Source organism: Salmo salar, chromosome ssa22, assembly GCF_905237065.1.
Source record: "Salmo salar chromosome ssa22, Ssal_v3.1, whole genome shotgun sequence".
In the NCBI taxonomy this organism is placed as follows: Eukaryota; Metazoa; Chordata; class Actinopteri; order Salmoniformes; family Salmonidae; genus Salmo; species Salmo salar.
In genome coordinates this window covers 3,106,196-3,250,374 of record NC_059463.1, presented here as the reverse complement: position 1 = coordinate 3,250,374, position 144,179 = coordinate 3,106,196, and the positions used below count along the sequence as shown (strand labels likewise).

General features: G+C 42.7%; 1 protein-coding gene across 2 annotated transcripts; it reads right to left on the bottom strand.

Moving 5' to 3' along the window:
- Window positions 1-26,357: 26,357 nt before the first annotated feature.
- Window positions 26,358-139,253, bottom strand: unm_sa1614 (un-named sa1614). Of its 2 annotated transcripts, XM_045705329.1 has the most exons (28): window positions 138,881-139,253; window positions 128,490-128,562; window positions 128,080-128,225; window positions 127,654-127,728; window positions 127,515-127,564; window positions 125,866-125,995; window positions 125,456-125,541; window positions 124,545-124,620; window positions 123,191-123,277; window positions 120,733-120,833; window positions 117,091-117,160; window positions 114,175-114,262; window positions 107,977-108,025; window positions 106,555-106,718; window positions 103,179-103,312; window positions 102,676-102,767; window positions 101,228-101,414; window positions 100,751-100,836; window positions 88,083-88,198; window positions 75,201-75,268; window positions 73,208-73,309; window positions 72,658-72,898; window positions 41,819-42,019; window positions 40,956-41,019; window positions 32,827-32,888; window positions 32,415-32,590; window positions 30,111-30,233; window positions 26,358-27,055 (listed from the first exon to the last, which is right to left on the bottom strand). In XM_045705329.1, exons 1-28 carry the CDS (start codon window positions 139,004-139,006, stop codon window positions 26,981-26,983), a joined length of 3,048 nt encoding a protein of 1,015 aa, XP_045561285.1. In that variant the 5' UTR covers window positions 139,007-139,253; the 3' UTR covers window positions 26,358-26,980. The 2 variants fall into 2 exon arrangements, with proteins under 2 accessions (XP_045561285.1, XP_045561286.1); XM_045705330.1 differs by lacking the exons at window positions 128,080-128,225; window positions 128,490-128,562; window positions 138,881-139,253 and having other exon boundaries at window positions 127,479-127,564.
- Between the last annotated feature and the right edge of the window lie 4,926 nt (window positions 139,254-144,179).

Sequence of the window (144,179 nt, the reverse complement as noted above, 5' to 3'; positions counted from 1 at the left end):
ACCATTATTTGTTTGTACCTTTCCTCTTCAGCATGATTTCCCAGCAGCAACAAAGAGTGACAACCAATAGGAAAGGGCTAGATTCAATCCGTACTGCTAAAGATCCGTGTTATAGCGCTTTTGAAATTTAAGGTAATTTCCAATTGAGCCGACATATGCAGCGTTTACCGTGAATGTGGTCTACGCGAACACAGGAACATTGCCTTTAAATTTCAATGGCGCAATAGAGTGGATCTCAAGTGCACATTACCGGGCAACCCGTCAGAGAGCATCGTTATGTTCCTTCAGATTCACACACATTGTTCAAAGGTAAACGACTCCAACAGATGAAAATGCACATAATTTACTTACTTAGTCCTATTCAATTATCAACGAAATTATCAAATTATCAATAAATAGCCTAATGCATGTCTGGATACTACTGAATGGATTTATTCCAGACACAGATTTATATTGTAATGACCTGGCTAGATCATAAATGAACAAATGTCCGGACAGAGGATTGCGTTTACAAATTCCCGGTTTATTAACTAATCTCAACACAGGTTAGTGGTTGGCCGTAGCCCACGCCAAATAAACCAAGGAAAACAGTATCAAACATCTCTTGTTAAGACCAGACGTGAAGAGAGAGAACAATGGCTAAGCATGGTCTTAAACTTGCGGTGCTCCACCCCCTTCCAAACCCCCCGCCGCTCCACCAACCACAAGGATGCCCCGAATCGGAACACTCCAGACATTCACGTGTTTGGCAGATAGCAGGTTGACTGGCATGTCGGACCCTGCGAACACTGAGTACTGGTAAGTACAATAACAAATGAACAGCATAACTCATAACACAAATCTGTCTGTGCGGGTCGCTACACGGCCCCCCCACAACAAAGTCAAAGTGATTTGGGGATGCATTGCCGGGGGGGGGGAATGTGGGGTCCCTGGGGTTTGGGGAAAAGAGGACCCTCTGTATGGGGCTAACCTGTCCCAGTGCAGTGCCACCATTCTCCCCCTGGGAGGAACCTGCACCGGTACACAACCTCCCCTAACCTCTCCAGGACGCTGCAGTGCCCCACCAAGTGGCTGTCCAACTTGAGGCATCTGCCTTTCTCTGACCAGCTCCCCAGCCACAAAGTGCCTACCCCAGATGTACATGTCATAGTTCCTCTTCTGCCTCACACCTGCATTCACCAGCTGCTCTCTGTCGAAGATGTGGGCTGTCTCCAGGCGGTCCTGGAGTCTCCGGGCATATCCATCTATACCCAGGGGCCGATCAAACGCCATCTCTGCAGGGGTGCGGATTTCTCTCCCAAGCATGAGGAGGGCAGGCGTGCAGGAGGTGGAATCTTGGACAGCGGAGCGGCATGCCATGAGGACCATGGGCAGGTACTTGTCCCAGTCACGCTGGTGTTTGGCAGAGACGATGGCCAGCTGTTGTCCAAGCGTTTTGTTGAATCGCTCCACAAGGCCATCACTTTGAGGATAGAGAGAAGTAGTGCGGGTCTTGTGCACACCCAGCCTCTCACACATGGTGGCAAACACACAGGACTCAAAGTAGTGTGGTGGGGAACGGTCCAACCACATTCACTCCCACCCTCTCCATGGGAGCCCTAACTGGGAACTGTTGGAGCTGAGCATGAGAACGGCCTGGACACATTCCTCTTGTGCTGCCCCAGTAAAAGCCCTGACGGAGGCGGCGGAGGGTTTTGTGACCCCAAAGTGTCTAGTCCCCACCCCCCCATGAGTGCCCTGGAGCACAGCCTCCCGCAGAGCTTTAGGTACCACCACCAGCCACCTCTCCTCTCCCATAGCTGGCTCCTTCCATGCCCAATGTAGCAGGCCATCAGCCAGCCGCAGTCTCTCAAACTTGACCACAACTCTTTGGTCGCGAGTGAGAGCGCTGCCACGGTGCCGCCACCTCTTCCCACGGTGGTCTAAGTAGCACCTCTACCCACTGTAGCACTGACTGTAAGTCTGTGTCCTGTCCCTGCTGCTGCCCCGATTCAGCCACGTCGACAGACTGCAGCTGATAGCAGACAGGCCAGCTTGACTGACACACTGTGGCCCAGACCCCCTCCTCTGCACACAGCTTTTTCTCATGGGCCTCTCTCCGCTCACAGTGGTGGCACCCGTCTGCAGTACAGGGCCGACGGGACATGGCGTTGGAGTGGCGTGTCCCTGCCCTGTGCACCACTGTGAAGTCGTACGGCTGTGCACCACTGTGCAGACTGTGGAGGACTGTGAAGTCCTCCAACCAGCGTGCAACCTGCCCGTCTGGCTCTTTCAAAGACATGAGCCACTGGAGAGCAGAGTGGTCAGTCCTTACAGTAAAGGGCAGGCCACCCAAGTAGTACTTGAAGTGTTTGATGGAAGCCACAACAGCGAGGAGCTCCCGCCAGGTGACACAGTAGTGGCACTCATGTTCGTTGAATGTTTTGCTGTTGTACGCCACCACCCTCTCCCCCTCAGGCCCCACTTGGGCCAGCACCCCACCCATGCCCACATTGCTTGCGTCTGTGACCAGGATAAAGGTGAGGTCAGGGGGGGCGAGCACGGGGGCCTCGATCAGTGCACGTTTGAGAGTGTTGATGGCCTCCTTGCACTCCACTGTCTAAGTTAAGGCCTTGTCCTTCAGGGGAGCAGAGTCTGTGCCAACAATAAGTACAGACAGTAGTATAAATCCCCTCGCACAGTCCCCGCAGCCGGACACATTTATCATGGCTTCTGGAAGGAAATGCTGTAGGAATGCTCAACTGGTGTTGCTTATTCAGCCGACAGAAACTTTCAACTGGTTCTCCCCATTAAGCAACGAGTCGGAGTCAGAGGCCAAGCCTTCTCTGGTCTGAGACACCGAAGCCTCCCACCATTAGCTCTGACAAGGGGAGTTGGATAGCTGCCACGAACCGTCAATATTACTCGCCAACGTGCAATCATTGGTGCTTCAACACCTGCATTGCTTGCTGTTTGGGATTTTAGGCTGGGTTTCTGTACAACACTTTGTGATGTAAGAAGGGCTTTACAAATAAATTTGATTGATTGGACAATAAACTAGACAAGGTACGATCACAAATATCCTACCAACGGGACATAAAAAACTGTGATATCTAATGTTTCACGGAATCGTGGCTGAATGATGACATGGGGGGGGGGGGGTCTGTGCATATTTGTAAACAACAGCTGGTGCACAAATTCTAAGGAAGTCTCTAGATTGTGCTCGCCTGAAGTAGAGTATCTTGTGATAACATGCAGACCACACTATTTGCATAGAGAGTTTTCAGCTATACTTTTCGTGGCTGTTTATTTACCACCACCGACGGATGCTGGCACTAAGACCGCACTCAGTCAGCTGTATAAGGAAGTAAGCAAACAGGAAACCGCTCACCCAGAGGCGGAGCTCCAAGTGGTCAGAGACTTTAATGCAGGGAAAGTTAAATCAGTTCTACTTCATTTCTATCAACATGTTAAATGTGCAACCAGAGGGAACATTTTTTTAGATGACATGTACTACACACACAGAGACGCGTACAAAGCTCTCCCTCGGACTCCATTTGGTAAATCTGACCACAATTCTATCCTGATAGTGACGGTCTATAAAAAAGTGGTCAGATGAAGCTGATTCTAAACTACAGGACTGTTTTGCTATCACAGACTGGAACATGTTCCGGGGTTCTTCCGATGGCATTGAGGAGTACACCACATCAGTCACTGGCTTTATCAATAAGTGCATCAAGGACGTCGTCCCCACAGTGACTGTACGTACATACCCCAACCAGAAGCCATGGATTACAGACAACATTTGCACTGAGCTAAAGGGTAGAGCTGCTGCTTTCAAGGTGCGGGACTCTAACCCGGAAGCTTACAAGAAATCCTCTACGCCCTCCGACGAACCATCAAACAGGCACAGCGTCAATACAGGGCTAAGATTGAATCGTACTACACCGGCTCCGATGCTTGTCTTATGTGGAAGGGCTTGTAAACTATTACAGACTACAAAGGGAAGCACAGCCGAGAACTGCCCAGTGACACGAGCCTACCAGACGGGCTAAATCACTTCTATGCTCGCTTCGAGGCAAGCAACACTGAGGCATGCATGAGAGCATCAGCTGTTCTGGACGACTGTGTGATCACGCTCTCCGTAGCCGACGTGAGTAAGACCTTTGAACAGGTCAACATTCACAAGGCTGCGGGGCCAGACGGATTACCAGAACGTGTGCTCCGGGCATGTGCTGACCAACTGGCAGGTGTCTTCACTGACATCTTCAACATGTCCCTGATTGAGTCTGTAATAGCAGACCACCATAGTCCCTGTGCCCAAGAACAAGACGGCAACCTGCCTAAAAGACTACAGACCCGTAGCACTCACGTCCGTAGCCATGAAGTGCTTTGAAAGGCTGGTAATGGCTCCCATCAACACCATTATCCCAAAAACTGCCCTTTCCCACCTGGACAAAAGGAACACCTATGTGAGAAAGCTATTCATTTACTACAGCTCAGCGTTCAACACCATAGCACCCTCAAAGATCATCACTAAGCTAAGGATCCTGGGACTAAACACCTCCCTCTGCACCCCCAGGTGGTTAGGGTAGGTAGCAACACAGCTGCCACGCTGATCCTCAACGTTGGAGCCCCTCAGGGGTGCGTGCTCAGGCCCCTCCTGTACTCCCTGTTCACCCACGGCCAGGCACGACTCCAACACCACCATCAATACACAACAGTTGTAGGCCTGATCACCAACAACGATGAGACAGCCTATAGGGAGGAGGTCAGAGACCTGGCCGGGTGGTGCCAGAATAACAACCTATCCCTCAACGTAACCAAGACTAAGGAGATGATTGTGGACTACAGGAAAAGGAGGACCGAGCACGCCCCCATTCTCATCAAAGGGGCTGTAGTGGAGCAGGTTGAGAGCTTCAAGTTCCTTGGTGTCCACATCATCAACAAACTAGAATGGTTCCAACACACCAAAACGGTCGTGAAGAGGGCACGACAAAGCCTATTCCCCCTCAGGAACTAAGTTCCAGGTCTCCGGCAGCCTCTGGAACTGCCGGTCTGCGGCCAACAAGGCAGAGTTCATCTCAGCCTATGCTACCCTCCAGTCCCTCAACTTCTTGGCGCTGACGGAAACATGGATTACCACAGATAACACTGCTACTCCTACTGCTCTCTCCTCATCTGCCCACATGTTCTCGCATACCCCGAGAGCATCTGGCCAGCGGGGTGGTGGCACTGGAATCCTCATCTCTCCCAAGTGGACTTTCTCTCTTTCTCCCCTGACCCATCTGTCTATCGCCTCCTTTGAATTCCATGCTGTCACAGTTACCAGCCCTTTCAAGCTTAACATCCTTATCATTTATCGCCCTCCAGGTTCCCTTGGAGAGTTCATCAATGAGCTTGACACCTTGATAAGTTCCTTTCCTGAGGATGGCTCACCTCTCACAGTTCTGGGTGACTTTAACCTCCCCACGACTACCTTTGACTCATTCCTCTCTGCCTCCTTCTTTCCACTCCTCTTCTCTGTTGACCTCACCCTCTCACCTTCCCCCCCTACTCACAAGGCAGGCAATACGCTTGACCTCATCTTTACTAGATGCTGTTCTTCCACTAATCTCATTGCAACTCCCCTCCAAGTCTCCGACCACTACCTTGTATCCTTTTCCCTCTCGCTCTCCTCCAACACTTCTCACTCTGCCCCTACTCGGATGGTATTGCGCCGTCGCAACCTTCGCTCTCTCTCTCCCGCTACTCTCTCCTCTTCCATCCTATCATCTCTTCCCTCTGCTCAAACCTTCTCTAACCTATCTCCTGATTCTGCCTCCTCAACCCTCCTCTCCTCCCTTTCTGCATCCTTTGATTCTCTATGTCCCCTATCCTCCAGGCCGGCTCGGTCCTCCCCTCCTGCTCCGTGGCTCGATGACTCATTGCGAGCTCACAGAACAGGGCTCCGGGCAGCCGAGTGGAAATGGAGGAAAACTCGCCTCCCTGCGGACCTGGCATCCTTTCACTCCCTCCTCTCTACATTTTCCTCTTCTGTTTCTGCCGCTAAAGCCACTTTCTACCACTCTAAATTCCAAGCATCTGCCTCTAACCCTAGGAAGCTCTATGCCACCTTCTCCTCCCTCCTGAATCCTCCTCCCCCTCCCCCCTCCTCCCTCTCTGCGGATGACTTCGTCAACCATTTTGAAAAGAAGGTCGACGACATCCGATCCTCGTTTGTTAAGTCAAACGACACCGCTGGTCCTGCTCACACTGCCCTACCCTGTGCTTTGACCTCTTTCTCCCCTCTCTCTCCAGATGAAATCTCGCGTCTTGTGATGGCCGGCCGCCCAACAACCCTATCCCCTCCTCTCTTCTCCAGGCCATTTCCGGAGACCTTCTCCCTTACCTCACCTCGCTCATCAACTCATCCTTGACCGCTGGCTACGTCCCTTCCGTCTTCAAGAGAGTGAGAGTTGCACCCCTTCTGAAAAAACCTACACTCGATCCCTCCGATGTCAACAACTACAGACCAGTATCCCTTCTTTCTTTTCTCTCCAAAACTCTTGAACGTGCCGTCCTTGGCCAGCTCTCTTGCTATCTCTCTCAGAATGACCTTCTTGATCCAAATCAGTCAGGTTTCAAGACTGGTCACTCAACTGAGACTGCTCTTCTCTGTGTCACGGAGGCTCTCCGCACTGCTAAAGCTAACTCTCTCTCCTCTGCTCTCATCCTTCTAGACCTATCTGCTGCCTTTGATACTGTGAACCACCAGATCCTCCTCTCCACCCTCTCCGAGTTGGGCATCTCCGGCGCGGCCCACGCTTGGATTGCGTCCTACCTGACAGGTCGCTCCTACCAGGTGGCATGGCGAGAATCTGTCTCCGCACCACGTGCTCTCACCACTGGTATCCCCCAGGGCTCTGTTCTAGGCCCTCTCCTATTCTCGCTATACACCAAGTCACTTGGCTCTGTCATATCCTCACATGGTCTCTCCTATCATTGCTATGCAGACGACACACAATTAATCTTCTCCTTTCCCCCTTCTGATAACCAGGTGGCAAATCGCATCTCTGCATGTCTGGCAGACATATCAGTGTGGATGACGGATCACCACCTCAAGCTGAACCTCGGCAAGACGGAGTTACTTTTCCTCCCGGGGAAGGACTGCCCGTTCCATGATCTCGCCATCACGGTTGACAACGCCATTGTGTCCTCCTCCCAGAGTGCTAAGAACCTTGGCGTGACCCTGGACAACACCCTGTCGTTCTCCACTAACATCAAGGCAGTGACCCGATCCTGTAGGTTCATGCTCTACAACATTTGCAGAGTATGACCCTGCCTCACACAGGAAGCGGCGCAGGTCCTAATCCAGGCACTTGTCATCTCCCGTCTGGATTACTGCAACTCGCTGTTGGCTGGGCTCCCTGCCTGTGCCATTAATCCCCTACAACTCATCCAGAACGCTGCAGCCCGTCTGGTGTTCAACCTTCCCAAGTTCTCTCACGTCACCCCGCTCCTCCGCTCTCTCCACTGGCTTCCAGTTGAAGCTCGCATCCGCTACATGACCATGGTGCTTGCCTACGGAGCCGTGAGGGGAACGGCACCTCCGTACCTTCAGGCTCTGATCAGTCCCTACACCCAAACGAGGGCACTGTGCTCATCCACCGCTGGCCTTCTGGCCCCCCTACCTCCGAGGAAGCACAGTTCCCGCTCAGCCCAGTCAAAACTGTTCACTGCTCTGGCACCCCTATGGTGGAACAAGCTCCCTCACGACGCCAGGACAGCGGAGTCAATCACCACCTTCCAGAGACACCTGAAACCCCACCTCTTTAAGGAATACCTAGGATAGGATAAAGTAATCCTTCTAATCCCCCCCCCCTAAAAGATTTAGATGCACTATTGTAAAGTGGTTGTTCCACTGGATATCATAAGGTGAATGCACCAATTTGTAAGTCGCTCTGGATAAGAGCGTCTGCTAAATTACTTAAATGTAAATGTAAATGTAAAAAGATTTGGCATGGGTCCTCAGATCCTCAAAAGGTTCTACAGCTGCAACATCGAGAGCATGCTGACTGGTTGTATCACTGCCTGGTACGGCAATTGCTCGGCCTCTGACCGCAAGGCACTACAGAGGGTAGTGCGTACGGCCCAGTATATCACTGGGGCTAAGCTGCCTGCCATCCAGGACCTCTACACCAGGCGGTGTCAGAGGAAGGCCCTAAAAATTGTCAAAGACCCCAGCCACCCCAGTCATAGACTGTTCTCTCTACTACTGCATGGGAAGCGGTACCGGAGTGCCAAGTCTAGGACAAAAAGGCTTCTCAATAGTTTTTACCCCCAAGCCATAAGACTCCTGAACAGGTAATCAAATGGCTACCCGGATTATTTGCATTGTGTTTCCCCCCCAACCCCTCTTTTACACTGCTGCTACTCTCTGTTTATCATATATGCATAGTCACTTTAAATATACATTCATGTACATACTACCTCAATTAGCCTGACCAACCAGTGCCCCTGCACATTGGCTAACCGGGCAATCTGCATTGTGTCCCGCTATCTGCATCTGTGTCCCGCTACCCACCACCCGCCAACCTCTCTTTACGCCACTGCTACTCTCTGTTTATCATATATGGATAGTCACTTTAACCATATCTACATGTACATACTACCTCAATCAGCCCGACTAACCGGTGCCTGAATATACCCTCTCTACTGTATATAGCCTCGCTACTGTTATTTTTCACTGTCTTTTTACTGTTGATTTTATTTCTTTACTTACCTATTGTTCACCTAACACCTTTTTATTTAAATTGCACTGTTGGTTAGAGCCTGTAAGTAAGCATTTCAATGTAATTCACTGTTGTATTCTGTGCACGTGACAAATAAACTTTGATTTGATTTGAAATATAGTACCATTTAAAAAGAAAAATCCATAAAGAATGTTTTTTTTATTAATCAGTATACTTGAATTTAACCATAACATTTGTTGTAATATTTGTTCAATCTTTTCTGGAGGATAAAATTGAAATTGTAACCAGCTTTATGGCTTGTTTAAGAAAGGGCGATTCTTTAAACAAAATTTCATTTTCAATAAGGGGGAAATGAGAAGTTGTAATCTGTATGAAGGCAAAAAGGCCATTTTTGAACAAAGGATGAGCGTTTCTTAACTACTGGAGAACCATCTTGAAGCGCTGATCCCGTATTCGGGATCAACATCCAGAAAAAAATCAGAGCGCCATATTCATAACCAAATCTAATAATTTCTGTTTCTCAAACATAGGACTATTTTACACCGTTTTATAGATACACTTCTCCTGAATCGAACCACGTTGTCCGATTTCAAAAACGCTTTACAGCGAAAGCAAAACATTACATTATGTTAGGAGAGTACATCATCAAAATAGCCACACCGCCATTTTCCGACCAACCACATGCATCACAAATAACCAAAACACAGCCAAATTAAGCACTAACCTTTGACAATCTTCATCAGATGACACTCCTAGGACATCATGTTACACAATACATGCATTATTTTGTTCGATAAAGTTGATATTTATATATAAAAACACGTGATGTTCAGAAAATATTTTCCCTCAAATGCTTCTGGTGAATCATCGCTACAATTTAGTAAATTACTATTCGAAAACATTGTTAAAATGTAATATTGTCATTCAAAGAATTATAGATTAACATCTCGTGAATGCAACCGCATTGCCAGATTTAAAAATAACTTTACTGGGAAATCACACTTTGCAATAAACGAGGTGCTATGCTCAGAAAAATAGGCTAGGCGATACAGGTTAGCGCCATCTTGGAACCATCTAAAATCAAATATACTATTGTAAATATTCCCTTACCTTTGATTATCTTCATCAGAAGGCACTTCCAGGAATCCCAGGTCCACAACAAATGTAGTTTTGTTCGAAAAAGTTAATAATTTATGTCCCAATAGCTCCTTCTTGTTAGCGTGTTCCGAAGGCTACTCAAAATGTACTGAAGCGCGCGGGACTTGTCGTCACGAATGTGCAAACATTTTTTATTTATGTTCGTTCAAACATGTCAAACGTTGTATAACATAAATCTTTAGGGCCTTTTTCAATCAGAGCTTCAATAATATTCAAGGCGGACGATTGCATTATCTTACTAAACGTTTCGGAACGAGAGGGTACCCACGGGCGCCCGCGTCATAGTAGTAATGGCCCTCCCCCTATGACCAACTTTCCAGGCCTCTCGTTCGGTCAGTTTCTACCGGAGAAGACTCAAACCACTTTGTAAAGACTGTTGACATCTAGTGGAAGCCTTAGGAAGTGCAAAATGAATCCTAACTCACGGTGTGTTTAATAGCCAAAGACTTGAAAGTGATTCCACAAATCAGATTTCCACTTCCTGTTAGGATCTGTCTCGGGGTTTTGACTGCCATATGAGTTCTGTTATACTCACAGACACCATTCAAACAGTTTTATAAACTTTAGAGTGTTTTCTATCCAAATCTACCAATTATATGCATATCCTAGCTTCTGAGTTTGAGGAGGAGGCCATTTAAAATGGGCACGTATTTTTTACAAAATTCGCTATAGCGCCCCCTGTCCTTAACGTGCGTCAAGAGGATAAGTATAATTTATGAATGAGTGAAACTTTTAGTGAGAGGTTTAAAGCTTTAATATTTAATAATTTTAGATCCCCAAACTCACATTCATTATATGAATACACACATTTAATTTTGTCTGGCTTAGCATTCGAAATAAAGTACAATTATTTTTGCTCGTATGATTTAAAAAATTTGTCATCTGGAGTAGGCAGTGAGTAAGTAAACTGTGATAGGACCATAGAGTTAATCAATGTGATTTTCCATAAATAGACAAGTATTTACCTTTCCGTGGGTGCAGAATCGTATCTATTTTTGCAAACTTTCTATTGAAATCATTTGTGGTATGTTCATTTATATTTGAGATGTGAAGATCAAGTACGTCTACTTCACCATCCGCCCATTTTATTGGTAAACTATAAGGTAGTGTAAACACTGTATTTTTTAACAATCCAATACGTAACATGGTACACTTGTCATAATTGGGTTTTAACCTGTTAGGGCTAGGGGGCAGTATTGACACGGCTGGATAAAAAACGTACCCGATTTAATCTGGTTACTACTCCTGCCCAGTAACTAGAATATGCATATAATTATTGGCTTTGGATAGAAAACACTCCAAAGTTTCTAAAACTGTTTGAATGGTGTCTGTGAGTATAACAGAACTCAAATGGCAGGTCAAAACCTGAGCGATTCCTTTACAGGAAGTGGCCTGTCTGACCATTTATTGTCTTTCTTTGACATCTCATTCAATTACAAAGGATCTCTGCGGTAACGTGACACTTCCCACGGCTCCAATAGGCTCTCAGAGCCCGGGAAAAACCTGAATGTCGTCATTCCAGCCCCAGGCTGAAACACATTATCGCCTTTCTCAAGTGGCCGATCAAGGGACTGTGGGCTCAGGCGCGTGCACTGGCCGCCCCCGTCTTTGTGTTTTTTCCTCTGTTTTCCGAAAAGGAGATTCCCGGTCGGAATATTATCGCTTTTTTACGAGATAAATTGCATAAAAATTGATTTTAAACAGCGGTTGACATGCTTCGAAGTACGGTAATGGAATATTTAGAATTTTTTGGTCACGAATTGCGCCATGCGCACGACCCTGATTTACCATTTCGGATAGTTTCTGGGACGCACGAACAAAACGCCGCTATTCGGATATAACGATGGATTATTTTGGACCAAACCAACATTTGTTATTGAAGTAGCAGTCCTGGGAGTGCATTCTGACGAAGACAACAAAAGTTAATCAAACTTTTATAATAGTAAATCTGATTTTGGTGAAGGCTAAACTTGCCGGGTGTCTAAATAGCTAGCCCGTGATGGCTGGGCTATGTACTTAAAATATTGCAAAATGTGCTTTCACCAAAAAGCTATTTTAAAATCGGACATATCGAGTGCATAGAGGAGTTCTGTATCTATAATTCTTAAAATAATTGTTATGCTTTTTGTGAACGTTTATCGTGAGTAATTTAGTAAATTGTTAGTAAATTGCCCGGAAGTTTGCGGGGGTATGCTAGTTCTGAACGTCACATGCTAATGTAAAAAGCTGGTTTTTGATATAAATATGAACTTGATTGAACAAAACATGCATGTATTGTATAACATAATGTCCTAGGTGTGTCATCTGATGAAGATCATCAAAGGTTAGTGCTGCATTTAGCTGTCTTCTGGGTTTTTGTGACATTATATGCTAGCTTGAAAAATGGGTGTCTGATTATTTCTGGCTGGGTACTCTGCTGACATAATCTAATGTTTTGCTTTCGTTGTAAAGCCTTTTTGAAATCGGACAGTGTGGTTAGATTAACGAGAGTCTTGTCTTTAAATAGCTGTAAAATAGTCATATGTTTGAGAAATTGAAGTAATAGGATTTTTAAGGTATTTGAAAATCGCGCCACAGGATTCAACTGGCTGTTACTTAGGTGGGACGAATTCGTCCCGCCTGCCCTAGAGAGGTTAATCCACTGAGGCTAGAAAAGTGATCAAGATCTTCAATGAGACTGTGCTGGGATCCAGATTGCAGACTTAAGAAAACACTAGCTATTAAAAACATTAACATTTTTGTTTTCATCACCTGGATTTCTAACCCCTTAATGTTATTGTTGGATCTAATTTTAATAGCTAGCATTTCAATGGCCATAATAAATAGATATGGAGACAACAGACAACCTCCTCTTAAAAGCTCAATACTTTCTGAGAAGTAACCATTATTTACTATTTTACATTTTGGGTTGCTGTACAGGGTAGTAAGTTGGTGGTTGAAGATATCCCTCTAGTGGTGTGGGGGCTGTGCATGGCAAAGTGGGTGGGGTTATATCCTGCCTGTTTGGCCCTGTCCGGGGGTATCATCGGATGGGGCCACAGTGTCTCCTGAGCCCTCCTGTCTCAGCCTCCAGTATTTATGCTGCAGTAGTTTATGTGTCGGGGGGCTAGGGTCAGTCTGTTATATCTGGAGTATTTCTCTTGTCTTATCCGGTGTCCTGTGTGAATTTAAGTATGCTCTCTCTAATTCTCTCTTTCTTTCTTTCTCTCTCTCGGAGGACCTGAGCCCTAAGACCATGCCTCAAGACTATCTGGCATGATGACTCCTTGCTGTCCCCAGTCCACCTGGCCGTGCTGCTGCTCCAGTTTCAACTGTTCTGCCTGCGGCTATGGAACCCTGACCTGTTCACCGGACATGCTACCTGTCCCAGACCTGCTGTTTTCAACTCTCTAGAGACAGCAGGAGCAGTAGAGATACTCTCAATGATCGGCTATGAAAAGCCAACTGACACTTACTCCTGAGGTGCTGACCTGCTGCACCCTCGACAACTGTGATTATTATTATTTGACCATGCTGGTCATTTATGAACATTTGAACATCTTGGCCATGTTCTGTTATAATCTCCACCCGGCACAGCCAGAAGAGGACTGGCCACCCCTCAGCCTGGTTCCTCTCTAGGTTTCTTCCTAGGTTTTGGCCTTTCTAGGGAGTTTTTCCTAGCCACCGTGCTTCTACACCCACATTGCTTGCTTTTGGGGGTTTTAGGCTGGGTTTCTGTACAGCACTTTGAGATATCAGTTTATGTAAGAAGGGCTATATAAATACATTTGATTGATTGATTGATTGATTGATTGATAATTAGCTTCCTTACAGAAAAGACACTAACATTCACACATTTGATGGCCGGGCGAGGTGGGTGTGGGGCCAGAGAGAACAGGGGTTCAAACTGTAGAACCCAGTTCCTTTATTTGAATATAATTGATTTTATCAAACAAAACTATGCTACATTTTATCTCTGGGACCGTCAGGATGACAAATCAGAGCAAGATTACTGAATGTAAGTACATTATTTACCTTCAGAAGGGAATGTATCAAACCAGTTGCCATGCTAAAAGTGTTTCGTTGTTGTGCACACTCCTCAAACAATAGCATGGTATTTTTCACTGTAATAGCTACTGTAAATTGGACACCGCAGTTAGAATAACAAGAATTTAAGCTTTCTGCCCATATAAGACATGTCTATATCCCGGAAAGTTGGCTGTTGTTTGCAATGTCATTCTAGTCACATTAGCACACGTTAGCAACAACTGTCTTGGTTTAGGGACACCAATCCCATAGAGGTTAAAAAGCAAAGACCAAGAAGGCAGAATCATTTTCCTTAAATGTACCCATAATAGAAAGAAAATGGCCTTTATTAATGTGTATGCTCCAAATTCAAATGATCCTAAATTGTTTTATTCTCTGAACTGGATATTGTTAGAATTAACTTAATTCCAACTGATTATTGGGACAGATATGAACGCCATTCTGGACATGCGGGACAAATCTAATAAGACCAACTACAATAAACAGGCAACCAAGGTTCTCCAACATATACTCTCCAATTACCACCTCAATGATACCTGGTGAGCTCATAACCCTATAGCAAAATAATACAATTTTTATTCAAACAGGCACAAAACATTCTTCCCGAATGGATTTCGTACTATTATCGACTCCTCTATTTCCTTCAAGAAAATAGAATTGATTAACAAAAATTCAGTCGATGATCCTTGGATTTTATGAGACGCCATCAAAGGTTTTATTAAAAACAATGCCACTGCATTTACATCTGGAATAGAATAAATAATAATAATAATAAATAAATCACAATTAAAGAGATCAGTATTGGAAAAGTTGCTAATGACGTAAGAGCCTTCTCAACAAACACACATTTCAGACCAGGTAGAGTATACTCTCTACAAAGTCAAGACACAACTAAATCTATTGATAAGACAGAGCAGAATTTGCCATCCACTGAGTTAGACTTAGCGGATATTGCAACTATTGAATTGGAATCAAGTGAAGTTGCATTTGTATTTATTAAGGATCCCCTGACAGCAGCTACTGTTCCTGGGGTCCAGCAACATTAAAACAGTTATATAGAATATCAAATATTACGTGACATTACATTTCATAACACTTTTCACAACACATTGTGTTCCCTCAGGCCACTACTCTACTATCACTTATCTACAATACAAAATCCATGTGTACGTGTGTGTAGTGCGTGTCTTATCATGTGTATGTGTGTCTGTGCCTGTATGTCTCTTCACAGTCCCTGCTGCTCCATGAGGTGTATTTGTATCAGGGTTTTTTTCATCTGATTCTACCACTTGCATTAGTTACCTGATGTGGAATAGAGTTCCCTGTAGCCATGGCTCTATGTAGTACCGTGCAACTCCCAGTGTGTTCTGTAGCTGTAGCTCAGTTGGTAGAGCATGGTGTTTGCAACACCAGGGTTGTGGGTTCGATTCACACGGGGGGCCAGCAAAAAAAATGCATTCACTACTATAAGTCGCTCTGGATAAGAGCATCTGCTAAATGACTAAAATGTAAAAAAAAAAATGTAAATGTGTTCTTGACTTGGGGATTGTGAAGACTTTTTTGTGGTATGCATTGGTGTCCGAGCTGTGTGCTAGTAGTTTAGACAGACAGCTCAAAGCGTTCAGCATGTCAACACTTCTTACTAAAACAAGTAGTGATGAAGTCAATCCCTCACCACTTTGAACCAGGAGAGATTTACATGCATATTATTATTAACGTTAGCTCTCTGTGTACATTTAAGTGCCAGCCATGCTGCCCTGTTCTGAGCTAATTGTAATTTGAGGTCCCTCTTTGTGGCACCTGACCACATGACTGAACAGTAGTCCAGGTGCCTTAAAACTAGAGCTTGTAGGACCTGCCTTGTTGATAGTGTTAAAAAGGCAGAGCAGCGCTTTATTATGGACAGCCTTCTCCCCATCTTAGCTACTGTATCAACATGTTTTTACCATGACAGGGTTACTCCAAGCAGTCACCTCAACTTGCTCAATTTCCATACAACTTATTACAAGATTTAGTTGAAGTTTAGGGTTTAGTGAATGATTTGTCCCAAATACAATGGTTTACGTTTTTGAAATATTAAGGACTAACTTATTCCTTGCCCCCATTCTGAAACTAACTGCAGCTCTTTGTTAAGTGTTGCAGTGATTTCGCTGTAGTAGCTGACGTGTATAGTGTTGAGTCATCCGCATACATAGACACTCCGGCTTTACTCAAGGCCAGTGGCATGTCATTAGTAAAGATTGAAAAAAGTAAAGGGCCTAGACAGCTGCCCTGATGAATTCCTGATTCCTCCTGGATTATGTTGAAGAGGCTTCCATTAAAGAACACCCTCTGTGTTCTGTTAGACAGGTAACTCTTCATCCACAATATAGCAGGGGGTGTAAAGCCATAACACATGTTTTTCCAGCAGCAGACTAGGATCGATAATGTCAAAAGTAGCACTGAAGTCTAACAAAACAGCTCCCACAATCGTCTTATCTATTTCTCTCAGCCAATCATCAGTCATTTGTGTAAGTGCCGTGCTTGTTTAATGTCCTTCCCTATAAGCATGCTGAAAGTATGTTGTCAATTTGTTTACAGTAAAATAGCATTGTACATGGTCAAACACAATTTCCCCAAAAGTTTACTAAGGGTTGGTAACAGGCTGATTGGTTGGCTATTTGAGCCAGTAAAAGGGGGCTTTACTATTCTTGGGTAGCGGAATTACTTTGCCTTCCCAACAGGCCTGAGGGCACACACTTTCTAGTAGGCTTAGATTGAAGATATGGCAAATAGGAGTGGCAATATCATCTGGTATTATCCTCAGTAAATTTCCATCCAAGTTGTCAGACCCCGGTGGCTTGTCATTGTTGATAGACAAATCATTTTCACTTCTTCCACCCTCACTTTACAGAATTCAAAATTACAACGCTTGTCTTTCATAATTTGATCCGTTATACTTGGATGTGTAGTGTCAGCATTTGTTGCTGGCATGTCATGCCTTAGTTTGCTTGCTAATCTTGCTAATGAAAAAATCATTAAAGTAATTGGCAATATCAGTGGGTTTTGTGATGAATGAGCCATCTGATTCAATAAATTACTATCAGCACCCAAATTAATCAACCAAAGATTCTCCCGTTTTTATAAAGAATTGTACACCTCTGATTGTAAATCCACACCAAGCCAGACGAGTCCTTTTTAAAAGAAATAAGAACTCCTCCTCTCAACTGAGGAAGCTGGCTTGCTGGGAGCTCAAATCTCTCTCCATAAACTCAAAAAGGGCATTGGATAACATGAATAAAGGCATATCATCTGGTTGGAAGGGTATTCCTCCTGAGGTTTATTTAACATTTCAAACCAATTAGGTCCACTGTTACTTGAAATTATTAACACAGCCGTTCACAACGGTTCATTTGGAAGGAATGTAAATACAACACTAATTTCGCTTTTATTAAAGAAAAAAGGTAAGGATGCAACCCAGTGTTCTCACTATCGCCCCCCTAGCTTTGATAAACAAACTTGTTTTATTTATTATGTCGTCCCGTACCGAAACTTTTAATTTTTATTTTTTTGAAATGTAATCTTTATTTAACTAGTCAAGTCAGTTAAGAACAAATTCTTATTTAAAATGATGGCCTACCCCGGCCAAACCCGGACAACGCTGGGCCAATTGTGCGCTGCCCTATGGGAGTCCCAATCACAGCCGGATGTGATACAGCCTGGCAACTTACTTTGCCAAGTTGATACATCCGTGCCAAAGCCGGTTTGTTAAACTATTACACCAATATCTCTCAACTCTATGGATCACATCATCTCATTATACACCGACAATATCTTACTTTATCTAGACAATGTATCTCAATCCCTCCCAAATGCTTTTAAAATCTTAGACAAATTTAGCTCCATCTCAAGTTATAAAATAAATCCAACCAAATCTGTCCTACTGCTTCTCAAGACACCGATGGAGGACTCCATATCTACCTATGGAATCTCAATCGTTTCCCATTTGAAATATTTGGGAGTAAATATATTTCCTTCCTTAGATGCAACCAGAAACTTTAACAGAACGCTGTATTCAATCCGACCTCAGTAGACAGACTAACATCCCAGTTGTTTTAATACTAGAACCGATTGGCCTTTCAGCCTATAAGTACCTGTCAGAGAACGTTGAGAACGTTGTCGGGCGTCCCATTTACCATACGCATCGAATGCAAACATAAGCACCAAGGCTTGATAAATAGTGCTTAAACAATTGTAAAGCATGACTTGTATGAAGAAATATTTGTGGAAATATATTATTGTAAAAATAAAATAGTTATTTGTTTAGATAGTCAATGATATGTTTTGCATTTTTCTATAAAGTCCTATTAAACATGTAGGCCTAAAGCCAATTTTCGACACATCCTGGCCAATGACGTATCAACATTCTAACAGTCTAATAAATACATTTCATACATGCTATGGGAAGAATAATACTTTTGTTGTGTTTATAAATGTCTTAGGTAACATTAGAAAACTAAAAAACTATTCTTTCAAATAACATAGAATTCATTAGTTTATGTTACTCCAGGGCTATAAGTAAAAAAAAAAACACTAGTTCAAGAAGTCCATTATAATTTCATTTTGCCAGGTCTAAAGAAACATGTGGAAATAAGAAAATGTGTTTAAAAGAAAACAGAATAGTGAATTTTACGTTTATTATGTTGGTCTGCTTAGTAGCCAGAGCAATGCTGCCACACAAGCGGTCATGTTCTAAACGCATGGACAGTGCAGATACTCTTGGAAAAAGTGAAGTTTGGAAATAGAGCTGAGAACTATTTGACAAAGGTAAGTGTCATAGAAACTGCAGAATATGCTGTTTCCCATACTATATGGAAATCAAAAAGTTACCTGCATGTGACTGAAGGAGGATTTGATAAAGTGCATTACAAGATGCACCCCTCTCCAGGGGCGGAAATTCCGGGGGGGACAGGGGGACACGACCCCCCCATCCTGGGAAAAATATGATTTGTCCCCCCCAATACATCACTGAAACATAACTATGTAATTTAAATAATATTAATAATACGCAATGAAAGCAATTGTGCTGATTATAGACACTTAATAGCGTGTTTTTAAGTTTCAAAAGATTGCGACCCCCCCACCCTTTTCCTCACAATGGTTTGATCCACTGGCAAGGTAACAGAGGGGTCGTGTCTACTGTCTGAAAGGCACTCAATGAACGTAACTGACGTAAAGTTAATCCAGTCAATCGCGCACACACACTAGCTGAATATGCAGAGCTAGCATGCAAATATTAACTATTAAGCTAGCTAGTACCTATTCCATTTACGTGGCCTCGTCAAAGATGGAATCTTTGCTATCGTCAATTTATTCCGAGATCAGCATGCAGATGATGTAAGTTAGTGCTTCAAAGTCCCTGTGATAAGGTTAGCGATAAACTGAAGTCCAAACTGAACAGAACTACACTCTTCTTCTACCATTGTCTTAAATATATTTAATGGTCTCGTTGCAAAAGCTAAATTGTCGCAAGGGAACTTTTATTTATTTATTTGATTTAACCCGGGTAGCAAAGATTATAGCAAACACCACTGAAACGGAATTGGTGCTCGCTTGCTTTGCAAATTCAGCTATTGTTGGAAGCCAGCCAATATGAAACAAACTATTAAAATTACAAAAGGTTGCAGCATATGTTGTGTAAATGGTGAACTCATACAGCTGTCAACTTGTCATTTTAATCCGTTTCACATTTGCTAGCTACCTTTTAGATCGAAGCCCAAATAGAATGATAAAAGATAAGATGATAGAAGCCCATCTCCTACTGTAAATAACCTACACACTGTGTGTGTGTGTAGCCAGCCAGGTAGAAAAATGGCAGAAAAATAAAAGACGGACATCAGAGTATTTTTCAGTACACCAAAACGCAAAGTAAGATCCCTAGTAGCCTAATATCTCAAAGACTAGTTGATAAAATGTTCATAAGAAAGAAATGAAATTCTAATGGAAATGTTTCACAATGATGTCATTAGGCAGAGCAGGCAACAGATGGCACACAGACAGCAGAGTTGGGGACAGATATGCAGGGACAGACTGGCAGAGACGGAGTCTCAGGTAAGTTTGTTGAGTCTTTGTTTGGCAACATTATGAAAGGTTCTCAATTTCTTTGACTTGTAAAATAGGAACATAATTGGAAAATGCCATGGATACCCCCACTCTCAACTTAAACTGGTGACTGAACTAAGATTTGTTAAAGGCAATGGTATTGCTGTTGTGAGTAGTTGTGTAGTTTTGGGTACCGGTAGTTAGGAGTACGGCAAACACCTTATTTCTTTGGTTCCTCAATATACATTTACCATATTACAATGTAGGCTATGTGTTACAGCACTACTTTTGGTGTCCCCCTCAGGAATTGCTCTTGAGAAAATGTCATGTAATTGTCCCCCCCAAAGTTGATATCAGATTTTCGCCCCTGCCCCTCTCTTCATGTGCAATTTGACAACTGATAATTCTGTCAGTCATCTGACTATTGCCAATTTAATTTTGTTTATAGGCAAACTCTTATGTGTGGAATTAGTTTTGGTATAGCGTAGGTATAGTTTCGATGGGCCGGCTGTGCAGGCTGACTGGCATCATTTGCTTCCCCTTGCTCATCAACTTCGATAACAAGAGTGAAGGATATGTTTTGCATTATTCTAAAAGACTACTGCAACACGTACCATGTTTTCATTTTTACCTTACAATAAATTTGATTAGTAATAGTTACAGTAAATAAAACAGTCCCATAATAGCTTATTTTTTACAAAGTAAAACGTAAAAGAAAATATAATTATTTGCTATAAACATAAGTGCTAACGCTGATAAATAGGCATAACAAACTCATTACACTATTGTATTTCTAAATTAAAACAACCTCTTCACGCTCCTCATCATCTAGTTAGGCTTAATTTAAATTCAATTGTGAAGTAACATGCACAATTATCATCCATTCGTCATTCATTCAATGAGGAGAGAGAGACGCTATAGTTCCTGACTGGGTACCAACGTCCTAGAGCATTGTCTTGGCATGTTATGTAGATAATAGGTGTGAAGAAAACAGGTGAAAAGGCTCCACATCAATTATTTTTTTCTCAACTGTCAGAATTTTTATACAAACATTTAGGAAAAGTCAGGGAAAGAGCAGGACAAAGGTTATTTGGGGTGTGATTTTTTATTTACGAAATCAAACGTCAGTGGCCTATGATGGTTCTAGTGTTAGTCGGCAGAATATCTATTGTCAAAATAAATATATATTGCCACGGCTGAATTTCTGTAGGTCAATGCTTCTCTTGTCTCCCCCTTCTGGCTATTGTGCAGTTTCGGAATATATATGTCAAGGTAAGCGATCCCGGATAAAATAAACAAACTTACAAAGAGGAAGAGGTGGTCTTCAATGATATATACCTTAACTACTCTTTGGTCCCATTATTGCTCACACAATCTCTATTTGGCTCAACATTTTGAAACAATGTATACTGAACAAAAATAAACATAACAATTTACAGTTCATATAAGGAAAATCTGTCAATTGAAATGAATGAATTAGGCCCTAATCTATGGATTTCACATGACTGGGCAGGGGCGCAGCCATGGATGGGCCTCGGAGGGCATAGGCCCACTTGGAAGCCAGGTTCAACCACTGGGTAGCCAAGCCCAGCCAACTAGAATGTGTTTTTTTCCCACAAAATACATTTATTACAGACAGAAATACTGCTCAGCACCCCACACTCCCCCCTCTGATTATGCCGCAGGTGAAGAAGCCGGATGTGGAGGTCCTGGGCTGGTGTGGTTACATGTGGTCTGCGGTTGTGAGGCCGGTTGGACGTACTGCCAAATGATCTAAAACGACGTTGGAGGCGGTTTATGATAGAGAAATTAACATTAAATTATCTGGAAACAGGTATGGTGGACGTTTCTGCAGTCAGCATGCCAATTGCACGTGGCATTGTGTTGCGTGACAAAACTGCACATTTTAGAGTGGTCTTTTATTGTCCCCTGCACAAGGTGCGCCTGTGTAGTGATGTTTAATCAGCTTCTTTATGGATTATCTTGACAAAGGATAAAATAGGTCACTAACAGGGATATAAACAAATTAGTGCACAAACATTTGAGAGAAATAATATTGTTGTGCATATGGACAATTTCTGTGATATTTTATTTCAGCTCATGAAACATGGGAACAGCACTTTACATCTTGCATTCATAATTCTGTTCAGTGTAACTGGGAATCAAAACGTCATGCCCATACTCCAATATTTCACAATAATACCTTGTGACCTTTTTGCATTCCCCCCCATGGTCCAAATGTGGAATCTGTACCCTTGCCGATATCATGGACAGTAATGCTTTGAGAATATTCCAAGATTTGAAAAACACACATTACCAGGCAACTCATTTTTTTCCTAATTATAATTTAGTTCAACTATGCTAGCCTATGGAGTCCCTTGGGAAACCCAACCATCCAATAATGGGATTTATGAATAAATGATCTGGGCTGCCGAAAGGACTGATCTCTCTATATCATATAGTGCATATCAGGAAAGTATTCAGACCCCTCCACATTTTGCTTCATGCAGCCTTATTCTAAAATGGATTTAAAAAAAATCTCATCAATTCACCCATAATGACAAAGCGAAAACAGGTTAAGAAATGTTCGCAAATGTATTACAAACAAAAAACAAATATACCTTATTTACATAAGTATTCAGACCCTTTTATATGAGACTCGAAGTTGAGCTCAGATGCATCCTGTTTCCATTGATCATCCTTTGATTGGAGTCCACCAGTGGTAAATTAAATTGATTGGACATGATTTGGAAAGGTACACACACACCTGTCTATATAAGGTCCCAAAGTTGACAGTGCATGTCAGAGCAAAAACCAAGCCATGAGGTCGACGGAATTGTCCGTAGAGCTCAGAAACAGGATGTGTCAAGGCAGAGATCTGGGGAAGGGTACCAAAGAAATGTCTGCATCATTGAAGGTTCCCAAGAACAAAGTGGCCTCCATCATACTTAAATGGAAGAAGTAAAGAACCACTAAGACTATTCCTAGAGCTGGCCACCTGGCCAAACTGAGCAATCGGGGGAGAAGGCCCTTGGTCAGGGAGGGGACCAAGAACCTGACAGAGCTCAAGAGTTCCTCTGTGGAGATGGGAGAACATTGCGGAAGGACAACCATCTCTGCAACAGTCCACCAATCAGGCCTTTATGGTATAGTGGCCAGATGGAAACCACTCCTCAGTAAAAGGCACATGACAGCTTGCTTGGAGTTTGCCAAAAGGCACCTAAAGGACTCTCCGACCATGAGAAACAAGATTATCTGGTCTGATGAAACCAAGATTGAACTCTTTGGTCTGAATGTCAAGCGTCATGTCTGGAGGAAAGCTGGCACCATCCCTATGGTGAATCATGGTGATGTTTTTCAGTGGCAGGGACTGGGAGACTAGTCAGGATCGAGGGAAAGATGAACGGAGCAAAGTAGAGAGATCCTCGATGAAAACCTGCTCCAGAACGCTCAGGACCTCCGACTATGGCGAAGGTTCAACTTCCAACAGGACAACGAACCTAACCACACAGCCAAGACAATGTAGTAGTGGCTTGTTTCTGAATGTCCTTGAGTGGCCCAGCCAGAGCCCAGACTTGAATCTCTCTGTAGAGTCCTGAAAATAGCTGTGCAGCGACGCTCACCATCCAACCTGTCAGAGCTTGAGAGGATCTGCAGAGAAGAATGGGAGAAACTCCCCAAATACAGGTGTGCCAAGCTTGTAGCGTCATACCCAAGAAGACTCAAGGCTGTAAACGCTGCCAAAGGTGCTTAACAAAAGTACTGAGTAAAGAGTCTGAATATACTTATGTAAATGTCATATTTCATTTTTTATTTTAAATACATTTGCAAAAATGTCTAAAAACCTGTTTTTGCTTTGTCATTATGGGGTATTGTGTGTAGATTGATGAGGGGAAACAAAATACTTAATCCATATTACAATAAGGCTGGAATGTAACAAAATATGGAAAAAGTCAAGGGGTCTAAATAATTTCCGAATGCACTGTATAAACAACTTTTGGAAAGCTCATATTCTGAGCGAGCCATTAAAAAAAGTATTGTCCACAGATCTAAGTGAATTTGAACAAAAAATATGACCTCAGCATCCTGCAATCCGAAACCATCAATTTATACATTTTAAGTTTGTTCACAGACTGTATTTAACACCAAGGAAACGTTTTATGATGAAACAGGCCCCAACTCCCAACTGTGCACTGTGTCCCCTAAATCAGGTAGGCACATTCTTTCATATGATGTGGGAGTGCCCTGCAGTTAAATGCTACTGGGACGAAGTTAGAAAATGTATGTGCATGAATTTAAATATTCATTGCTTTGCATATACTATGTTACTTAATGATGATAGGTCCTTGAATCTCTCAATAAATCAGAGATGATCACTGCTGGCATGCAGCACTGCCGCAAAAAAAAGATCTTGGCTCCTAAATGGCAATCACCTCACTCTCTCCAAATTCCTCAGAAGATACAGTTACTATTAGACGTTATACCATTAGAATGATCTACAGTGAGAATGAATGGTGCTAATTAAGAAACAATTGAGGCCTGGACAAATACACTTGACTCTAAAGAATAACCCCAGCTAAAGCCCAACACATCCAAATAAACAAATCTATAAAAGTCCAAACATACAAACAGGCTCACTTATTTATTTTATTTTTTACATACTAAATGTATTGTTACTTGTTGGCTCTGTGTTAAAATCATGGTGATTAATAGTTTGCATTTGTGTTGCTTTTAAAATGTTTTTCTTATTTTTGATTGGCAGCCCACGGCTGGATGCGACTTAACTATTCAATAATATGAATATATGTATGGTGCATGTACAGTGGGGGAAAAAAGTATTTGATCCCCTGCTGATTTTGTTCATTTGCCCACTTACAAAGAAATGATCAGTCTATAATTTTAATAGTAGGTTTATTTGAACAGTGAGAGACAGAATAACAACAAAAAAATCCAGAAAAACGCATGTCAAAAATTTGAATGAGGGAAATAAGTATTTGACTCCTCTGCAAAACATGACTTAGTACTTGGTGGCAAAACCCTTGTTGGCAATCACAGAGGTCAGACGTTTCTTGTAGTTGGCCACCAGGTTTGCACACATCTCAGGAGGGATTTTGTCCTACTCCTCTTTGCAGATCTTCTCCAAGTCATTAAGGTTTCGAGGCTGACGTTTGGCAACTGGAACCTTCAGCTCCCTCCACAGATTTTCAATGGGATTAAGGTCTGGAGACTGGCTAGGCCACTCCAGGACCTTAATGTGCTTCTTCTTGAGCTACTCCTTTGTTGCCTTGGCCATGTGTTTTGGGTCATTGTCATGCTGGAATACCCATCCACGACCCATTTTCAATGCTCTGGCTGAGGGAAGGAGGTTTTCACCAAAGATTTGATGGTACATGGCCCCGTCCATCGTCCCTTTGATGTGGTGAAGTTGTCCTGTCCCCTTAGCAGAAACACCCCCAAAGCATAATGTTTCCACCTCCATGTTTGACGGTGGAGATGGTGTTCTTGGGGTCATAGGCAGCATTCCTCCTCCTCCAAACATGGCGAGTTGAGTTGATGTCAAAGAGCTCCATTTTGGTCTCATCTGACCACAACACTTTCACCCAGATGTCCTCTGAGTCACTCAGATGTTCATTGGCAAACTTCAGACGGGCCTGTATATGTATTCTTGAGCAGGGGGACCTTGCGGGCGCTGCAGGATTTCAGTCATTCACGGCGTAGTGTGTTACCAATTGTTTTCTTGGTGACTATGGACCCAGCTGCCTTGAGATCATTGACAAGATCCTCCCGTGTAGTTCTGGGCTGATTCCTCACCGTTCTCATGATCATTGCAACTCCACGAGGTGAGATCTTGCATGGAGCCCCAGGCCGAGGGAGATTGACAGTTCTTTTGTGTTTCTTCCATTTGCGAATAATCACACCAAATGTTGTCAGCTTCTCACCAAGCTGCTTGACGATGGTCTTGTAGCCCATTCCAGCCTTGTGTAGGTCTACAATCTTGTCCCTGACATCCTTGGAGAGCTCTTTGGTCTTGGCCATGGTGGAGAGTTTGGAATCTGATTGATTGCTTCTGTGGACAGGTGTCTTTTTTTACAGGTAACAAGCTACGGTTTGGAGCACTCCCTTTAAGAGTGTGCTCCTAATCTCAGCTCGTTACCTGTATAAGACACCTGGGATCCAGAAATCTTTCTGATTGAGAGGGGGTCAAATACTTATTTCCCTCATTAAAATGCAAATCAATTTATAACATTTCTGACATGCATTTTTCTGGATTTTTGTTGTTGTTATTCTGCCTCTCACTGTTCAAATAAACCTACCATTAAAATTATAGACTGATCCTTTCTTTGTCAGTGGGCAAACGTATAAAATCAGCAGGGGATCAAATACTTTTTCCCCCCACTGTAGCCCCCCCACCCCCTCAAGAAAATAAAAAAACGAATAAAGATTTGGTCACACAAAAAACAAAGCAAAAAATGTAAACATATGGCTTCCCCAAGATGAGGAAAACTTGAGCGGTGATGTTCAAACAATGTTCTCTCCATCGGCGTACATTCATGATTAGAACCAAAGTTCCCGGAGTGCCCCATGATCCTTCGGTATTTTTTCAGGTTCACCTTTAACCTTTATTTTGATAGGGAGTCATGGCTGAAATCAAGGTCTCTTTTCCAGATGAGCCCTGTATAGCACAATACACATCAAAATACACTAAACACATTAAACTACACATTCATATATACATTTAAAATACACAACACATGAAAAGCAAAACACAACCAGAAAAAACAGACATTGTTCAGGAAAAAAGGTCCCCTAAGAACTCAGTGGAGATTAAAGGAATGTCCAGAGTTAACCATCTCTGAGCCCAGGTCCGCTATCCCCTACATCTATAGGTTAACAATTAGGTAAGGTATGGAATAAGTTTGAGCCTGGTCCTGAAGTCATTGGGAAGGGTGGCAGGTTGCCAGGTTACTTTACAGAACATGTCCTCCAGCTTTTGGCTTGTGTCAGTCAAACAACAAATGGACGAAAGATGAAGGGAACAGGCCTTTCTTGTTTGGCTGGCCCTCAACGTATCCATGCTGTGAGGACAAAAGAACAAAATATTGATGGGTTGCACAAAATATTTCTACCGTTGACCCATCTACACCCCATTTGTATGTTTGTTAGTTCAGGTTGTCTGCTTTTGTGACTACGGGGGGAGATTCCATTGGAAGACCAGATGGCCTATTGAGTATCCAGAGGAGGAGGAAGCTGTTTATCCTATAGCCCTCCTATATAGGGTTTCTGGCATTGTAACATTACATTTACATTACATTTAAGTCATTTAGCAGGCGCTCTTATCCAGAGCGACTTACAAATTGGTGCATTCACCTTATGATATCCAGTGGAACAACCACTTTACAATAGTGCATCTAAATCTTTTAAGGGGGGGGGGTTAGAAGGATTACTTTATCCTTTAAGGTATTCCTTAAAGAGGTGGGGTTTCAGGTTCACATCACAGCTCTAGAAGATAAAGAATACAATGGACATTATATCCTGTCAGACCTAGGTTCTAATACTATTTCAAATATTTCAATTACTTTCACATTTGAAAAGACAAGTAGTTGAATATTGGAATCTATTTGGAAATACACATGGAAAGCATTTGAAAATACTGACTCAAATACAGTCCCATGCTTTTAACCCATTTATTTGCTTTTACAAATAACCATTCAAAAACTCGAATAAAAGTATTTGATTGTTTTCGGGCTGTGTATTTGAAAATACTAAAATACACAGAAAAAAGTATTTTGAATACCAGATACTCAAATACACATGTATTTGAACCCAGGTCTGTATCCTGTATGAAAGGGGATCTTTGGGTTGGACTAGACATTCTATACTTGTCTTTCCATCTTACTTTTGTTTTCTTTCTTAACTATTCAATCCACATTGCAGAAGTTCAGCTTTACAAGGTAAACTCTGCATATGTCGGCTCAATCGGAAATTACTTTAACATTTTTATTGCAGAATCTGTAACTCTTCTGTTAAAAAAAAGAAAGTATGTGGACACCCCTTGAAATTAGTGGACACCGCTTCGGCTATTTCAGCCACACCCGTTGCTGACAGGTGTATAAAATCAAGCACACAACCATGCGACCTCCATAGATAAACATTGTCAGTAGAATGGCCCGTACTGAAGAGTTCATTGACTTTCAACGTGGTTCCGTCATAGGATGCCAACTTTCCAACAAGTCAGGTCCTCACATTTATGCCCTGCTAAAGCTGCCCCGGACAACTGTAAGTGCTGTTATTGTGAAGTGGAAACATCTAGGAGCAACAATGGCTCAGCCGCAAAGTGATAGGCCAACAAGCTCACAGAACGGGACCGCTCAGTGCTGAAACGCGTTGCGCTTAAAAATCGTCTGTCCTCGGTTGCAACACTCATTACCGAGTTCCAAACTGCCTCTGGAAGCAATGTCAGCACAATAACTGTTCCTCAGGAGCTTCATGAATGGGTTTTCATGGCCTAGCAGCCACGCACAAGCCTAAGATCACCATCCACAATGCCAAGCGTCAGCTGGAGTGGTGTAAAGCTTGCCGCCATTGGACTCTAGAGTAGTGGAAGCGCGTTTTCTGGAGTGATGAATCACGCTTCTTCAACTGGCAGTCCGACGGACTAATTTGGGTTTATTGGATGCCAGGAGAACGCTACCTGCCCAATTGCATAGTGCCAACTGTAAAGTTTGGTGGAGTTGGGCTAGGCCCCTTAGTTCCAGTGAAGGGAAATCTTAACGCTACAGCATACAATGACATTCTAGGCGATTCTGTGCTTCCAACTTTGTGGCAACAGTTTGGGGAAGGCCCTTTCCTGTTTCAGCATAATGCCCCCATACAAAAAAGCAAGGTCTATACAGAAATGTTTTTTCAAGATCAATGTGGAATAAATTGACTGGCCTGCACAGAGCCCTGACCTCAACCCTATCAAACACCTTTGGGATGAATTGGAATGCCGACTGCGAACCAGGCCTAATTGCCCAACATCAGTGCCCAACTAATGCACTTTTGGCTGAATGAAAGCAAGTCCCCGCAGCAATGATCCAACATCTAGTGGAAAGCCTTCCCAAAAGAGTGGGGGCTGTTACAGCAGCAAAGGGGGAACAAACTCCATATTACTGCCCATGATTTTGGAATGAGATGTTCAGGTGTCCACATACTCTTGGCCATGTAGTGTATTTCTTCGCCAGGGCAGCTGGGTTTATGAGGGCCTGGTTGGAAGTTTTGTCGACGACTCACTGATGCAGATATGGAGACTGAATGAAACAAGGTCAACGGAGAGGAATCTGGTCAGAACCAATTCCAGCTGTCCCGCTACGAACTATTCACCTTGTTTCGCAAACTGACAAGCATCTCTTTTGGATGTCCATCTCCTTAAATCAGTAAATTATTCTGTCAATTATCACACAGATACCCTAGCTGACAGGAAAGGGAAACTTGTGATTTGAACAGGGATCTCTGTCACAATTCACAAGGAGGAGGATTTACTGTAAATCACTTGGCTTTTTACAGACAGAGGAAATATGATACTGGAGGTAACAACAGTAAAAGTCTGAGGGCCCAGTGTTTTTATACAGATGTGACGGAGTGTTACGGTTTGGAAACAAGATTGACCCCCCTGGCTCTCTAATGGTGCATGTTGACTTGTAAACCTTGGGATTATTTACACTACAGAAACAGAGCAGACCCAAGCCTGTGGCTACGCACGATTGACCAGACTGGATAACACAGAATGTACGAGTCCCTTCCTAAACACCGATCACTAAATGGTTTACCCCTTCAATGAATGGTTAAGGTCAGCGCTAATTGCAAGCAGCTGAGTTAACTGTGTCTGTATTTCTTAATATATTTCGTATATTGTTTATGTTTGATGTATTTATGCAGGGCTCATCTGTAAAAGAGACCCTAGTCTTAGTATGACTTCCCTGTCAAAATAAAGGTACAGTTTGCACATTTTGTTTACTATATCAATTAAGCTGTTGCCCCAAAACTTTGAACCTACACACTGACCTACTGCCAAAACAGATTTGTGGAGGGCAATCTGATACTAAATCTGTGTCTGAGGGCAACTTCTACCTGTAACTGAGAGGTACCTACCCACCAATCAGCATCGTCCTCTCCAAGCACAACCAATACCTCGCCCTCGTTGAAAGTGAGCTCATCATGGTGGTCACCCACACAGCCATAGATGGCTTGGACCCGCATCACTTTTGGCTTGGGCTGGAAAACAAGCAGATAGAGACACAACAGCACTACTGAGTGAAAAACACCATACCAGTAAGGAAATAAAAACATTACACCATCCCTAAGGGTGACTAAGCCAAACCTGTGCTTAACCAAAATAACATATTTGTTCTGAGGGGGAAAACACCCAGTAGAGAAAAACAGGTGTATGCCCCACAGTAATGATTCAGGGAAAATGTCAAAATGGGTATTTTTCTGTTATTAGAGTAAGTAACGATCTCAAACTGAGCATCTAATGCTAGGGGGGTGACTAAGACATGGAGTTGCCAACTACACTGTTTAAAAAAATAAAGGGAACACTTAAACAACACAATGTAACTCCAAGTCAATCACACTTCTGTGAAATCAAACTGTTCACTTAGGAAGCAACACTGATTGACAATAAATGTCACATGCTGTTGTGCAAATGGAATAGACAACAGGTGGAAATTATAGGCAATTAGCAAGACACCCCCAATAAAGGAGTGGTTCTGCAGGTGGGGACCACAGACCACTTCTCAGTTCCTATGCTTCCTGGCTGATGTTTTGGTCACTTTTGAATGCTGGCGGTGCTTTCACTCTAGTGGTAGCATGAGACGGAGTCTACAACCCACACAAGTGGCTCAGGTAGTGCAGCTCATCCAGGATGGCACATCAATGCGAGCTGTGGCAAGAAGGTTTGCTGTGTCTGTCAGCGTAGTGTCCAGAGCATGGAGGCGCTACCAGGAGACAGGCCAGTACATCAGGAAACGTGGAGGAGGCCGTAGGAGGGCAACAACCCAGCAGCAGGACCGCTACCTCCGCCTTTGTGCAAGGAGGAGCAGGAGAAGCACTGCCAGAGCCCTGCAAAATGACCTCCAGCAGGCCACAAATGTGCATGTGTCTGCTCAAACGGTCAGAAACAGACTCCATGAGGGCGGTATGAGGGCCCGACGTCCACAGGTGGGGGTTGAGCTTACAGCCCAACACCGTGCAGGACGTTTGGCATTTGCCAGAGAACACCAAGATTGGCAAATTCGCCACTGGCGCCCTGTGCTCTTCACAGATGAAAGTAGGTTCACACTGAGCACGTGACAGACGTGACAGAGTCTGGAGACGCCGTGGAGAACGTTCTGCTGCCTGCAACATCCTCCAGCATGACCGGTTTGGCGGTGGGTCAGTCATGGTGTGGGGTGGCATTTCTTTGGGGGGCCGCACAGCCCTCCATGTGCTCGCCAGAGGTAGCCTGACTGCCATTAGGTACCGAGATGAGATCCTCAGACCCCTTGTGAGACCATATGCTGGTGCGGTTGGGCCTGGGTTCCTCCTAATGCAAGACAATGCTAGACCTCATGTGGCTGGAGTGTGTCAGCAGTTCCTGCAAGAGGAAGGCATTGATGCTATGGACTGGCCCGCCCGTTCCCCAGACCTGAATCCAAATGAGCACATCTGGGACATCATGTCTCGCTCCATCCACCAACGTCACGTTGCACCACAGACTGTCCAGGAGTTGGCGGATGCTTTACTACAGGTCTGGGAGGAGATCCCTCAGGAGACCATCCGCCACCTCATCAGGAGCATGCCCAGGCGTTGTAGGGAGGTCATACAGGCACGTGGAGGCCACACACATTACTGAGCCTCATTTTGACTTGTTTTAAGGACATTACATCAAAGTTGGATCAGCCTGTAGTGTGGTTTTCCACTTTAATTTTGAGTGTGACTCCAAATCCAGACCTCCATGGGTTGATAAATTGGATTTCCATTGATTATTTTTGTGTGATTTTGTTGTCAGCACATTCAACTATGTAAAGAAAAAAGTATTTAATAAGATTATTTCTTTCATTCATATCTAGGATGTGTTGTTTAAGTGTTCCCTTTATTTTTTTGAGCAGTATATTTGCCGGAGCCTTTGCATCCCAGCAGATAGAGCTATTGCCAACTTCAAGTATCCAAAGCCTGCTTGCCTAAAAAACACATTATCGAAACAGAATAAAAATGGCTGGCCTTTGGACGTATACAGTAAAATTCAAACTTAAATATAGTCTGCTATGCCTTGACCTCTACTAAATGGAAATACCAACCAAATTAAACAATTGATGATGAAAATTAAACTTTGGCGCAAGGGGATTAATGAAAATGAATTGTTGTCCTCCCTCACAAAAATAATGTAAGGAAAAGAGTCAGTCTGCCCCCTCTCACCAGTGCTCTCCTGGGCATGGGGTGTGGGGGATCGCCTTGGTGGGAGGAGGCCCCATTGGACTGCAGGCTGATGGAGCAGGGGGCCATGGGGGAGTTTAGAGGAGGGTGTCTGCTGCTGGGCTGAGGCCTCTGATAGACAAAGTGGGACTTTTTGCTTTCTCCATCTGCGCGGAATCCTGGGGGGCACAAAGGGGAGAGCGATCAATAAAGACACTCGCCCGTTATGTCGGTTGAATTCTATGTAGAGAGCATACTATGGAGAATGATCATGTGTGGTTTTACAACTACCAACCACTTCAAGAAATAGGTGTTACCCAATGTTGCTCCTGAAAAGGATGTGCTTTCATATGTGTGATATAGATTTAATCTGTAAAATAGATTTAATCTGTAAAATATAGATAGAATAGTTTACCTCTCTCTGGCAGTTCAGATAGGGAGTTGAGGGCAGTCACAGAGTATTTTGGAGACCCTGAGCTGAAATGAATGGGGAAAGACAATGTATACAGTAGTTGGCACAGTGTTATGACAGAATAAATTGATGTATCTGGTGACAGTTACTGAATGTAGTTTACGATGGCTCAATCAGTAAGGCTTGTCTGAATGGCTTGCTCCATTTAAATTCATACAGCATTACGACCAGGACTTTCCCGAATTGGATCCTTTGTTCCTACCCCTAGGGGAATTGAACTTATTCAGAGTGGACTTTTAGTCCGACTCAGGTGTGCACACCATCCACCTCTTCCGAGTATATTACTCGCAAATGTTTTCAGTCTCTGGATAATAAAGTAGACGAGATCAGGGCGAGGATCTCCTTCCAGAGACACAAGGGATTGTTACATACTCTGTTCCACGGAAACATGGCTCTCTCAGGATATACTGTCACAGTCAATATAGCCAGCTGGGTTCTCGGTACATGGCACTTACAGGAATAAAGAACTCTCCTCCGGGAAGAAGAAAGGCGTATGTATGTTTCATGATTAACTACTCATGGAGTGATTGTGATAACATACAGAAACTGAAGTCCTTTTGATCCCCAGACCTAGAATACCTCAATCAAATGCCGACCGTATTACCTCCGAAGAGAATTCTCTATACACAGTCACAGCTGTGTATATTCCCCCTCAATCCGATACCACGACGGCCCTCAAAGATCTACACTGGACTTCATGCAAACTGGAAACCACATATCCTGAGGCCACATTTATTGTAGCTTGGGATTTTAACAAAGCAAATTTGTGGAAAATGCTACCGAAGATCTACCAACACATTAACTGTAGTACTCGCTCTGTAAAAACATTGGACCACTGCTACACACCTTTTTGAAATGCCTACAAGGCCCTCCCCCACCCTACCTTTGGCAAATCTGATCACGACTCCATTTTTCTCCTCCCTTCCTATAGGCAGAAACTCAAACAGGAAGTACATGTGCTAAGGTCTATTCAACGCTGGTCTGACCAATCGGAATCCATGCTTCAAGAGTGTTTTGGTCAATCGGACTGGGATATGTTCCGGGTAGCCTGAGAATAACATAGACAAATACACGGATAAGGTGACATAGTTCATCAGGAAGTCTATAGGAGATGTTGTACCCACTGTGACTTAAAACCTACCCAAACCAGAAACCGTGGATAAATGTCAGCATTCGTGCAAAACTGAAAGTGCAAAACACTGCATTTAATCATGGCAAGGTGACAAAGAATATGGCTGAATACAAACAGTGTAGTTATTCCCACCGTAATGCAATAAAACAGGCAAAACGTCAGTACAGAGACACAGTTGAGTCGCAATTCAACGGCTCAGACACGAGACGTATGTGGAGGGTCTACAGACAATTATGGACTACAAAGGGAAAACCAGCCACGTCGCAGACACCGACATCTTGCTTCCAGACAAGCTAAACACCTTCTTCACCGGCTTTGAGAATAACATAGTGCCACCAACGCGACCTGCTACCAAGGACTGTGGGCTCTCCCTCTTCGTGGTCGACATGAGTAAGACATTTAAGCGTATTACCCCTCGCAAGGCTGCCGGCCCAGACAGCATCCCCATCCGCATCCTCAGAGCATGAGCAGACCAGCTGGCTGGAGTGTTTACGGACATATTAAATCTCTCCCTATCCCAGTCTGCTGCCCCCACTTGCTTCAAGATGTCCACCATTGTTCCTGTACCCAAGAGAGCAAAGGTAACTGAACTAAATGACTATTGCCCCGTAGCACTCACTTTAATCATATCACCTCAACGTTATCTGACACCCAAGACCCACTTTTGCATACCACCCCAATAGAGCCACAGACGATGCAATCGCCATCGCACTGCCCTATTCCATCTGGACAAGGGGAATACCTATGTAAGAATTCTGTTCACTGACTATAGCTCAGCATTCAACACAATAGTACCCTCCAAGCTCAACATTAAACTCGGGGGCCTGGGTCTGAACCCCACCCTGTGCAACTGGGTCATGGACTTCTTGACGGGCCGCCCCCAGGCTGTGAAGGTAGGAAACAACACCTCCACTTCACTGATCCTCAACACATGGGCCCCACAAGGGTGTGTGCTCAGCCCCCTCCTGTACTCCCTGTTCACCCATGACTGCGTGGCCACTCACGCCTCCAACTCAATCATCAAGTTTGCAGACAACAGTAGTAGGCCTGATTACCATCAATGACGAGACAGCCTACAGGGAGGAGGTGAGGGCTCTGGGAGAGTGGTGCCAGGAAAAATAACCTCTCACTCAAAGTCAACAAAACAAAGAAGCTGATCGTGGAGTTCAGGAAACAGCAGAGGGAGCACGCCCCTATCCACATCAACGGGACCGCAGTGGAGAAGATGGAAAGCTTCAAGTTCCTTGGCATACACATCACTGACTATTTGAAATGGTCCACCCACACACAGTGTGCTAAAGAAGGTACAGCAGCACCTCTTCAACCTCAGGAGGCTGAAGAAATTTGGCTTGGCCCCTAAAACCCACAGAAACTTTTACAGATTCACAATTGAGAGCATCCTGTCAGGTTGTATCAACGCCTGGTACGGCAACTGCATCGCCCGGAACTGCAGGGCTCTCCAGAGGGTGGTGCGGTCTGCCCAACGCATCACCAGGGGGCAAACTACCTGCAATCCCATGACACCTACAGCACCCAATGTCACAGGAAGGCCAAAAAGATCATCAAGGACATCAATCACCCGGGCCACCGCCTGTTCACCCCGCTATCATCCAGAAGGCGAGGTCAGTACAAGTGCATCAAAGCTGGTACAAAGACTGAAAACAGCTTCTATCTCAAGGCAATCAAACTGTTAAATAGCCATCACTAGCTGGCTTCCACCCAGTTACGCAACCCTGCACCTTAGAGGCTGCTGCCCTATATAGAATTAGAATCACTGGCCACTTTAATAACGGAACAATAGACACTTTAATAATGTTTACATACTGCTTCACTCATATCATATGTACAGTCGTGGCCAAAAGTTTTGAGAATGAAACAAATATTCATTTTCACAAAGTCTGCTGCCTCAGTTTGTATGATGGCAATTTGCATATACTCCAGAATGACATGAAGAGTGATCAGATGAATTGCAATTAATTGCAAAGTCGCTCTTTGCCATGGAAATGAACTGAATCCCCCAAAACATTTCCACTGCATTTCAGCCCTGCCACGAAAGGACCAGCTGACATCCTGTCAGTGATTATCTCGTCTGGAGATCACTCTGTCAGGCTGATTGAGTTCGAATAATAGACTGGAAGCTTCAAAAGAAGATTGGTGCTTGGAATCACTGTTCTTCCTCTGTCAGCCATGGTTACCTGCAAGGAGACACGTGCCGTCATCATTGCTTTGCACAAAAAGGGCTTCACAGGCAAGGATATTGCTGCCAGTAAGATTGCACCTAAATCAACCATTTATCGGATCATCAAGAACTTCAAGGAGAGAGGTTCAATTGTTGTGAAGAAGGCTTCAGGGCGCCCAAGAAAGTCCAGCAAGCGCCAGGACCGTCTCCTAAAGTTGATTCAGCTGCGGAATCGGGGCACCACCAGTACAGAGCTTGCTCAGGAATGGCAGCAGGCAGGTGTGAGTGCATCTGCACCCACAGTGAGGCGAAGACTTTTGGAGGATGGCCTGGTGTCAAGAAGGGCAGCAAAGAAGCCACTTCTCTCCAGGAAAAACATCAGGGACAGACTGATATTCTGCAAAGGGTACAGGGATGGGACTGCTGAGGACTGGGGTAAAGTCATTTTCTCTGATGAATCCCCTTTCCGATTGTTTGGGGCATCTGGAAAAAAGCTTGTCTGAGAAGACAAGGTGAGCGCTACCATCAGTCATGTGTCATGCCAACAGTAAAGCATCCTGAGACCATTCATGTGTGGGGTTGCATCTCAGCCAAGGGAGTGGACTCACTCACAATTTTGCCTAAGAACACAGCCATGAATAAAGAATGGTACCAACACATCCTCCGAGAGCAACTTCTCCCAACCATCCAGGAACAGTTTGGTGACGAACAATGCCTTTTCCAGCATGATGGAGCAGCTTGCCATAAGGCAAAAGTGATAACTCAGTGGCTCGGGAACAAAACATTGATATTTTGGGTCCATGGCCAGGAAACTCCGCAGACCTTAATCCCATTGAGAACTTGTGGTCAATCCTCAAGAGGCGGGTGGACAAACAAAAACCCACAAATTCTGACAAACTCCAAGCATTGATTATGCAAGAATGGGCTGCCATCAGTCAGGATGTGGCCCAGAAGTTAATTGACAGCATGCCAGGGCAGATTGCAGAGGTCTTGAAAAAGAAGGGTCAACACTGCAAATATTGACTCTTTGCATCAACTTCATGTAATTGTCAATAAAAGCCTTTGACACTTATGAAATGTTTGTAATTATACTAAAGACTAAAGACACTGAAGCAGCAAACTTTGTGGAAATTAATATTTGTGTCATTCACAAAACTTTTGGTCATGACTGTACAGTACCAGTCAAAAGTTTGGACACTTTATTTTTACTGTTTTCTACATTGTAGAATAATAGTAAAGACATCAAAACTATGAAATAACGAACGGAATCATGTAGTAACCAAAAAAGTGTTAAACAAATCAAAATATATTTTATATTTGAGATTCTTCAAAGTAGCCACCCTTTGCCTTGATGACAGCTTTGCACATTATTTATTTAACCTTTATTTAACTAGGCAAGTCAGTTAAGAACAAATTGTTATTTACAATGACGGCCTACCCCAGCCAAACCCTAACCCGGACGTTGCTGGGCCAATTGTGCGCCACCCTATGGGACTCCCAATCACGGCAGGTTGTGATACAGCCTGGAATCGAACCAGGGTCTGTAGCCTCTAGGATTGAGATGCAGTGCCTTAGACCGCTGCGCCACTCGGGAGTGCTAAAACTCTTGGCTTTCTCTCAACCAGCTTCATGAGCTAGTCTTTACCACAGGTAAATTCAATCATGTTGTAGAAACATCTCAAGGATGATCAATGGAAACAGGATGCACCTGAGCTCAATTTCGAGTCTCATAGCAAAGGGTCTGAATACTTATGTAAATAAGGTATTTCTGTTATTAATTTTCATTACAATTGCAAAAATGTAAAAAAAAAAATTGTAGATTGATGAGGGAAAAAACAATTTCATAAATTTTAAGGCTGTAACATAACAAAATGTGGAAAAAGTCAAGGGGTCTGAATATTTTCCAAAAGCACTGTATATGTCAAACTTACCCATGTTCTCTTACTTGCAGTTTTAAAAAATAAGCTACCAAAAACCCTCCAACTTTCCACCACCACCAGCTAAGACCCGTAATTGGAACTCCTTTCTCCCTTCGTTTTTTTTATACCAGATGCCCCACATAGGAATAGCTGCCATCAAAGCATCTGTCTCTGAGGACATTCCCTCAGAGATGAGGCCAATCCCCAAACTATTTTAATAAACTTTCATATTGCATTTTGTCTCTGCTGTTCATTCAGTTAAGCCTTAAACTTGATTGAACTACATACCAAATCTGGTGATTGACAACATCACTGCCGTGTCATGTACTGCAACACCCATAATTCATATACTTTCAATTGGAAACTCCATTCAAACCAATTTCAGGCAGTTCAAGGTCAGTCTTACCCAGGGGTAAAAGTAAGCTGGTACTTATTACCGACAAAATAAATTGTGAGGGTATGGCCTACTGGTTAACAATGAGCCTATCACAATAATTAAAACAAAGATGCCAAGAAAACGGTTGGCTATTATACTATTATTTATCATCACTGCATGACAGTCGCATGAAACATTTACAAATGGACTTGAAAACATATGGTATATGCTCCAAAATGCAGTGTGGTTTGAAGATAACAGTGAAATTTGGCAAAAACATGAGATGAGTGGCTGAGACCGAGATGCGTGCGGACAGCAGTGGAGGCATCAATTTAGGTTGCAAGTGTAGGCCTAATGAATAACAAATCACCGAAATGTAATTCATTACACTTTAATGTTTTGTAACAGATTTCCATTCATCAAATGGCGGGTGAATAGTACACTGTGTAGGTGCGAGAATTATTTTAGAGTGGACGAATGGGCGCAGGTAGCCAGGCGTACAGGAGTCTTTTGAAGTGATTGTTTGACAAATCAGATAAACTTCATGCTGGTTGTGTTCACGCCATATTTAAAAGGTAATACATTTTAAAAGTTAAATGTTTTTATTTTACCTTGATTCATTGTTTTTATCATACTATAAGGCCCACAGAGATCCTATTAAATGAATAGGGATTCCATATGCAATTCTATCAGTGGAGGCTGCTCAGGAGGAGAAAGGGGAAGACCATTCTCCTCAGTGAATTTTATAAAAATGTTACATTTAAAAAGTTATCCTTTTTAGATCAAACTATACTAAATACATTCACAGGTCACCAAATAATTGATTAAAACAATGTTGCAAAGTTCTAGAGTAGCCTCAACAGCACTCTGTAGGGTATCACCATGGTGTAGCCGGAGGACAGCTAGCTTCAGTCCTCCTCTGGGTACATTGACTTCAATACAAAACCGATGAGCCTCATGGTTCTCACCTCCTTCCATAGTACTTATGACAACTTCCGGAGGACGTCCTCCAACCTATCTGAGCTCTTGCAGCATGAACTGACATGTTGTCCACCCAATCAAAGGATCAGAGAATGAATCTAGTACTGAAAGCATACGCTACAGCTAGCTAGCACTGCAGTGCATAAAATGGGGTGAGTAGTTGACTCAAAGAGAGAAAGACAATAGTTGGACAGTTTTGAACAATTGAATTTCTTCCAAAATGAAGGAGAAGCAAAAGAGAAAGAGATTGTCCTTCAGTTTCACTTACTTAGCTAGCAAATGCAGATAGCTAGTTTAGCCTACTGAAACACCCTGCTCAAAACACTGGAACTTTTCCAAGTCAAGGTAAGCTTTTGGTTTTACTAATTTATTGCCACCGGGGCCAGCCAGCGTAACTGCTTACCGACTGTACACTGTAACGTTACTGCATGATTGTAGCGGGATTTACTAGCGCGTTAGTTCTATTAGCTATGCTGACTATGACGTTACTTTAGCTAATATGGTGACAACAATGTAGGCTGTGTGTAGCGGTTTGGCTTGGAAAGTTTATTTTGCCTGGTCACATACAGCTGATGTGTTGTCTATTGAAGTCCACATGAGAAGGTGAGCGGAGACTGCATAGATGCGAGAAGGAATACAACGTGGCTGCTATGAAAGTGAACTGTGTTTACACGTGATCAACGGTGTATTCATTCTGCCGATTATGTTGAAAAAAAAATCTTAAACGGAAGCAAACCGAACTAAATGGGGAATAACACTGTCTGTCCATGTGTCACCTCAAATTTCTCTCGACCTGTATGCACCTACGTTATAAACTTTCATTCATAGGCTAGGTTGTAGCAACCTCATGAGTATAGGGTGTGACGCTTGGCATTCAGGCCAAAGAGTTAAATCTTGGTTTCGTCAGACCAGAGAATCTTGTTTCTCACGGTCTGAGTCCTTTAGGTGCCTTTTGGCAAATTCCAAGCGGGCTGTCATGCGCCTTTTACTATGGAGTGGCTTCTGTCTGGTCACTCTACCATAAAGGCCTGATTGGTGGAGTGCTGCAGAGATGGTTATCCTTCTGGAAGGTTCTCCCATCTCCACAGAGGAACTCAGTGTGACCATCGAGTTCTTGGTTACCTCCCTGGCCAAGGCTCTTCTCCCCCGATTGCACCAAGTCTCTAGGAAGAGTCTTAGCGTTTACAAAAATCTTACATTTAAGAGTAAAATTCAAGTATCATGTAGTAGCCTACACTTATCACTGTTACATTGAAATAGGTGAATGGAATATGAATGACAGTCATCCAATATGATGTAATAGAAACAAGGCCATGCTCAATCATCCTCCCTCTTCTTAAACGGCACGGACCGCCACTGAATTCTATAATTACGCCCCCAAAAGTTCTTCAAACATAGGAGGTCCTGTACCGGGAAGAAATTAAATCTACTTTCACCCCTGGACTATATCTGAACAAAATATCTAAATGAAGTTGGCATACTCACACACACTTCTGAAAGGATGACTCTGGACCACTGTAGCCTGTTGAATTTGATGGTACCCCATAATCTATACAGAGGATTAACAGATCACATTTAACAGTAAGCCAGAGCCCACCATCCTGTCTCCACAGTTCCCTGCCCCAGAGATGAAAAAAAAAAAAAAGAGGTCAACGGACATACTGCCTAAAATAAATTAAATCTTACAAGACTATTACCAGTGAGTGCAGGTTTCTTCCCTATTATTATGTGCTTTTTAGCACCGTACACCCAAAGAGACTTCCTATCATTCAGAAGTGAGCATACTGTTTACACAAGACGGAAGGTATTTTTTTGGTATTTTATTAGGATCCCCATTAACTGTTGCAAAAGCAGCAGCTACTCTTCCTGGGGTCCACACAAAACATAATACAGAACATCATTAGACAAGAACAGAACTACATACATTTTTAAAAAGGCACACGCTACAATATAAATGCATACACAAACTATCTAGGTCAAATAGGAGAGAGGCGTTGTGCACGAGGTGTTGCTTTATAATTTTTTTGAAACCAGGTTTGCTGTTTATTTGAGCAATATGAGAAGGAAGTTCCATGCAATAAGGGCTCGATATAATACTGTACATTTTCTTGAATTTGTTCTGGATTTGGGGACTATGAAAAGACTCCTGGTGGCATGTCTGGTGGGATAAGTGTGTGTGTCAGAGCTGTATGTAAATTGACTATGCAAATAATTTGGGATTTTCAACAAGAAGAAGTGATGCAGTCCGTCTCTCCTAAACTCTTAGCCAAGAGACTGGCATGCATAGTATTAATATTAGCCCTCTGATTACAATGAAGAGCAAAAGGTGCTGCTGTGATGTGACGTACCTGCGTGGCTCTGTCTGGAGGAATGGGGGCTGTGGGGCACTTGGGGGGTGGGCTCTGAGTAGGTGCGCTTGTGGCGGATAACCAAAGGCGGAGGGGGGGTCCTCTTCTTGCTGCTACTGCTGCTACTGGTGGTGGGGATGATGACATCACCCCAGCCCACTGGTGGGCTAACCGGGGGAGGAGGGGGTGGGACATTTGGAGCTGGAAAACACAAGTTACATCTATAATAACATGGTTTTTGCATTGGCAATCCATAAAAGACAGAGGATCTGATGAAGAGCAGATTGATGCAGAAACCATCTGGAATAGAAGTGAAGAATACTGCACAAGACAGTTTGATTGTTGAAGCACTTTTTTTGCACTAGGAGCTAAAAGGACTAAAGTACATCACATAAAATAGTGTCCCATTTTTTATGCCCCAGTGACTGTGTCAATAATATTGTCTGATCTCCTATGAGGAGTTTTTAAATGATGCCTTTCAACAAAGCACATTTGCGAACTGTCTATATCAGGGGTGGCCAAAGTAAGGCCCATAAAGCCAATTACATTTATTTTTAAAGGCTACACTTGAGCGTCTAAAACCAGATAGAAAGTATGAAGAAATTATAATATACCTATAATACGTACAATATTTTTCCAGCACACAAATTGAATTTTGATGAACAAATCAGCCCCAAAAAAAGTATTTGTTCGACCCTCCGTTGAATTTTGAAACCCGGATTTATTTAATTATTGCCCACTCCAGGTCGAGATAAATCTTTAGCGTTTTATTTTCACAGGGAGTCCCATGAGACCAATGCCTCTATTCCCAAGCAAGCCCTTCATATACACAATTTATACCAGCGTTTCTTAAAGTATGGGTCGTCGCGGACCTGTCAATAGTGGGTCGCGACGTAAATGTATAATTATTTCATTAGTTACTGGAACTGATTTGGCCAAGTGCAACTGTGAACTCGGTTCAGTGTGCTCTTTGCTTAGCAGCGGTCCCTGCTCAGTTTGGCAGCTGCGTGAGTGGGAGAGATAGAGGGAGATGCCGGTGTGCTTCGCACCGCTGTCATGAAATGGACTCATGCTAGCCACAAGTTCTGACTGAGCTCAATGGTCATGAAATGCAAATACAGTGATTACTTTTTGTCTCTTTCTTACACACTTTGAGAAATAATGAGGAGGGCCCACAATGTGTTTTGTGTGGGGAAGTGCTTAGTAATGAGTCTCAAAACTATCAAATTAATAAAATGACACATCCTGATCAAACATCCAGGCACAACATGACGGTAAACCCAGGGAGTTCTTTCAGAACAGGGCAGAATGCTTCAGGAAACAAATCGAAAGTGGAAGAGCAAGTCAACTAGCAAGTCAACGTTGTCATTTTATAACAGGTGATGATATACAGAAATAAGGGAGTACTATCTCTCATGGTAGTAGATGTGAGTTTGTCTTTCAAACAATCCCCTGGCCTTGTAACGTTACACAGCTTATAGCTAACGCTAGCCAAAGCAAGCTAACTAGCTACTGATAGTGCAACCCTAAGAAAAAGTACAGATGAAGATCAAAAGTGATCAGGCCTACTGTACATTTTACTGTAGAAATGATTGTTTAAAACAAGTCTAGGTTGGAACTGTTGCTGTTACAAGTAATCATTTTGATTCTGAACTGGAATAACCTGATTGAAGCAAGCTACTTTTTGATGCAAACACTCACACAGTTCTGGGTTGCTCATCTGCAGCAGGAAACGAGTCTCCTGCCTGACTGAGAAAGCAGTAGATGTTCTGATCCAGTTTGGCACCACATACACCTATGCAAGTCAGGGTTCTCAAGCACAGAAACAGTCTCAATGCTGAGCATGACCTCAGTGTTGCACTGTGTAAAACTGAGCCCAGAATAGACATGCTTGTAGAAAACTTCAACCAGCCACGCACCTCTCATTAGGACTATATGTATGTGTGTGTTCTCTGGTCTACATCTGTGTGATGTGATCAATCAGTTTTTTCCAATTCAGAATAAAAATAATATTTTAACAGCAACAGTTCCAACCTAGACTTTCTATCAACAATAATTTATATAGTAAGATGTACAGTAGGCCTGCTCATTTTTTATCTGTACTGTTACTTAGGGTTGTACGATCAAAAAGCCTGTGTGTGTGTTCTGTTGTACATCTGTGTGATGTGATCAAAGCATTCCAGTTCAGAATTAAATTATTTATTGTATTTTAACAGCAACAGTTCCAACCTAGACAGGTATGTATTTAATTGTTATTTGTTTTTGTCTATATTTTTTTAGGCATAAGGGCAATGAAATGTTAAATATTTACGAATAGTTGCATATTGTCCTAAGCTTGGGTCCCAGGAAAACACAGAATATCTCATTTGGGTCCCAGGCTGAAACAGTTTAAGAACCCCAGATTTATACAATTTACAATTACATCATACTAAAAAAGGATCTACAAATCATTCTTCAGCAAAGAAGTCTTTAAATCAACAATTTGAACTGACCCAGCGGTACCAGAACATCAAGTTGCAGGGAACTCTGTAGATCATTCCATACATGGGGTGCAAAGAAACAAAGCAGATTTACCTAACTCAGTGGAGACGAAGGGAACTCACAGAAATATAATTATTTACAAGTTAATGGCACACTAATTACAGAAAATAGCTTATGGTTGTGAGTGTGACGAAATAAAAGCAGGGCATTCTACCTGAGAATTGTAGAACTTGGAAACTGTTTCGTCTACACCTACGAGAGGAACCACTTAACCTGTCTGGGAACCTGGGACGTTTGCGTCCCACCCTAGTCAACAGCCAGTAGAATCGCGTTGCGCGAAATACAAATACCTCATAAATGCTATAACTTCAATTTCTCAAACATATGATTATTTTACCCCATTTTATAGATACACCTCTCCTGAATCGAACCACGTTGTCCGATTTCAAAAAGGCTTTACAGCAAAAGCAAAATATTAGATTATGTTTGGAGAGTACCCTGCCAAAAATAACCACACTGCCATTTTCAAAGCAACTAGCATGCATCACAAATACCCAAAACACAGCTAAATGCAGCACTAACCTTTGACAATCTTCATCAGATGACACTCCTAGGACATCATGTTACACAATACATGCATTTTTTGTTCGATAAAGTTCATATTTATATATAAAAACAGCATTTTACATCGGCGCGTGACGTTCAAATGCTTCCGGTGAATCAGCGCTACAATTTACAAAATTACTATTCGAAAACATTGTTAAAATTTAATATTGTCATTCAAAGAATTACAGATTAACATCTCGTGAATGCAACCACATTGCCAGATTTAAAAATAACTTTACTGGGAAATCACACTTTGCAATAAACGAGGTGCTTTCCTCAGAAAAATAGGCTAGGCGATACAGGTTAGCGCCATCTTGGAACCATCTAAAATCAAATATACTATTGTAAATATTCCCTTACCTTTGATTATCTTCATCAGAAGGCACTTCCAGGAATCCCAGGTCCACAACAAATGTAGTTTTGTTCAAAAAAGTTAATAATTTATGTCCCAATAGCTCCTTCTTGTTAGCGCGTTCCGAAGGCTACTCAAAATGTACTGAAGCGCGCGGGACTTGTCGTCACGAATGTGCAAACATTTTTCATTTATGTTCGTTCAAACATGTCAAACGTTGTATAACATAAATCTTTAGGGCCTTTTTCAATCAGAGCTTCAATAATATTCAAGGCGGACGATTGCATTGTCTTACTAAACGTTTCGGAACAAAAGGGTACCCACGGGTGCCCGCGTCATAGTAGTAATGGCCCTCCCCCTATGACCAACTTTCCAGGCCTCTCGTTCGGTCAGTTTTTACCGGAGAAGACTCCAACCACTTTGTAAAGACTGTTAACATCTAGTGGAAGCCTTAGGAAGTGCTAAATGAATCCTAACTCACGGTGTGTTTCATAGGCAAAGTGTTGAAGGTGATTCCACAAATCAGATTTCCACTTCCTGCATGGAATCTTCTCAGGTTTTTGCCTGCCATATGAGTTCTGTTATACTCACATACACTAGTAACTCGAATGAACTTATCCTCTGCAGCAGAGGTATCTCTGTGTCTTCCTTTCCTGTGGTGGTCCTCATGAGACCCAGTTTCATCATAGCTCTTGATGGGTTTTGCGACTGCACCTGAATAAACTTTAAAAGTTATTGAAATTTTCCGGATTGACTGACCTTCATGTCTTAAAGTCATGATGGGCTGTCATTTCTCTTTGCTTATTTGAGATGTTCTTGACATAATATGGGCTTGGTATTTTACCAAATAGGGCAATCTTCTTTATACCACCCCTACTTGTCACAACACAACTGATTGCCTCAAACGCATTAATAAGGAAAGAAATTCCACAAATTAACTTTAAACAAGGCACACCTGTTAATTGAAATGCATTCCAGGTGACAAGCTCATGAAGCTGGTTGAGAGAATGCCAAGAGTGTGCAAAGCTGTCATCAAGGGTGGCTACTTTGATAATCCTCAAATATAAAATATATTTTGATTTGTTTAACACTTTTATGGTTACTACATGATTCCACGTGTTACTTCATAGTTTTGATGTCTTCAATATTATTCTACAAAGTAGAAAATAGTAAAAATAAGAAAACCCCTTGAATGAGTAGGTGTGTCCAAACTTTTGAATGGTACTGTACGTACTCATGTAAACATGTCTGTCTTTTTGACCCAGTGGGTGAATAAACTTGGTTTGAGCTTTATTAGTCGTCTGTGAGTTTTACTCTGTTTATTTAGAACCTAACAGTTGGCGCTGCGAGCAGGGTTCACCACGATTTACAGTCGAATTGGAGAGTTCGAATCAGTGGAGCAGGAGCCAGCACAATTTTTTTTTAACAAGGTAGGCACAGTTCCTACACCTGTTACCACTCATTCTGACATCCTGGGGGGGGATGTGAATCATAGGCTGAACAATTATAGGATATGGACCTAGAAAAGACTGAGTTTATTTAGTAAGCCCACTGTAAATACTATCGGTAGACCAAGGGGTTGAGGCCCCTAGGGGGGTTTAGCCACCAGACGGTTAGATTAGGCACTGCGGGCCTAGGAGGGATTAGCCACCAGAAGGTTAGAGTAGGCACTGGGTGTTCAGGAGGGTTTAGCCCCCTAGTAGGTTAGACTTAAGCACTGTGGGCTCAGCGTATTCAGGAGGGAAATAGCCCAACGTAATAGGTTAGATCTTCTCCAAGTCATTAACCTCTATGGGCTAGGTGGGGCGCTTGCGTCCCACCTACTCAACAGCCAGTGTAATCCCGTGGCGCGATATTCAAATACCTCAAAAATGCAAAAACTTCAATTTTTCAAACATATGACTATTTTACACCATTTTAAAGACAAGACTCTCGTTAATCTAACCACACTGTCCGATTTCAAAAAGGCTTTACAACGAAAGCAAAACATTAGATTATGTCAGCAGAGTACCCAGCCAGAAATAATCAGACACCCATTTTTCAAGCTAGCATATAATGTCACATAAACCCAAACCACAGCTAAATGCAGCACTAACCTTTGATGATCTTCATCAGATGACAACCCTAGGACATTATGTTATACAATACAATACATGCATGTTTTGTTCAATCAAGTTCATATTTGTATCAAAAACCAGCTTTTTACATTAGCATGTGACTAGCATTCCGACCGAACACTGCCGGTGAATTTACTAAATTACTCACAATAAACGTTCACAAAAAACATAACAATTATTTTAAGAATTATAGATACAGAACTCCTCTATGCACTCGATATGTCCGATTTTAAAATAGCTTTTCGGTGAAAGCACATTTTGCAATATTCTAAGTAGATAGCCCGGCATCACAGGGCTAGCTATTTAGACACCCAGCAAGTTTAGCACTCACCAAAGTCAGATTTACTATAAGAAAAATGTTATTACCTTTGCTGTTCTTCGTCAGAATGCACTCCCAGGACTTCTACTTCAATAACAAATGTTGGTTTGGTCCCAAATAATCCATTGTTATATCCATATAGCGGCGTTTTGTTCGTGCGTTCAAGACACTATCCGAAAGGGTAAATAAGGGTGACGAGCATGGCGCATTTCGTGACAAAACATTTCTAAATATTCCACTACCGTACTTTGAAGCATGTCAACCGCTGTTTAAAATCAATTTTTATGCCATTTTTCTCGTAAAAAAGCGATAATATTCCGACCGGGAAATCGTTTTTTATTACAAAGAGAGTGAAAGTAAAAGCATGCTATCCCCTCATGCACGAGCCTCAGTCTAATGGCCCTCTGATAGAGCACTTGCCAAACGCGCTAATGTGTTTCAGCCTGGGGATGGAATTACATCGTTCAGCTTTTTCCCGCCTTCTGAGAGCCCATGGGAGCCGTAAGAAGTGTCACGTCATGCCATAGATCCCCTGTATTTGTTAGAGATGATCAAGGAGGGCAAGAAATGGTCAGACAGGCCACTTCCTGTAAGGAATCTTCTCAGGTTTTGGCCTGCCAAATGAGTTCTGTTATACTCACAGACACCATTCAAACAGTTTTAGAAACTTTAGGGTGTTTTCTATCCAAAGCCAATAATTATATGCATATTCTAGTTACTGGGCAGGAGTAGTAACCAGATTAAATCGGGTACGTTTTTTATCCGGCCGTGCAAATACTGCCCCCTAGCCCCAACAGGTTAAGGTTTCGAGGCTGATGTTTGGCAACTCGAACCTTCAGCTCCCTCCACAGATTTTCTATGGGATTAAGGTCTGGAGACTGGCTAGGCCACTCCAGGACCTAAATGTGGTTCTTCTTGAGCCACTCCTTTGTTGCCTTGGCCATGTGTTTTGGGTCATTGTCATGCTGGAATGCTCATCCACGACCCATTTTCAAAGCCCTGGTTGAGACAAGGAGGTTCTCACACAAGATTTGACGGTACATGGCCCCGTCCATCGTCCCTTTGATGTGGTGAAGTTGTCCTGTCCCCTTAGCAGAAAGACACCCCCAAAGCATAATGTTTCCACCTCCATGATTGACGGTGGGGATGGTGTTCTTGGGGTCATAGGCAGCATTCCTCCTCCTCCAAACATGGCGAGTTGAGTTGATGCCAAAGAGCTCCATTTTGGTCTCATCTGACCACAACACTTTCACCCAGTTGTCCTCTGAGTCACTCAGATGTTCATTGGCAAACTTCAGACGGGCCTGTATTTCAGTCCTTCACGGCGTAGTGTGTTACCAATTGTTTTCTTGGTGACTATGGTCCCAGCTGCCTTGAGATCATTGACAAGATCCTCCCGTGTAGTTCTGGGCTGATTCCTCACCGTTCTCATGATCATTGCAACTCCACGAGGTGAGATCTTGCATGGAGCCCCAGGCCGAGGGAGATTGACAGTTCTTTTGTGTTTCTTCCATTTGCGAATAATCTGTTGAAACTGTTGTCACCTTCTCACCAAGCTGTTTGGCGATGGTCCAGGTGACAAGCTCATGGCAATTTGTAAGTCGCTCTGGATAAGAGCGTCTGCTAAATGACTTAAATGTAAATGTCTTGTAGCCCATTCCAGCCTTGTGTAGGTCTACAATCTTGTCCCTGACATCCTTGGAGAGCTCTTTGGTCTTGGCCATGGTGGAGAGTTTGGAATCTGATTGATTGATTGCTTCTGTGGACAGGTGTCTTTTATACAGGTAACAAGCTGAGATTAGGAGCACTCCCTTTAACCTTTTATGGACAGACATTCCGCTAGCGGAACGCCTCACCAATATCCAATGGTAGAGCGTGGCGTGAAATACAAATACCTTTAAAATGCTATAACTTCAATTTCTCAAACATATTACTATTTTACACCATTTTAAAGACAAGACTCTCATTATCTAACCACATTGTCCGATTTCAAAAAGGCTTTACAGCGAAAGCAAAACATTAGATTATGTCAGGAGAGTACCCTGCCAAAAATAATCACAGAGCCATTTTCAAAGCAAGCATATGTCACAAAAACCAAAACCACAGCTAAATGCAGCACTAACCTTTGATGATCTTCATCAGATGACACTCCTAGGACATTATGTTATACAATACATGCATGTTTTGTTCAATCAAGTTCATATTTATGTCAAAAACCAGCTTTTTACATTAGCATGTGATGTTCAGAACTAGCATACCCACCGCAAACTTCCGGTGAATTTACTACATTACTCACGATAAACGTTCACAAAATACATAAATTATTTTAAGAATTATAGATACAGAACTCATTTTTACATTTTAGTCATTTAGCAGACACTCTTATTTTTTTTGTACTGGCCCCCCGTGGGAATCGAACCCACAACCCTGGCATTGCAAACACCATGCTCTACCAACTCTACCAACTGAGCCAAAGGGAAGACCTCCTTTATGCAATCGCGGTGTCAGATTTTAAAATAGCTTTTCGGCGAAAGCACATTTTGCAATAATCTGAGTAGATAGTTCGGCCATCACAGGCTAGCTAATTTGACACCCACCAAGTTTGGGACAACCTAAACTCAGAATTACTATTAGAAAAATTGGACTACCTTTGCTGTTCTTCATCAGAATGCACTCCCAGGACTTCTACTTCAACAACAAATGTTGTTTTGGTTCCAAACAATATATAGCTATATTGAAATAGCTTCGTTTTGTTCATGCGTTCAGGTCACAATCCGAAGGGTGACGCGCCAGCGCATTTCGTGACAAAAAAATTCTAAATATTCCATTACCGTACTTCGAAGCATGTCAAACGCTGTTTAAAATCAATTTTTATGCTATTTTTCTCGTAAAATAGTGATAATATTCCAACCGGACAACGGTGTATTCATTCAAAGAGGAAAATAAAAAAATGCCGAGGTCTCGTGAACGCGCATCTCCAGTCCCACTGTCCCCAGGCAGACCACTTACAAACTCTGCTCCTGTTATCTGCCCAGAGACAGGAGACGCGTCATTCCGCTTTCTGGCGGCTTTAGAGAGCCAATGGAAGCCTTAGAAAGTGTCACGTAACAGCACAGATGCTGTAATTTCGATAGAGATGCAACAGAAGGACTACAAATTGTCAGACAGGCCACTTCCTGCATGGAATCTTCTCAGGTTTTTGCCTGCCATATGAGTTCTGTTATACTCACAGACACCATTCAAACAGTTTGAGGAACTTTAGTGTTTTCTATACAAATCTACTAATTATATGCATATTCTAGTTTCTGGGCAAGAGTAGTAACCAGATTAAATCGGGTACGTTTTTTATCCGGCCATGAAAATACTGCCCCCTATCCCAGACAGGTTAATGACAAAAGTTTATCCTGGTAATATAAGTAGTACATACCGACCATATATAGTCCCCTCTTTGTAAATGTACATTCTAACCCTGTCGGTGTGTGCTCAGTTGAGGGTCTCGAATTCGAGTGATAGTCTCAACGTGACGCACTCAACGTGACTGTCATTCTAAATTTGGGTTGGATAATTTACCAATTGTTTTAATTATGATTCGGAAAGGAGAGAATGAGAGAGAGAGCACTTCCCCTAAGCTGTGAGGAGAGCACAAAGTGAGGGGACGGTGCACTGCTCAAATCTATTCAGTCTAGGGAAACCTTATCTTGTCGTGTCCTCCGAGAGGGAGGTTATTAGAGAACCCACTAGATGATAGCTCGGGCTAACCATGATGGGACATTGATAGTAGGGGTTTCGTTTTACCATGTCATCAAAATCCTAACATTAAAGCGCATCAATATATATGGCATGCTGGATGATACAGTACAATTAATTAAGTATGAAGCTCAGTCTGTGTCTTGCTTTGACACCTGAGGAGGATGAAGGACACTGGCATGGAGACTAACATCCCATTGGCATAGAACAGAACGGATGCATGGTTCTTGTCCCCAACCTCATTTGAATCAAGGTTGGTGTGAAATTACTAAACATGCATTTTCACTCTTCCCTGTTCAAGTCAATATGTTTTCTAGGTGTTGTGGAACATGTGCGTGATCACTGTTCCAGATGAGGGATTGTTGGATATTGACTAATTGACTTGAGCATGTTCTAGTATGTTTATAACTATATAAGTGGACTAGCAGTAGTGACTAACGTGATATGGGTTAGATGGAATGATTTATGTGCAAATGTATTTAGAGTCGGGGATAAGTACATACAGGGCATGTGTTTGAGACTGTTTGCATAAGGGTGTTAGTTGCAGAGTCTGGCAGGACCGACATCAGTGTATTCTATGGAGTCCCAAAAACCAAGGCGTTAACGTTATTGGGAAAGCAGAATGGAATGTGACTGGGGTGGAGATCTGCATGGCTCATAAATTAAGGAAAGTGGTATTAGAGAGTTTCTGGGGAACAATACCACTCCTCTGTGTATAGTGATACAGGGGATAGCTTGTAGGAGAGGAAGGACTGCTAACTGCACAATATAGAGACTACTATGAAGTAAACTGAACGTCACACATACCCAGATCCAGAAACCGTCACACATACCCAGATCCAGAAACCGTCACACATACCCAGATCCAGAAACCGTCACACATACCCAGATCCAGAAACCGTCACACATACCCAGATCCAGAAACCGTCACACATACCCAGATCCAGAAACCGTCACACATACCCAGATCCAGAAACCGTCACATACCCAGATCCAGAAACCGTCACACATACCCAGATCCAGAAACCGTCACACATACCCAGATCCAGAAACCGTCACACATACCCAGATCCAGAAACCGTCACACATACCCAGATCCAGAAACCGTCACACATACCCAGATCAAGAAACCGTCACACATACCCAGATCAAGAAACCGTCACACATACCCAGATCAGAAAGTCACACATACCCAGATCAGAAAGTCACACATACCCAGATCAGAAACCGTGGATAGATGTCAGCATTAGCACAAAACTGAAAGCGCAAACCACTGCATGTAACTGTGGCAAGGTGACTGGGAATATGGCCGAATACAAACACTTGTTATTCCCGCCGTAAGGCAACTAAACATGCAAAATGTCAGTATAGAGACAAAGTGGAGTCGCAATTCAACGGCTCAGACACGAGACGTATGTGGCAAGGTCAACAGACAATCATGGACTACAAAGGGAAAACCAGCCACGTCGCAGACAAAAACGTCTTGCTTCAGGACAAGCTAAACACCTTCTTCGCCCGCTTTGAGGATAACACAGTGCCCCCAACGTGGCCTGCTACCAAGGACTGTGGGCTCTCCTTCTCAGTGGCCGACATGAGTACGACATTTAAGCATGTTAACCTCTATGGGCTAGGTGGGGGCTCTGAGAGCCTATGGGAGCCGTAGGAAGTGTCACGTTACAGCAAAGATCCTCAGTCTTCAATAAAAAGAGCCAAGATGAACAACAACTTGTCAGACAGGCCACTTCCTGTACAGAATCTTCTCAGGTTTTTGCCTGCCATATGAGTTCTGTTATACTCACAGACACCATTCAAACAGTTTTAGAAACTTTAGGGTGTTTTCTATCCAAAGCCAATAATTATATGCATATTCTAGTTACTGGGCAGGAGTAGTAACCAGATTAAATCGGGTACATTTTTTATCCGGCCGTGTCAATACTGCCCCCTAGCCCTAACAGGTTAACCCTCGCAAGGCTGCCGGCCCAGACAGCATCCCCAGCCGCATCCACAGAGCATGGCAGACCAGCTGGCTGGGGTGTTTACGGACATATTCAATCTCTCCCCACTTGCTTCAAGATGTCCACCATTGTTCCTGCACCCAAGAAAGCAAAGATAACTGAACTAAATGACTATCACTCACTTCAGTCATCATTAATTGCATTGAGAGGCTAGTTAAGGATCATATCACCTCTACCTTACCTGACACCCTAGACCCACTTCAATTTGCTTACCGCCCCAATAGATCCACAGACGATGCAATTGCCATCGCACTGCACACTGCCCTATCCCATCTGGACAAGAGAAATACCTATGTAAGAATGCTGTTCATTGACTATAGCTCAGCATTCAACACCATAATACCCTCCAAGCTCAACATTAAGCTCGGAGCCCTCAGTCTGAACCCCGTGCTGTGCAACTGGGTCCTGGACTTCCTGACGAGCACCCCGAGGTGGTGAAGGTAGGAAACAACACCTTCACTTCACTGATCCTTAACACAGGGGCCCCATAAGGGTGGGTGCTCAGCCCCCTCCTGTACTCCCTGTTCACCCATGACTGCGTGGCCACTCACGCCTCCAACTCAATCATCAAGTTTGTAGACGACAACAGTAGCAGGCCTGATTTCCAACAATGATGAGACAGCCTACAGGGAGAAAGTGAGGGCCCTGGGAGAGTGGTGCCAGGAAAATAACCTCTCACTCAACTCAGCATCAACAAAACAAAGGAGCCGATGGTGGACATCAGGAAACAGCAGAGTGAGCACACACCCCTGTCCACATAGACAGGACCGCAGTGGAGCATATGGAAAGCTAAAGTTCCTCAGCATACACATCACTGACTATCTGAAATGGTCCACCCACAAAGACAGTGTGGTGAAGAAGGCGCAACAGCGCCTCTTCAACCTCCGAAGGCTGAAGAAATTCAGCTTGGCCCCTAAGACCCTCAAATATTTACAGATGCACAACTGTGAGCATCCTGTCGGGCTGTATCACCGCCTGGTACGGCAACTGCACCGCCCGCAACCGCAAGGCTGTCCAGAGGGTGGTACGGTCTGTCCAACGCATTATCGGGGGCAAACTACCTGCCCTCCAGGACACCTACAGCTCCCAATGTCACAGGAAGGCCAAAAAGATCATCAAGGACAACCACCACCTGAGCCACTGCCTGTTCACCCCGCTATAATCCAGAGGTCAGTACAGGTGCATCAAAGCTGGGACAGAGAGACTGAAAAACAGCTTCTATCTCAAGGCCATCAGACTGCTAAATAGCCATCACTAGGCTGCTTCCACCCAGTTACGTAACCCTGCACCTTAGAGGCTGCTGCCCCATATACATAGGCTTGAAATCACTGCCCACTTTAATAATGTTTACATATTTGTGCTTTACTCATCGCATATGTATATACTCTATTCTACTGTATTTAGTATATGCCACTCCGACATTGCTCATCCTAATATATATATATATATATATATTCCTTAATTCCCTTATTTTACATTTAGGTTGTGTGTATTGTTAGATATTACTGCACTGTTGGAGCTAGAAACAAGCATTTTGCTACACCCAAAATAACATCTGCTAAACGTGTATGTGACAAATACAAATTGATCATGGTGGGAGTAGTAAAGATAGTGTTGTCATTTCTATTTTATTTAACCTTTAAACTGGGAGTCAGATTGAGATTAAAATCAAATTTCTAAGAGAGCCCTGTATACATTACAATAAAATGGAAATAATATAACATACATGTATATAAAACAATAACATTCAGCACACAAGAAACCAAAATAAACATATTTAATAAAAGCAATCCCATTCAACTACAGAGGTCCTCAATCAATAATTGAAACTGCCTTAGTGGCACCAGCACATCTAACTGCAGTGATTAGGGGCAAAAGAACTGTGGAGACTGGAGGGATCTCTAGTGTTATCCATTCCTGAGAACAGGTTTGGTAACTTATGATCTTAACTTAATTAATGAAGTTACATAGAGGGAGTTTCTGGAAGATTGCTTTGTAAATAAATAAAAGAGAATGCAGCTCTCTTCTTACATAGAGGTCCATCCCACATTTGTATACAGATTACAATGAGTCCTAAAATTGTCGCCTGTGATAAAACGTATTGCGGAATGGAGGACTGCGTCCATGGGTTTCAAAACAGAGGTTTGCCGCATGCATGTAAACAATATCAACAAAGTCCAATACAGGGAGAAGCGTTGTTTGAACAATCTTTCTCCTATTTTCAATACTGAGGCATGATTTATTTTGAAATAAAAAAACAATCTTGGATCTTAGCTTCTTAGTCAGATTTTCTATATGCATTACGAAGGACAATTTGTCATCAATCCAGACACCCAGGTACTTATATTGAGAAACAAGCTCAATCTGGGCTCCATTTGTAGGGCAAATATGCAGGTCCTCAGGGTCAACATTTTGTGACCTAGAGAACAGCATGAGCTTGGTTTTACTTGTATTGAACACTTGTACTTAAGTCATGCTGAAGTTCACGAATGGCCTGCTGCACTGAGGTGGCACAGGAATATAACACTGTGTCATCTGCATAGAGATGAATGTTACAAGTATTAACACTGCTTCCTATGTCATTAATATACAAGGTGAACAATAATGGACCCAAAATCAAATCCTGAGGAAGACCTTTGTGAATCTCAAGAAATTAAGATTTAACCCCCATCTGTCAAGATGGCCTGAGTACTGTCACTAAAATAATTCTGAAACCATTCCAGGTCTATTCTTGATAACTTAGTAAAACAGAAAAATCAACTGTGTCGAACACCTTTGACAGGTCAATATACAAGGCAGCACAGCTCTTTTTAGCATCCAAGACATTGACAAGATAATTTTAAACTATCGTGGTTGCTGTGGTAGTACTATGCCCAGGCCTAAACCCTGGTTTATATTAAGAATACAATTATCAGATAAAAAGGACCAAAGTTGTACATAAACCAAATTTTCAAGAATCTTAGCTAAACGAGGTAGTCTTGAAATGGGGCGTTGTCAAGATGATTTATGGAGTGGCAGCACATACGCGGATTTCCATGCTTTTGGAATACTTCCTGATAACAATGTTAAATAAAAAAGGTGGGCTACTAAACCAGCAATAACATCCAAACTACTCTTTTCAAGGGCTGGCTTTGAAATACATTCAAATATATAGCCTGCAGAGATAAAATTGTGATTAAATGCATTCATGATATCAATTTTTTCAGTAATAGGGCCAGAACCTAAATGAATTTCTTTTGGGAGATAAGAGGAGACACCCAACCCTTCAGTGACGTAACAGCTTTCCAAAATGTAGCTGCTTGTACATTCAAATAGTGTATTAACATAATAATCTGATTGATATTTTTTAACTAGTTTTACACACGGATTTCTCAATCACCTGAAAGACTGCCAGCCTGGGCCCGAGTCTGTGAATCTAACTTTGGCCCAGGCAGCATCTTTGTTGTGTATGACTTCAGGTAGCTCTGGACTGAACCAAGGGAAATACTTATTTTTAATTCTCAGTTTTTAAAGGGAGCATGTTTATCTACAATACAATTGAAAACATTTGAGAAGTGGTTCAGAGCCAACTCTGGGTCAGGTATATATGCAATACAATCAAAGTCAACAAAATAAAAGGTTATAAAAAAAGGCCTGTACAACGCTTGAAAGAATAGACACAAATTCCTGTATACAAGAGGCAACCTCACCGGAAGGGAAGTTCGATGTATTAATAGCATCACATCTCCTGCAGTGTGTTTAAGAAACATGTGACTCAGAGTTTTGTAAGGTTGGATACTCTTCCAACGCCATTAATCTCTCCCACATTCATAACAGCCAGCAAACACTCTCCCAGAATATTGGGACTGAGTGACTGTAAACAGAAAGTGTCAGAAGTTAGCTGCTTATCAACCGTTGGGATCTAAAATGTACACTGTAACCAGGTGTTCACAAAGGGGTGCGGTGTCGGCCTTTGGATGAGATGTGTACTTAACCTAAGCACAGGGGAGCATTATCCACACATACCGACAGTAGCAGAACGTAGGATGACATTGGAGATGTTGGTGGCTAGAAAACCGGTTATGAGTTGGGAGAATGTGAAAGATTCAGTCCTAGATCTATCAGTGAACCACAAAGGCAATAGGAGATCAGGAACAGGAGACAGAGTCAATGCAATAGCTATTCTCACGGCGGTTGCTGTAGGGACAGTAACTGAAGGAGCGGTAGTAGTGGCGAAGGATGCTATAGTAACGGCATGGAACTTGACTACGGCGCAAATGAGGGGTATTGTGAAGTATGCATCATGGGCAGTGTTAGTATTAGCAGGGGTTACCTTGCTAGCATTGTTGGGATATCATCTTCTGAGGGCATTGATGATGAAACGTATATACAGTGCTGAGTTACCTCAAAATGAGGTAATGTTGATTAAGGCCACCACGTGTATATCGGGTGGCCATGGAGGAAGGAGGAGATGGGGAGCGAAGTGAACATAACCTGGCTTGGGAACACCTCTTGTAACCTGTGGCCTGACAGGGGGGAAGACCTTGGTGAAAGCATGAGGATTTTTAGGGCCTTCATTTTTGTGGCACCCAGCAGAAAATTATCCCGAAGGCATAGTCAGGCGAAGAGAGAGTGGGAATCGTCATGACATCAAACTTCAATTTTTCTTTGCATATGTAGCGTGGTTCGTTCTGCGTTGTGTATTTTTATTTAGGACACTGCCACAACTGGAATTCTGTTGGTAGAATCATTTTTATTCGACCTGCACACGAAGAGACAACACAATATGTTAGCCCTCGGTGCAGTCACAGCTCTCGGGCACCTTGCTAGCTGAAGGTCCGGCAAAAGAGCGGGAACTGCATACATACATTCAGTGCCCAACAGCACACTATACAATTAAAATGATATACAACATATTCGGAACAAAATAAAAGACATACCTGCACACGAAGAGACAACACACAATATGTTAGCCCTCGGTGCAGTCACAGGTCTCGGGCACCTGCGTGAGCACATAGCAACTCACTCAAACACGGTCCCAAATACTCCCAAGTTACAATAGGTACCCTAATTAGCGAGCTTGGTGAAAGTTGTTAACATAAATCTTTATAATTGTTCACATTGTAACAAAACCTATAGTTGCGTAACAGCACTTTATGTAACTTTACCACAGTTTTATATTGCCAAATTACGGCGCCAAGGACAACATACCTTGCTAGCTGAAGGTCCGGCAAAAGAGAACGATAAAAGGGTACGTAAGTACGGATAACCCGCGATGGACCAAACCAAAATATACAAACTTTTACAATTAGGTGTATTTACAATATAGATATCAAAAAATGTTTGTACACTGAAAAATAACATTAACTATGCTGCTGTAATTAAATAAAGAAAACACATTGAATTATTATTATTGTTATTAACTTATTAACATCCCCTCTTGACCTGGCCTACTTGAACTGTCCTTGTGCGCAACTTGGTGCATAATCTAGGGGAACAACATCACTCTACTACACATATATAATTCTGCACAGCTTAACGCATTATTAATACTTATGTTTTGTGTTTTGTTTTGCTTTTCAAGTCTCGTGCTATAACTATCTTAGGAACCAATGGAGAAAGTCAAAAGCTAGAGCTGAAATGTTATCAGTTGTTCGACAAGAGAAGGAAATAAGAGTGTGTATAGTGTAATTATAGATCAGAGGCCTTAAGTCTCAGAAGTGTAAATAAACTCAGCAAAAAAAAGAAACGTCCTCTCACTGTCAACTGCGTTTATTTTCAGCAAACTTAACATGTGAAAATATTTGTATGAACATAACAAGATTCAACAGACAAACTGAACAAGTTCCACAGACATGTGACTAACAGAAATTGAATAATGTGTCCCTGAACAAAGGGGGGGGGGTCAAAATATCAAAGGTAACAGTCAGTATATGGTGTGACCACCAGCTGCATTAAGTACTGCAGTGCATCTCCCCTCCTCATGGACTGCACCAGATTTACCAGTTCTTACTGTGAGATGTTACCCCACTCTTCCACCAAGGCACCTGCAAGTTACCGGACATTTCTGGGGGGGGGGGGGAATGGCCCTAGCCCTCACCCTCCGATCCAACAGGTCCCAGACGTGCTCCAATGGGATTGAGATCCGGGCTCTTCGCTGGCCATGGCAGAACACTGACATGCCTGTCTTGCAGGAAATCACGCACAGAATGAGCAGAATGGCTGGTGGCATTGTCATGCTGGAGGGTCATGTCAGGATGAGCCTGCAGGAAGGGTACCACATGAGGGAGGAGGATGTCTTCCCTGTAACGCACAGCATTGAGGTTGCCTGCAATGACAAGCTCAGTCCGATGATGCTGTGAAACACCACCCCAGACCATGACGGACCCTCCTCCTCCAAATCAATCCCGCGCCAGAGTACAGGCTTCGGTGTAACGCTCATTCCTTCGATGATAAACGCAAATCCGACCACCCCTGGTGAGACAAAACCGCGACTCGTCAGTGAAGAGCACTTTTTGCCAGTCCTGTCTGGTCCAGCGACAGTGGGTTTGTTGTTGCCGGTGATGTCTGGTGAGGACCTGCCTTACAACAGGCCTACAAGCCCTCAGTCCAGCTTCTCTCAGCCTATTACGGACAGTCTGAGCACTGATGGAGGGATTGTGCGTTTCTGGTGTAACACAGGCAGTTGTTGTTGCCATCCTATACCTGTCCCGCAGGTGTGATGTTCGGATGTACTGATCCTGTGCAGGTGTTGTTAGACGTGGTCTGCCACTGCGAAAATGATCAGCAGTCCTTCGTGTCTCCCTGTAGCGCTGTCTTAGGCGTCTCACAGTGCGGACATTGCAATTTATTGTCCTGGCCACATCTGCAGTCCTCATGCCTCCTTGCAGCATGCCTAAGGCACGTTCACGCAGATGAGCAGGGACTCTGGGCATCTTTCTTTTGGTGTTTTTCAGAGTCAGTAGAAAGGCCTCTTTAGTGTCCTGAGTTTTCATAACTGTGACCTTAATTGCCTATCGTCTGTAAGCTGTTCGTGTCTTAACAACCGTTCATTAATGTTCATTAATTGTTTATGGTTCATTGAACACGCATGGGAAACAGTGTTTAAACCCTTTACAATGAAGATCTGTGAAGTTATTTGGATTTTTACGAATTATCTTTGAAAGATAGCAAGAAAAGAAACATCCTTTTTCAGGACTGAGTTTATACAAATCAGTTGTGAATGTTAATCATGTTTTATTATTTTGTTCATGTTTTATTTTTTGTTAATATATAAGTGATTTCCAAGTTTATATAACAGTATGGAGTTACTGTTAAAAAAGGGGGGACTGTTGGTTCTTAACTTCTAAACTTGAAATATGAAATATCGTTATTTATGTTACCATATTAGAACTGAGGGCATGGAAATCTACTGCGTGAGAAAAGGGAGTGCAGGAAGAACATGTTATTGTTAAATCTCAGGTATCCTACGGAAATGAGAAGGGCCACAGTCTGGTTTCAGGTAACTGATAAGGTAGGAAAGCTGTGAGTTAGGGGGGAATGAGGAATGTGGGCAGAGGTCAGGTCAGATGAAGTGAAGAGGAACAGTGCTATGACATACACACATAGGAGGCAGGGCCATGACTACACCAATGAGAGGAACCACTAAAGTTACTGCCTAGTAACAGAGATGTATTGGCTGTCTAGATGTGCAAGGAGTTGATTCCGCCCAGTAGAGGGTATAAATATATGTACTTGCGTAAACATCTGTCTTTTTCAGCTGTTTGACCCAGTGTGTGAATAAACTTGGTTTTAGCTTTACAAGTCGTCCGTAAGTTTTACTCTTGTTTATTTAGAACCTAACACACACACAATCAAATAAAATCTAAGTTAATTTGTCACATGCAAAGGATACAGAAGGTGTAAACGATACAGTGAAATGGTTACTTGCATAGTGGAGTATTTTGTTTAGACATGTAGATAACTAGCTAAACAATTAACCATAATCCCAACTCATAATGTCACTCCCCTGCATGAATCTGCTGGTAGATAAAGCTAACCAACTAGCTAGGTTCAATCTTAGCTAGCTAGCTAACATTAAGCTATAACTAGCAATGAAAATGGCTCTGAGATACAAATAACATTACTACCCAGATCATACACGTAATGTTAGCTAGCGAGCCAGCCAGCTAAAATTAGCTAGCTAGCTAACTAACAGCACGGTTCAACTTACAATGAAAAGGACTGACAAAATGAGAAATGTATATCTGAAAATGTAACTAGCTAGACTCTTCCACTGATTTCAAAACTCAGTCCTCCAGAAAGTGGAGAGCATTAGCAACACTTATGCAGTTATGCGTCATCTTTCAAAATAAATGTGTTAGAAAGGATTACCCACACAAACTAAAGAGCTCATGTTATTGACAGAATTGTGCTTAATGGCCAATTCAAACTAATCTCTCGGTATGTCTATCCCAACCATTATCTTGTCCAATCATGGCTAGCAGGAAGGTTCCTGCCTTTTCCGTGGCTAAACCAACTAGGCTTTTTATTTGTATTTACAGATGGCATAAAAGTTTGTTATTGAGGCACATGAAAGTTAACATGTTCCAGAAGGCCTTTCTGCAAAAAAAAAAAAAAAATGTTGATATTTTTTTTAAATCTATGTAGACATTCAAATGCCTCTCCTAGTTTCCTGAAATGAGTCATATATATGCATAAATCATCAGATAATGCAGGTTATTTTCCAAATCACTTAAACATTAAGTACCAACTTCAGTTCAAAAAAGGCTTTCTGCAAAGCAATAAAGACAGATTGACGCAAAGGGAGCGTTGTTGGACAAAAGGGGGCATTGTTGGGGCTGTGTTTCTGGACCGAAGGAAGGCTTTTGATACTGTTAACCATGAGGTTCTCATCACAAAATTGTCAAACGTTCAACTTTTCCCCGATGCCTTGAGATGGATGAAATCAGACCTTGAAGGCAGAACTCAGTGTGTCAGAGTGAGAAATGAGCTGCCGCCCACTCTTAGCTATGATGTGGGCATGCCCCAATGGTTAATACTGGGGCCCCTCCTGTTCAGCCTGTACATTAATGATCTGCCTTCTGTCTGCACTGGGTCTGAAGTTCAAATGTATGCAGATGATACAGTGATATATGTGCAAGCAAAGAGCAGACAACAAGCTGCACAAGAACTCACTACTGTATTGGTACAGGTTGCAAAGTGGCTCAGTGACTCGTGTTTGCATCTCAATGTGAAACAAAATGTCTGCATGTTCTTCACAAAGAGGGCAACAGATGCTACTGAGCCAGATGTCTATGTGTCAGGGGAGAAGCTCCAAGTGCTATCTGATTTTAAGTACCTTGGCATCATACTTGATTCCAACCTCTCTTTTAAACAGCAGGTGAAAAAGGTCATTCAAATAACAAAATTCAACCTAGCTAATTTCCGATTTATACGAAATTGTTTGACTACAGAGGTAGCAAAACTGTACTTCAAATCTATGATACTCCCCCACTTAACATACTGCTTGACTAGTTGGGCCCAAGCTTGCTGTACAACATCAAAACCCATTCAGTCTGTCTACAAACAGGCTCTCAAAGTGCTTGATAGGAAGCCCAATAGCCATCACCACTGTTACATCCTCAGAAAGCATGAACTCCTGAGTTGGGAAAATCTTGTGCAATACACCAACGCATGTCTTGTATTCAAGATCCTAAATGGTCTGGCTCCCCCTCCACTCAGTACTTTTGTTAAACAGAAAACCCAAACATATGACAGCAGATCCACAAGGTCTGCCACTGTATAGTTCCCTTAACCTGTCTGGGCTAGGGGGCAGTATTTTCACGGCCGGATAAAAAAACGTACCCAATTCAAACTGGTTACTGCTCTTGCCCAGAAACAAGAATATGCAGAGACGAGAATATGCATATATACAGTGGGGAAAAAACTATTTAGTCAGCCACCAATTGTGCAAGTTCTCCCACTTAAAAAGATGAGAGAGGCCTGTAATTTTCATCATAGGTACACGTCAACTATGACAGACAAAATGAGAAACAAAAATCCAGAAAATCACATTGTAGGATTTTTTATGAATTTATTTGCAAATTATGGTGGAAAATAAGTATTTGGTCAATAACAAAAGTTTATCTCAATACTTTGTTATATACCCTTTGTTGGCAATGACACAGGTCAAACGTTTTCTGTAAGTCTTCACAAGGTTTTCACACACTGTTGCTGGTATTTTGGCCCATTCCTCCATGCAGATCTCCTCTAGAGCAGTGATGTTTTGGGGCTGTCGCTGGGCAACACGGACTTTCAACTCCCTCCAAAGATTTTCTATGGGGTTGAGATCTGGAGACTGGCTAGGCCACGCCAGGACCTTAAAATGCTTCTTACGAAGCCACTCCTTCGTTGCCCGGGCAGTGTGTTTGGGATCATTGTCATGCTGAAAGACCCAGCCACGTTTCATCTTCAATGCCCTTGCTGATGGTAGGCTTTGTTACTTTGGTCCCAGCTCTTTGCAGGTCATTCACTAGGTCCCCCCGTGTGGTTCTGGGATTTTTGCTCACCGTTCTTGTGATCATTTTGACCCCACAGGGTGAGATCTTGCGTGGAACCCCAGATCGAGGGAGATTATCAGTGGTCTTGTATGTCTTCCATTTCCTAATAATTGCTCCCACAGTTGATTTCTTCAAACCAAGCTGCTTACCTATTGCAGATTCAGTCTTCCCAGCCTGGTGCAGGTCTACAATTTTGTTTCTGGTGTCCTTTGACAGCTCTTTGGTCTTGGCCATAGTGGAGTTTGGAGTGTGACTGTTTGAGGTTGTGGACAGGTGTCTTTTATACTGATAACAATTTCAAACAGGTGCCATTAATACAGGTAACGAGTGGAGGACAGAGGAGCACCTTAAAGAAGAAGTTACAGGTCTGTGAGAGCCAGAAATCTTGCTTGTTTGTAGGTGACCAAATACTTATTTTCCACCATAATTTGCAAATAAATTCATAAAAAAGCCTACAATGTGATTTTCTGGATTTTTGTTTCTCATTTTGTCTGTCATGGTTGACGTGTACCTATGATGAAAATTACAGGCCTCTCTCATCTTTTTAAGTGGGAGAACTTGCACAATTTGTGGCTGACTAAATACTTTTCCCCCCCACTGTAATTAGTAGATTTGGATAGAAAACACTCTAAAGGTTCTAAAACTGTTTGAATGGTGTCTGTGAGTATAACAGAACTCATATGGCAGGCAAAAACCTGAGAAGATTCCATGCAGGAAGTGGCCTGTCTGACAATTTGTAGTCCTTCTGATGCATCTCTATCGAAATTACACTATCTGTGCTGTTACGTGACACTTTCTAAGGCTTCCATTGGCTCTCTAAAGCCTCCAGAAACCAGATTGACGCGTCTCCTGTCTCTGGGCAGATAACAGCAGCAGAGTTTGTCAGTGGACTGCCTGGTGACAGAGAGACTGGAGATGCGTGTTCACGAGACCTCGCCATTTTTTTCTTTCCCTCTTTGAATGAATACAACGTTGTCCAGTTGTAATATTATCGCTATTTTACGAGAAAAATAGCATAAAAATTGATTTTAAACAGCGTTTGACATGCTTCTAAGTACGGTAAAGGATCATTTTGAATTTTTGTCACGAAATGCGCTCGCGCGTTACCCTTTGGATAGTGACCTGACCACACGAACAAAAAAACGGAGGTATTTGGATATAACTATGGATTATTTGGAACCAAAACAACATTTGTTGTTGAAGTAGAAGTCCTGGGAGTGCATTCTGACGAAGAACAGCAAAGGTAGTCCAATTTTACTAATAGTAATTCTGAGTTTAGTGAGCCCCGAAGTTGGCGGGTGTCTGAATAGCTAGCCTGTGATGGCCGAGCTATGCACTCAGAATATTGCAAAATGTGCTTTCGGCGAAAAGCTATTTTAAAATCTGACATAGCGATTGCATAAAGGAGTTCTGTATCTATAATTCATAACTGCACCACCTATCACACTTTCACAAAAAACATGAAGACATGGCTAAAGGTCAATCAGATTTGTGAACATAATCCCTAGTTGTGTATTGCCGCTTTCCATGTTGTCTGTATCTTGTGAGGTGTGGAAACACTTTGTTGCCTTTATGGATTTTGTCTTGTTGCTTTTTGTGCTATGTTGCTCTGTCTGCATGCTATGTCTTGCTTGTCCTATGTTGCTCTGCGTGTGCTCACTGCTCATTGATTGTCTGTATTGTAATTGTTTTTAATAACCTGCCCAGGGACTGCAGTTGAAAATTAGCCGGCTGGCTAAAACCAGCACTTTTACTGAAATGTTGATTACTGTGCACTGTCCCTGTAAAAAATAAAAAAATAAACTCAACTCAAGCTCCGAGAAAGCCTGGTCAACCGTGGGGGCAATAGCATACACAACAGTGCCATCTGCATACAGGTGTACACTACATGACCAAATGTATGTGGATACCTGCTCGTAGAACATCTCATTCCAAAATCATGGGCATTAAATGGAGTTGGCCCCCCTTTTGCTTCTATAACAGCCTCCACTCTCCCGGGAAGGCTTTCCACTAGATGTTGGAAAATTGCTGCGGAGACTTGCTTTCATTCAGCCACAAGAGCATTAGTGAGGTTGGGCACTGATATTGGGCAATTTGGCCTGGCTCGCAGTCGGTGTTCCAATTCATTCCAAAGGTGTTCGATGGGGTTGATGTCAGGGATCTGTGCAGGCCAGTCAAGTTCTTCCACACCGATCTTTACAAACCATTTCTGTATGGACCTCGCTTTGTGCACAGAGAAATTGTCATGTTGAAACAGAAAAGGGCCTTTCCCAGACTGATGCAACAAAGTTAAAAGCACAGAATCGTCTAGATTGTCATTGTACGGTGTAGCGTAAAAACATCCCTTTACTGGAACTAAGGGAAACCATGAAAAACAGTCCCAGAAAATGATTCCTCCTCCACCAAACTTTACAGTTGGCACTATACATTCGGGTAGGTAGTGTTCTCCTGGCATCCGCCAAACCCAGATTAGTCCGTCGGACTGCCAGATGGTGAAGCGTCATTCATCACTCCAGATAACTTTTTGCACTGCTCCAGAGTCCAATGGCGGTGACCTTTACACCACTCCATACATTGTGCATGGTAATCCCAGGCTTGTGTGCGGCTGCTTTGCCAATGAAACCCATTTCATGAAGCTCCCGACGAACATTGCTTCCAAAGGCAGTTTGGAACTCGGTAGTGATTGTTGCAACGGAGGACATACGATTTCTACGTGCCAACAAGATGGCGCCGACAGAGATGACTGCCTCGCTTCGAGTTCTTAGGAAACTATGCAGTATTTTGCTTATGTATTATTTCTTACATTCTTACCCCAGGAAATCTTAAGTCTTATTACATACAGCTGGGAAGAACTATTGGATATAAGAGCGACATCAACTTACCAACATTATAACCAGGAATACGACTTTCCTGAAGCGGATCCTGTGTTTGGACCACCACCCAGGACAATGGATCTAATCCAGGAAGCCGACCCAGGGGCAGACGGAGCGGCCTCCTGGACAGGCTCCTTAGACGTGCACATCGCCCACCGCTCCTGAGAATACTACTCGCCAATGTCTCGTCTTTTAACAACAAGGTAGACAAAATTCGAGCAAGGGTTGCCTTCCAGAGAGACATCAGAGATTGTAAAATCCTCTGTTTCACGGAAACATGGCTCTCTCAGGATAGGTTGTCGTAATCGGTTCAGCCACCAGGTTTCTCCATGCATCGCGCCGACAGAGATAAACCCTCTACACATGGCCTCAACACTAAGAACGACCTCGAGAGATAAAACCCAGAACAAAGAAGAAATTAAACATGGATTTTTTGATCGCTGACACACACATGATGACCTTAACAACGGAAGCAGGACCCCGGTTAAAACATAGAGAAAGGGAAGAGTATAAAGCGTCAATATACGATGCGCCAAAAAAGCATTTTCTAAATATTTATAGAACCCAAATACCGCCCGCAACTGTGTTGAAAGATCAAGTGTTGATGTCTAATGGACAACTATGGGGTTATCTGTTTGATTACCTGGCCTGTAGAGTGAAACTCTATACCGTAGCCGAAGGAGAAGAATATACAGACCAGACTTTAGGAGTGGACTACAGGCTTGAAGACTGGCATGTGTTTCGCAAGGTGGTGTGTCCCGAACAGAGTTATCACAAAGGGGAATAGCTTGTTCACGGGCTACGAGACCCGTTGGGAAGGTGCCCCTGACTCTTCAGGAAGAATATTTCATAGGGTGAAAATACAAAGAAAGAATCGACTTCCATGTGGGTGCGTGGAGTTCTATATCAGCAACGAGAAAATCCGCAACGATAACATCCGTGATGGTGGACTGACTGGGGATTTTAGGTTGCGTATGCTTATTCCTTTTAAAAGTTGGGCTATAACGGAATTGAAAATGTTAGAGTTAGTGGATGCTCTTTTTGTACAGAGCCAACAATGGCAGAGTATTGTTAAACTAAGGAAGTGCATGATATATATGAATCCTAAGGATTATGATTCAAAGGTACCCCCAGAAGGGTCATCCTCAGAAGGGTCATCCCCTGAAAAAAACGTTAACCATGCCCCGATACCAAAGGAATGGTTCAACAATAAAAGGGGTGACCATAAAGCCTCCGGTTCTTCATTTCAGCATATACCATGGATATTCATATACCATATCAGGACTCCGATACGTCATGGGTACCAGACCCTAAGGACTCTATGCCTCACAGCCCTCCTTTGTACTCCCCTCAGGCAAGCCCCCCAACACCCCCTACATGTACACCGCCTGAGGATGTGTTTGATGGGGTGGTCAGTACTATTTTTGTGGACACCATCAAGGCCTCTGTAGCCGCACGTTTAGATGTGGTGATTGGAGAGTATATAAGAGAAAAATGCCACGGTTGTGTGATCAATCACCCCAGCCAACGACGACATCCGTGTTTATATGACCCACCCAAGTACTACTTCTTCAACCACTTTGAGGAGCTGGTGAAAAGACTGTGGTCCTGCCGCTTTATACCAATCGATGTCAGAGCCCTGGAGTCTATGGGTCTTGTGCCATCTATTCCCAGGGTTTACGGTGTAACCGAGGCTTTCCTATATGAACTGAAGGAGGTGGTCTACATCCATGAGAAACTCAAAGAAATCAGGCACGCACTGGTGGACGACAACAAATACAAGGAAGCTTTGGTGGCTGATGTGGTGACTTTCTGGCTCAATAAACCCCAAGAGAACAAGTAACAATATATATTTTTTTATTTAGATATAAAGCAATGGGTAACTATATGCATATGATGTTAGAGAGAATAAATACATTTTTTCTTTTGAGAGAATTTACAAATGCTATGCAGCAAATTATTGAAAATAAAGTGAAGAATGTATCGCTCTACACAACCCACAATACAGGGTTTAATGCAGAGCGTGTGCTAAATGGAACAAATCATGAGTCATGTAAAACATACGGGGGAGACTCTACAATGGGCACAACTGGTATCCCGTCTTGTGGATGATTCTGAAGAACTAGAAATATCCTTGTCTAAGAATTTAGTTTATTTGTTTGAAACATCATTTAATTGTAACATGTATCATATTTGTTGTTTATATACTTATATAACGGATGTATGTGTCTTAAAAATTCAGCGATATAAGCCTGTAAATGTAAACCAAGTATGCAAGGTGTTGCATGCATGGGTCATTGAGAAAACGGGTAGTAATATCCTGCTACGTACCCTGAATTGTATGGATACATAATACTTAAAAAATGTTAGCAAAAATAAAATGCAAAATGAAAATGAAATGTTCTTGTTATTTGAAAGGGGCTCATTAATGTTACTGTACATCAGAGAGGCAAGAAGGATGGTGGAGCAGATGATGAAAAACATGTATTATAACCGCTATGTCTCATACTATGTTGATCAAGTGGGTAATGGATTACCCGGTTATCATGGAACCCCTACCATGTATGGTTCGGGGATAGGAGGTATATTTCGTAAGCTCTTTAGGATGGTTTTACCATTTATGAAGAGAGGCCTAACGTTTTATGTAAAAAAATACCCTAAGGATTGATTGTAAACAACGTTTGACATGTTTCTACGACCGGTAATGGAACATTTTGACTTTTCGTGTCCTGATTTACACTCGCGCGTTATGCCTTTGGATAGTGATCTGAACGCATGAACAAAACGGAGGTATTTGGACATAAATATGGAGTATTTCGAACAAAACGAACATTTCTTGTGGAAGTAGGAGTCCTCGGAGTGCATTCTGACGAAGATCAGCAAAGGTAAGAGAATATTTATAATACTAATTCAGAGTTTTGTTGATGCCAGAACTTGGCGGGTAGCTGTATAGCTTGCTTCGATGGCTGAGCTATGTACTCAGAATATTGAACAATGTGCTGACAAAGCGGTTGCGTCAAGGAGTAGTGTATCTATAATTCTTTCAATAACTGTTGTAAATGTTATCAACGTTTATGATGAGTATTTTTGTAAATTGATTTGGTGGGAATACATTTTCTGAACATCACGCGCCAATGTAAAATGCTGTTTTTCGATATAAATATGAACTTTATCGAGCAAAACATACATGTATTGTATAACATGAAGTCCTATGAGTGCCATCTGATGAAGATCATCAAAGGTTAGTGAATATTTTAGCTGTACTTTTGGTTTTTGTGATGCATGTCCTTGCTTGGAAAATGGCTGTGTGGTTTTTCTTGTGAAGTTTATGTCCTAACATAATCTAATTTTATGCTTTCGCCGTAAAGCCTTTTTGAAATCGGACAATGTGGTTAGATTAACAAGAACCTTATCTTTAAAATGGTGTAAAATAGTTGATTGTTTGAGAAAATGAAATTGAGATTTTTGCTGTTTTGTATTTCGTGCCATGCTATTTCACTGGCTGTTGAATAGTGTATACCGCAGGTGGGACCGTCACGTCCCACCTAGCCCATAGAGGTTAACCTCTCTAGGGTAGGTGGCACCAAATCGTCCCACCTACGCAACAGCCAGTCTAATCCCGTGGCGCGATATTCAAATACCTTAAAAATGCTATTACTTCAATTTCTCAAACATATAACTATTTTACACCATTTTAAAGACAAGACTCTCCTTTATCTAACCACACTGTCCGATTTCAAAAAGGCTTTACAACGAAAGCAAAACATTAGATTATGTCAGCAGAGTACCAAGCCAGAAATAATCAGACACCTATTTTTCAAGCTAGCATATAATGTCACATAAACCCAAACCACAGCTAAATGCAGCACTAACCTTTGATGATCTTCATCAGATGACAACCCTAGGACATTATGTTATACAATACATGCATGTTTTGTTCAATCAAGTTCATATTTATATCAAAAAACAGCTTTTTACATTAGCATGTGACTAGCATGTGACTAGCATTCCGACCGAACACTGCCGTTGAATTTACTAAATTACTCACGATAAAAGTTCACAAAAAACATAACAATTATTTTAAGAATTATAGATACAGAACTCCTCTATGCACTCGATATGTCCGATTTTAATATAGCTTTTCAGTGAAAGCACATTTTGCAATATTCTAAGAAGATAGCCCGGCATCACAGGGCTAGCTATTTAGACACCCAGCAAGTTTAGCACTCACCAAAGTCAGATTTACTATAAGAAAAATGTTATTACCTTTGCTGTTCTCCGTCAGAATGCACTCCCAGGACTTCTACTTCAATAACAAATGTTGGTTTGGTTCAAAATAATCCATAGTTATATCCAAATAGCGGCGTTTTGTTCGTGCGTTCAAGACACTATCCGAAGTGTAAATAAGGGTCACGCGCACAACGCATTTCGTGACAAAAAAATTCTAAATATTCCATTACCGTACTTCGAAGCATGTCAACCGCTGTTTAAAATCAATTTTTATGCCATTTTTCTCGTAAAAAAGCGATAATATTCCGACCGAGAATCTCTGTTTAGGTTCAGAGACGAACGAAAATAAAAACATGGGGTCGACTCGTGCACGAGCCTGAGTCTCATAGTACTGTGACCGGCCACTATCCAAACGCGCTAATGTTTTTCAGCCAGGGGCTGCCTCGATATCATTCAGCTTTTTGCCGCCTTCTGAGAGCCCATGGGAGCCGTAGGAAGTGTCACGTAACAGCAGAGATCCCCTGTATTGGATAGAGATAATCAAGAAGGCCAAGAAATGGTCAGACAGGGTACTTCCTGTACAGAATCTTCTCAGGTTTTGGCCTGCCAAATGAGTTCTGTTATACTCACAGACAGCATTCAAACAGTTTTAGAAACTTGAGTGTTTTCTATCCAAAGCTAATAATTATATGCATATTCTAGTTTCTGGGCACGAGTAATAATCCGATTAAATCGGGTACGTTTTTTATCCGGACGTGAAAATACTGCCCCCTAGCCATAACAGGTTAAAGCTTGGTCGCAAATGGGTCTTCCAAATGGACAATGACCCCAAGCATACTTCCAAAGTTGTGGCAAAATGGCTTGTGGGAAAAAGTGAAAAAGTGTGTGCGAGCAAGGAGGCCAACAAACCTGACTCAGTTACACCAGCTCTGTCATGAGGAATGGGCCAAAATTCACCCAACTTATTGTGGGAAGCTTGTGGAAGGCTGCCCGAAACATTTGACCCAAGTTAAACAATTTAAAGGCCATGCTACCAAATACTAATTGAGTGTATGTATGTAAACTTCTGACCCACTGGGAATGTGTTGAAAGAAATAAAAGCTGAAATAAATCATTCTCTATTATTATTCTGACATTTCACATTCTTAAAATAAAGTGGTGATCCTAACTGACCTAAGACAGGGAATCTTTACTAGGATGAAATGTCAGGAATTGTGAAAACTGAGTTTAAATGTATTTGGCTAAGGTGTATGTAAACTTCTGACTTCAACTGTACTTAAAGGTTGAGAAACACAGTTCTCACACACCCTAGTTAAGGTTGAGACAACACGGTTCTGACCCACCCTGGTAAAGGTTGAGTAAACACGGTTCTCACCCACCCTGGTAAAAGGCACACAGGTAGCATCAACTGGGAAAGCAGTCAGAGTTCATCGAAAGCCATCCCAGCTCTATTTATGCATTTATCTCATCAAAGAGATAAATGCATACATAACTATTAATATTGGATAGATATAGTCAGGTTCTAAATCCTAGAAAACTACAGTCTGGGTTGAAGAAGAGAAGACGGCGTGGGACTCACCTTTGACTCTAGAAGGAAGAGACGGGGCAGGTGAGGAGAGTGGGGCGGGCGGGGGGCTGTCCAGGCTGCGCGTGTGAGAGCTAGGACTGGCGTACACCTCCCGCTTCTGATTGTGGGCCAGTGCTAGCCTGCGACCCACACTGAAGAGTCCACCTCCTCCTCGGTCCAGGGTGGAGGAGCTGGTGTGAGTCTGGTACAGATTCAAGGGCCGAGAAGAGCGGCCCTTCTTTACTGGACCTGTCTAAGTAAGTAACAAACAAACAAAACACACACTCTCCATCTCGCTCTCTAAACTCAGCAGCCATAACAGACAGTAATAATAATAGACTGCTACAAATTATCTTTCTGACTAACACCTCAGAATCAGGATCGCAGCAGACACCATAGAGTTGTGAAGGACTGGGTCGTATTGATTAGGGCATGCAACTGAAATCATTTAAAAACATTTAATAACAAGAAAAAGTGTTAATTTACCAAATAGTTCCTCCCTGTTTTACTCCGTTTTTTTCTCCATTTGGTACCAAATGAACACGACCATAATATTGCTGACCTTCTCATCCAGGTCATCATCACTCTCGTACAGATCATCCTGACGCAGCTGCCACTCGTATTCCACGTGCATGTTGAACTGGTTACTCTGGGACTGGTTGATCTGGTACACAAGAGGAAAATTGCCGCGTGTCAATCATCATATATCATACTATATGGAAACGCAGCCACTGCATACTACACTGTCTGCACAATTATTAGGCAAGTTGTATGTTTGAGGATTCATTTTATTATTGAACAACTACAGCGCTCTCGGTCAATCCAAAATGTTAATAAACCTCAAACCTGAATATTTAAGAAAGTAAAAGTGAGGTTTTGGCTTTCTTTGGAGAATATCTATGTGTGCACAATTATTGGGCAACTATTAGTGTGCAGAATTATTATGCAACTAAATGAAAAACTTAAAGTTCCCTATCTCACTTGTTTATTTTTGATCTGTTAAAGTGAGAAAACTCAAAATGTATAAATAAACATTTCTGACATTTCCCAAAAAAAATCTGTGACCAATATAGCCACCCTTCTTTTCAATAACAGTCATAAGCCTTCCATCCATGGAGTCTGTCAGTTTCTTGATCTGTTGACAATCAACTTTTTGTGCAGCAGCCACCACAGCCTCCCAGACACTAGTCAGAGAGGTGTACTGTTTTCCTTCACCGTAAATCGTCCGTTTAAGAAGGGACCACAAGTTCTCAATAGGGTTTAGGTCAGGTGAGGAAGGGGGCCATGTCATTATTCTTTCATCTTTAAGGCCTTTACTGGCTAGCCACGCAGTGGAGTACTTCGAAGCATGCGATGGAGCATTGACCTGCATAAAAATCATGGTCTTCTTGAAAGATGCAGACTTTTTCCTGTACCACTGCTTGAAGAAAGTGTCTTCTAAAAACTGACAGTAGGTTTGGGAATGGGGTTTGAGTCCATCTTCAACCCAAAAAGGTCCAACTAGCTCATCTTTAATAATACCACCCCATACCAGGACCCCACCTCCACCTTGCTGGCGTCTGAGTCGAAGTGGAGCTCCGTGCCCGTTACTGATCCAGCCACGGGCCCATCCATCTGGTCCGTCAAGAGTCACTCTCATCAGTCCATAAAACCTTTGAAAAATCTGTGTTCAGATATTTCTTGGCCCAGTCTTGACGTTTCGACTTATGTGTCTTGTTCAGTGGTGGTCGGGTTTCAGCCGTCCTTACCTTGGCCATGTCTCTGAGCACTGAACACCTTGTACTTCTGGGCACTCCAGGTAGGTTGCAGTTCTGGAATATGACAGCACTGGAGGATAATGGGTTCCTGGTAGCTTCACGTTTGATTCTTCTCAAATCTTTGGCAGTTAATTTGCGTCTTTTTTTCTCAACACGGTTCTTGCGACCCTGTTGACTATTTGCAACACAACGTTTGATGGTTCTGTGATCACGCCCCAATATCTTAGCAATTTCAAGAGTGCTGCATTCTTCTGAAATACTTTTTACAATTTTTGACTTTTCAGAGTCAGTTAAATCTATTTTTTGGCCAATTTTGCCTGAGGAAAAGAAGCTGCGATATAATTATACACACCTTGATATAGGGTGTTGATCTCCTTAGGCCACACCCTCCCTCATTACACAAATACACATCACCTGATATGCTTAAATCCAATAAGCATTCTTGGAGTTCGGAAATATGCATAATGATGATATGGTCAAAATACTGACTTGCCTAATAATTGTGCACACAGTGTATATATAAATATATATATCACATTGGTGATAGCATGAATTTGGACTGGAACCTTCACTGCCTCTGCACAAAGCAATTTATACATTTTTTGTCTACGCTATGGAAATCAATCTATCAATACAAAATAAATCAAGATTCCTTTGGTGTCCACAGACTAAGGAGAAAAAATATATATTGACAAGGAGGTGCTGCCGGCTATGAATAATGAGGTTTAGTTAATTACTCAAAGCGCCTAGTCCTTGAACAGTGTAGTTGTGAGTCAGCTGTAGTCAGGGTGGACTCACCAGCTCCTCACAGTGCGTGTTCTTTAATCTGCTAGCAATATCCAGCCCAGTCTCACCCACCTCATTCTCTGAGAGAGAAACAACAAAGAGCACAGCTGGGATCATCATCAAGCATTAATGGCTGGCACAACAACCACTTGTATGGAGAGCCACAATATATGAAGCCTTCATTGTCATGTGGCACAACACAACAATGCAATACAGTTTTTTCTTGGTAAGCCATTCTCATGATTTTTGTCAGTTGTTGTTGAGCACCCCTCCTTTCTTTTGTTTGCTGAAGGCCCACCTGAACGCGTACCTATTTATTGGCATTTTGGCAGTCCATCTGGCCTGACGCCGCTCACAATTTCTGACTAACCATAAAGGAGGATCTACCACTATTGTTGGAATATACTTTAATTAATGAAGAATGACTTAGTTTGCTGAAATCAGAGCTAGTACGTCAGAACGCTCAGAACCTTTATCCTTTACTGATTAATAAGCACAAAACATTCTCCTACCGCACTCCCTGTTCAATGACTTGGCACAAGTACCTGAATGTGCAGAATCCACAAAAAAATATGAGTATTGAGCTCCTAGACATACTATTGACTTAGAAACACATACAGAGGTGTTTACGGATTCACAAAGCCCCAGCTTTTGGCTCAAATTATGAAGAGTTTTTGCGCAAATGAAAACATGTCTTGAATAAATGCTCTTTGGATTTGATGCTGCTCTTCATTGAGAAACCCAAGGCAGAAAAATAAAGAATCTCCATTGACCTCTCGAAATGAAAATGCAACAAAAAGTGGATATAGAGACTTAACACACTCCAATGAGATATCCATCAAATCACATTTTGTCACATGCGCCAAATACAACAGGTAGACCTTACCATGAAATGCTTACTTACAAGCCCTTAACCTGTTATGGCTAGGGGGCAGTATTTTCACGGCTGGATAAAAAACGTACCCGATTTAATCTGGTTACTACTCCTGCCCAGTAACTAGAATATGCATATAATTATTGGCTTTGGATAGAAAACACTCCAAAGTTTCTAAAACTGTTTGAATGGTGTCTGTGAGTATAACAGAACTCAAATGGCAGGTCAAAACCTGAGAGATTCCTTTACAGGAATCTAACGTGACACTTCCTACGTCTTCCATGTGCGCTCAGAGCCCGGGAAAAACCTGAATGTCATCATTCCAGCCCCAGGCTGAAACACATTATCGCCTTTCTCAAGTGGCCGATCAAGGGACTGTGGGCTTAGGCGCGTGCACTGGCCGCCCCCCGTCTTTGTGATTTTTCCTCTGTTTGCCGAAAAGGAGATTCCCGGTCGGAATATTATCGCTTTTTTACGAGATAAATTGCATAACAATTGATTTTAAACAGCGTTTGACGTGCTTCGAAGTACAGTAATGGAATATTTAGAATTTTTTTGTCACGAATTGCGCCATGCGCACGACCCTGATTTACCATTTCGGATAGTTTCTGGAACGCACGAACAAAACGCCGCTATTCGGATATAACGATGGATTATTTGGGACCAAACCAACATTTGTTATTGAAGTAGCAGTCCTGGGAGTGCATTCTGACGAAGACAACAAAGGTAATAACATTTTTGTTATAGTAAATCTGAATTTGGTGAAGGCTAAACTTGCCGGGTGTCTAAATAGCTAGCCCGTGATGGCTGGGCTATGTACTTAGAATATTGCAAAATGTGATTTCACCAAAAAGCTATTTTAAAATCGGACATATCGAGTGCATAGAGGAGTTCTGTATCTATAATTCTTAAAATAATTGTTATGCTTTTTGTGAACGTTTATCGTGAGTAATTTAGTAAATTGTTAGTAAATTCCACGGAAGTTTGCGGGGGGTATGCTAGTTCTGAACGTCACATGCTAATGTAAAAAGCTGTTTTTTGATATAAATATGAACTTGATTGAACAAAACATGCATGTATTGTATAACATAATGTCCTAGGTGTGTCATCTGATGAAGATCATCAAAGGTTAGTGCTGCATTTAGCTGTCTTCTGGGTTTTTGTGACATTATATGCTAGCTTGAAAAATGGGTGTCCAGGCAGATTATTTCTGGCTGGGTACTCTGCTGACATAATCTAATGTTTTGCTTTCGCTGTAAAGCCTTTTTGAAATCGGACAGTGTGGTTAGATATTCGGAGAGTCTTGTCTTTAAAATGCTGTGAAATAGTCATATGTTTGAAAAATTGAAGTTTTTGTATTTTTGAGGAATTTGTAATTCGCGCCACGCCTATCATTTGATATTGGAGCAGGTGTTCCGCTAGCGGAACGTCTAGATGTAAGAGGTTAACCAACAATGCAGTTCAAGAAATAGAGTTAAGAAAATATTTTCTAAGTAAACTAAAGTAAAATATAAAATAAAACACAATAAGATTACATAACAATAACGAGGCTATACACAGGGGGTCAACGTAAATAGTCCGGTGGCAATTTTATTAATTGTCTTATGGCTTGGGTGTAGAAGCTGTTAAGGAGCCTTTTGGACCCGGCGCTCCGGAACCACTTGCCGTACAGTAGCAGAGAGAACAGTCTATGACTTTGGTGACTGGAGTCTGACAATTTTATGGGCCTTCCTCTGGACACCGCCTAGTATATAGGTCCTGGATGGCAGGAAACTTGGGCACAGTGATGTATTGGGTTGTATGCACTACCCTCTGTGGCTCCTTATGGTCGGATGCCGAGCAGTTGCCATACCAGGAGGTGTTGCAACCGGTCAGGGTGCTCTTGATGGTGCAGCTGTAGAACCTTTTGAGGATCTGGGGACCCATGCCAAATCTTTTCAGTCTCTGCCCTCTTCACGACGGTCTTGGTGTGTTTGGACCATGATAGTTTGTTGGTGATGTGGACACCAAGGAACTTGAAAATCTTAACATCGATCGGGCTGTAGTGGAGTGGGTTAATGGGGGCCTGATTGACCCTCCTTTTCCTGTAGTCCAAGATCAGCTCCTTTGTCTTGCTCACACTGAGGGAGAGGTTGTTGTCCTGGCACCACACTGCCAGGTCTCTGACCTCCTCCCTATAGGCAGTCTTATCATTGTTGGTGATCAGGACTACCACTTCTTGCGTCGTGAGTGTGGAAGATGTGTTGTTGCCTACACCTACTACCTGGGGGAGGTCCGTCAGGAAGTCCAGGATCCAGTTGTAAAGGGAGGTGTTTAGTCCCAGGGTCCTTAGCTTAGTGATGAGCTTTGTGGGCACTATGGTGTTGAACACTGAGCTGTAATAAATGAAAAGCATTCTCACATTGGTGACCCATTTCAGGAAACTAGGCATGTGTCGCGGGTCACTACTTTAAAGGAGAGCCGTTTGAACGTAAACTATTTTTTATCAAAATGTTTTTTGGGGCAGAAATGCCTTCTCGAACATGTGCCTTCATAACAAACTTGTATGCCATCTGTAAATACAAATAAAATTGTTAAATTACGAGCCCAGTTGGTTTAGCCACAGAAAATGTCAGCAACCTTTCGCTACCCATGATTGGCTGAGATAATGAGTGGGCTGGACATGCCGAGAGATGAGTTTGGATTGGACTGCCATATAGCACACTTCTGTCTATTTGAGCTGGTCAGTTTGTGTAGGTAATCCTGTCTAATGTGGCTTTTTTATGTATTGCATAGTAAAATGTAACAAATAGACTCAACTATGCAAGTATCCATTTCAATAGAACATCACTGCAACAACTGTTTCAGAGCACTCTCGTCTGAGCGTGCCAGAGGGCAGAATAACTGATGACTTTTCAAACACTCATCACCGGTTGAATATGGCCTGTGTTAGTAAATGTCGGCAAAAAAGCATAATTAAATTGTTGCCAGAGGCACAGTTACAGTCACCAACGCTCTGGATAACATGAAAACAGCTCTGCTAGGGCAAGTAAAATGGTCAGAGTTTGGGTGGGGGTTAAAACTTACAATTATTCTTACGGTATTGCACACGGTCAGTGTGACCCAGATTGACTTGACACAACAACAGGCCAAGCAAGCTGTACAAACAAAACGGAAACAACGTCTTATTTAATGAAAGGGGTTGCAGTCTGCTGTGAAGCATTCATCCATGTATACTGGTAAGAGTCCAGCTACAGATATTATACGTTTCTAATTTTGTCAGAAAGTTGTTTTCATTGCAAGTTAAAGCTTACTATTAGCTAGCTAGCTGGTGTAAAATGGCTGGCTCGCTAGCTAACATTACTACACACAGATCATAAACGTAATGTTCTCAGAATGCCATCACGCATTGCTAGTTATAGCCTAATGTTAGTCAGTTAACATTGAATATATTTGGTTAACTTTAGCTAGCTATGACAATCGGTTTGTATTGGTATTACTCTATGGATTAGGATTATGGTTCATTGTTTAGCTACATGTCTAAACAAAAGACTCCACTTCGCCAGATGATTACATGACCCATCAAGTTAGCCAGGTGTGTCTGATGGTGATTAAGGCAATCTATTGAATAATAATGTGGAATTTGTCTTTCAGCATCAGTAGAACACGCCTGACTCTCCTTCACCAGTCACACAAGGAGTATGGTCTCATGCCTCCCATCAAAAAGAGAGCTGGTCCAAGCAAGCACCAGTTACACCTGAAGCATGAGGACTTGCAGCTAGTGGTGAACTTCAACAACTATGCAGAGGAAAATGCAGTAGTATTACCAGGACGCCACCCAGGACACAAACACTTTGGTAGAAAGCTGCTGCCATCCAAGTGACAAAAGCAGCAGTGTGGCGTCTCTACAAGGAATTTGATGACAACACTTGGTATGTAAAGAATAAACAACACGTTTTCATTATTTAATTGACCTCCAACATGATTGGCGCTACTTTTATTGATCTCACATTATTTCTGTATTTTCCAGAGGTATGTGTAGTCGGGCTGTGTGTTATCATTTTAACTTCCAGTTTACACGATGATGTTTCTGTATGTAGTGCTGCTGGTCTGCACATTTGTAGTTAAGTGAAACTTACATGATAATGATGCATAAAAGAATATTATGTTTTACATTACATTTTCTTTTCATTAACTTAATGTTATTTTGTTGTTTGCAGGTGCACTATCCTTATGACCTTATGCGGCCAGGTCCCATCTACTTTTTAACTCCTCGTAACTGTAGTGGTTTGTGCTCTGGTATTGTGCCTGGCAGACCATCATGCACGAGCTCCACCAGTCTCGACCTTCACTTCCCCCTGACTGGTGCTTTGGCCTCATCAAGCTGCGCTTCAGAAATACCAGTGAACACTTGGTCAGAGATTGCTGGTGTTGTGAAGGACAGCACTGTGACAGGGGTCAACATCCCACAGCTGGTTGGACTGGAGGATAGTTCGGTGCTGGTTGAAAACTATGGCTGGCAACAACACCTGACTCCGTACTTCAGGCCGCTGCCACAGTTCAAGCAGTACCTGCACATCAGGTGAATATCATTTTCATTGCATTAGGTTATTCTTCTTATCTAAACTTGGGAGGTGAATTGATGTTGTGCAAGCACCACCTGGACTGGACACAGCTAGACAAACGTATGTTTTTGAGAAGATGCTGTACCAGGCGGTGATACAGGCCAACAGGATGCTCTCGATTGTGCATCTGTAAATGTTTGTGAGGGTTTTAGGTGACAAGCCAAATTTCTTCAGCCTCCTGAGGTTGAAGAGGCTCTGTTGCGCTTTTTCACCACGCCGACTGTGTGGGTGGACCATTTGAGTTTGTCCCTGGTGTACGCCGAGGAACTTTCCACCTTCTCCACTACTGTCCCGTCGATTTGGATAGGGGCGTGCTCCCTCTGCTGTTTCCTGAAGTCCACGATCATATCCTTTGTTTTGTGGACGTTGAGTGAGAGGTCGTTTTTCTGACACCACACTCCGAGTGCTCTCACCTCCTCCCTGTAGGCTGTCTCGTCGTTGTTGGTAATCAAGCCCATTAATGTTGTGTCATCTGCAAACTTGATTGAGTTGGCGGCGTGCACGGCCACACAGTCATGGGTGAACAGGGAGTACAGGAGGGGGCTGAGCATGCACTCTTGTGGGGCCCCAGTGTTTCGGATCAGCAAAGTGGAGATGTTTCCTACCTTCAACACCTGGGGGCGGCCTGTCAGGAAGTCCAGGACCCAATTGCACAGGGCGGGGTCAAGCTTCATGATGAGCTTGGAGGGTACTATGGTGTTGAATGCTGAGCTGTAGTCAATGAACAGCATTCTTACATAGGTATTCCTCTTGTCCAGATGGGATAGGGCAGTGGGCAGTGTGCAGTGTGATGGCGATTGCATCATCTGTGGACCTGTTGGGGCGGTATGCAAACTGAAGTGGGTCTAGGGTGGCAGGTAAGATGTAGTGAGAGAACAGTATCTTGGGAGCTTCAAGGTTAACCGTTTAAATTACTCGCCACGGAGAAGGAGAGAGGGGAACCGCAGTCCTTGGTAGCGAGCCGCGTCGGTGTCACTGTATTATCCTCAAAGCGGGCAAAGGTGTTTAATGTGTCTGGGAGCAAGACGTCAGTGTCTGTGACGTGGCTGGTTTTCTTTTTGTAGTCCGTAATTGCCTGTAGACCCTGCCACATACGTCTCGTGTCTGGGCAGTTGAATTGCGACTCCATTTTGTCCCTATACAGCATTTCGCTTGATTGATTGCCTTGCAGAGGGAAAAACGACTGTTTATATTCGGCCATATTCCCCAACCTCTTTTCATGGTTGAATACGGTGGTTTGCGCTTTCAATATTGTGTAAATGCCGCTGTCTATCAACAGTTTCTGGTTGGGGTAGGTTTTAATAGTCACAGTGAGTACATCATCTCCAATGCAATTCCTTAGACTCACTCACCGAGTCAGCGTATAAATCGATTATTATTGTCTGAGGCGTTCCGGAACATTTTCTAGTCCACGTGATGAAAACGATCTTGAAGGGTGGATTCCGATTGGTCAGACCAGCATTGAATGGTTCTAGTCATGGGTACATCCTGTTTGAGTTTCTGCCTATAGGACGGTATGAGCAAGATGGAGTCGTGGTCGGATTTGCAGAAGGGAGGGCAGGGGAAGGCCTTGTAGCCGTTCCGGAAGGGAGAGTAGCAATGGTCAAGAGTTTTTGATGCACAAGCGGTGCAGGAAATGTGTTGATAACTCTACGGTAGCGTTTTCCTAAGATTTGTTTTATTATAGTCCCCACCTACAATAAATGCGGCCTTAGGATATGCTGTTTCCAGTTTGCACAAAGTCCAGTGTAGTTCCTTGAGAGCCATCATGGTATCGGCTTGAGGGGGAACATACACAACAGAGTAAAGGAACTCAAGTCTTTTTGTTCACCCGACTAAGAATACCTCACAATCAAATGGCAACTACATTACCTCTTTAGAGAATTCTCTTCGGTCATCGTCAGGATGACAGAAGGGCCTTCCTGTACGTAACGGCAATCACGCCATGAGTAGATAATCATCAAACATACCTCCCCCTTTCTTTTTCCCAGAGGATTCTTAATTCCTGTCTGCGCAATATACTGAGAACCCAGCTGGCTGTATGGACGGGGAATTATATCCGGAGAGAGAGACATGATTCCATGAAACAGAGTACAGTCGTGGCCAAAAGTTTTGAGAATGACACAAATATATGAAGAGTGATCAGATAAATTGCAATTAATTGCAAAGTCCCTCTTTGCCTTGCAAATGAACTGAATCCCCCAAAAACCATTTCCACTGCATTTCAGCCCTGCCACAAAAGGACCAGCTGACATCATGTCAGTGATTCTCTCGTTAACACAGGTGTGAGTGTTGACGAGGACAAGGCTGGAGATCACTCGGTCATGCTGATTGAGTTCGAATAACAGACTTGAAGCTTCAAAAGGAGGGTGGTATTTGGAATCATTGTTGTTCCTCTGTTAAACATGGCTACCTGCAAGGAAACATGTGCCGTCATCATTGCTTTGCACAAAAAGGGATTCACAGGCAAGGATATTGCTGCCAGTAAGATTGCACCTAAATCAACCATTTATCGGATCATCAAGAACTTCAAGGAGAGCGGTTCAATTGTTGTGAAGAAGGCTTCAGGGCACCCAAGAAAGTCCAGCAAGCGCCAGGACCGTCTCCTAAAGTTGATTCAGCTGCGGGCTCCGAGCACCACCAGTATAGAGCTTGCTCAGGAATGGCAGCAGGCATGTGTGAGTGCATCTGCATGCACAGTGAGGCGAAGACTTTTGGAGGATGGCCTTGTGTCAAGAAGGGCAGCAAAGAAGCCACTTCTCTCCAGGAAAAACATCAGGGACAGACTGATATTCTGCAAAAGGTACAGGGATTGGACTGCTGAGGACTGGGGTAAAGTCATTTTCTCTGATATTTGGGGCATCTGGAAAAAAGCTTGTCCGGAGAAGACAAGGTGAGCGCTACCATCAGTCCTGTGTCATGCCAACAGTAAAGCATCCTGAGACCATTCATGTGTGGGGTTGCTTCTCAGCCAAGGGAGTGGCCTTACTCACAATTCTGCCTAAGAACACAGCCATGAATAAAGAATGGTACCAACACATCCTCCGAGAGCAACTTCTCCCAACCATCCAGGAACAGTTTGGTGATGAACAATGCCTTTTCCAGCATGATGGAGCACCTTTCCATAAGGCAAAAGTGATAACTCCGTGGCTCGGGAACAAAACATCGATATTTTGGGTCCATGGCCAGGAAACTCCCCAGACCTTAATCCCATTGACAACTTATGGTCAATCCTCAAGAGGCAGGTGGACAAACAAAAACCCACAAATTCTGACAAACTCCAAGCATTGATTATGCAAGAATGGGCTGCCATCAGTCAGGATGTGGCCCAGAAGTTAATTGACAGCATGCCAGGGCGGATTGCAGAGGTCTTGAAAAAGAAGGGTCAACATTGCAAATATTGACTCTTTGCATCAACTTCATGTAATTGTCCATAAAAGCCTTTGACACTTATGAAATGCTTGTAATTATACTTCAGTATTCCATAGTAACATCTGACACTGAGGCAGCAGACTGTCATTCTCAAAACTTTTGGCCACGATTGTATGTTACAGTCCATGATGTCTCTCGAAGGAGATTCTCACCTTGAGCTTGTCTACTTTATTGTCCAGGGCCTGAACATTAGCGAGTAATATACTGGTAAGCGTTGAATGGGATGCACGCCTCCTGAATCAGAGTCTTGGAGCATGCGGGGGTGGGGGGGGTGTACGAATAAAGGGTCCAATTCAGGAAAGTCGTATTTCTTGTAGAAATTCTGGGGAGTTACAGCCGCTCTCATCTCCAAAAGTTCTTTCTGGCTGTAAGTAATAGTGCAAAGGACGTTCTGAGCTAATAATGTGAGAAATAACACACAAAAAACGAAATACTGCAAAGTTGCTTAGGAGCCATAAACAGGGCGACCATGTCTATCAGTGCCATTTTGTTAGGTTCGGCCCTCTCAAGTCTCGTAGATCACTGCTCTCTTTTCATTTATAAGGCCATCTTCTGCAAACTTCCGCCATACCTTACTCCATTGTTAAATTACAGATAGACGAGTCACCAGACCCGATAACAGGGATGGCGGACGCTGGAGATCCCTTCGATTCCACTGAGGGTAGATCTGCATTCAGATTTTTTGCACCTTACGTGTGGAATGATCTCCAAATGCCTTTAGGGCATTTCAGACAGGGCTTCATAGATAAGGAATTTCAGATAGAGCATTTCAGACACAGCCCAACATTAAAGAGCCTTCAAAGTCAACTCTGATTTATCTTGTTTTAACAAATACACCAGAGAAATATGTTTCTACTGGTTTCCTCGCCCAAGATATTAGTGACCATTGACCAGTTGTTTGTGTCAGAGAGCCTTGTGTCATCACAAAGAGGAACTATAAAAACTTCAGCGAACAGGCTTTTTTTTTTTTTACATTATCTTTTTTTAATGACCCGGATTGTATTTCAGCTATCCCTGAACCAGATTTAGCATTCAGCCTTTTTGCAGATGTTTTCTATGCTATTGTGGATAATTATGCTCCCTTCAAAAAAATGAAGGGTTAAAGGTAGATCGAATGCATGGTACTCTCCGGAATTATCAGAAGTCATTCATAAAAGAGATGATGCTTGGGTCAAGGCCAGGAACACAGGATTAGGTCTGGACTAGCAAGCGTTTAAGCAATTGAGGAATCATTGTGTTAGAAATCAGAAAGGCTAAATCTGATTATGTAACCGCTCTTTCGGATTGTAATGGGAACCCGGCAAAATTCTGGAAAACTGTCAAATCCCTAAAGGGTTCTACTTCCTCCTCTCTGCCACAAGACATTAATTCAGACACAAAAAATTGCTATCATTGATGTATTTAATCACCATTTTATTTCAGCGAGCTCCCTCTTTGAAATAACTTCCAAGTCTATTCACAATGATACCGGGCTGGATTTTGATAGGGGAAACTTGCTGAATGATAAGATAAATGCTTTTCAAAGCTGTTATTTTAGGCTATTTACAGAAGAAAAAAGTCCTGGATGCTTTGCTAGCATTAGACAACAAGAAATCCACAGGGCTGACCAATTGGATCCATGTTTGCTGAAGTGTGCAGCGCCCATTCATTGTGGGCTCAATAACCCACATTCATGAGCTCGTGCTGCAATTTCATAAGGGCGGGGAGAGTAGTGATCTTAATTACAGACCCATTTCAAGGCTTCCTTGTCTAGCTAAGATTCCTGAATCCTTGGTTAATGTACAGCTTTACTCTTTTTTATCTGAGAAATGTATTTTGAATGTAGGCCAATCAGGGTTTAGGCCTAGGCATAGCACTATTACAGAAATCACTTTAGTTGTTAATGATCTTCTCAAAGCTTTAGACACTAAAATGAAATGTGCTGCTTTGTTTGTGGACCTGTCAAAATCTTTTGATACTGTTTAACATTTTACTAAATAAGTTGTCCTCGATAGGCCTGAGCTCTGACACATGTTCATGGTTTCATGATTATCTTAGTGGCAGAACTCAGGTCATCGTGATTGGTGGGGTTAAGCCAGAATTTCTTGAAGCACAAAGGTGTTCCGCAGGGTTCGATACTAGAACCTGTTCTTTTCATTATTTATATAAATGTTATTGGTCAATCTGTAAAAATAAATATATAATCTAAATGCGGCTGATACTATTATGTACGCAATTGCCCCATCTGCTGACCTGGCTGTGACAAGACTACAGTCCGATTTTGCAGTTGTGCAGGAAGTCCTTACTGATTTAAAACTCGTACTTAATATGGGCAAAATACATGTTTTCAAGTTCTAGTAAGATTGTCTCAATTGCATTCTCTTTACTCATCGGATGGTTAAATAATCGAACAAGTTAAGTTGCTGCATGCAAATACCTTGGTATTTATCGTTTTTTAAAAAACATACGACTGAGCTTGTTAATAAACTAAGATTTAACGTGGGCCTTCTTTTTTATAGAAAAAGATCTGGTCTCTCTCTAGTCAGCAGGAAGCAGATTGTGCAGTCAACCTTTCTACCTGTTCTTGATTATGGTGATACTATTTATCAAAGTGCAGCTGCCTCTACTCTTAAACCCTTGGATGCACTTTTTCATAGCGCCCTTGGTTTTATCACAAGAGACAGTTTTATTACTCGTCACTGTATTCTTTACCAAAGGTTGGTTGGACCTCTTTGAAGTCACATAGATTACAAAGCCCTGCTCCACAAACTTCTGACTTTAAAATGACAAGTTATCAAACCTGTTCACAGGGTTGGTTAACTCTGGAGACTCCTTTGGTGTCTACAGAGTGACACGGAACCCAAATCGGTCGTGCGCTATCGTGCATAAATGTATTGTGTCCCCCAACACCAAAACGCAATCATGACACACAGGTTAAAATATCAAAACAAACTCTGGACCAATTACATTAAATTTGGGGACAGGTCGAAAAACATTATACATTTATGGCAATTTAGCTAGCTAGCTTGCACTTGCTAGCTAATTTGTCCTATTTAAATAGCTTGCTGTTGCTAGCTAATTTGTCCTGGGATATAAACATTGAGTTGTTATTTTACAAGGTCCTCTACTCTGACAATTAATCCACACATAAAAACAGTCAACCAAATTGTTTCTAGTCATCTCTCCTCCTTTCAGGCTTTTTATTCTCTGGACTTTATATTGCGATTGGCAACTTTCATAAATTAGGTTCATTACCGCCACAGACCTCGTTCATCTTTCAGTCACCCACGTGGGTATAACCAATGAGGTGATGGCACGTGGGTACCTGCTTCTATTATCCAATGAGGAGATGGGAGAAGCGGGACTTGCAGCGCGAAATGCGACACAAATAGAACTGACTTCTATTTTAGCCCTTGGCAACGCAGAAGCTCGTTGGTGCGCGCGAGCAGTGTGGGTACAATAATTGAATAATATAGATTTCTAAATGTATTTTGCAACGCTCACGCACGCGACGTGAGTGGTATAGTCAGCCTTTAAATTTCTACAATACACTTTAAAATTGGAAATATTTGTGCCTCTAGGGCATTTCAAATGGTTGTTCGGGGACCTTTTTACTAAAGAATGTGTCTGTTTTTTATGATTGTGTTTTGCTTTTTGTGTATTGTATATGAATGTGTAGTTTGACGTGTATATTGTATTTTGGTGTGTATTGTGTTATACAGGGCTCATCTAAAAGGGACCTTAAAATGTTAAATAAAAACCTTGAGGCTTTTTAAAAAGATCAATTAAGAGAAGATGAATTCAGTGTAAAAAAATTCAAAAATTACTTAGTTCCATTGACATCAATGCATGACATTGACTACAGTCAAAGTGAATTATTCCTCACACAGAGCAGCATGGATGGAACATGGATAGACATTGAACAGAGAAGGCATTTCTGATCGCAGGAGAGGACCACTAGGGTGCAGGCCTGGTCTTTAGCAAGGGACTACTCATAACACTCACTGTTATGTATGTTGGCCTTGGCTCGGAGAAGCAGTTTAAGACACTCTGTTCTGTTGTGCAGACAACAGTAATGCAACGCACTGTTTCCCCTGGCAGTCTGGACATCCAGATTGTTGCTGTAACAAAATCAAAACACAACACAGTTACACTCATACAATACACTGGGATATAAACCTTTGACATGTTAGACTGACTAAGAAGAACACAGGAGCCACTGTCTGACAAATCCATGATGAATAACAACCATCTACTCGGCATGTTTGGCTAACATCCTTGACATGGTCCCATAACTTAGAAGACATACAGTAAATCTAATCTATGCGCCAGTCTCATCTGGTGTCCTGTGTGAACTTAAGTATTTCTCTCTCGCTCGTCCTGAGCCAATGCCTACCTGGCTACCTGACCTGATGACTCTTGTTCTGCCTGGGGCTATGGAACCCTGACCTGTTCACCAGATGTGATACCTGGTCCCGAACCTGCTGTTTTTGACCAACTCACTCCCTCTCCCTCCCCCTCCCCACCGCACCTGTTGTCTAGACCTCTAAATGCACAGCTATGCTCAGACCTCTAAATGCCAACTGACATTTAATCCTTGCAACCAATATAATGTAGATTTAGCTGCGAAGAGACAATCATTAGATCACTTGTTTTGGAACTGCCCATATGTTGCTTGTTTTTGGTCACAGGTGGCAAAAAAATTGCAATATTTACTTGGTGTTAACTCTGAAAATAGCACTGCCAGGTGAATTTGAAATGTCATAGTTAAATCGATCAATAATATAATAATACTCTTATCAAAAAATTTCTATCTTTAATTTACAATCTGTTGAAACTATGAGAATAGAAACATTCAGAACTTTTGTGAAACATCACAGCACTGTGGAAAATACACTATATATACACACATACAAAAGTATGTGGACACCCCAGGAGAACGCTATCTGCCCGAATGCATAGTGCCAAGTGTAAAGTTCGGTGGAGGAGGAATAATGGTCTGGGGCAGATTTTCATGGTTCGGGCTAGGCCCCTAAGTTCCAGTGAAGGGAAATCTTAATGCTACGGCATACAATGACATTCTAGACGATTCTGTGCTTCCAACTTTGTGGCAACAGTTTGGGGAAGGCCCTTTCCCGTTTCAGCATGACAATGCCCCTGTGCACAAAGTAAGGTCCATACAGAAATGGTTTGTCGAGATCGGTGTGGAAGAATTTGGCTGGCCTGCACAGGGCCCTGACCTCAACCCCAATGAACACCTTTGGGATGAATTGGAACGCCGACTGAGAGCCAGGCCTAATCGCCCAACATCAATGCTCAACCTCACTAATGCTCTTGCGGCAAGTCCCCGCAGCAATGTTCCAAAATCGAGTGGAAATCCTTACACCAGTTATAGCAACAAAGGGGGGGACCAACTCCATATTAATGCCCATGATTTTGAAATGAGATGTTCGATGAGCAGGTGTCCACATACTTTTGGTCATGTAGTCTATATGGCTGCTAGAAATCATAACTGGATGGTCTTCAGAGATAGATGGAGGCTGGGACAAAAAACAAACAAAAGATAACTAATATAAAATATACTGTCCTTAAAATGTATATAGTACGCATAAGCTGGAAGTAGACACCTAAGTAATGTTGTCCATTAGTTTACTCCAATTAGGGTTGGTGGTTGTTTTATGACAAAATTGCACAATTTAAAGTGGCTTTTTATTGTCCCTAGCACAAGGTGCACCTGTGTAATGATTATGCGGTTTAATCAGCTTCCTGATATGCCACACCTATCATGTGAATGGATTATCTTGGCAAAGGAGAAATGCTCACTAACAGGGATGTAAACAAATGTGTACACAACATTTTAAAGAAATAATAATAACAATGGAACATTTCTGGGATTTTTTATTTCAGCTCGTGAAACATGGGACCAACACTTTACATGTTGCATTTATATTTTTGTTCAGTGTATATTTACAAAAAAATATGTAGTGTGTGTGTGTGTGTGTTGGGGTGTCAGTGTAAGTATGTGTGAGTTTTTGGGTAGAGTCCGGTGTGTGTGCATAGTCAGTGCAAGAGAGGTAGTTGAAAAGGGGTCAATGCAGGTAGTCCGGGTAGCCATTGGATTATCTATGGCAGTCTTATGGCTTGGGGGTAAAAGCTGTTCAGGGTCCTGTTGGTTCCAAACTTGGTGCACTGGTACTGCATGCTGTGTGGTAGCAGAGAGAAAAGTCTATGGTTTGGGTGACTGGAATCTTTGACCATTTGTTTATCTTTCCTCAGACACCGCCTGGTATAGAGGTCCAGTGATGTACTGGGCCACAATCAACACCCTCTGTAGTGGCTTGCAGTCGGGTGCGGTAATGGAGCCAGTCAAGATGCTCTCAATGGTGCAGCTGTAGAACCTTCTTAGGATCTGACAGTCCATGCCAAATCTTTTCAGCCTCCTGAGGGGGGAAGAAGCGCTGTCGTGCCCTCTTCACAACTGTGGGTGTGTGTGGACCAGGTTAATTCCTTAGTGATGTGGACACCAAGGAACTTGAAGCTCTCGACCCAATCCACTACAGCCCCATTGATGTGGATGGCGGCGTGCCCGCCCATCCATTTCCTGTAGTCCACGATCAGCTCCTTTGTCTTGCTGAACAGCATTCTTACATAGATATTAATTTTGCCCAGGTGGGTGAGGGCACTGTGAAGTGCTATTAAGATTGCATCATCTGTGGTTCTGTTTGGGCGATATGCAAATTGAAGTGGGTCCAGGGTCCCTGGGATGATGGTGTTGATGTGAGCCATGACCAGCCTTTCAAACCATTTCATGGCTATAGATGTGAGTGCTACGGGGCGATAGTCATTTAGGGAGGATACCTTGGTGTTTTTGGGCACGAGGGACTATGCTTGAAACAAGTAAGCATGCTCAAGGCTGTGTACCCCTTTGTAATCCGTGATAGTTTGCAAGCCCTGCCACATCCATCGTGCGTCAGAGTAGGATTCAATCTTAGTCCTGTATTGACGCTTTGCCTGTTTGATGGGTTGATGGAGGTCGTAATGGGATTACTTATAAGCATCCAGATTAGGGTCCTGACCTAATGTTATTAATGTCGTCGTTCAGGCACGACTCGGTGACACATAAGATATTACAGTTTTTAATGTCCATTTGTTAAGATATATGTGCTTGTAGTTCGTCTATTTTATTTTCCAATGATTGTATGTTGGTTAATAGGACCGATGGTAAAGGCAAATTACCGACTCGCCGCCGGATCCTTACATTCTTGAAGAAGATGGTGCCGACATAGATGGTCACTTCGCGTTCTTAGGAAACTATGCAGTATTTTGTTATTTCTTACATTGTTACCCCGTGGAAATCTTAAGTCTTATTACATACAGACGGGAAGAACTTTCGGACATAAGAGCAACGTCAAATTACCAACATTACAACCAGGAACACGACTTTCTCGAAGCGGATCCTCTGTTTGGACCACCACCCAGGACAATGGATCGGATCCTAGTAGGCGACCCAAAACAACGGCGCCGCAGAAGGGGCAGACGTAGTATATAGTAGTATACACTACTCGCCAATGTTGACAACAAGGTAGACGAAATTCGAGCAAGGGTTGCCTTCCAGAGAGACATCAGAGATTGTAACATTCTCTGTTTCACGGAAACATGGCTCACTCGGGATATGTTATCAGAATCGGTACAATTTCTTCACACATCGCGCCGACAGAAACAAACATCTCTTTGGTAAGAAGAAGGGCCGGGGTGTATGCCTTATGATTAGTGAGTTGTGGTGTGAGCCTAACAACATACAATAACTCAAGTCCTTTTGTTCACCTGACCTAGAATTCCTTACAATCAAATGCCGACCACATTATCTACCAAGAGAATTCTCTTAGATTATAATCACAGCCCTGTATATCCCCCCCACCAAGCAGACACCTCGACCGCCCTGAAAGAACTTCATTGGACTCTATGTAAACTGGAAACCATATATCCTGTGGCTGCATTTATTATAGCTGGGGATTTTAACAAAGCTAATCTGAAAACAAGGCTCCCTAAATTTTATCAGCATATCGAATGCGCGACCCGGGCTGGCAGCGTTCTGGATCATTGCTACTCTAACTTCCGTGACGCATACAAAGCCCTCCCTCGCCCTCCTTTCGGCAAATCTGACCACGACTCCATTTTGTTGCTCCCAGCCTATAGACAGAAACTAAAACAGGAAACGCCTGTTCAACGCTGGTCGTTCCACGCTTCAAGATTGCTTCGATCACGTGGACTGGGATATGTTCTGGATAGCCTCAGACAACAATAATGATGTATACGCTTATTCGGTGAGCAAGTTTATTAGCAAGTGCATCAGTGATATTGTACCCACAGTGACTATTAAAACCTTTCCCAACCAGAAACTGTGGATTGATGGCAGCATTCGTGCAAAACTGAAAGCGCGAACCACTGCTTTTAATCATGGCAAGGCGACCGGAAACATGAGCAAATACAAAACAGTGTAGCTATTCCCTCCGCAAGGCAATCAAACAAGCTAAGCGTCAGTATAGAGACAAAGTAGAGTCGCAATTCAATGGCTAAGACACGAGACGTATGTGGCAGGGTCTACAGGAAATCACGGACTACAAAAAGAAAACCAGCCCTGTCGCGGACACCGACGTCTTGCGCCCAGACAATTTAAACAACTTCTTTGTTCACTTTCAGGACAGACACGGCCCACTACCAAAACCTGCGGGCTCTACTTCACCGCGGCCAATGTGAGTAAAAAACATTTAAACATGTTAACCCTCGCAAGGCTGCCGGCCCAGCCAGCATCCCTAGCCGTGTCCTCAGAGCATGCGCAAACCAGCTGGCTGGTGTGTGTGCAGACATATTCAATCAATCCCTATCTGCTGTTCCCACATGCTTCAAGAGAGCCACCATTGTTCCTGTTCCCAAGAAAGCTAAGGTAACTGAGCTAAATGACTATCGCCCCGTAGCACTCACTTCCGTCATCATGAAGTGCTTAGCGAGACTAGTCAAGGATCATATCACCTCCACCGTACCTGACACCCTAGACCCACTCCAATTTGCTTACCGCCCCAATAGGTCCACAGACGACGCAATCGCAATCACACTGCCCTAACCCATCTGGACAAGAGGAATGCCTATGTAAGAATGCTGCTAATCGATTACAGCTCAGCATTTAACACCATAATACCCTCCAAACTCGTCATTAACCTGTTAGGGCTAGGGGGCAGTATTGACACGGCTGGATAAAAAAAACATACCCGATTTAATCTGGTTACCACTCCTACCCAGTAACTAGAATATGCATATACTTATTACATATGGATAGAAAACACCCTAAATTTCCTAAAACTGTTTGAATGGTGTCTGTGAGTATAACAGAACTCATTTGGCAGGCAAAACCCTGAGACATTTTCTGACAGGAAGTGGATACCTGATGTGTTGTATTACCTTTAAACCTATCCTATTGAAAAACACAGGGGCTGAGGAATATTTTGGCACTTCCTATTGCTTCCACTAGATGTCACCAGCCTTTACAAAGTGTTTTGAGTCTTCTGGAGGGAGATCTGACCGAACAAGAGCCATGGAACGGTGATGTCCCATTAGACACCTGGCGCGCGAGTTCATGTTGGGTACCCTCGTTCCAATACGTTATAAAAGAGTATGCATTCGTCCACCTTGAATATTATTCATGTTCTGGTTAAAAAAGGCCCTAATGATTTATGCTATACAACGTTTGACATGTTTGAACGAACGTAAATATATTTTTTCCCCTCGTTCATGACGAGAAGTCCGGCTGGCTTAGATCATGTGCTAACAAGACGGAGATTTTTGGACATAAATGATGAGCTTTTTTGAACAAAACTACATTCGTTATGGACCTGTGATACCTGGAAGTGACATCTGATGAAGAGAATCAAAGGTAATGGATTATTTACATAGTATTTTCGATTTTAGATCTCCCCAACATGACGTCTAGTCTGTATCGCAACGCGTATTTTTCTGGGCGCAGTGCTCAGATTATTGCAAAGTGTGATTTCCCAGTAAGGTTATTTTTAAATCTGGCAAGTTGATTGCGTTCAAGAGATGTAAATCTATAATTCTTTAAATGACAATATAATATTTTACCAATGTTTTCTAATTTTAATTATTTAATTTGTGACGCTGACTTGACTGCCGGTTATTGGAGGGAAACGATTTCCTCAACATCAATGCCATAGTAAAACGCTGTTTTTGGATATAAATATGAACTTGATAGAACTAAAAATGCATGCATTGTCTAACATAATGTCCTAGGAGTGTCATCTGATGGAGATTGTAAAAGGTTAGTGCATCATTTTAGCTGGTTTTATGGTTTTGGTGACCCTGTCTTTGAATTGACAAAACATTACACACAACTCTTGTAAATGTACTGTCCTAACATACTCTAAATTTATGCTTTCGCCGTAAAACCTTTTTGAAATCGTAAAACGTGGTTAGATTAAGGAGATGTTTATCTTTCAAAGGGTGTAAAATAGTTGTATGTTTGAAAAATTTGAATTTTGACATTTATTTGGATTCAAATTTGCCGCTCTTGAAATGCACCTGCTTTTGATGGAGTGCACCACGGGTGGCACGCTAGCGTCCCACCTAGCCCATAGAGGTTAAGCTCGAGACCCTGGGTCTGGACCCCGCCCTGTGCAACTGGATCCTGGACTTTCTGACGGGCCGACCCCAGGTGGTGATGGTTGGAAACAACATCTCCACTTCGCTGATCCTCAACACAGGGGCCCCACAAAGGTGGGTGCTCAGACCCTTCCTGTACACCCTGTTCACCCATGACTGCGCGGCCATGCACGCCTCCAACTCAATAATAAAGTTTGCAGACGACACAACAGTAGTAGGCTTGATTACCAACAACGACGAGACAGCCTATAGGGAGGAGGTGAGGGCCATCGGAGTGTGGTGTCAGGAAAGCAACTTCTCAACCAACATCAACAAAACAAAGGAGATGATCGTGGACTTCAGGAAACAGCAGAGGGTGCACCCTCCCTAGCCACATCGACGGGACAGCAGTGGAGAAGTTGGAAAGCTTTAAGTTCCTCGGTTTAATGGACATGGACAAACTGGTGCAACAACTGTCTGAAATTTGGCTTGTCACCTAAAACCCTCAGAAACGTTTACAGATGCACAATTGAGAGCATCCTGTCGGGCTGTATCAACACCTGGTACGGAAACTGCGCCATCCACAACCGCAGGGCTTTCCAGAGGGTGGTGCGGTCTGCACAACGCATCACCGGGGGCAAACTACCTGCCCTCCAGGACACATACAGCACCCAACGTCACAGGAAGGCCAAAAAGATAATCAAGGACAACAACCAGCTGAGCTACTGCCTGTTCACCCCGCTACCATCCAGAAGATGAGGTCAGTACAGGTGTATCAAAGCTGGGACCGAGAGACTGAAAAATAGCTTCTATCTCAAGGTCATCACTGTTAAACAGCCATCAATAACAGAGAGGCTGCTGCCTACATACAGACTTGAAATCATTGGCCACTTTAAAAAATGGATCACTAGTCACTTTAATAATGCCACTCAAATGGTGTTTACATATCTTGCACTACTCATCTCATAGGTATATACTGTATTTTATACCATCTATTGCATCTTTCCTATACTGCTCGTTCATTGCTCATCCATATATTTGTGTGTATATATTCTTATTCCATTACTTAGATTTGTGTGTATTAGGTAGTTGTTGTGGAATTGTTAGATTACATGTTAGATATTGCTGCACTGTTGGAACTAGAAGCACAAGCATTTCGCTACACTCGTAATAACGTCTACTAACCATGTATGTGACCAATACATTTTTATTTGATTTGAGATGCCGGGAGCTGACGCTGGTCGTAGTTCATGTGGGGTCAAACGACATCAGAAGGGCTAGCTCGGGAACATCTGAAAATGTATTTTAAAGAACTGACTTGAGCATTTAAAGACTCCAAAAAACGGCCAATCATTTCAAGTCCAGTACCATCGTTGGGCCGAGGGTGTGAAAGATTCAGCAGGCTACCGGCATTACATATCTGGCTAACTGTACTGTAGCTCTGCTGGAATCACTTTTATAGATAACTTTGACACCTTCTGGAAACAGAAGGTACTCTACAGCAGGAACTCTACGAGGGGTACGCGCACAAGTTGTTCTGCTTCCACAAGCATATCCAAAGCTGGCATCAGTAATTCTACATTTGCTGTTAGCCCAGCTAGCATGGACACTGACAGTTGTGAATCTGATGCAGCCGAAGAGCTACTGCCCCCTTACACGGGAAAGCACCGAACAACAGACAGGGACGTTGGAACATCGAAGAGGTGCAAATATGATGAGAACTACATTGATTTGGGGTTCATTTATTTTGGGAGTAGTGCCTTTCCTCAGCCACAGTGCGTTATATGTGCAAAAGTGCTATCTCACAACTCGATTAAACCTTGACTCTTGCGCAGACATTTACAAACAAAACATGCCAATTTGAAAAATAAGCCACAGGAGGTTTTTGAGCGAGATTTAAGACGACTTTTGAGTAGCAAGACATGTATAAAAGCAACAGATACCACTAATAAGAAGGGGCTAGAAGTGTCTTACATGGTGAGCTACTGAGTTGCTAGGACAGGCAAGCCCCATACTATTGTGGAGGACTTCATTCTTCCTGCTACCACGGATATGGCTGGGACAATGCTAGGGGAAAAGGCCAAAAAAACAACACAGACAATGCCTTCATCAAACAACACTGTTTCACGACGCATCAGTGACATGGCAGGAGATGTTTTGAAACAATTACTGCTTCGCAAACAAGCCAGTGAATTCTATGCGTTACAGCTAGATGAGTCAGACGTGGTGGGCCTGGCACGTTCATGGGGGGGTCAATTAAGGAAAACATCCTCTTCTGCAAACCACTGGAAACCAGGACAACAGGAGAGGATATTTTTTTTAAGTACTGGACATCTTTGTGACATCAAATGGACTTTGGTGGTCAAGATGTGTTGGTATCTGTACTGATGCCGCAAAAGCCATGACAGGGAAACATAGTGGAGCGGTAATGCACGTGCAAGCAGTTGCTCCCAACGACACTTGGGTACACCGCAGCATCCACCGAGAGGCTCTTGCTGCCAAGGGAATGCCTGACAGCTTGAAAGACGTTTTGGACACTACAATGAAAATGGTTAACTTTGTTAAAGCAAGGCCCCTGAACTCTCGTGTATTTTCTGTATTTTGCAATGATATGGGCAGCGACCATGTAACGCTTTTACAACATACAGAAGTGCGCTGGTTATCAAGGGGCAAAGTATTGACACATTTTTTTAAATTGAGAGACAAGCTTAAAGTTCTCTTTACTGACCATAATTTTCACTTGTCTGACCACTTGCATGATGACGAGTTTCTTACACGAATGGCATACCTGGTTGATGTTTTTTCTCACCTGAATGATCTGAATCTAGGATTACAGGGACTCTCCACAACTATATTCAATGTGCAGGACAAAATTGAGGCTATGATTAAGAAGTTGGAGCTCTTCTCTGTCTGCATTAACAAGGACAACACACAGGTCTTTCCATTATTGTATGATTTTTTGTGTGAGAATTAACTCAAGCTTACGGACAATGTGAAATGTGATATAGCGAAGCACCTGAGTGAGTTGGGTGCGTAATTACACAGGTACTTTCCCGAAACGGATGACACAAACAACTGGATTCGTTATCACTTTCATGCCCTGCCTCCAGTCCACTTACCCATATCTGAACAAGAGAGCCTCGTCAAAATTGCAACAAGCGGTTCTGTGAAAATTGAATTTAAATCAGAAGCCACTGCCAGATTTCTGGATTGGGCTGCGCTCAGAGTATCCTGCCTTGGCAAATCGCGCTGTTAAGACACTGATGCCCTTTGCAACCACGTACCTATGTGAGAGTGGATTCTCAGCCCTCACTAGCATGAAAACTAAATACAGGCACAGACTGTGTGTGGAAAATGATTTACGACAGACTCTCTCCAATACAACCCAACATTGCAGAGTTATGAGCATCCTTTCAAGCACACCCTTCTCATTAACCTGTGGTGAGTTATTCACAATAAGGTTTTATATGTAAGATGGTTAAATAAAAGGGCAAAATTATTATTAATTATTATTATTATTATTATTATTATTAGTGCCCTGGTCCTATAAGAGCTCTGTCACTTCCCACAAGCCAGGTTGTGACAAAAACTCACACTCATTCTTATGTTTAATAAATGTATCATATTGTGTGTGTGTGGCAGACTTACAATGATGGCAAAAAAACAACATTTATGAGAGCGCTGACCCTGGTGGTAGAGGGGGTATGCAGCTGGAGGTTGAATGTTTGAAGGGGTACGGGACTATAAAAAGTTTGGGAACCACTGCTCTACAGGAATGACGGAGTCCATCCCAATCATCTTGGCTCCTGGACTCTGTCCACACATTTCAAGGCTGCGTTGAGACAATGACTTATCAATGACCCATGACCAGCTCAGTTAATCCCTACCATTGTGACAATGAGTCGTCATAATGCTGCATCTAATGTAAATTATCCTAGGGGCTTTGCCACACAATGTAAGTTACTTAATTTATGTCCCTCTAATTGCCCTGAATACCTCTGTTTATCCTACAGCTATACGGTTTGCACTGAGGCGGTGTGCCCTAGTAGGAAGACCACTGTGTGCAGCTCACCCTGCACTATCAGCTCCAATATAAGTAACATGAGCAAGTCTACTTCTGATAAGCTTCCCAGTAAAGCCTTAAAAACAATCAAGCAACCCAGAAAAGTGCCAACAAATAGGCCATATTAACATATGCAGCCTGATAAACAAGGTCCATGAAGACAATAACTTGCTTGTAACAGATGACATTCATATTCTGACTATTTCTGAATCTCACTTAGATAATACCTTTGATGATACAGTGGTAGCAATACATGGTTATATCATCTACCGAAAAGACAGAAATGCCAACGGGGGCATGTGAAATATTGTTGAAGTAATATGGCTACAGGTTCATCTGCCTCACCTAAAGCTCATTCTTGTGGGAAGCTGCTATAGACCACCAAGTGCTAACAGTCAGTATATGAATAATATGTGTGAAATGCATGTGTAATCAGCGTATTTGTGTATTTTGTGTGTGATTTTTCTATGTGTATTTTCTGGGTGATTTAAATATTGACTGGCTCTCATCAAGCTGCCCACTCAAGAAAAAAACTTCAAACAATGACTAGTGCCTGCAACATGGTTCAGGTTGTCAGTCAACCTACCAGGGTAGTTCCAAAGCACAGGAATGAAATCATTAACATGTATTGATCACATCTTTACTAATGCTGCAGAAATGTCCGTTAAAGCAGTATCCAAATCCATAGGATAGTGATCACAATATAGTAGCCATATCTAGGAAAACCAAAGTTCCAAAGGGTGGGTCTAATATAGTGTATAAGAGGTCATACAATAAGTTTTGTAGCGATTCACATATTGATGATGTAAAGAATATTTGCTGTTCTGTGGTGTGTAATGAAGAGCAACCAGACACTGCACTTGACACTATTATGAAATGTATTATTCCACTTGGCAACAAACGTTGACACTACACATCCAAGTATATCTGACAAAATTATGAAAGACAAGAATTATACTTTTGAATTCCGTAAAATCCGTGTGGAATAGGTATAAAAATTATTGTTGTCTATCAACAATGACAAGCCACCGGGGTCTGACAATCTGGATGGAAAATTACTGAGGATAATAGCAGAGGATATTGCCACTCCTATTTGCCACATCTTCAATTTAAGCCTACTAGAAAGCGTGCACCCTCAGGCCTGGAGGAAAGCTAAAGTCATTTGGCTATCCAAGAATATTAAAGCTCCCTTTACCAGCTCAAATAGCCAACCAATTAGCCTGTTACCAACCCTTAGTAAACTTCTGGAAAAAAATGGTATTTGACCAGATACACTGCTATTACACAGTAAACAAATTGACAACAGACTTTCAGCACGCTTATAGGGAAGGACACTCAACAAGCACAGCACTTACACAAATGACTGATGATTGGCTGAGAGAAATCGATGATAAAATGATTGTTGGAGCTGTCCTGTTAGACTTCAGTGCAGCGTTTTGACATTATCGATCATAGTCCGCTGCTGGAAAAACATATGTGTTATGACTATACACCCCCTGCTATAATGTGGATAAAGAGTGGCAGCTATCAAGATACCTGCCCAGCGTTATCCAATGAGGTTGCAGGGCGGGCCCAACAGCTCAGTGGAAACAGCAGAGCGTAAGAGAGAGAGAGAGAGCAATAACAATAACGTGTTGCACATATGTGACGTAGTACGCAATTTTCGGGGGCCACCTTTGGCTCGTGGGTGCTGCTTTCAGAACTACTGTCTACAAAGTATACAAAAGTACCAGAGAATCTCTTTAAAGCCACAACAAACATCATGCAAGCGTTCAGAGCACAGTTAACAGTTTAGAATGAAAAGGGCAAGGGCCACATTGGATGGGATTGTCCCTTTGAGCTATAGGAATATAGGGACATTACTAACAGCATTCTTCCATTTCTTTTTTCATGCATTATAGCTCTCTTGACTATCCCTTGAAATAAAAAATCTGTATTAATGCTGCATAAAATTACTTACCAGTTGTGAACAAGAAAGTCCACAATATGAAGAGAGGTCCTATCAGCCAGCAGGACAGCCAGGTGGAGTGCAGTTTCCCCTTTCTCCTACAAACATGGGAGGGTTGAGTTATGGTTAAGAGTCTGGCGCCCTGTCCAGAACCAATCCCTATCCCCTAGACATAGAGGGAAGGATGGGTGTAAGCAATATGGCTAAGATTCCACCTAGCCTATCAGAGGACAGGGATTAGCTATCACCATATATGTAAACCTATATAATACTTTCAGAACTCCACAGGTGTCTAGGGGGTAGGGGTTGTTTTGGGACAGGGTCTACATGCACAGGGGTATGGAGAAAGGTTTTGTCTAGGGTGATGGTTAGTCATTGTGTAAGTATACTTACAGTATGTACCTACACAGGGCTGGCTAAACGCTGGATGAGGTCAGTGTTAGGTACTACGTTTATCGGGTTAGAGTTTGGATTAGTCATTGGGTGTACCTGCACAGGGTTGGCCAGAGGTTGGCTGAGGTCCAGTCTCACGGCATAGAGCTGGAGCAGGCTGAAGATGTCTCGGCTGCACACCGCCTCCTGTAAATTCCTTCTCAAAGTGGAAAAGGAGCTGCTGCTGTGCTGGGCAAACTGACACTCCATGTACTTACACAGGATGAAGTCCTTACGCACCATCCTAATGATAGAGAGGCAGGGAGGATGCACTCATTACACGATACAGATGGGTATTGCAATTGGGAAATCAGAGCCATATGAAGAGTAAAAAAACAGCCATTTATACATTTCAATGAGAGATATAGTAGGCTACTATGATCAACATCTAAGACAAACAGTAAGTCTTTTATTTTACCTTAATTCAACTAGGCAAGTCAGTTAAGAACAAATTCTTATTTACAATGACGGCCTACCCCGGCCAAACCCTAACCCCGACGACGCTGGGCCAATTGTGCGCCACCCTATGGGATTTCTAATGACGGCCGGTTGTGATACAGCCTGGAATCGAACCAGGGTCTGTAGTGACGCCTCTGGCATTGAGATGCAGTGCCACTCGGGAGCTCCTGTTGAAACGACTATTTCTTAAAAGCACTGAAAGAATGACATTTTCAGTTCATGGGTACATTCACTAATGCAAACATGAACTGAACATCAGTGTGTGAGTCATAATTCTGCCATTAATGTTAAGACTAGCAGGGTCAGGGTCTCCAAGGTCAGTACTTGCATAGGGCCTACACCACGTCCTTGTTCTGTCAGCAAATTGCTTAATCTGTCCCTGTGTAGCCCCATCTCCGGCCCTTGCTCTGAACAAGTAGCAGTGGCTGTGTTCTCTGTGTGATAAAAGTCCACTGGGGAAACATTAAGGTCACAGTGAGAAGTGGCTCCAGCAGTTCTGATGCAGTGAGAACATGGCTGTGACAGGCTACCGTGACAAAAGCAGCCAATGCCATTTGGTGAGAGAACATACCGTCAACTTGCTGATATCTCCCCATATAAAAACACTTGGCGGCACTGGGGGGGGGGTCACTCTCTTACTGGAAATGGATTGTGCTTATGGCGCATGTCCACATGTAACAAGGTTGTAGTTATGCTTTTCTTACACACAATAACCACTAGACAGGAGTTCAGGGGTTCACAGGGGTTCACAGACATGCCAAGCATTTTTGTGTTATCACAACACTGTCCCATCTTAATTATTTTCTCATAGTTTGAAATAGTAATAATCAAAATACAGAGCTTTTCAACACAGCACACTATTAAATCTCAACGCATGCTCCAAAACGTAATGCATTTATAAAAATGTAATGTATAAAATGTTCCACGAGTTATCTTTTAAAGGAGTTCGCATAGCAAGCTGAGCAGTTCCAGGGAATCATACAGCTGTAGGTGATTGGCTGCAGTTTGAGGACTGGGGAGTAATTCCAGCCCTGCTCGTCACTCACATGTCACTTTCTGCCGTGGGTTTCAGTGAGGGACTCAGGACATTGGCTTCCACTATCTCATTGAAGCCTGAATTGCCCATGTTCTTTGCCAGCTTAAAAAGAGAAGGGGAAATAATTCATGAAAAACCATTCACAATAGAGTTGAGAGGAGCTTGGCCAACTACTAAAACTGATTTCACATCAAACAATGAAGCATATAGGACACTGATCCAGTTGGTGACAATCACTGAGTTGTTGTTGAATAGATAAAAAAAATCACTAACTTATTTGTCCTTAAAGCATGCAACTAATGCCATGTCTGCTGCATATTTGAGTTAAAATCACTTTTGTTACATTCTACCTAATCACAAATTGTGGAGAGTAATGAACACCCTTGGGGAACTATTCTAACTGTTTATTCTGAGAGTACTTTTCATATTCACCCTTTACCTATTCTTACTCTTCATATGGTATTCTTAACATTCATAGTTGTTTTGTACAACTAAAGATTCAGAGGAACTCACCATTAGCTCTGAGGTACCCAGCTTGTCCAGGGAAAGGGACTTGATTCGGGAGTAGTGCACGCCCATCTCTCTGTGTATCCCAGAGCACTCGATACATGTCAGGATGCCCAGGTTTGTGGAGATCCAGGTTGGGTCTAAAGAGAGACGTGGACATAGTTTATAGTATGCCGACAGTATAAGGTTTGTCATTTGCAAAACTATGCCTTGTGGAAGACAGTTGCATGCTAACACTTGTGAGAAACCATTTACAGTGTTTCTCCAAGGTTTCTTTTTCTGGTCAGGGTGCAAAGGCCCATGAAGCAACATTTAGAAACACCAACATTTTCAATCCAAACAAATAGAGGTCAGTTCTTAAGCAGGGTCAACAGAGCTAGGTGCACATTTACCAACCTTGGTAAACTTCTGGAAAAAATTGTGTTTGACCAGATACAATGCTATTTTACAGTACACAAATTGACAAAAGAATTTCAGCATACTCATAGGGAAGGACAGTCAACAAGCACAGCACTTACACAAATGACTGATGATTGGCTGAGAGAAATTGATGATAAACTGATTGTGGGGGCTGTCTTGTTAGACTTCAGTGCAGCTTTTGACATTATCAATCATAGCCTGCTGTTGAAAAAAACTTGTGTTATGGCTTTACACACCCTGCTATAATGTGGATAAAGAGTTACTTGTCTAACAGAACACAGAGGGTGTTCTTTAATGGAAGACTATCAAATATAATCCACTTAGAATCAGGAATTCCCCATGGTAGCTGTTTAGGCACCTTGCTTTTTTACATTTTTACTAACAACATGCCACTGACTTTGAGCAAAGCCAGAGTTTCTATGTATGCGGATGACTCAACACTATACACGTCGGCTACTACAGCGACACTCAAAAAAGAGCTGCAGTTAGTTTCAGATTGGGTGGCAAGGAATAAGTTAGCCCTACATTTTTCTAAAACTATAAGCATTGTATTTGGAACACTCACTAAACCCTAAACCTCAACTAAATCTTGTAATAAATAATGTGGAAATTGAGCAAGTTGAGATGACTAAACTGTCATGATCAAAACATATTGATGCAGTACTAGCTAAGATGGGGAGAAGTCGGTCTATAATAAAGTGATGCTCAGCCGCCTTAACAACACTATCAACAAGGCAGGTCCTACAGGCCCTAGTTTTGTCGCACCTTGACTACTGTTCAGTCGTGTAGTTAGGTGCCACAAAAAAGGACTTAGGAAAATTGCAATTGGCTCGGAACAGGGCAGCACGGCTGGCACTTGGATGTCGACAGAGAGATAATATTAATACACTGCTCTAAAAAATAAAGGGAACACTAAAATAACACATCCTAGATCTGAATGAATGAAATAATCTTATTAAATACTTTTTTCTTTACATAGTTGAATGTGCTGACAATAAAATCACACAAAAATAATCAATGGAAATCCAATTTATCAACCCATGGAGGTCTGTATTTGGAGTCACACTCAACATTAAAGTGGAAAACCACACTACAGGCTGATCCAACTTTGATGTAATGTCCTTAAAACAAGTCAAAATGAGGCTTAGTAGTGTGTGTGGCCTCCACGTGCCTGTATGACCTCCCTACAACGCCTGGGCATGCTCCTTATGAGGTGGCGGATGGTCTCCTGAGGGATCTCCTCCCAGACCTGGACTAAAGCATCCGCCAACTCCTGGACAGTCTGTGGTGTAACGTGGCGTTGGTGGATGGAGCGAGACATGATGTCCCAGATGTGCTCAATTGGATTCAGGTCTGGGGAACGGGCGGGCCAGTCCATAGCATCAATGCCTTCCTCTTGCAGGAACTGCTGACACACTCCAGCCACATGAGGTCTAGCATTGTCTTGCATTAGGAGGAACCCAGGCCCAACCGCACCAGCATATGGTCTCACAAGGGATCTGAGGATCTCATCTCGGTACCTAATGGCAGTCAGGCTACCTCTGGCGAGCACATGGAGGGCTGTGCGGCCCCCCAAAGAAATGCCACCCCACACCATGACTGACCCACCGCCAAACCGGTCATGCTGGAGGATGTTGCAGGCAGCAGAACGTTCTCCACGACGTCTCCAGACTCTGTCACGTCTGTCACATGTGCTCAGTGTGAACCTGCTTTCATCTGTGAAGAGCACAGGGCGCCAGTGGCGAATTTGCCAATCTTGGTGTTCTCTGGCAAATGCCAAACGTCCTGCACGGTGTTGGGCTGTAAGCACAACCCCTACCTGTGGACGTCAGGCCCTCATACCACCCTCATGGAGTCTGTTCCTGACCGTTTGAGCAGACACATGCACATTTGTGGCCTGCTGGAGGTCATTTTGCAGGGCTCCTCCTGCTCCTCCTTGCACAAAGGCGGAGGTAGCGGTCCTGCTGCTGGGTTGTTGCCCTCCTACGGCCTCCTCCACGTCTCCTGATGTACTGGCCTGTCTCCTGGTAGCGCCTCCATGCTCTGGACACTACGCTGACAGACACAGCAAACCTTCTTGCCACAGCTCGCATTGATGTGCCATCCTGGATGAGCTGCACTACCTGAGCCACTTGTGTGGGTTGTAGACTCCGTCTCATGCTACCACTAGAGTGAAAGCACCACCAGCATTCAAAAGTGACCAAAACATCAGCCAGGAAGCATAGGAACTGAGAAGTGGTCTGTGGTCACCACCTGCAGAACCACTCCTTTATTGGGGGTGTCTTGCTAATTGCCTATAATTTCCACCTGTTGTCTATTCCATTTGCACAACAGCATGTGAAATCTATTGTCAATCAGTGTTGCTTCCTAAGTGGACAGTTTGATTTCACAGAAGTGTGATTGACTTGGAGTTACATTGTGTTGTAAAAGTATTCCCTTAATTTTTTTGAGCAGTGTAATAAGCATGTCAATCTCTCCTGGCTGAAAGTAGAAAGTGAAAGTTGAAAACAGATTAAAAAAAACACCTTATGGAACAGTGGGGACTGTGAAGCAACACAAACATTGGCACAGACACATGCATACGATAACATACGCACTATACATACACATGGATTTAGTACTGTAGATATGTGGAAGTGGTGGAGTAGGGGCATGAGAGTACACAGTGTGATGTGAAATGTTTTACAATTGTATAAACTGCCTTAATTTTGCTGCTTTGGCAGCAGCTAATGGGGATCCATAATAAATACAAATACATTGCACCCTAACTGCAGGGAACCAAATTCCTCTGACAAATCTAATCTTCCTCTGACAGCACACCAGAGCTGGGGTCAATTGCATTTCAATTCAGGAAGTAAACTTCTGTTTGAGAAATTGTAATTTCAGTTTACTTTCCCAATTGACTGATTTGAAATAGAATTGACCCCTAACCGGCTGCAGCACACTGTAGGCATGGTCTGACCTGGCGCCCCACAGTCACAGCACATGTTGTTGCCGGGCATGCGGCGGATATCCTCGGTAATGGCTCTGGTCAGGTCCTCAACACTGTTGTCTCCACTGGACTTCCGCTCATCCAGAGCCACGTTAAGGGCTTTCTGCTTACTGTTGGTCAGCACTGAGATCCACCTGCATGATAAAAAGAAGAGGGAAAGTAAAAGGTCTATTCCATAGTCCCAGTCAGTATTAGATAGAATGTCACGGCCCGCCTGCCTGTGAGGAAAACAACCTGTGGTTACCTAGGCCCACAGCAAAAAAAACTTCTCCAAACACAATTTTGATGTCGTCTGCTTGTTTTAGTCAATTTCAAAACTACATTCAAGAAAAGTACATGTCTAAAGATTACTTTTCAACATTGCCTGCTCCCGACCATTCTCACTACTTCAAAAAACGTAATATTGTAGTGCTTCCCTCATGCACCTTTTCATGATGGTGCTAGCAGCCACGTGAGTGAGTGAGTGCTAGCTAATCTACCAACTGGAACATTAAGATAGCCAGATCAACGACACAAACAAACAGACTACACAGCTACAAGTAGTGAGTGGAGTAACAAATGGACTACACTAAACAAGTTAAATGTCTTACCGGAGATTAAATGTTTTCAACACACATACAGTAGCAACGTGTAGCCTAACAGTAAAAAATGCTGCTTTCAATAACACTAAAATGCTGTTTGATGGCTGGAAAAGGTGAACACTATAGAGCAGGGATGGGCAAACGGCCTGCCGCTGCACCCCTTTTGAAGGCCCTCAGGTCAATCCCCCAAAAAAGAAACTCAGTCGGGGTCTCAACTTGAGCAGACCCGCGAGCAACTGGGCCTCCCGACTGCATCCCAGTGCTAGCTGTGCCACTAGAGATTCTGTGTTCAAGTCCAGGCTCTGTCGCAGCCGGCCACGACCGGGAGACCCATGGAGCAGCGCCCAGCGTCGTCCGGGTTAGGGGACGGTTTGGAGGCAGGGATGTCGTTGTCCCATCGCGCACTAGCGACTCCTGTGGCGGGCCGGGCGCAGCGCACGCTGACACGGTCGCCAGGTGTATGGTGTTTCCTCCGACACATTGGTGTGGCTGGCTTCCGGGTTAAGTGGGCATTGTGTCAAGAAGCAGTGAGGCTTGGTTGGGATGTGTTTTGGAGGACGCACTGCTCTCGACCTTTGCCTCTCCCGAGTTCATACGGGAGTTGCAGCGATGAGACAAGGCTGTAACTATCAATTGGGTACCACGAAATTGGGGAGAAAAAAATAAAAAAAATAAAAAAAAACTGGGTAAAAATTATAAATCTTTTTTTAAAGACCAGCAAGCAACTGCGGCCCCTTACGATGAGTTAAGATTTTTTGTGGCCCCCACCCCCAACAAAGTTGCCTGTCCCTGCTATAGAGAGGTTACTCACGCAACACACACTGGCTCGTCATCAGCAAGAAAGTGATATGTGCGATTATCTACAACACAAGAGAAAATACGTTAAATCAGAATGTCTGCATCCAAAGAACATGTTTCACATTTAAATTAAAGGAGCTCTCATCAAATCAAATTTTATTGGTCACATACACATATTTAGCAGAAGTTATTGCAGGTGTAGCGAAATGCTTGTGTTCCTAGCTCCAAAAGTACAGTAATATCTAACAATACACAAAAATCTAAAAGGAAAATAATAGAAATAAGACATATATAAATATTAGAATGAAGACCGTCGGAGTGGCATTGACTAAAATACAGTAGAATAGAATACAGTATACGCATACGAAACAAGTTAAGCAGTATCTAAACATTATTAAAGTGACTAGTGTTCCATCATTTAAGTGGCCAGTGACTCCATGTCTACATACAGCTGAAGTCGGAAGTTTACAAACAGTTAGGTTAGAGTCATTAAAACTCATTTTTTAACCACTCCCCAAATTTCTTGTTAACAAACTATAGTTTTGGCAAGTCGGTTAAGACATCTACTTCGTGCATGACACAAGTAATTTTTTCCAACAATTGTTTACAGACATATTACTTCACTTATAATTCACTGTATCCCAATTCCAGTGGGTCAGAAGTTAAAATACACTAAATTGACTGTGCCTTTAAACAGCTTGGAAAATTCCAGAAAATTATGTAATGGCTTTAGAAGCTTCTGATAGGCTAATTGATATCATTTGAGTCAATTGGAGATGTACCTGTGGATGTATTTCAAGGCCTGCCTTCAAACTCAGTGCATCTTTGCTTGTCATCATGGGAAAATCAAAAGAGATCAGCCAAGACCTCAGTAGAAAAAAATGTATACCTCCACAAGGCTGGTTCATCATTGGGAGCAATTTGTAAATGCCTGAAGGTACCACATTCATCTGCACAAACAATAGTACGCAAGTATAAACACCATGGGACCAGGCAGCCGTCATAACGGTCAGGAAGGAGACGCGTTCTGTCTTCTAGAGATGAACGTACTTTGGTGCAAAAAGTGCTAATCAATCCAAGAACAACAGCAAAGGACCTTGTGAAGATGCCGGAGGAAACAGGTACAAAAGTATCTATATCCACAATAAAACAAGTCCTATATCGACATAACCTGAAAGGCCCCTCAGCAAGGAAGAAGCCACTGCTCCAGAAATGAAAAAGCGTGTGCGAGCAAGAAGGCCTACAAACTGGACTCAGTTACACCAGCTCTGTCAGAGGAATGGGCCAAAATTCACCCAACTTATTGTGGGAAACCTGTGGAAGGCTACCCGAAACATTTGACCCAAGTTAAACAATTTAAAGGCAATGCTATCAAATACTAATTGAGTATGTAAACTTCTGACCACCTGGGAATGTGATGAAAGAAATAAAAGCTGAAATAAATAATTCTCACTACTATTATTCTGACATTTCACATTATTAAAATAAAGTGGTGATCCTAACTGACCTAAGACAGGGAATTTTTACTAGGATGAAATGTCAGGAATTGTGAAAACCTGAGCTTAAATGTATTTGACTAAGGTGTACAGTGAGTGGAAAAATGTATTTGATCCCCTGCTGATTTTGTACGTTTGCCCACTGACAAAGAAATGATCGGTCTATAATTTTAATGGTAGGTTTATTTGAACAGTGAGAGACAGAATAACAAAAAAAATCCAGAAAAACGCATGTCAAAAATGTTATAAATTGATTTGCATTTTAATGAGGAATATAAGTATTTGACCCCCTCTCAATCAGAAAGATTTCTGGCTCCCAGGTGTCTTTTACACAGGTAACGAGCTGAGATTAGGAGCACACTTTTAAAGGGAGTGCTCCTAATCTCAGTTTGTTACCTGTGTAAAATACATGTCCACAGAAGCAATCAATCAATCAGATTCCAAACTCTCCACCATGGCCAAGACCAAAGAGCTCTCCAAGGATGCCAGGGACAAGATTGTAGACCTACACAAGGCTGGAATGGGCTACAAGACCATTGCCAAGCAGCTTGGTGAGAAGGTGACAACAGTTGGTGCGATTATTCGCAAATGGAAGAAACACAAAAGAACTGTCAATCTCCCTCGGCCTGGGGCTCCATGCAAGATCTCACCTCGTGGAGTTGCAATGATCATGAGAACGGTGAGGAATCAGCCCAGAACTACACGGGAGGATCTTGTCAATGATCTCAAGGCAGCTGGGACCATAGTCACCAAGAAAACAATTGGTAACACACTACGCCGTGAAGGACTGAAATCCTGCAGCGCCCGCAAGGTCCCCCTGCTCAAGAAAGCACATATACATGCCCGTCTGAAGTTTGCCAATGAACATCTGAATGATTTAGAGGACATCTGGGTGAAAGTGTTGTGGTCAGATGAGACCAAAATGGAGCTCTTTGGCATCAACTCAACTCGCCGTGTTTGGAAGAGGAGGAATGCTGCCTATGACCCCAAGAACACCATCCCCACCGCCAAACATGGAGGTGGAAACATTATGCTTCGGGGGTGTTTTTCTGCTAAGGGGACAGGACAACTTCACCGCATCAAAAGGGACAACGGACGGGGCCATGTACCGTCAAATCTTGGGTGAAAACCTCCTTCCCTCAGCCAGGGCATTGAAAATGGGTCGTGGATGGGTATTCCAGCATGACAATGACCCAAAACACACGGCCAAGGCAACAAAGGAGTGGCCTAGCCAGTCTCCAGACCTTAATCCCATATAACATCTGTGGAGGGAGCTGGAGGTTTGAGTTGCCAAACGTCAGCCTCCAAACCTTAATGACTTGGAGAAGATCTACAAAGAGGAGTGGGACAAAATCCCTCCTGAGATGTGTGCAAACCTGGTGGCCAACTACAAGAAACGTCTGACCTCTGTGATTGCCAACAAGGGTTTTGCCACCAAGTGGCAAAGTCATGTTTTGCAGAGGTGTCAAATACTTATTTCCCTCATTAAAATGCAAATCATTTTATAACATTTTTGACATGGGTTTTTCTGGATTTTTTGTTGTTATTCTGTCTCTCACTGTTCATATAAACCTACCATTAAAATTATAGACTGATCATTTCTTTGTCAGTGGGCAAATGTACAAAATCAGCAGGGGATCAAATACTTTTTTCCACTCACTGTATGACATATCACTATCATTCACACGCACCCTCACACATAAGGATGGCTCTGTTGCGGAAAGACTGATACATGTTTGATAGTGTCTTGATGCCGTATTGTTTGTCCTTCATGTTCTAATACTTTAATGTTACCCCTTCCTTGTGTTTTTTGTAATAAATAATAATAATACAAATTCTGTCTGCAGAACAAGCAACAAAAAGAAAAACGCTGTGAAAGGGGGCAACACTTTGTTATATATTTTGTCAAAGTTTATGATGAGTATTTTTGTAAACTGATGTGCACATTCACCGGAAGTTTTGGTGGGAATACATTTTCTGAACATCACGCGCCAATGTAAAATGCTGTTTTTGGATATAAATATGAACTTTATCGAACAAAACATACATGTATTGTGTAACATAATGTCCTAGGAGTGTCATCTGATGAAGATCGTCAAAGGTTAGTGCTTCATTTAGCTGTGTTTTGGGTTTTATTGACACATGTCCTTGCTTGGAAAATGGCTGTGTGATTATTTTTGTCTATGTCTTCTCCTAACATAATCTAATGTTTTGCTTTCGCCGTAAATCCTTTGTGGTTAGATTAATGAGAAGTTTAACTTTAAAATGGTGTATGTTTGAGAAAGTTGAATTATGACATTTAGTTGTTTTTGAATTTTCCGCCCTGATATTTCACTGGCTGTGTCCCGCAGGTGGGACGCTGGCGGCCCACCTAGCCCATAGAAGTTAATAAATATATGTATGTGTATGCACACACATACATACATTTTTTTTATTTCACCTTTATTTAACCAGGTAGGCAAGTTGAGAACAAGTTCTGATTTACAATTGTGACCTGGCCAAGATAAAGCAAAGCAGTTCGACAACATACAACAACACAGAGTTACACATGGAGTAAAACAACATACAGTCAATAATACAGTAGAAAAATATGTCTATATACAATGTGAGCAAACGAGGTGAGAGAAGGGAGGTAAAGGCAAAAAGAAGTCCATGGTGGCAAAGTAAATACAATATAGCAAGTAAAACACTGGAATGGTAGATTTGTAGTAGAAGAAAGTGCAAAGTAGAAATAGAGATAATGGGGTGCAAAGGAGCAAAATAAAATAAATAAAATAAATAAATACAGTAGGGGAAGCGGTAGTTGTTTGGCCTAAATTATAGATGGGCTATGTACAGGTGCAGTGATCTGTGAGCTGCTCTGACAGCTGGTGCTTAAAGCTAGTGAGAGAGATAAGTGTTTGCAGTTTCAGAGATTTTTGTAGTTCGTTCCAGTCATTGGCAGCAGAGAACTGGAAAGAGAGACGGCCAAAGGAGGAATTGGCTTGGGGGTGACCAGAGAGATATACCTGCTGGAGCGCGTGCTACAGGTGGGTGCTGCTATGGTGACCAGTGAGCGGAGATAAGGGGGGACTTTACCTAGCAGGGTCTTGTAGATGACCTGGAGCCAGTGGGTTTGGCGACGATTATGAAGCGAAGGCCAGCCAACGAGAGCGTACAGGTCGCAGTGGTGGGTAGTATATGGGGCTTTGGTGACAAAACAGATGGCACTGTGATAGACTGCATCCAGTTTGTTGAGTAGGGTATTGGAGGCTATTTTGTAAATGACATCGCCAAAGTCGAGGATCGGTAGGTCGGACAGGACAGACAGAAATTTTGGCCCATTCCTCCTGACAGAGCAGGTGTAACATTTTCTACGCAGTCAGGGGGCTGGGAGTACAACAGGGGGCTGAGTACAAACCCTTGTGGGGCCCCAGTGTTGAGGATCAGTGAAGTGGAGGTGTTGTACCCAATCTTCACCAGCTGGGGTCGGACCGTCAGGAAGTCCAGGACCCAGTTGCACAGGGCGGGGTTCAGGACCAGGGCCCCGAGCATCAACACTATGGTGTTGAAGGCTGAGCTATAGTCAATGAACAGCATTCATACACAGGTATTCCTCTTGTCAAGGTGGAATAGGGTAGTGTGCAGTGCAATGGCGATTGCATCGTCTGTGGATCTATCTAGGGTGTCAGGTAAGGTAGAGGTGATATGATCCTTAACTAGCCTCTCAAAGCACTTCATGATGACAGAAGTGAGTGCTAAGGGGCAATAGTCATTTAGTTCAGTTACCTTTGCTTTCTTGGGTAAAGGAACAATGGTGAACATCTTGAAGCAAGTGGGGACAGCAGACTGGGATAGGGAGAGATTGAATATGTCCGTAAACACTCCAGCCAGCTGGTCTGCGCATGCTCTGAGGACGCGGCAAGGGATGCCGTCTGGGCCGGCAGCCTTGCGACGGTTAACACGCTTAAACGTCTTACTCACGTCGGCCACGGAGAAAGAGAGCTCACAGTCCTTGGGAGCGGGTCGCGTTGATGGCACTGTGTTATCCTCAAAGCGGGCGAAGGTGTTTAGGTTGTCTGGGTGCAAGATATTATCCATGATGTGACTGGTTTTCCCTTTGTAGTCCGTGATTGTCTGTAGACCTTGCCACATACCTCTCGTGTTTGAGCCGTTGAATTGCGACTCCACTGTCTCTGAACTGAAATCTTGCCTGTGTGATTGCCTTTTGGAGGGAACTACACTGTTTGTATTCAACCATATTCCCAGTCACCAGGCCATGGTTAAATGCGGTGGTTTGCGCTTTCAGTTTAGCGCCAATGCTGCCATCTATCCACAGTTTCTGGTTTGGGTAGGTTTTAATAGTCACAGTGGGAACAACATCCCCTATACACTTCCTGATGAACTCAAGTCACTGTGTCCGTATATACATCAATGTTATTATCCGAGGCTACCCGGAACATGGCAAAGTCTGCATGACAAAGTGTATATATGTGTGTGTGTGTGTGTTTTATACGGCATACGCAATAATTATGACCTGAACTCATAATGAAAATAGGCCATGGTTGACAGGCATGATTATTTCAAACAGCGATGTTTCCAAATTATTTGGACTAAAACATTTTATTGAACTTTGGTTGTTAGATTAACAGAGGAGAACAAATTTCAGATGCAAATTAGACCGTCAAGTTACATTGTACGTATATTTTCAATCCTGGTTAGGGAGGCTGACTTACGAGAAATGAGGTCAAAACACTTCTTGTCCTCCAGACTGGGCTTGACTTGGCAGGTGAGCAGGTTGAGTTTGGCTGGTGGTTTGTTGGGCTGAGGAAAGGATAGCATGGTTACTCCCGGGGAAGTCCCTCCTGCAGACGACAATTATGTATGCCATTGCCCCAACTGTTGACCAAGCTATGTTAAAGCTGAAATCTGACTTTGTTACCTTACAGAAAGCCCTAGTTGGTTTAAAATGTGTACTTAATGCAGGCAAGACTAAATACATGTTCTCTAGTTCTCGCACTGCTCTTTTTCACCAGGGTCTCTTTAGTATCATCTCTATCTCAATTCTGTTTTGCTTTCTCTAATAGAACATGGTAATGATTAAACATGGGATTTATTGTTATTTTCAGCAATTAAAGTGACCAATAGTGAAAAACAACACTGCTTTCAATGACATTCAAATGCTGTTTCATGGCTGGAAATTGTGAACACTATAAGAGCAGGAAAGGGCAACGGGCAGGCCGCGGCCCACATTTTGAAGGATATACAGATGAGCTAGTTAAAAAGTTAAGATTTAAAGTGGGCTTCTTTTTAAGAAATAGATCTTGCCTCTCCCTAAGTAGCAGGAAGACTAATTGAACAGTCAACTTTCCTGCCATTTCTTGATTATGGTGACACCATTTACCAGATTGCAGCAGCCACTACTCTTAAACCTTTGGATGCCGTCTACCAAAGCAGCATTCGTTTTATCACTGGTGACAGTTTTAATACTCACCACTGCATTGTGTATCAAAAGGTTGGCTGGTCTTCATTAAAGGCCCGTAGATCAATTCATTACTCTCTTTTTGTTTACAAAGCCATACTACCCAAGCTTCCAACTTTCCTAACTTCGTTGCTAACGTATAAAAGAACCAAACCAATCCTGCGAGCGGGTTAACTCGAGGTCCCTCTGATCGACTAATTGAGGTAAATCCTCTTTTAGCTTTAGCCTCTCAGCCAATTGCGGACAGTATGAGCCCTGATGGAGGGATTGTGCGTTCCTGGTGTAACTCGGGCAGTTGTTGTTGCCATCCTGTACCTGTCCCGCAGGTGTGATGTTCGGATGTACCGATCCTGTGCAGGTGTTGTTACACGTGGTCTGCCACTGCGAGGACGATCAGCTGTCCGTCCTGTCTCCCTGTAGCGCTGTCTCACAGTACGGACATAGGAATTTATTGCCCTGGCCACATCTGCAGTCCTCATGCCTCCTTGAGGCATGCCTAAGGCACGTTTACGCAGATGAGCAGGGACCCTGGGCATCTTTCTTTTGGTGTTTTTCAGAGTCCGTAGAAAGGCCTCTTTAGTGTCCTAAGTTTTCATAACTGTGACCTTAATTGCCTACAGTCTAAGCTGTTAGTGTCTTAATAACCGTTCCACAGATGCATGTTCATTAATTGTTTATGGTTCATTGAAGAAGCATGGGAAACAGTGTTTAAACCCATTACAATGAAGATCTGTTATTTGGATTTTTCCGAATTATATGTGAAAGACAGGGTCCTGAAAAAGGGACGTTTATTTTTTGCTGAGTTTAGCTAGCTGCTAAGAGGACGTCATGTCATTGGAGGAGTGGGTGAGTGACTGACTAACTTTTTCTCCTCGTATCGTTTTTCGGTGGCTAAACAGCTAATGATGCACGTGTCATTTGGTTAGCTAGCAAGAAATGTTAATCGCATTGCTAGCTAGCTATGCTGAACAACTCTTATCCAGTTAGCTTCTCTCGTGTCGCAAATTCACTCTGGCTAGCTATCTACTCCGATTTCAGAGCACTCTCGTCTGAGTGTGCCGTAGCGCAGAATAACTGATGAATTTACGAACACGCATGTTCTGCTGAATATGACCGGCATCAGTAAACGTAGGCAAAAAAAAGTTAGTCACAAACGCTCTATATAACATGTAAACAGCCAAACCAGCTCTGCTTGGGCAAGTAAAATGGTCATTGAGGTGTTCTTATTTGTGTATGAAATTAGATAGCTAGCCAACTTTAGCCAGTTAGCTTGGGTGAGACAACGCATGCATTGACAGGCAAGCTGCAGAAGGACGAGCAGGCTTTTCTCCATCGTTTATCCAGTGCAATTTTGATGGCCAACTAGCTGAAAAAGTTTGAGAGGGCTTATCTAAAATGTCCCTTCGTTTGATTTTAGCTCATCTTCCTCTGGCTAGCATTAGTTGATCTTGTTGATGTGCATATAAGGAAAGATAGCCTACTTATGGTTGTTTGATCAATAGGACTGCAAAATTCCCAAATGTAAGAGGACTCCCGTGGTATTTAGCTGCATATTTGCAGAAATCCATTCAAGTGTATTTTGTGTCTTTTGCCGAATGCATTGTAATGATCTAAAGTCGGATGTTGCAACTGCCTGTAAACACATAGTCCAGTTCAAAGAGAATGAACAGCTTGTTAGCATATAGGCCTACTGTAGCTCTGATTGGTTATGGCGCATCGGTCTGCGTAGACACTGGTCCTGGATGAGACAGATGTCTTTATTAGGTGTCATTTACTATTTTCACAAATGCCTTAGAATGTTTAGGAATTACTTGTACTAAGGATTTATGAAAACGTGAAAATGACCATATCTAAGTGTTTGGTTGTCAGAAAATGCAACAAAAACAAAATTGTCATATTGTTCCTGGTAGTGTATATGAACAGATTTGTATAATATTTAATGATGCTAAAATGCTGTCAGTTGCACTTTAAGCATTAAAGTTGCACTTTATTTTAGGGTACAGAAATCGGCAGGTATTTACTAAGAGATAACATGGTAAAATGGTTATCACATAGGTTATTACTATCACGTTTGATTCTTTGGGATTCATTAAAAAAGCCCCACCAGGCACTATTTGGTACCAGGTTATCATCAATTGTGTCAGAAGATAATCCACAACACTGAACTCACAGTTCCATGTGCAATAGTTAGGTAGCAGTTCTGCACAGTGCAATTCCTCTTCTGCCACATCTTTCTCAACCTGCACGGAACAAATACCAAGAGTGAACATTTTTCAGCCTACAAACTGACTGAGGTACTGTGATGTAATTGTATGGAAGCTCAAATGAAATTCTCACAATACACATAGTAATACTACATCCGTCTAGTATAAATAGGATTTCACTTGTACAGTGGAAAGAAAGTATGTGAACCCTTTGGAAATACCTGAATTTATTGGTTATAAATTGGAATTTGATCTTCATCTAAGTCACAACAATAGAAAAACACAGTGTGCTTAAACTAATAACACTCAAATTATTGTGTTTTTCTTGTCTATATTGAATACATAATTTAAACATTCACAGTGTAGGTTGGAAAAAGTATGTGAACCACTAGGCGAATGACTTCAAAAGTTAATTGGAGTCAGCTAACCTGGAGTCCAATCAATGAGACGAGATTGGAGATGATGGTTAGAGCTGCCCTGCCCTATAAAAAAATAAAAAAATATATAAAAAAAATTGAGTTTGCTATTCACAAGAAGCATTGCCTGATGTGAACCATGCCGCAAACAAAAGAGATCTCAGAAGACCTAAGAATTGTAGGCTTATATAAAGCTGGAAAGGGTTACAAAAGTATCTCTAAAAGCCTTGATGTTCATCAGTCCACGGTAAGACAAACTGTCTACAAATGGAGGAAGTTCAGCACTGTTGCTACTCTCCCTAGGAGTGGCTGTCCTGCAAAGATGACTGCAAGAGCACAGTGCAGAAGGCTCAATGAGGTTAAGAAGCATCCTAGTGTCAGCTAAAGACTTACAGAAATCTCTGGAACATGCTAACATCTCTGTTGACGAGTCTACGATACGTAAAACACTAAACAAGAATGGTGTTCAAGGGAGGACACCACAGAAGAAGCCACTGCTGTCCAAAAAATACATTTCTGCACATCTGAAGTTCGCAAAATGTTCCACAGCGCTACTGGTCAAATATTCTGTGGACAGATGAAACAAAAATTGAGTTGTTTGGAAGGAAGGAACACTATGTGTGGAGAAAAAAAGGCACTGCACACCAACATCAAAACCTCCCCCAACTGTAAAGTATGATCGAGGGAGCATCATGGTTTGGGGCTGCCTCTGGGCCTGGACATCTTAGTATCATCAACAGAAAAATTCATTCACAAGTTCATCAAGACATTTTGCAGGAGAATTCGACAGCATGGAAGATCACCAAGTAAGCCAGTGCTACTCAGCCCCTGTAATAGGGTTAGAGGCAGAGAATCCCAGTGGAGAGAGGGGAACCGGCCAGGCAGAGACAGCAAGGGCGGTTCGTTGCTCCAGCCTTTCTGTTCACCTTCACACCCCTGGGCCAGACTACACTTAATCATAGGACCTACTGAAGAGATGAGTCTTCAGTAAAGACTTAAAGGTTGAGTCCGAGTCTGCGTCTCTCACATGGGTAGGCAGACCATTCCATAAAAATTTTGCTCTATAGGAGAAATCCCTGCCTCCAGCTGTTTGCTTATTTTAGGGACAATTAGGAGGCCTGCGTCTTGTGACCATAGCGTATGTGTAGGTATGTACTGCAGGACCAAATCGGAAAGCTAGGTAGGAGCAAGCCCATGTAACGCTTTGTAGGTTAGCAGTAAAACCTTGAAATCAGCCCTTGCCTTAACAGGAAGCCAGTGTAGGGAGGCTAGCACTGGAGTAATATGACCTCAACCCGATTGAGATGCTATGACATGACCTCAAGAGAGCGGTTCACATCCCAAAAATATTGCTGAACTGAAACAGTTTTGTAAAGAGGAATAGTCCAAAGTTCCTGCTGACCGTTGTGCAGGTCTGTTCCGCCAACTACAGAAAACATTTGGTTGAGGTTATTGCTGCCAAAAGGAGGGTCAACCAGTTATTAAGGGTTCACATACTTTTTCCACCCAGCACTGTGAATGTTTACACGGTGTGTTCAATAAAGACATGAAAATGTATAATTGTTTGTGTGTTATTAGTTTAAGCACATTGTGTTTGCCTATTGTAGTGACTTAACCTGTTGGGGCTAGGGGGCAGTATTTGCACGGCTGGATAAAAAAATTTACCCGATTTAATCTGGTTACTAATCCTACCCAGTAACTAGAATATGCATATACTTATTATATATGGATAGAAAACACCCTAAAGTTTCTAAAACTGTTTGAATGGTGTCTGTGAGTATAACAGAACTCATTTGGCAGGCAAAACCCTGAGACATTTTCTGACAGGAAGTGGATACCTGATGTGTTGTATTACCTTTAAACCTATGCCATTGAAAAACACAGGGGATGAGGAATATTTTGGCACTTCCTATTGCTTCCACTAGATGTCACCAGCCTTTACAAAGTGTTTTGAGTCTTCTGGAGGGAGATCTGACCGAACAAGAGCCATGGAACGATGATGGCCCATTAGACACCTGGCGCGCGAGTTCATGTTGGGTACCCTCGTTCCAATACGTTATAAAAGAGAATGCATTCGTCCACCTTGAATATTATTCATGTTCTGGTTAAAAAAGGCCCTAATGATTTATGCTATACAACGTTTGACATGTTTGAACGAACGTAAATATATTTTTTCCCCTCGTTCATGAAGTGAAGTCCGGCGGGCTTAGATCATGTGCTAACAAGACGGAGATTTTTGGACATAAATGATGAGCTTTTTTGAACAAAACTACATTCGTTATGGACCTGTGATACCTGGAAGTGACATCTGATGAAGAGAATCAAAGGTAATGGATTATTTACATAGTATTTTCGATTTTAGATCTCCCCAACATGGCGGCTAGTCTGTATCGCAACGCGTATTTTTCTGGGCGCAGTGCTCAGATTATTGCAAAGTGTGATTTCCCAGTAAGGTTATTTTTAAATCTGGCAAGTTGATTGCGTTCAAGAGATGTAAATCTATAATTCTTTAAATGACAATATAATATTTTACCAATGTTTTCTAATTTTAATTATTTAATTTGTGGCGCTGACTTGAATGCCGGTTATTGGAGGGAAACGATTTCCTGAACATCAACGCCACAGTAAAACGCTGTTTTTGGATATAAATATGAACTTGATAGAACTAAAAATGCATGCATTGTCTAACACAATGTCCTAGGAGTGTCATCTGTTGGAGATTGTAAAAGGTTAGTGCATAATTTTAGCTGATTTATGGTTTTGGTGACGCCTGTCTTTGAATTGGCACAACATTACACACAACTCTTGTAAATGTACTGTCCTAACATACTCTAAATTTATGCTTTCGCCGTAAAACCTTTTTGAAATCGTAAAACGTGGTTAGATTAAGGAGATGTTTATCTTTCAAAGGGTGTAAAATAGTTGTATGTTTGAAAAATTTGAATTTTGACATTTATTTGGATTCAAATTTGCCGCTCTTGAAATGCACCTGCTGTTGATGGAGTGCACCACGGGTGGGACGCTTGCGTCCCACCTAGCCCATAGAGGTTAACATTTGATCTGATCTTCATCTATGACAAATTTATGCAGAAATCCAAGTAATGCCAAAGGGTTCACATACTTTTTCTTGCCACTGAAGGTATGACAATTCTGCTTGGGATAATGACTTTCACACAGATAAAGTGTTCATACCCGTCACTTCTCTTGTAGAGGTATCCCGCTTTCTCTGTGCCATAATGTTTGTTGCCTTGCAGCTGGTGCATGCTGTAGAATGTCTGCTTGCTCAAGGAGTCCTGGGTTTGACAAAGAGATAGAGGTCATTTACAAGATTCCCTACCACATGGTCCATTATTTTCTATAATGTACAGAGCGTCACCATTTATCCCTTCACAAGCATTTCGCTACACCTGCAATAACATCTGCTAAACATGTGTATGTGACCAATAAAATGTATTTTATTTTACATATTCCATATTAACATATCATGACTCAAGTTTCGATATCTAGATCCTGTGACTCAAGCAGTGAGGAACACGGAAAGCAGAAATGTGATGTCACAAACAAGACAGATTAACGTATGCATGCAAGTACAGTAGTAGCTGAGTGGTAGGCCAGACAGACAATCTCTTCTTGTCAAATACCACTAAGATCAACCATAACATCATAACACATACTAAACAGAAGTTTCTAAAAAGGGTGATGCATAAAAAGTACAAATAGCCCTTGAATGTAAAACATTTTGCTTGTTGCACAAGGACTGAATAGAACCACCACAGGTGTACAGTGAATTCGAAGTATTCAAAATGGATTACTTTTTCCACATTTTGTTATGTTACAGCCTTATTCCAAAATGTATAAAATATTATTTTTTTCTCATCAATCTACACACAATAGCCCATAATGAAAGCAAAAAACAGGTTTTTAGAAATGTTTGCAAATTTATATAAAAAAAAATACCTTATTTTTGTAAGTATTCAGACCATTTGCTATGAGACTCAAAATTGAGCTCAGGGCCATCCTGTTTCCATTGATCATCCTTGAGATGTTTCTACAACTTGATTGGAGTCCACCTGTGGTAAATTCAATTGATTGGACATGATTTGGAAAAACACACACCTGTCTATATATGGTCCCACAGTTGACAGTGCATGTCAGAGCAAAAACCAAGCCATAAGGTCAAAGGAATTGTCCGTAGAGCTCCGAGACAGGATTGTGTCAAGGCACAGATCTGGGGAAGGGTACCGAAACAATCTGCATCATTGAAGGTCCCCAAGAACACAGTGGCCTCCATCATTCTTAAATTAAAGAAGTTTGGAACCACCAAGACTCTTCCTAGAGCTGGCTGCCTGGCCAAACTGCGCAATCGGGGGAGAAGGTGGTACCCATGACAGACCTCCAGAGTTCCTCTGTGGAGATGGGAGAAACTTCCAGAAGGACAACCATCTCTGCAGCACTCCACCAATCAGGCCTTTATGGTAGAGTGCCCAGACGGAAGCCACTCCTCAGTAGGCATATGACAGGCACATGACACCCCACTTGGAGTTTGCCAAAAGGCACCTAAAGGACTCTCAGACCATTAGAAACAAGATTCTCTGGTCTGATGAAAGCAAGATTGAATTGTTTGGCCTCAATGCAAAGTGTCACATCTGAAGGAAAACTGGCGCAATCCCTACGGTGAAGCATGTTGGTAGCAGCATCATGTTGTGGGGATGTTTTTAAGTGGCAGGGACTGGGAGACTAGTCAGGATCGAGGGAAAGATGAACGGAGCAAAGTACAGAGATCCTTGATGAAAACCTGCTACCAGAGCGCTCAGGACCTCAGACTGGTTCACCTTCCAACAGGACACCGACCCTGAGCATACAGCCAAGACAACGCAGGAGTGGCTTTGGGACAAGTCTCTGAATGTCCTTGGGTGGCCAAAGCAGAGCCCAGACTTCAACATCTCTGGAGAGACCTGAAAATAGCTTTGCAGCGACGCTCCCCATCCAACCTGACAGAGCTTGAGAGGATCTGCAGAGAAGAATGTGAGAAACTCCCCAAATACAGGTGTGCCAAGCTTATAGAGTCATACCCAAGAAGATTTGAGGCTGTAATCGCTGCCAAAGGAGTAAAGGGTCTGAATACTTATGTAAATGTCTTATTTCCGTTTTTATACATTTACAAAAGTTTCTAAACACCTGTTTTTACTTTGTCATTATGGGGTATTGTGTGTAGATTAATGAGGGGGAAAAAACGATCATACATTTTAGAATAAGGCTGTTACGTAACAAAATTAGGAAAAAGTCAAGTGGTCTGAATACTTTACGAATGCACGGCATTTCCAGGTTTTTGGTTATTAACTTAATTTTTTATCATATGCAAGTACTGTACATATCAAGTAAATCAAATTCAACTTATTCTCCTTGACTGGACGACTTGCAGGATTGAAATAAAACCACAATGTTAATACTTCTAAATAATGAATTACAACATCCACATTTAGTGAGATAATACTCACCACATATGAGCATGGAAGATAAATGCTTTACTCAAGAAGCATTTAAAAATATATATTTTACTCTTAAACAACCTCAAATGTCACATTTTTTACATTGAAATTCTAAATATGCCTGTCTATCAAACCTGTATGTATGGTGTGTGTGCCCTCACCTCTTTGAGCTCAGGCTGCAGTGAGGGCCGGAGCTGGTCTCTCAGAGAGCAGAGTTGTCTCTTCTCCTCGTCCTGTCTGTGTTTGATCTGGACAGAGACAGAGCACATTCAATAATACCCTCATCAACACACACACACACACACACACACACACACACACACACACACACACACACACACACACACACACACACACACACACACACACACACACACACACACACACACACACACACACACACACACACACACACACACACACACACACACACACACACACACACACACACACACACCCACACACACACACACACACACACACTCCACCCACCCCTCACATCCTTTCCCTCCAAACACATTCCAGGTCGCACAAATTGATTGCGTGAATGACTGCTTTAAGACAATCTCAGCATTGCAGAAATGTTGAGTATAAAACTCTTCTTTTAATACCCAATGGTTGTGAAAATGTATTGCTTAAACCTATCCAAACTTCTCAGTTCTACAGCAGTGTTTAGGGGGTAGGAGCTAGAGACTAGGGTAAAACATTTGTAATTCAGCCCAAGGAAATCTGCCAGAGGCATTACAGGTGTTCCGACAGCAAAAGTCCTCATAGCCCTTCACCGTGCAGGATAGGGTAGTCATAAACAGAGCACGTTTGGTTGTTTACTGGCTCACTATGATCTACATGAACAACCATTGTGCAGTGTCTAGTCTGATGGATTTGATCCAGTTGGTTGTTGATCAAAGGGCTGTACTGTCTGTGTGAGCTGTAGGGTGGGGAGTGTTCAGAATGCAGATGCCCTTCTTCAGTCACATGTGCAAGTTCTGCCCATAGGGCAGCTGTGAATGGCTCTCTGAATAGAGCTGTAGTGGTTTGAGGCTAACTGAGCTGATTATCTCTATCTACTCTAAATGTGAGAACAGGGCTAACAGCGTGGGCTGTTTATCTCAATAGAATCTTAATGGAACCCAACAGCTGGGAGAGAGGACAGTCACCGACTTCTGATGACAGGAGTAAAACAATTAACAGTTCAGATTACATTTATTATATGGTTTCTGGAGAGAATCCTTACATTTGTTCAAGGCGGGTTTGTAGCAAAACCGAAATCAATCAGTTGTGTGGGGGATGGTTGCAACAGAAAAGCAAAACCGCAGTTCGTTGCAAATGGCTCATTCTGAGACTGCAGTAGGTGGTGTTTGTAGTGAACATCACCTTTGCAAGTTGCCATTTGATCGAACACCAGAATGTGCAGGGCTCATCTGTGAAAGAGACCGTGGTCTCAACATACTCCCTGCTTAAATAAAGGTTAAATAAAATGAATCAGACACACATTTATTGTGGAATGCCACTCACAGTGCCCAGCGCTCCTGTGAGCTCGTCAATATACTGCTTGAGCTTCTCTGTGGCCACCAGGCACTCCTGAAAGAAACTGACAAAAGGAAATATCAGTTTATTGCCGCATTGTGTGTGTATGTGAGAGTATGTGTGAGTGTGTGTGAGAATGAGTGAGTGAGTGTTTGGATGTGTTGCAGGATGGGCTAGCATGTTTCCCGATTCTGGTCACATATGATGGCGCATGGCGGCCATAGAGGGAAGGGAGAGTCAGTCACAGGGGATATTGTGTCTAACATCTAACTGATGTGTTTGGCACACGCAATTGGAGCTCTACTGAAAGATGAAAATGAGTTCTACAATAGGCTGGTTCTCTGTATATGATCATGCCATCATACTGCATGACCCTCGGGCAAATCTAAAACCGCAACCATTACGTCAACTCATTTCACAACCACTTATCTTGTTCAAAAGCATTTTTTAATAAATCAACCTTTACTCAATATAATGCATCAATACGTCTATCAACCCTCTGGAGTCCAAGCCTGAATTTCCCCAATAGGTTTTATTATATCATAATCTAGATAAACCATAAGTGTTATGTATTTTATAAAACACTTAGCGCTAGCACAGTAATACAGAATGTGGGACGGACATTATTTACATATTTCAATAAGATATCAAGTCATATGGTTTAAAAAGTTATTAGATTTTTTTCAGGAAAGCAGAAGTAAGATCACTAGGCAATAGCTTTTTTTCAATGTACTTACAGTAGAGTATACAATCACTCCACTCTGCCCATTATTTTGTACCACCTAAGGTCTTCCTTTTGCTCAATAAACCTCAGAGCAACAGAGAGACACACTCACGTTTAGCTGAGAAGTTAATTTCTCCCCCTGACTTTTAGTTAGACAGAGACCACATTGCCTTACTTGCACTGGGAGTGATAGTGCTTGATGAGATTCTGAAGCAGGTCGACACCTTTCTTAGTCTTGATTTCGTTCACTTTGATGAGGTACTACAAGAAACACAGAGGAGAGCAAACGTTTTTAAGGTTGAGTTACTCATCCATTGAATAAGCCAATGTGTCCGTTGAGCAATCGTTAAGACAGAGAAACTACAGATTCCAATGGAAGACCTTGGAGCTATTCAGAAAGATTTCACATCTGAAACTCTATGTCATTACGGGATAAGAGGTCAAACCCTGAGGTAACACCCCATTCTCAGGAGGCACAAATGATGGCCAAAGCTCTAAGCCAGAACTGTTAATCAGATGTCAAAACTTTGAGACTCCCCCATATAATTTGAATAAGAAACCCTCTATACAGTAGATCCCGCTCACCTCACACATCTGTAGCTGGAACATCCTGCGCTCTTTCTCCAGCTCCTCTGCGATCTCTCCCCCGCTCACCTCTGTGCGCACCATGCCGTACTGTTTGGCCAGCTCCCGCTTCTCCTTTTCGATCTTGGTGCTGAGTGATACAATATAATCGTAGTTCCTCTCAGGTCAGTCAAAGAGATAAAACACACTGGTACCGCTCATTACGGTTGGTTGATTCATACAGTTGAGAGAATTGGACAAAATTGCTATTCTAAACTCAGCAAAAACAAAACGTCCTCTCACTGTCAACTGCGTTTATTTTCAGCAAACATGTGTAAATATTTGTGTGAACATAAGGTTCAACAACTGAGACAAACTGAACAAGTTCCACAGACATGTGACAAACAGAAATAGAATGTGTCCCTGAACAAAGCGGGGGAGGGGTCAAAATCTAAAGTAACAGTCAGTATCTGGTGTGGCCACCAGCTGCATTAAGTACTGCAGTGCATCTCATGGACTGCAACAGACATGCCAGCTCTTGCTGTGAGAAGTTACCCCACTCTTCCACCAAGGCACCTGCAAGTTCCCGGACATTTCTGGGGGGAATGGCCTTAGCCCTTAACCTCTGATCCAACAGGTCCCAGACGTGGTACATGGGGTTGAGATCCGGGCTCTTTGGTGGCCATGGCAGAACATTGACATTCCTGTCTTGCAGGAAATCACACACAGAACGAGCAGTATGGCTGGTGGCATTGTCATGACAGCATGAGCCTGCAGGAAGGGTACAACATGAGGGAAGAGGATGTCTTCCCTGTAACGCACAGCGTTAAGATTGCCTGCAATGACAACAAGCTCAGTCCGATGATGCTGTGACACACCACCCCAGACCATGACAGACCCTCCACCTCCAAATCGATCCCGCTCCAGAGTACAGGCCTCTGTGTAACGCTCACTCCTTCGACGATAAACGCGAATCCGACCATCACCTGGTGAGACAGGGCAACGGTGTTGCCGGGGATGTCTGGTGAGAACCTGCCCTACAACAGGCCTACAAGCCCTCAGTTCAGCCTTTCTCAGCCTATTGTGGACAGTCTGAGCACTGATGGAGGGATTGTGCGTTCCTGGTGCAACTCGGGCAGTTGTTGTTGCCATCCTGTACCTGTCCCGCAGGTGTGATGTTTGGATGTACCGATCCTGTGCAGGTGTTGTTACACGTGGTCTGCCACTGCGAGGACGATCAGCTGTCCGTCCTGTCTCCCTGTAGCCGTGATGAATCAAACCCCACCATGGACAAATTGCCCCACTGAAAACAGCCCCACAGAGTACTGTAATTCAAAGCTGCTAGAGAGTGTGAGGATATAACTTCTGTCTCTTGGACCAAATTTGTGATATGAACAATAACTCTTGCACCACAAATCAAAACAATATCCTCCAGCCCATTGGCCTGGCAATAAACCAGCCTGTTGTGTCTACTTAATTAAAACAGCTATACAGAATTTAAAAAAATACAGCATTATTTCAGTTGACTGTAGGAAGTATGAATGCAATGCATTGTTTTGATAGATATGGAGCAAATGCATCATTTGGCACTGGTGTGAAAATGTAAAAGCCAAGTAAAATCATTGTTCCCTCACCAGGACCATTTAGCTGTTGGGCAGATGTACACTCACAATTTATTTTCGTAGTCCCTCCATGCTTTGTCAAACGGCTTTTTCAAATCCTGATGGAGAAGAGAACAGACATTTTGCATTATTTTAGAGTGGTCATCACAAGCGAGGCAAGATCAGCTATTTGACATTTTAGACTTACCCCTTTGACCTCTTTCAGGTCTCCTTTTACTAGAGAGTCCAGGAAGAAGTTGATGTTGTGCAGCATGCTCTTTAACTGATGGGAAGACACACTCAGTTCATGTCCAGTTGTGGTGGGTTACAATACACACAATGTCAGACTGTCACTGAGGAGCTTTGAAGTAGACACAACAGAAACATATTCTAATTGATTATTCAAGTTTGAGAGTTTTTTTTTTCTTCCACAAAAGAGGTTTACGTCAGAACTTTGAATGAGACAAAGTATCACAGATAATATCACAGAGAGCTGAAAGAGGACTGAAATAAAAAGCAATGCACATTATCTGCCAAGTGAGTTCTCTTCTCGCTTAATGAGATTTTTTTTTTTTTTTTTTCAATAATATTTTTTTTGTTTGTTTATACTCTCGAAAGCAATCTTCTCTCTCACCAAGTTCTTTATTGGCGTCAGCAGCTCTTTGGAAAATTCAGCAAACTTAGTGAAGGCAGAGGCCACTTCCTTCTCTCCATTGGAGTGGAAATTCACAACCAGTTTCTCCATGGAACTGATGTACAGCTCCAGATGGGAGATATGGTCTACAAGGTGGAAAGGGACGATACGTTTAGCACACATACATAACAGCAGATGACAGGTTTCACTAGATCAGTGTTAACAGGCCCACATGATTCCTACATGGTACTCTAGGTAATGGCAACCATTTGTGCTATAGATCTTGGATAATAGGTGCTATTATATGTGTGCTGCAAATCGGCACTTGTTTTGCACTGTTCTCCAGTTCTATTAAATGTACCAAACAAAATGATCTGCTGTGGGTTTTATTCAATATGATTGTGTTTTACCTTGACCTGAAGCATGCTTGGCTTTAGCAGCTTTCTTCATTTTCTGCAAGACTGTTCTGTCACAGTCCAAAGCCTGTAAAAACATATACAAAACAATAATTTAGGGCTTGGCCAGAATTGTATTTTATTTTTCTGAAAACAGTTCTAATTATATGTTTTATGAGTAGTACATGACACTAGCATGGCAACAAATGAATTCTTTGTGGATTTAATGGGCTTTCTCTAATCTGATTGGTTCTCAACCAAACTAGGCTAAAACTGACAGTGAAGTAGTCCAATGTGTCAAATTTTCATTTATTTAGTAACTGTATCAAAATATCATTATAAATAGTATTGTACAAATTCATACCGGTATGTGTATCCATACTGGTACACCTTGAGGGGCGGTTTCCCGAATACAAGATTAGTTTTAGACAAAAAAAAACACTTTAAAATGGATATTCTCCGTTGAGCTTGCTTATTAGTCCAGGACTTGGCTTTATTCTGTGTCCGGGAAACCGCCCCTAAAAGTATAGTGCACGATTTTGGTAATTAAGCCCCTTTTCTACTTACCCATAGTCAGATGAGCTCATGGATACCATATTTATGTCTCTGCATGCTTTGAAGGAAGTTGAAGGTAGTTTCGCGAGCCATTGCTAACTACCATTAGCTCAATGACTGGAAGTCTACCTGAACAGCTAGCATGCTCATGAAACTACCTTCAAAGCATGTAGAGACCGAAAATGGGCTTACTTGCCAAAATCTCGCACTAACCCTTTAAAATAAGATATATCGCCCAGCCCTACAATAATTCACTGCTCGTTTCCCCTTTTAACCATGCATTTCACCATATATAAGCCCAACAATAAACCAGCACAGCTAATCTTAAAACTTTGTTCTTTGATGTGCATGGCTTGATGATTGATCGCATCCATAAAAAAGTGGTGGCTTGCGCAGAGGCTTGTGAATAGAAGGCTATGGTCAATGAAACATGTTTCTACCGTTGCTTTTCTGCTCTACACAGAAAAATACAACCAATAAAAAAAAAGAGGCAATTCAACATGTCATAGCCTAATTCAGAAAACCAAACACATAATAGACTGTATAAGACTGACTCAAACAAAAACGTACACATGCACTAAGAACGTGACATAGTATGGTGTGTGTAGTATGTTATTGTTTAAGGTAAAACAATTCACCCAAAGACATTTTTGAGTCTGACACATCATGTTGTGGCAGCAGTTATAACACTTACAGTAGAAACTCTTAAGAATACCAAAATGATGTGCCATCATGCAAATTTTATGAACATCATATTCATATGGTTGAACAAAATCCATTAATTTACAAAGCTCTCACATAACACTAGCCGAATTATGCTTGATTAAATGGAGCATATGCTAAAATCTATGTTCATGTCCGTAATATAGGCCCCTCTTCACACTCGTGCACACACAAACACACACAGAGAGAGATAGAAATGTGTGATGTGAAGGGCACTGGGGGTTTGGTGTGCCCTTGCAAAGAATGCTCCTATCACTGCTATTCATCACAAGGAAATTTTGGAGCACATAAGCGAGCAAGGCAGGATAAATGGGAGGTGGGAGTTTTTAACAATGAGGTATGCGAATGAGGCTGGCAGTGTGGAAAGGTATTTATAAAGCCTCATGTACGCCTGGTGCTAACATGCGTCCTTTGTCCTGATCTTATCGTTGCATCTACACATGGTAGTAAAAAGTGTCTCATGTGTCCGCATTGTGACCAGATATCCTGGTCCCTCCCTTTATGCAAGTTATTCGACCGCTACTCCTTCAAAATAACATTTATTTATTTTAAGAAACATATGCCATAAGTCAACGGTGTCACTTGATAATGACTTTAGAAGGCGGAGTAATGATGATTTATATGGTTTCACTGTTCAGGTCTGTCTATACTCCGGAGGTGATCAGAAAGATCTGATCACAATCAGATCACAATGAGTCTTTTAATCGTATATACTTGTCAAAAAATGTGGGCACAAGCAGAATGTGGACATGATCAGGACAAAGGATGCATGTTAGACCAAGGTATAAACAGGGCTTAAAATAAAAAAAGGTAGCCAAGTGGACAATTTAAATCAAATTTTATTAGTCACATACGCCGAATACAACCTTACAGTGAAATGCTTACTTACGAGCCCCTAACCAACAATGCAGTTACTTTTATTTCTTATTGTTATCTAAAAAAAATTTAACAAGTAATTAAAGAGCAGCAGTTAAATAACAATAGCGAGACTATATACAGGGGGGGTACCGGTACAGAGTCAATGTGCGAGGGCACCGGTAGAGTTATTAAAGTGACTATGCATAGATGATAACAGAGTAGCAGCGGTGTAAAGGAGGGGAGGGGCAATGCAAATAGTCTGGGTAGCCATTTGATTAGCTGTTCAGGAGTCTTATGGCTTGGGGGTAGAAGCTGTTAAGAAGCCTCCTGGACATAGACTTGGCGCTCCGGTACCGCTTGCCGTGCGGTAGCAGAAAGAACAGTCTACGACTAGGGTGGCTGGAGTCTTTGACAATATTTAGGGCCTTTCTCTGACACCGCCTGGTATAGAGGTCCTGGATGGCAGGATGCTTGGCCCCAGTGATGTACTGGGCCGTTCACACTACCCTCTGTAGTGCATTGCAGTCGGAGGCCGAGCAGTTGCCATACCAGGCAGTGATGCAACCAGTCAGTATGCTCTCGATGGTGCAGCTGTAGAACCTTTTGAGGATGTGAGGACCCATGCCAAATCTTTTCAACCTCCTGAGGGGGAATAGGTTTTGTCGTGCCCTTTTCACAACTGTCTTGGTGTGCTTGGACCATGTTAGTTTGTTGGTGATGTGGAAACCAAGGAACTTGAAGCACTCAACCTGCTCCACTGCAGCCCCGTCGATGAGAATGGGGGCGTGCTCGGTCCTCTTTTTCCTGTAGTCCACAATCATCTCCTTTGTCTTGATCACGTTGAGGGAGAGGTTGTTGTCCTGGGACCACACGGCCAGGTCTCTGACCTCCTCCCTATAGGCTGTCTCATTAATGTCGGTGATCAGGCCTACCACTGCTGTGTCATCGGCAAACTTAATGATGGTGTTGGAGTCGTGCCTGTCCGTGCAGTCATGAGTGAACAGGGAGTACAAGAGGGGACTGAGCACGCACCCCTGAGGGGCCGATGTGTAACCTCCCCTTACCACCTGGGGTCGGCCCGAAAGTCCAGAACCTGGAAGTCCAGGTTCTAGTTGCAGAGGGAGGTGTTTAGTCTCAGGGTCCTTAGCTTATTGATGAGCTTTGAGAGCACTATGGTGTTGAACGCTGAGCTGTAGTCAATGAATAGCATTCTCACATAGGTGTTCCTTTCATCCAGGTGGGAAAGGGCAGTGTTGAGTGCAATAGAGATTGCATCATCTGTGGATCTGTTGGGGTGGTATGCAAATTGGAGTAGGTCTAGAGTTTCTGGGATGATGGTGTTGATGTGAGCCATGACCTGCCTTTTGAAGTACTTCATGGCTAAAGACGTAAGTGCTACGGGTTGGTAGTCAATTAGGCAGGTTACCTTAGAGTGGCTGAACAATGACTCTATCAACATACAGCTGGCTGGTTATACGCTGTACCAGCAAGATAGAACAGCGGCGTCTGGTAAGACAAGGGGCGGCGGACTATGTCTCAAGCAATTGCTCGACTGAGGTAGAGTATCTCATGATAAGCTGTAGATCACACTATCTACCTAGAGAGTTTATCTGTATTTTTTCATAGCTGTTTACATACCACCACAGTCAGAGGCTGGCACTAAGACAGCATTGAATGAGCTGTATTCCGCCATAAGCAAACAAGAAAACGCTCACCCAGAGGCGGCGCTCCTAGTAGCCGGGGACTTGAATGCAGAGAAACTTAAATCCGTTTTACTAAACTTCTATCAGCATGTTAAATGTGCAACCAGAGGGAAAAAAAACCTTTGGACCACCTTTACTCCGCACACAGAGACGCATACAAAGCTCTCCCTCGCCCTCCATTTGGCAAATCTGACCATAATTCTATCCTCCTGATTCCTGCTTACTGGGGCTGGACGGTATAACGTTTTTTATGATATACCGGTTTTGATGCAGGGACTGGTTTGGGTTTTTACTTTACCTTCACTACCGGTATTTGAATGTTTGGTTTGTTAAATGTGATGTAAAAAGTTATAGTTTACTTCGCTACTTGGAGTCATCTCACTCTGCTCTTTCTCTCTGTGCCTCTTTCCACACAGACCTAGCTACGCCCCCTGTCACTCAAGGAGCGCATTCAATGTTCCTCAACCACGAGACACTTGCGTTCAGTCTGCATGGTCAATGCAGCACATGCAATAATGTTGATGACAACAATGCTGTTTTCACTGCTTCTTAATATAACTCCACTAGCGTTCTATAAATGACACTATTCGTTTGTGTTTCTTACATCAGCAAACAGCTAGTTTGTCTTTTCTTAGCAAGTTGCCCTAAAACTTGTGAGACGCTAATGCTAATAGCTAGCTAGCTAAAAAATGTACCGAGTAAGAGCAAACATAGCTAGCTAATACAACCTAAATCAGGATGTTGATTGTGCAACAGTATCTTCTAAAGAGGAATATGCAAAGCAAGAATATGTTAGCTACATGAAGTAGCTAAGAGAAAACATGCGATGTAGCCAAAGCTTATAGGTCCGGGAAACACTTTTCAACAATTAAGTTCCTACCCGGTCACAATAACGCCTCCCTGTCATTTTAATTCGTTGTCATCTCAAACAACACTGTATTCAAAGTGCCCACTGTTATATTCTAACTATATAATTAGAATAGTCATTCTGTTTCCATGATCCCAACAGTTTTGCTCTAATTTGCAAGTCAAATCGCAATTGCAACATTTGGTTAACCTGTTAGGGCTAGGGGGCAGTATTGACACGGCCGGATAAAAAAACGTACCCAATTTAATCTGGTTACTACTCCTGCCCAGTAACTAGGCTTTGGATAGAAAACACCCTAAAGTTTCTAAAACTGTTTGAATGGTGTCTGTGAGTATAACATAACTCATATGGCAGGCCAAAACCTGAGAAGATTCCATGCAGGAATCTTTTTTTCTCGTCAATCTACATACAATACCCCACAATGACAAAGCAAAAAACAGGTTTTTAGAAATGGTTGCAAATTTATAACAAAAAAACTGAAATACCTTATTTACATAAGTATTCAGACCCTTTGCTATGAGACTCGAAATTGAGGTCAGGTGCATCCTGTTTCCAGTGATCATCTTTGAGATGTTTCTACAACTTGATTTGGAGTCCACCTTTGGTAAATTTAATTAATTGGACATTATTTGGAAAGGCACACACCTGTCTATATAAGGTCCCACAGTTGACAGTGTATGTCAGGCCAAAACCAAGCCATGAGGTCGAAGGAAATCGTCCATAGAGCTCCGAGACAGGATTGTGTTAGGGCACAGATCCCCCAAAAAATTCTCCAGCATTGAAGATCCCCAAGAACATAGTGGCCTCTATCATTCTTAAAAGTGGAAGAAGTTTGGAACCACCAAGACTCTTCCTAGAGCTGGCCGCACGGGCCAAACTGAGCAATCGGGTGAGAAGTGCCTTGGTCATAGAGGTGACTAAGAACCCAATGGTCACCCTGACAGAGTTATTGAATTCCTCTGTGGAGATAATTTATTTAGTGTTGTTTACACTGTTCCAAACAGTCAGAAATATTATAATATTGTAATCTAACAGCACCTATTTATCACACACAATATACACGCAGCTCTCGCTCCTAAACCCTCCTTTTCTTGATCTCCATCTTATTCTTAAGAGTACTTATTATTATTATTATAATGATAATCATAATAGGCAATGTCGTTATCATTAGTAGGCTTTGTATAGTAGCCTTGTATTACCACCATTGAGCTGTAGGCCAAAGAGCGTGTCCTGTTTAGTTTTAATACCGTAACTTACTTAGGCTTATATTTCAATATATAGGCTACTGTATCAATCAATCATTCGATCATTTTAGTCATTTAGCAGACGCTCTTATCCAGAGCGACTTACAGTAGTGAATGCATACATTTCATACATTTTGTCTCGGTACTGGTCCCCCGTGGGAATCGAACCCACAACCCTGGCGTTGCAAACACCATGCTCTACCAACTGAGCCACACGGGATCACACAGCATACGAGACATTCATGCTTTGAAATGCAATCAAGCATTTTAGGTTTAAAATGAAATAATAAAGGGAGCTTTGAATAATTAGCCTAAACAATAAATAAACCGCAATTCAGAAATGCATGCAACTGTTTTCAGTCTGCTGTAATGAAGGCTTTCTATATATTTTTTTCCATTAGAACAGGCTCTCTGTGTTCATGCATATATTATGACTACATTTTGTGAAGTTTTCTTTTCGGTTGTTCAGGCACACAACTTATTTTTTGGAGGTAAGTTGAAGTTCGGAGCCCAAGTTTACACCCCATCGTCAGTGATTGCTCAACAGTAGGGATTCTTCAATAAAGTCTGTTGTCATTCAACGAGAGAGGACTAGTTTTCAAGCAACTTTTTTCATTGAGAAATACTGCACCAAACATCTTAGTTAGATATAAAGTTGCACGACTAAGATCTCTTTGGCAAAAACTATAATTAATGATAGAATTCTTGAGTCATCTAAGATTAATTCTGACTATGTGGAGGAAGTGTATACTGGCTACGGCATCTCAAAATGGTCAAACAGTACTTTTGCCACTTTTTTCAAATTTTTCAAGCTTAGGTCTTAAGGGAGGACAATTTTTATAACCATAATGCAACACACTTTGAAAAGGGGTGGATCCCGTTTGTGAAGTCGGTGACCATCGTTGGTCACCCCTTTTCAAAGTGTGTTGCATTATGGTTATAAAAATTGTCCAGCATGGCCTTTACAAAAGTTGTGTGATCAAAGGTCATGCAATTTTCGATTAAACCAAGGTTCTTCTCACCAACTGCACCCATCACCTACATTGTGGGAGGCACTATTTGTCAACCAAATCATTAGGGTGTTTTGTTTGACCCATTCGAACGTGGCCCAAGAGGTGACTGAAACAGGAACAAACTTTGCAGCTATTCTAAAGCTACAGCAGATCCAAATGAAAGTAATATTTCAGACCTCTCTCTAACCAATTCATTGTAGACATGTTATGTTTTCAGTTTGTGTGTGTGATAGGGGGGTATAGAAAAGTTTATTTAAACATTTATACAGATACACTTTTATAAACAATAGCAGATATGTTGAAACTGCCATATTGAACTGAGCCTTGCTGTTGGAAAACCACTACAGTGTCCAACTAACGGCTGTCGCAAATGCACCTCCCCCCGACTTCACTCCTCGACTTGTCCACAGTTGGCTTCGTTAGGCTTACCACTCAAACAAACCATTGATAAAAACATGACCTCTGGGCCCTCCTGAGTGGCTGCATTGCAGTGCTTAAGGTGTCACTAGAGACCCAGGTTCGATCCCAGGCTGTGTCACAGCGGGTCATGATCGAGAAACCCATAAGGTGGTGCACAATAGGACCAGCGCCGGCCAGGTTAGGGGAGTGTTTGGTTGACTCCTTGTGGCGGGCCGGACACGTGCAAGCGGACTTTTGTCGCCAGATGTACGGTGTTTCCTCCACCGACACATTGGTGTCGGCTGGCTTCCGGGTTAAGTGAACAGTGTGTCAAGAAGCAGTGTGGCTTGGCAGGGTTGTGTTTCAGAGGACACGTGGCTCTCAACCTTCGCCTCTCTCGAGTCCGTACAGGAGTTGCAGCGATGGAACAAGACTAACTACCAATTGGATATCACAAAATTGGGGAGAAAAAGGGGTCAAAGTTTTTTTTTTTAAACATTACCTCTGAGGTATCTGGGATTTCAATATGGCTGGTCAAAAACAGCTGTCCAGCATTTATGATCATTGACTAAGCATGGATAGATATACAATAGGCCTACACTAAATAATGGTTTTAAGATTATGAATTAAGCATCTTAATCTTTAAAAGAACTGCCCGATTTTGTAATAAAAAAAAAAATCTATATGGGCCTTGATAGCCTCCTATTATGATAAGTAGCTTGAATCAAAATCATAAAAACTGCAGTAGTGTAAATTATGACTATTATAAAAATAACTTTATTGAATTGATATCTAGGACAGATAAATGGAGTTGACAAAGTTGTATTGTCATTTTTCTATGCCATGGGCGTACTTGCCTAAATGGTTAATTTCACCACTTTCCTAACGAATCGACTGTGTTACAGCAGTCTATTTACTGTCGAGTATAGTGGTAAAATTACGTTCTCAGTCCAACAATAAAACCAGTGGCAATGGATTCAAAGGCAACATAAATAGGACGTTTAGCCTGCACTCCATCATATAATAGTGGTTATTGATATACACTGCTCAAAAAAATAAAGGGAACACAAACAACACAATGTAACTCCAAGTCAACCACACTTCTGTGAAATCAAACTGTCCACTTAGGAAGCAACACTGATTGACAATAAATGTCACATGCTGTTGTGCAAATGGAATAGACAACAGGTGGAAATTATAGGCAATTAGCAAGACACCCCCAACAAAGGAGTGGTTCTGCAGGTGGTGACCACTGACCACTTCTCAGTTCCTATGTTTCCTGGCTGATGTTTTGGTCACTTTGAATGCTGGCGGTGCTTTCACTCTAGTGGTAGCATGAGACGGAGTCTACAACCCACACAAGTGGCTCAGGTAGTGCAGCTCATCCAGGATGGCACATCAATGCGAGCTGTGGCAAGAAGGTTTGCTGTGTCTGTCAGCGTAGTGTCCAGAGCATGGAGGCGCTACCAGGAGACAGGCCAGTACATCAGGAGACGTGGAGGAGGCTGTAGGAGGGCAACAACCCAGCAGCAGGACCGCTACCTCCGCCTTTGTGCAAGGAGGAGCAGGAGAAGCACTGCCAGAGCCCTGCAAAATTACCTCCAGCAGGCCACAAATGTGCATGTGTCTGCTCAAACGGTCAGAAACAGACTCCATGAGGGTGGTATGAGGGCCCGACGTCCACAGGTGGGGGTTGTGCTTACAGCCCAACACCGTGCAGGACGTTTGGCATTTGCCAGAGAACACCAAGATTGGCAAATTCGCCACTGGCGCCCTGTGCTCTTCACAGATGAAAGCAGGTTCACACTGAGCACGTGACAGAATCTGGAGACGCCGTGGAGAACGTTCTGCTGCCTGCAACATCCTCCAGCATGACCAGTTTGGCGGTGGGTCAGTCATGGTGTGGGGTGGCATTTCTTTGGGGGGCCGCACAGCCCTCCATGTGCTCGCCAGAGGTAGCCTGACTACCATTAGGTACCGAGATGAGATCCTCAGACCCCTTGTGAGACCATATGCTGGTGCGGTTGGCCCTGGGTTCCTCCTAATGCAAGACAATGCTAGACCTCATGTAGCTGGAGTGTGTCAGCAGTTCCTGCAAGAGGAAGGCATTGATGCTATGGACTGGCCCGCCCGTTCCCCAGGCTTGAATCCAATTGAACACATCTGGGACATCATGTCTCGCTCCATCCACCAACGCCACGTTGCACCACAGACTGTCCAGGAGTTGGCGGATGCTTTAGTCCAGGTCTGGGAGGAGATCCCTCAGGAGACCATCTGCCACCTCATCAGGAGCATGCCCAGGCATTGTAGGGAGGTCATACAGGCACGTGGAGGCCACACACACCACTGAGCCTCATTTTGACTTGTTTTAAGGACATTACATCAAAGTTGGATCAGCCTGTAGTGTGGTTTTCCACTTTAATTTTGAGTGTGACTCCAAATCCAGACCTCCATGGGTTGATAAATTGGATTTCCATTGATTATTTGTGTGATTTTGTTGTCAGCACATTTAACTATGTAAAGAAAAAAGTATTTAATACGATTATTTCATTCATTCAGATCTAGGATGTGTTGTTTAAGTGTTCCCTTTATTTTTTTGAGCAGTATATAATACATTGGAATGTTTTTCCTCGCGTTCCATACAATGAGCACGAGCGCCACAAGGAATAATCTGATAAACAAAGGACATCACCACAATGTAGATGCTTTTACGCATATTGGTGAAATCTAATGCAACATTGAGCCTTTTCGTGACAAAAACCATGCTTATGTATGTGGAATTAAATTCATTCGTGAACAAACGAGAAAAAAAGATGCGGCCGACACAAAGAAAGCCGTCAGGCGCTTTGTCTACTACCCCAGTCCATAGATTGAGCGATAGTTGGTTGATGCCGGAATTGTACAGCACACCTTTGTGCTGGGCGTACCTTGGCAAGCCTCCCAAAAACTCCCATTCGTTTCTGTATCGAAGTGACGTGAAAAGAGTGTTTCTCAAATGATTACAGGTTATGATAGCCATAATGTACAGAAACAATGAACTTACCTCTTCGATGTTGTCTACTGCGTTTCTACAACTTGACATTTTGGTGGTGAAAGACGAGGTTGTCGGAGAGCTATAGTCCTCCAAGGTCTCGGCGATAAACCCATCGACAGAGATAAACTCCGGCATTTTGATCTTAAAAAGAGCACGGATTTTTTTTTTTTTAAGTAAATGAATTCACAACGTGATAGACTAAAACATGCGCCGTTTAATAGGCTAAGTAAGTCATGTTAATGTTTATCCGTTCGACAAGGCATCTAAAATCCATACTACATCCGAATGGAGGAAGGAACCGAGGCTACCCTCCTGTGCGCGTGCATCATCGTCAGACTCGCACTGATGGCATGGATGCGCGCATGCCCGAACACGCACCTTCATTAATGGCATTTTTTGGTGGAGAAAAATTCACCACAAATTACATTGTAATGACCTTGGCCTATATCATAAACACTTTCCCACGATTATCTTTTTTTCAGGCTCCTTTTCTAGTCTAATCTCTGCCGTTCATTAGGTACAACTCAATTGATTTACTTATCAAAGCAATTTTATGTTTAAAGGTGAATTTCACCCTGGGGGACCACTGGGTTTGTTTTGATAATGTCAGAGGGCTTCGCGCACGGAACAATAGGCCTTCACTCCATGACAACTTCCGGTGTATTGGGGGGGTGAGATCTGAACGTGCTTCGTGCTGTGGCCTGTCCCTCCCCAAGGCAGGCATTTTTGAAAGGGAAGAGGACTCACACAACCCAAAATCCTTTGGGCAAAACTGAAAGAACTGACCAGACCGCAATTGCTTCAAATGATTCCTCTCATCAACAGCGGTTTGTATTCACGGATGCCAAGGGATGCCAGACATTCCCCAAAAATGTATAAAGAAAAAAACATACTAAAGTATTTATCTTTAGTCTCTCTGTGTTTCATAAATGTTCTTCAGTTCACAAGAGGCTGAATGTTTCTCACCAGCAAAAGCATCCTAGCAAACAAAACAGCGACCTTCTGTCTTAGTATGTGTAGAGTATCTATTTGGCCTCCCACCTAAAAAAAAAAAGTGTCAAGAGAAGCCAGTTTGGATTTGGCTTCAGACCAATCACATCACAAGCCAAATATTATTGACAGAAAAGCACTTGAAATCCACATTATATTTGTCACATGCGCCTAATACGACGGGTGTAGACCTTACAGTGAAATGCTTACTTACAAGCCCTTAACCAACAATGCAGTTGTAAGAAAAATAAGTGTTAAGTAAAAAATAAGAAATAAAAGTAACAAATAATTAAAGAGCAGCAGTAAAATAACAGTAGCGAAGCTATATACGGGGTAGGTACCGGTACAGAGTCAATCAATGTGCTGGGACATCGGTTAGTTGAGGTAATTGAGGTAATATGTACATGTAGGTAGAGTTAAAGTGACTATGCATAGATAATAAACAGATAATGGCAGCAACGTAAAATATGGGGAAAGGAGGGGGGGGGGCAATGCAAATAGTCTGGGTAGCTATTTGATTAGGTGTTCAAGGAGTCTTATGGCTTGGAAGTAGAAGCTGTTTAGAAGCCTTTTGCACCTAGACTTGGAGCTCCAGTACTGCTTGCCATGCGGTAGCAGAGAGAACAGTCTATGACTAGGGTGGCTGGAGTCTTTGATAATTTTTAGGGCCTTCCTCTGACACCGCCAGGTATAGAGGTCCTGGATGGCAGGAAGCTTGGCTCCAGTGATGTACTGGGCCGTTCGCACTACCCTCTGTAGTGCCATGTGGTCGGAGGCCAAACAGTTGCCATACCAGGCAGTGATGCAACCAGTCAGGATGCTCTCGATGGGGCAGCTGTAGAACTTTTTGAGGATCTGAGGACCCATGCCAAATCTTTTCAGTCTCCTGAGGGGAAATTGACTTTGTAGTGCCCTCTTCACGACTGTCTTGGTGTGTTTGGACCATGATAGTTTGTTGGTGATGTGGAAACCAAGGAACTTGAAGCTCTCAACCTGCTCCACTGCAGCCCCGTCAATGAGAATGGGGCCGTGCTCGGTCCTCTTTTTCCTGTAGTCCACAATCATCTCCTTTGTCTTGATCACGTTGAGGGAGAGGTTTTTGTCCTGGCACCACACGGCCAGGTCTCTGACCTCCTCCCTATAGCTGTCTCAACGTTGTCGGTGATCAGGCCTACCACTGTTGTGTCATCGGCAAACTTAATGATGGTGTTGGAGTCATGCCGGGTCAAGCAGTCATGAGTGAACAGGGAGTACAGGAGGGGGCTGAGCACGCACCCCTGAGGGGCCCAGTGTTGAGGATCAGCATGCGGATGTGTTGTTACCTACCCTTACCACCTGGAGGTGGCCCGTCAGGAAGTCCAAGATCCAGTTGCAGAGGAAGGTGTTTAATCCTAGGGTCCTTAGCTAAGTGATGAGCTTTGAGGCCACTATGGTGTTGAACGCTGAGCTGTAGTCAATGAATAGCATTCTCACATAGGTGTTCCTTTTGTCCAGGTGGGAAAGGGGAGTGTGGAGTGCAATAGAGATTGCATCATCTGTGGATCTGTTGGAGTGGTATGCAAATTGGAGTGGGTCTAGGGTATCTGAGATAATGGTGTTGATGTGAGCTATGACCAACCTTTCAAAGCACTTCATGGCAGGGGGGTCTGCCTGAAACAGGCTGGTATTACACACAGGGAGAGGTTGAAAACGTCAGTGATGACACTTACTAGTTGGTCAGCACATGCTCCGAGTACACATCCTGGTAATCCATGGCTTCTGGTTGGGGTATCTACGTACAGTCACTGTGGGGACAACGTCATCGGTGTACTTATTGATGAAACCAATGACTGATGTGGTGTACTCCTCAATGCAATCGGAAGAATCTCAGAACATATTCCAGTCTGCGCTAGCAAAACAGTCCTATAGCTTAGCATCTGCTTCATCTGACCACTTTTTTTATTGACCGAGTCACTGGTGCTTCCTGCTTTAGTTTTTGCTTGTAAGCAGGAATCAGGAGGATAGAACTATGGTCTGATTTGCCAAATATAGGGAGAGGGAGAGCTTTGTACGTGTCTCTGTGTGTGGCGTAAAGGTTTTGTTTACAAATATACATAGACCGCCACCCCTTGTCTTACCAGAGGCTGCTGTTCTATCCTGCCGATACAGTGTATAAATGTTATTCATGTCGTCCTTCAGCAACGACTCTGTGAAACATAAGATAATACAGTTTTTAATGTCCCGTTGGTAGGATATATGTGCTCATAGCTTGTCTATTTTATTATCCAATGATTGTACGTTGGCTAAGAGGACCGATGGTAAAGGCCCATTACCCACTCGCTGCCGGATCCTTACGAGGCACCCCGACCTTCGTCCCCGATATCTCAGTCACTTTGTCCTGTGAATGATGGGGATGAGGGCCTTGTCAGGTGTCTAGAGTAAATCCCTTGCGTCTGACTCGTTAACCTCTACAGGAGGGGTGTCCATATACCGGGACGGTTTAGCTAATGTGCACAAATGTGATTAGCATGTCAGTTGTAAGTAACAGCAAACCTTCCAGGACATAGACATGTCTTATATGGGAAGAAAGCTTAAATTCTTGTAAAATCTAACTGCACTGTCCAATTTATAGTAGCTATTACAGTGAAAAAATACCATGTTATTGTTTGAGGAGAGTGAACAACAAAAAACTATTATCACAACAACTGGTTTGATACATTCACTTCTGAAGATAAATAATGTACTTACATTCAGTAATCTTGCTCTGATTTGTCATCTTGAGGGTCCCAGAGATAAAATGTTGCATAGTTTTGTTTAATAAATCTATTTTTATATTAAAATGAAGGAACTGGGTTCTGCAGTTTGAACCCCTGCTGTCTCTGTCTCCACACCCACCCCACCTGGCCATCTAGATGTGTGAAAGTTAGTGTATTAGCTTATGATTCATCATGTATGACATTCCTGGGAGTGTGTAAACTTACATTTTGTATTACCATATAATTCACACACACGCACACACACACACACAGAGAGAGAGAGAAATATAATTTAATATCCAACTTTTTACATCTGAAATACAGCTAACGACAGTGGCGATTTTAGCATGTAAATCTTGTTGGGGCAAACTCCCCAATTTTGGGGGGGGAGGCATGACAGCAAAGCCACGACACAACACTAAACAATACATTAATTGCGCTATAACGGTGACAAACAGTGACCACAAACTGTTAGGGCCTACATAAAGCTGTCCCAACAGCAGAGCTTTCTCTTCAGCACCATGGAGTGAATCCTTACCACTGCTACACCTGGCTATCAGCAGAGTCTTGTCATTCAGACACATTTACTGCCTTTTAAAAAAACAGAGCTGATATGGGTGACTTGCTTAAACAAATGTGGTTTCTACTGACAATTGATATGTACAAACTATGGGATAAGGGGACAACCAGTGGATAAGAGGCAATCCGTAATTTCGATTAAGACATTAACGAGCGAGCTAGGACGGATGTAGTGAATATTTCTATTTGTTCAGCACTTTTGAAATGTACAGTGACAGATTTCAGAACATAGGCCGTTCTTACAGTATTCTCCCTGTACACCAAGTCAGAACCGTAGGATAAATAAAGGGGACATATAAGCAGACAATGAAAGATCTTACATTTCTCTAAAACAGACTATGGGCTACAACACCAAGTCAGAACAGTAGGCTAAGTTATGAGGGAGAAAGGTACCAAATTATTAGGGTGAGGCACATGGGCTACAAACAGTTTACTACACAACCTACACTTCGTGTTATTTTCTTAGCTAAAGTATACATATCTCCCTGGCATATGACATAATTTATGCAGCTGCATACAATACATTTTTGGACTCACATTTTGTGCTGTGCTCACTTGAACAGAAAGGTGGTGCAGCGTTCCTTCTTGTGGGCAAATTTTGTCATCAAAGTCTGGCATTCTCTGAATTTATGGTGCCTTCAAAACAACTGTTCAGAGATCTAGAAAGAGGCCCGAGTTCCTGACTTGGAATTCCGAGTTGGATGACCGTTCAAAACGTCAGTCAGAGCTCCCACTTGTCTTGAACTCACTGAAGTCTGAGATTTCCCAGTTCCGAGTTTTCAATTGTTTTGAACTCGGCAGAATTCATGCTGGATTGACAGCATGGCCAATGTATTCAAACTTTTCTCGCCCATGGTGTTGAATGTTTATCCTTTTAAGCTTGGAAAGGAGACCTTTAAACCCAGACCTGGACCTAAACCCACTCTACTGAATAGCAGGCTAGTGATTGCTTTGCAACACTTGCAGTTAGCCACTGATTCCTTCCAAACCACTCATTGTTGAAT

Coding starts and splice junctions, on each gene's coding strand:
- unm_sa1614 (XM_045705329.1), bottom strand. CDS start 139,006: ATGCCGGAGTTTATCTCTGTCGATGGGTTTATCGCCGAGACCTTGGAG. Junction 75,269..88,082: donor CAAGGCCAACATACATAACA/GTGAGTGTTATG, acceptor TTTCTCTCTCAG/AGAATGAGGTGGGTGAGACT. Junction 27,056..30,110: donor AGGACGATGCTGATTGGTGG/GTAGGTACCTCT, acceptor TTGTCCTCACAG/CATGGATACGTTGAGGGCCA.